The sequence below is a fragment of the Nuphar pumila genome, chromosome 7 (genome assembly GCF_984573655.1).
Source record: "Nuphar pumila chromosome 7, dmNupPumi1.hap1.1, whole genome shotgun sequence".
Lineage (NCBI taxonomy): Eukaryota > Viridiplantae > Streptophyta > Magnoliopsida > Nymphaeales > Nymphaeaceae > Nuphar > Nuphar pumila.
Genome location: NC_143255.1, coordinates 29,768,643 through 29,912,821, shown reverse-complemented (window position 1 = coordinate 29,912,821; position 144,179 = coordinate 29,768,643). Strand labels below are relative to the sequence as shown.

At 37.1% G+C, this 144,179-nt stretch overlaps 4 protein-coding genes across 5 annotated transcripts; 2 read left to right on the top strand and 2 right to left on the bottom strand.

The window, feature by feature from the left end:
* Positions 1 to 1,812: 1,812 nt before the first annotated feature.
* On the bottom strand, positions 1,813 to 7,919 carry LOC149831711 (YTH domain-containing protein ECT4-like). 2 transcript variants are annotated; one of them, XM_090014085.1, is made up of 9 exons: positions 7,562 to 7,919; positions 5,884 to 5,960; positions 5,542 to 5,686; positions 5,319 to 5,395; positions 4,649 to 5,212; positions 3,594 to 4,178; positions 3,272 to 3,484; positions 3,007 to 3,162; positions 1,813 to 2,669 (listed from the first exon to the last, which is right to left on the bottom strand). In XM_090014085.1, exons 1-9 carry the CDS (start codon positions 7,587 to 7,589, stop codon positions 2,436 to 2,438), a joined length of 2,079 nt encoding a protein of 692 aa, XP_089870211.1. In that variant the 5' UTR covers positions 7,590 to 7,919; the 3' UTR covers positions 1,813 to 2,435. The 2 variants fall into 2 exon arrangements, with proteins under 2 accessions (XP_089870211.1, XP_089870212.1); XM_090014086.1 differs by having other exon boundaries at positions 5,542 to 5,671; positions 7,562 to 7,698.
* Positions 7,920 to 33,017: 25,098 nt separating this feature from the next.
* Positions 33,018 to 62,721, top strand: LOC149831710 (transcription factor MYB3R-2-like). Its single transcript, XM_090012181.1, has 6 exons — positions 33,018 to 33,118; positions 33,886 to 34,015; positions 35,961 to 36,015; positions 39,084 to 39,141; positions 61,960 to 62,054; positions 62,201 to 62,721. Exons 2-6 carry the CDS (start codon positions 33,900 to 33,902, stop codon positions 62,324 to 62,326), a joined length of 450 nt encoding a protein of 149 aa, XP_089868307.1. The 5' UTR covers positions 33,018 to 33,118; positions 33,886 to 33,899; the 3' UTR covers positions 62,327 to 62,721.
* An 80-nt stretch (positions 62,722 to 62,801) lies between these two features.
* Positions 62,802 to 112,274, top strand: LOC149831709 (transcription factor MYB3R-1-like). The gene is made up of 8 exons (XM_090012180.1): positions 62,802 to 62,884; positions 90,311 to 90,439; positions 97,446 to 99,282; positions 99,781 to 100,124; positions 108,400 to 108,472; positions 109,519 to 109,764; positions 111,805 to 111,886; positions 112,004 to 112,274. Exons 1-8 carry the CDS (start codon positions 62,871 to 62,873, stop codon positions 112,081 to 112,083), a joined length of 2,805 nt encoding a protein of 934 aa, XP_089868306.1. The 5' UTR covers positions 62,802 to 62,870; the 3' UTR covers positions 112,084 to 112,274.
* A 2,344-nt stretch (positions 112,275 to 114,618) lies between these two features.
* UNE17 (Subtilisin-like serine endopeptidase family protein) lies at positions 114,619 to 133,210 on the bottom strand. The gene is made up of 10 exons (XM_090013071.1): positions 133,154 to 133,210; positions 131,833 to 131,933; positions 129,616 to 129,713; positions 129,176 to 129,334; positions 118,084 to 118,742; positions 117,478 to 117,545; positions 116,826 to 117,065; positions 116,072 to 116,186; positions 115,676 to 115,889; positions 114,619 to 115,217 (listed from the first exon to the last, which is right to left on the bottom strand). Exons 1-10 carry the CDS (start codon positions 133,208 to 133,210, stop codon positions 114,619 to 114,621), a joined length of 2,310 nt encoding a protein of 769 aa, XP_089869197.1.
* Between the last annotated feature and the right edge of the window lie 10,969 nt (positions 133,211 to 144,179).

Genomic DNA, 144,179 nt, shown 5'->3' with positions numbered 1-144,179 from the left:
CAAGTAAATTTCACGTGTTAGTCATGAACGCTTGCACAATAACCTAAAGATGACTCAAAGATAAATCATAAACAACCTTAATCGCGATGTAGGTGTAGAGGTTTCTTACAAACAAACATATTGTGAACGTGAATTGACTAGGTTGATGCTATATGGTTCATTCGATGAATCTTTCAAAATATTTTTTACTCATTGTCATCATTTGATAATGGCTAACCCTAAATCAATAGTGTTTATTGAGACTGATATAGACAATAGATTTAAGTATATGTTTGTATCATTTTGCCCATGCATCGATAGATTTGTCAAAGGATATTCTCCGCTTCTTACGGTAGATGAAACCTTCCTAAAAAAAATACATGGGTAATTTATTGTCTGCCCACAGTAACTATCATTATAAATATTGCATAAAACACACGACTAATAACTTTTAAAAGAAATTTGTTGCATCACTTAGTGTAAAATGTTGAAGCGCCACCAAAACAACGTAGAGACACAACAATGTTATTTTTTTATTTCAAAAAATCATGAGCAAAGTAAAAAAATATACGAATATTTGTTAATAATGTAAAACTGATTCATTATGCAAACAATCGTTTTTTTTTTTTTGCTAGAAAGTATGAGTGCTTAATGCTTTAATTCATAAATTCTCTCCAAGTGTAACAAGCCCTTAATCCCACTTATTAAGAAGCATTATCTAATGTTGATGAAACTATAAGAGAAAAAGACTAACGAAAAATAATGATTAACATTTTAATACGTAAGTAATTACAAAAATTGAAGAACCACATATAGAAGCACAAGAGCTATGCGGGTAAATAACACATATTTTCAACCATCGTTACTAAGCCCGTGACCAACAGCACAATTGCAGTGTTGATGGTTTAGAACTCGGTACATCCTGCACACTTGATAACGTTCACAAGCGGCCCCTACCAGATGTACGAAGCAGTTCTGGGCAAATCTCGAGTTTTTTTGCCTATCAGATAAATATAATCTAATGATAAGTTTTGTGAGACACTTGGATCACCAGATTCCAACATGCATCCCTGTTAACCCTGTCTAAAAATCAATGGCTATAAACGGCTCAAAACCTCTCAACTCATAAAAACATAATTTATTCAACCAAAAAATAACAAATTGACCATGATGAACACATCTACAATGTTAGAACGAAGTAAAATGCCAAACACATCTACGCTGTCATGGTGAACTAAACAGACTGGGAGCATGGGAACCCAACAGTATTGAACATACAAACCATCATAGCTAATATATTCCCCTCTTAATAACCCATCTCTCCTCAGATACTCGTAGCAATTGTTCTCATAAACCCTATTAGTGCCATTTCTTGGGCGTATCAACAATCTTTTTAAAACCGTAGGGACAAATGTTTCAAATAAAGCCATAAAGAGAACTCTTTTAGGCACCATTGTAGCAGAACCAATAAACCCTTACCCCATCTCCCTGACAACTATTTGCCGAGACAGAAAACTTCAATCGAAAGGCATGAGACAATTGTTTGGTACCCACAAGACAGCGATGCAGTTTGAAGCGAGTGGATGGCATGAAAGGACCAACCTATAAACTTATTACCCTCTTGGTGAGGTCACTTGCCCAGTCCCAATCCAAGTTTTTGGGCGTATTATGCACCCCCAACCCAGAATTGTATTGATATCTCCCACATTGATTCAATTAGATATGTCCACACATAATGAGAATGTCATCACCTAACAAATGCAATAATATGGATCTAATAAGTCAATTTATCTGGTCCGTTCTGGGCAATACCAAAAGTTCATAAGCATGAGATAATGCGCCAACTTAAGCTTACCAACTCATAAACCAGGGCAAAGGAATTACATGACAGAAAAAGGGACAAAAAGAAGAGGGTATACCAAAATAGAAAACAGATGTATAAATTTTCCCACAGAAAAAACTGGTGCTCTTCTCTCCACCCGTTTCTTCCCAAGATACAAAGGCTCAAAAGCAAAGTAGATACACGAGAAAAAGCATAAAAGGAGAAAAAGGCAAAAGTAAAATCAGAAGCGACTCCAAACCACTGAATATGACCTTAGTTAGATTCAATCTTTCAGATTGACCTACACCACACCACAAGTTCATGTTGGCTATTCCAATAAAATGAAAGGCTAAACAGAAATGATAAAGGAAAACTATCACAAAGAAGGTGAGAAACACTGTTAACAGAACTGAACAGAAAAGGCAGAGAGCTTGCATTAGCTTACCCACAAATTTTACCAAGTGGGTTCAATCCGCTTTTATTGCCGGCAGAGCTCTGCATTCATGGAACCTCAGCCAGTATCACCAGTGTTAAGCTACATTATCTAAACCAGCAAAACTTGTAAATGTAATTTTCTGAGGCCATAGAACTCAAAGGGACTTGAGATGCATAGGAGAAAGTTTATCAGATAAGACTAGCAACCATTTGTGACACCGTTAGGTATCCTCTTCTCCGTTGCCGGTTTAGCACCCTTTGGAACATCTTCAGCTCCTGCAACCAAGCCATTCTCCTCCAGCAACTTCTGCTCTCCAAGAGCCTGGGCTGATTCTTTCTGAAGAATGGATGTTGGTTCAGCAGATTTCTGGGAATTTGGTTTGGTTCCTTCTTTGTCCCCAGGATTAACGCCATTTACTTTTCCATCCCATACCTGAAAAACAATCACTTTGTCAGTATATACCAGCAGAACCAGAACTTAATAGTGTAAAACTTGTTTGAACTAATCAGAATATTATAAACTTGGTATTCAAATGACAAGCCATATGCCAAACTAATACTGTTGAAAATGATCTTAAATCAGTTATTTCAGCCCTAATGAATACTTTTACATGTTCAAAGTCGGCTGTTTAAACAGGTAATTGCTGGAATACTCTCTCTCTCTCTCTCTCTCTCTCTCTCTCTCCAGAAGAACAATGCTTGTTCAATTACCATGACATAAAGAAAAACATGGCAAAGCCAACTCAAAATTTAAAAAACAACAGAATTACCTGTTTCTGGATCTGCTTCAGCTGTTGTGACTTTGCTCGGCTCTCCTGCATTTGCTTTTGTCGGACCTCATAAAATCCAAAATCATCCAATATCGAAGTCTTACAGACATACTCCTTAAATATCTTTAGTATCTCAAACCCCTTTTCAAATTTCACCTGCAGATAATATATGTCTAATGAAGTCCACAGGAAACATGAAAGCTGAAACTGTGAATATTTCTACCCATAAACTGCTAAATGATGATAGTATTGAAAATAAAGGCACCTCCTGAGTGTCTCTGCTGTTTGTTACAGGCTTGTTGTCGTTGTTTTCTAGCGTGATGTGTTTCAGCAAACTGTTGGGGATGTCCTTTATGATATGCCACTTGACAGGGAAACAACCGTTCCATTTATCTTGCTGCCAATAGTCCAAATTTTTGTTAAAATCAACTGGTCCGACCATCTCCGCCAGGCCACAAAATTGCCCGCTTGTGTTCACCTGCAACAGAACTATAAGAGTAATGCAGGCAGCTAAATGGAAGGGGAGGGATAAATCCAATGGAGGATGACACTCACATAGAGAAGATTATAGGGAACTCCATACTTACAGAGAACAACAAGAAGACAGGACAGCCATTGGCTTTCTCATGTGCTTCTTGATATGCAGCATCAAGCTTCTTGTTGCCATTTGGAGTACTGGCCCAGACATTGTACTTGATACTTTTGTGGACATCATCCTCGCTATATGACTTTATAACAAAAAATTTTGCGTCTGAAAATTTGATATCAAATTCCGGTCTGTTGTATTGATCTCTGTCTGGAGTTGTGGAATCATCTGACTTCCCGTTCATAGTGATGTTCTGGCCCTTCACTGCCAATGTGACACCGGAAGGAAAACCTCTTTGGTTCTTAAACCGAGCAGCTCTTGGTCCCTTGTTTTGTTCATTCAGTACATCCATATTTTCATTGCCATAACAGAAATATCCATTCCCCCGTCCTCTAGGCTTGTATTTACCATCAACAGGCATCCAACCACGGCCATTTGCTCTAAAGTCATAGCCATTTGAGCCATAAGTGGGAGGAATTCTCAATGTACCAGCACCATGATTGTAAAGTCTGTTGTTTGGATACATCCCGTTCATAAAGCCAGGAGCTGGAGCCATGCCAGAAGTTGGTCTTGATGGATGCAAACCCTGAACACAAACAACAAAGTTCAGTCAAAAGGTGAAATTGGGCTTGCATATTCTGCAACCGTAGAAAGGACAAGCAATGAGTCAATGTAGACTTGAACTCAACTGGCAATATGGCACAATGTCAACAAAGAAGCTAATATAGGTACTAGAAAATACAGCATCCTTTAATTACAGTTCAAAGGACTTCTAGTTTTCACTGAAACAACTAAAGTATATGGCAACTAGACGAAACACATGAATACATCCAGCACTTGGATCACAGCTACAAAATCCTCAACCAATCCAAAGAAAATGAGCAGGTTTTGAGAAATCATAGATATAATAATGTTGAAGAAGCGGAAAGGAAATGAAAGTGTGCAGCAGCACCTTCCAATCATGATGCCTCAAGCAAATGTTTATTAAGCAGCAAAAACATTGAAATGAATCTACACGCAGCTAGAGTCAAAAGGCACAAAAAGGATTCTGCATACCATGACATGAGGCAGAGGGTAGAGATTCTGGTTTCTAGCTCCTGCAACAGAATGAGACCCTGAAGAAGATAAGGGACCACTTGTTGCAGGTCTATGCTGTCCGTTGGATAAAACAGGACCATCCGTCCAGCATGGTGAATGCATCCCCTCAAAATTGAAACGAGGATCATGATAACCAGAAGACAGAACACCAGCTGGCAAAATACCCTTCGCGTATGAACCATTTGAATTGATTGACAATGATGGATGACTGCTAGTATTGGATAACGGTGCTTTATGAGTCCCATTTGCATTGCCATTTGTTACACCATTAGTATTACCATCAGCAGTTTCTGCTGGCACGCTTCCCTGGTCAGTTGAAACAGTGGTAGAAACCTCTCCATGTGATGATGGAGTTTGATTATTAGAATTATATTGGCCATTAGATGGATTAGGTTGCTGGTAATATGGTGCATATTGGTAAGGCTGATGACCATAAAGCTGCCCATCAGGAGGATATGCACCATAAGGAGGGTAGCCATATCCAGGGTGATACATCATAGATCCATTATCCCCATAAACTCCCTGCAGTTAAACAATGAAAGAGATCCACAGTCCCCATAAGCATAACCAGTATAAGGATTTTCCAAACAATAAAAATAAAAAGAAAATGAAGAAATAGCAAACTTACAGGAGGCGGCATCTCAACTCCATCAGAGTTGACATATCTAGGATAATCCTCCCACTCACTTATTGGACCGTCGTAACCTAAACAATTAATATATAAAACAGTCAAATTAACAACAATATTTACATCTATAAAAAAACAACAGTATCTAAAGTCAAACTTACGTCAAAGGTAAACTAGAAATGGCTATGATGCAAAAGAAACAAAATAAGAGGAAAAAACATACCTCCATAATAATATGAAGCATATCCATGAGGAACATAACACATATTTGGATCCATAAATTCCGGAAGGACAGGCGTAGTAGACCGATCACCAGTGTATTTTGGTGCATTTCCATCTTCACCAGCATTATACTGAGCAGAAGATGGCTGTTAAAAAAAGAAAAGAAGCAAAAAGAAACAAAACCCTAGAGAATAAATGAATAATTGAATTTTATATAACTAATAAAGTGAAGACAACTTCCTCACATGATCCATATTATACAAATATAAACATGTAACTCTACTGATATAGAATTTCTAAACTTGATCTGATAGAAAATCCAGCTCGAGATAAAAGAGTATACCTTCTTTGTTGGCTCCGGAAACTCTGAAGGCTTCTGTTGTGAATCCAACGATAATTTCTTGAGTAAATCTGAAGCTTCTATAGTGAACAAAGGTTAAGGGAAGCAATGCATCTCGCAAAGAGCCCATGATCATGTAGAAGAAAATAATCACTAAACTAGTTGTGGAGACTAGAAGAAAAAGGGAACACAAACTTCTTTCATGACAAAGTTTAGAACCTGAATTTATAGAACAGAGTAGAGTAGATACCAATCCCTCGTAGGAAACCTAAATGAAGAGATTATTAGAAGACTTCTCACTATCTCAGTCTCAAATAAACAAGAAACATGAAAAAAAACTACATCAAACACCGCTCGACTAATTTCAGATCTTACAAAACCATAGTACAACCTATCAAACGAATACTAGAAATCCCCACAAACATAAACAATGAAATTCATCAAATTCCAATATCAAACTACCGAAATCCAAGTTCTACTAAAATCTCAGTCTAGACATACATCCTGAGAAAAGAAGCTTACCTAAAACTAAACGTACACGCCATAGCGTTCAAATTTCTGATCTAGAGATATAGGAAAGCAGAGAGCCGTCATACCAAAGCACCTAAATCAAAGAATTCCAACATAAGAAAAGAGAACCAATCAATTCCTACAAAACTGCAGCAGAACAGCGGCTAAGGCCCATGAAACTTTATTCCACAACAAACTCAAAATAAAGGACTTAGTATTCCTAGTTCCAGAGTTAAACACTAGCAAAAACCCATCGAATCTAAGCATCCACAATGAACAGACCTATGAAAGAACATAGACGAACACTAACAATTGACTAAGAACTGAAACCTCATAAAACGTAAAAGGATCACCTAGGCCAGCGAATATTTATGTTAAATGATTTATACGTAAACCCTATCACAATCCAGCAAACCCAAAAAAAAAAGAGAAAACCCAAAAGAAGAAGAAGAAGCTCTAGATACTAAGAAAACCCAATTGACTCAGCAAAGAAATCGATCAAAACCTGAAAAGCCAGAAACCAGACACCAACATATTTATCTTTTCCTGATCTAAACATAAACTCCAGTAAAACCCATCAAACCCCCGAAACTATTAACCCTAAAAGAAGGTTAACTTAAGCAAAAATAATGAGTATCAAATAAGCGCTAGAAACCCATCAAGACCAACCACCCAGCAAAAGCAAACTTCATATCCCCAACACATACATTATTTCTCGATCTAAAGATAAACCCTACCAAAGCCCATCAAAACCCAAAGATATAAACCATAAAAAAATACAACTAAATAGAGACTAAACGATAGACTAAGCACCACAAACCCATCAAAATCAGACACCCATCAAAGCCCAGATAAAGTATAATAACCATTTCTCCCGATCTAGCATAAAACCCATCAAAACCTTTATACCCCAGAAACAAAAACCCCCGCACCCAGTAAACCCCTGACACAGCAATCCCAGAAACAAAAACCATCAAAATCCAAACACCCAACAAGACCATCAATCCCAACCAACCAACAAAACCCAAGATAAGTTCTCAGATCTACACATAAAACCCAACAAAACCCACAAAGATTAACAAGCAAAAATCGGGGGGAAAACCAGGAACATCATCAAAATCCCAAAAAAGAAGAAAAATAGTGCACCAAGATGAAGAATAAAAAAGGATACGGTCAGGAGAAGGAGCCACGGCCGCCATGGTGGTGAGATCTCCCTGTTTCAGCCAAATATGGCCCTCTCTCTAGTTTCTCTCTCTACTGGGTATATAATTATAGGGGGTCAGAGAGAGAAATATGGAGCTATGGGGAGGGAGGGAGGGATGATGAGGTTCTGAAACAAGGGTTGAGGTGGAGGGGGAGCCGCCAGGGGCTTTGGGAGAGAAAGGGTTTCCTTAGTGCTGAGGAGGTGATTCAAATAGCACCACGGATCCACCTCCAAACCCGATTTTTTTTTTCCCACTTTATTCTTTTGGGCTCACTTCTTTATTGCCCTACTCTTGGTCCTCTTCCTTCTCTCTCTTCCCTCCACCAAGAGAGATGAAAACCCTAACACTCTCCCCCCGTGTACCGTGGGTTTTTTTCTCTCTACTCATCTAGGTCAGACCTTTTTTTTATCGCATGGGACAAGAAATACCCTTCACTTCCTCATTAGTCAGGACTTCGAGAAATTTTTTTTTTTTTTTTTTTGGGGGGGGGGGGGTGGCGTTTCTCTTTACTTTCTCTCTCTAAAATTGTGGGGTTTCTCTCTCTACTTTCTCTGTCTTCTAGTCTAGAGCAAACCATCATGGTGGTCCTGGGACAACAGCTTCCTTCACAAGTCTGACTTCAGGGGCTTTCTCTCTCTACTCCTCTACTATAGGGCAAACCTTAATCGGTGATCCGGGATAAGAAATAGAAATACCTCTCACAGGGGTGGCAATTTCTGACACAACCCGCCAACCCGACCAACCAACCCGCTTCTTAGGCAGGTTTGGGTTTGGCTTAAACGGGTTCGTGTCATAAACGGGTCGACCCGTCTAACCCGTTTATTAAACGGGTCGGGTTCGTGTTAGGGGTATGCCAACCTGCCAACCCAGCTGACCCGTATATATTTAATTATATAACCCTATAACCCTAAAGTGTAAAGACTTCCCTTCCTTCCTACCCAGCCGCAGTCGACGGAGACCTCTCGTCTGAGTCCTCTACACCTCGTTGCCATCACGATTCACTGCACAGGTGCATGCCGCACACCACCACCCTTTTCTCTCCACCTCTACACGTCGTCGAACGTTGGTCGCCACCCTCCAATTGGTCACCCCCGACCCCGAGTATCCTCCTCTCTCTCCTTCTCCCCCTCGTTCTCTCTTTCACAAAACCATGAACCAACCTCTGTTGGCCACCCTCTTTTGTCGATATAGGCCCTGACCTCCGTCGCCAGACGCCATCCACCGACATCCCTCCATGTCGATTCTCCCCCTATCTTATCTCTTTTCTCTCCCTATGGTCGGCACCGACCTTTTCTCCTTTTACTTCCTTGTTAAGGGTATACTAGGGAACTAACAAGACCCACCAACCGGTTGGCGTTCGCCGGTCATCGGCGTAGGCAACCGCCGATGCCCTGTTCCCCTTCCCTCCGCCTTAATCATGATCCCTCTTCTCTGTTTTGATTCAGCTTTCATTAAACCCTAAACCCGACCCACCAAACCGTTTATTAAACGGGTTAGGCGGGTCGTGTCGGATTAACCGTTTAATAAATGGGTTGGGTTCGGGTTTGTCACAGCCGACCCGTTTAATAAACGGGTCGGGTTCGTGTTGAGGTATGTTGACCCACCGACACGACCCGCCAACCCGACCCGATTGCCACCCCTACTCACAGCCCATGACTATTGGGATTTCTCTTACTTTTCTCTCTCTACTCGCCTAGGGCAAACTTTTTGGTGGACTGGGATAAGAAGTACCCCTCCAGTCCCTCGCAAGTCGGCAGTAGAGCATGAATAGTGAGATTAAGTTTTGACCGGGTATAACTTAATCTACTTCACAAATAGCAGCAATATTTTTGAAAATATCACAAATTTATCTTGAATCTTCAGAAGAGCTCTCATACAATTCAAAAAATATTATTTTGTCCAAAAAATAAAAATCATTGCGATTTTTCTTGTGATTTTTCAAGATATAAGTATTTACAAAATGGCATGATATTTAGTGATAAAGGAGTAAAGCATTGTTTAGTTTTTTTACAATTGTTTTTTTACTTTTATGTTTTATTTTTGGGAAAATCAAAATGTTTTAATTTTTCATGAATCTCCCTCGCTGAGAAAATTATATTACCAAAATTTTACACCAGGTCAAACGAAGAGGCTAAATGGATTAGGTACAAGCACGAGCATGGTTGATATGAATCTGAATTCCTCCTATTTACATCCGGGTAGAATCTCCTGAAGTAGGATCCGATTTTGGAACAGAATATATATATATATATATATATATATATATATATATATATATATATATATATATATATATATATATATATGTGTGACACGCCTAATAGTGGAAGACAATTGCTTTCACTGTTGTGTGGGACGTCCCCCCGCCGCTGATCACGCGAGCGGTTGGTGCTTGTTTAAGGGAAAAACACCGGTGGTTTGTGACCACCGTTAAAGGGTGTTTTTTCTCCCAGATCACTAGCGATCAAAGACTGATGCTAATTCATGCATATCCAAGTTGGATATATATATATATATATATATATATAGAGAGAGAGAGAGAGAGAGAGAGAGTGAGTGAAACTCATTTGATGCTAAACCTGAGCTAAAGCATGTTGACGGACAGTCATGCAAAAAAAAGTTTGTATCAAAAACTCTTTACTGTGCCACTAAAGACCTTTTTCAAAAATGCGTTCGGCATTTAGTGTGCCACTAAAGGCCTTTCATGTTTTCTATGTGATCTTTGCATTTTCTACTTGCTGACCATCAACGAGTGCGATGAACGGTCAGCACGCTTTACCTCCAATTTAACACCATTGTGTTTTAGCAAGGACCCATTACTATGTATATATATATATATATATATGTATGTGTGTGTTTATCGTGTTAATACAGTGATGAAAAACATGATATTAAGTGTTATATTGAAAATAGTGTCTACATTTTATGCAGCATTCAGCACTGCTAACAGCCACCCATCTTGGCATTTCTCAAGATGGTGTGGTCTCCATCTTGAGAAATGTTGAGCTAGGTAACTGAGGGGAATATATGTTTTGGAAATGTGGATATGCTATTTGTTGCATAGATGTAGTCCTACCCGCCCAACTGTATGGATGGCATTGGGTATACACCTGAATAGTTGGCAAACTATTTAATAGCCGATACAATTTTGACATCAATGATTTGTAGCAAAAAGCTGATTTGGTAACTATCAACCTCCTACAAATGGTATCTACCAAATCCAGGAATTCGCAGATGCCACTTTTCCAAATGTAAAGACTCTGTTCAACTCCCAGTTCTCAAACAGAGACAAAATACAAGTTTCCTATCAAAGTCCCCACAATTTTCCATTATGGAAGTGAAAACTAGAAAGTAATCTCATTAAATACTGTTAAATACCATAATCAATGTATATATAAAGGCACTAGAGAGATCTAGAAGATAGGCTCGTCCTTGCAATCATCAAAATTCTTATACATATCCTGTAGTATCCATTTTTAATTAGATTGCCTCCATTACATACATGATAGGTTTCCTTTAGAGAACATACAGAAACTCCTGTGCTATCAACCATCGTCAGCAGTAGTTTAAATATACCGCGGTTTTCAAAAGCCAATAAAAACCACACATAATGGTATAATTTTAAAAATAATGCCTATTTTAATAAAAGTATAATTTTATGCCAATAAGAAACTGCACCGGTCACGAAGACCTGGTTGCGCCGACGGTCATCGTGCCGGCAGCGTAAAACTCTGAGGCTTGGAGCTGCCAATATTAACATGATATTTGCACTTTTAATTTTCTTTTTAGTTATATGGTTACTATTGTATTACATTTTTAAACTTTATATGCTTATACTTTCTGAGATCTTCATTAAAATCAAGCCTTTTTATTTTATCATAAGAGATTTCATCGTTGTGAAGACTTTGTGTGTCTGTGTGAGTGCGCGTGACTGTGTGTTTAATGCTCCACATAATATTAATCGTCCATGAAATGATATAATATTGCTTTTCAACTTTCTTTTTTAATCACATATTAATTGATCCTTGCGTTTCATGATGCAATGTAAACAGGGACACGTACACAATGTTGAATTATGAGAAATACATGATACTTGAGAGGCCACGTGACACTATGCACCATTTATATTTTTCTTTTTCTTTTTTTTGCATTTAATTGTCAATAATTGTATTATATACAATTTTATTACAAACATGTTTTTATATATTAAATATTTAAAGAAAAAGTCATGTCCTGTCCTTCCCATAAAAATCATGCATTTATGTCTGAGAGTATCGTATCTCAGTCCATACCCTTCTTTATGCGAAAATTACTGGTAAAGTTTTGTCGGTGGGTCCTAACCCAAGTCCTGTGTTGACAGTGAACTGTCTGACAATCGCTAGTGTTTGGACCGTATCTCTCTTGATACTAGGTCAAATCATATGATCTTTGGCTTTCTGGAAAGCTAAGAATCTATTCTTCAACTTTGATGTTTACGCTTTCCTATGAATTGTCCTTATTTTTCCGCTAAAATTGCTGGCAAGTCTCTGCCAGTCGGACAAGACTCAAGTCTTGTCACGAGCAACATAGCTTTGTTAATGTTCCGTATTTGCTGCATAACTTTTCATCTACCGGTTGAAAGTTTGCAAATAGTATCTTGTTAGAAAGATAACACCTTCATATACATCTTTTATGTTTGTTTTTTTCCCTGAATCGTATCCGTTGATAGCCTAAAGTCGATGTCAATAACTGCTTGCCAATAGCTAATTTCTGAACTAGACTGCCTGTTATTAGCTTGGAAGTCTGTAGTTTTGTCGCATATCTACATCATCCATGCTTAGTTTCTCGAATTGAAACTTGATCTGAAAAGATAATTATTTGCTTGAGAATATTTGTGTTATGAGTTTTTGTTGATTCAATCCTCTGATATGTCAAAAAGTTGCTTGTTTTGCAGCATGCTAGAAATCTCGTTCTGCATGTTGGTTAATCTAAAATAGAAAATACAGCAACTTGATTTAGGCATAGATCACAAAATATTATTCCAAATTTTACAAACTTTGATTCGTTGGAAAGTTAGGAAAATTTCGCAGAACTTTTCAGTTCTGAGTTTTCCCGAATCGGGTCATAAACCCACTTAAAGTCGACCGACTGGTCACCTGCCTGTTCTGGGTGTCCTATCCATCCATCTCGTTCAATCCATCATAACTTAGACTGGACTGATCCAAATCCAGTATTTTTGGATCGGTTGGAAAGCTGCACGTGTCATGCAACTTTCTGTGTTGGATTCCCTTGTCGAAAAAGGGTGTCCAGACCTCAAATAGCCACTTGTTTGAGTCCTATTTGGACTCACTAGCATAGTTAGCTTCTGCGCGTAGAAATCCATTTGGATCATGGATCGGCTCCAGTGACGACTCCGCCATCATTGACTCATCTATACTGCTTCTTGCATAATACCATGAAGAAACATATTATTTTCATCCAATTAATGGATCAGTCAACCTAAACTGACTTCAATCGAGAGAACCAATCTGACTGATGTAGGTTTAATGACTGAGTTGAACAATTCAAAATAATCAATTTCCTGATGTTGATTATACCCTTAGCAACAGGATGAGCTTTATACATGGCTATGATTTCAGTGGCATGCCTTTTAATCTTATAAACTTATTTGCATCTAATTAGATTGGTAGCTTTTGCTGGAAAGACAAGAGTCTATGCTTGATTTTAATGTAAGACCATCTTCTTTCATGCCCTGATGCCACTTAGGTTCAGTGAGAGCTTGGGTGAATGAGTATGATTCTTGCTCTTCTTGGCTCACCTCACTTAACAGAGCAATATGATATTTTATTCTAAAGAATAAACTAAGTTTAATAGTTTTATCTTGGGTTTTGGTAACCATGTGATGCATTTTGGATGGATCTTGATGGGAGAGGTCAACTATAAGGTTTAGACCTGAAGATGAGGTCCTGGACCATAGCCCTTATTCATTGGATCCACTTGGTTGACCATGCTAGACGAACAAGGGGATTTTAAGTTTAGGTTCAAGAACATGAGTCTCAAGAGGAATCAACTTAGGCATGGGACTCTGAGGTGACCCTGGCGTTTGATTAGGTAGGACGATCAACACTTCAGTATTCTTGCTATAAAGAACAATTTCATGGTAATTTATGAGATTAGGCAAAAGAATTGGGACTTAAGGCTCAATTTGTGTAGGACTTTTAGGAGAACTGTTATTCTGATTTTGAATCTAGGTTGACACTTCTTAATATGTGAGAGACAATTTCTTTCCAGTATAGAAAAATTTATCTTCATCAAAGACAACATGTCTTGAGGTAAATGTTTTTTTAGTTACGGGATCATAACACAGATGACTTTTACAGCTATAACCATATGCTAAGAAAATGCAAGGCTTAGACCTTGGAGTAAGTTTAGATTTAGCATATGGGACCAAATATGGATAGCACGTGCACCCAAAACTTTTCAAATGCACATACCCATGAAGTCATTTGAGAAGTTCATATGAAGACTTTTAGTCAAAATTAGGTGTACACAACTTGTTGATGAAATAAGTTTCAATTATAAAGGCATCTAGCCAAAATTTGTTATCCAAGGATGCATAAAACTTCAATGTTAAGCATGTTTCAACAACATGATGTTTTCTTTCTACTACATTATTTTGTTCATGAGTATGGAGATAAGACAACCATCTTTTGATGCCACAACCAGATAAAAAATTTGTAAAACTCTCACTAATAAATTCTCCACCACCATCACTATAAAATATCTTTACTTGGCTCCCAATTTGTTTCTCAACATTATTTTTAAAATTTATAAAACATATGAAAGCATATGATTTCTTGACAAGTGGGAACAACCATGAAATTTTAAAAAAATCATCAACAAGCAATGGATAAAACTTGTACCCTTCATGGGACATTATTGGTGCAGGACCTCAGAGGTCTACATGGATTAATTCTAAAGGAGCTCAATAGAAAATTCAGCTTTACTGAATGACAGTTTATGAATTTTGTTGATAGCACAAGACAAACATAATTCAATCTTATTATTCATTACCAAAATAGACTTACATTTATCAAGTTTTTCCAGAACTTTAAGACCAGTGAGACCCAATGTACAATGCTAAACATCATACAAAAATTTAAGCATCTTATTACTTTGGCAAAAATAACTGGAGACTGATTCTCTTTTTCATATTGACCAGTCGGCCATGGATACAGTGGATAAAGTCCTCCCTTAATCGGTATTTTTAGGAGCAAACAAAATCTATTAACATCAAATTGAAATAGATAACAATTATATCTTATAAACCTAGCTACTAACAAGAGATTTCTCTTAATAGAAGACATATAAAGAACAATCTTTAACATGAACTTTTTATTTTCAAATTACAGTGAAAGGCTAAGTAAACTAGAAATAGGTAGGTGCATCCAACTCGCAACCATGACATCACTTGAGCCCTAATATTCGCTCTTACCATTCATGCTTTGGTCTTCAGAGGTGACATGATGTGTGGCCCCTATGTCTGGGTGTCATGCTGAATCCTTCGCATTATTATGGTTCATGGATGCAAATGCTTATAAAATATCATAGCATATGCAAGCAATATGATTACGACAACCATAAAACTGATAGAATACACATCCTTCTCTCTGATAAGATTGACCAGATTGAGACTGACCTTCTTGATTCTTTCAAACATTTTTAAAAGATCGCTAGCTTCTTTAGAGTGACCTTTGCCTCTACCAAAGGAATCACCTCTTCCACAACCTCCTTGAGAAAAGAAGACCATGGTGGATGACTCTCCTTATGAAGACTGATTGTTTAACATTTGTAATCTTTCCTCTTGATTTAATAAGAGTTCACAAATTTTCACAAAAGAGGGCAATGAACTATGAGTAAAAAATGAGATAACAAAACTTTCATAGTCTCTCGAGAATCCATTGAACATATAGTGAACCAAATTTTCCTTAGATATAGGTTCACAAACAACACATAATGAGTCAGCAAGAAATTTGATATGGTTCAGATACTCTACCATACTCTTTTCTTCTTTTTCAGCATTATGAGGATCCTTCTTTGGTTGAAGGATGCAGATACTAGACTGAGAGGTATAGGATTGTTCCAACGTGATCTAGACCTTATTTATAGACAAATTATGTATAATGTGCCTTAAGATTGGCTTTATAACAGTAGCATGAATCCAATTAAAGGCCAGCTGATCTGCCTATCTCCACTTCATAAACTCTAAATTAAGTTTTACTTCTTTTATAATAAACTGACTGGGTGCGGGGTAAGATCCATCAACATACTTTATCAGATATTGAGAAAACATAATTAACTCAATTTTGTGAACTTCATGAGAGATAGTGGTGTCAATCAAGCTTGATTGACACTAATAAAAAAAACATTTCACTCGATGGTCTAATTTTGCATGAGGGAGGAGAGACCAGAGGAGGATGAAGCAGAACTAGATGTCATAAGGTCATGACCAGCTAGATAGGAACATCGCACACAATTAAACACTGAGGCTTTGATACCATGTAAAGAGGACTCACATATTTAGAATAGGAAACATGCACACACATAAACACATATTTAACATGGTTCGATAAGTGTGACCTACATTCAGAAATAAACTCTCTTTCTCAATTCACTTAGAGAGAAGTGTAACTTTCTTCATTTATAAACCCTTTTATATATGAGTTACATTAAGATAAGAATACTACTATTTTTAATCTCCTTATAATGCTGACACATATGAGAGTCATAATTGAAGTGTGTTATTCCTTTTGTATGAGTCCTACTTAGCTCAGGCTACTTCTTCTCACAAGCCATTTCAACAAGAAGCTTCTTCGATGGACTCTTGTGTAGAGATATATAGAAACTCTTAGACGTCCCATCTTGAAGAGAACTCTTGGGCATCCCCTTGAGATCTATATTGGATCTTAAATCTGGATCTGAATCTAAATCTAAATCTAATCTTAAATCCATTATCTTAAAAGTTATTTTCATGATAGTCAATGTCAACTTTGCAACTTTTCATGGCCAATTTGACTTGGTGCTTTGTTTGATTCCTTATGGCCCCACCAAACCCCCAACCATATGTGAATTGTGGAACGCCTCACCAAACTAGTGTATCAACAACTTTAGTGACATGGGGCCTACTTGAGGGTTTTTTATGTGTTTCTCATCATTATATATATACCAACAAACTCTGACGTGAGGCCCTGCCCAAGGTTTTTCCTTGCTTCAATGGGTGGTTTATCATCATAGTATATGTATATATATATATATATATATATATATATATATATATACCAGCAGACTTCAGTGATGTGGGGCCCCACTCAAAGTTTTCACTCCCTTCGGTGGGGGTTCCACATGTACGAAGTCTTTTGGTATATAATATATATACCAGCATTAGGGGTGGCAAAATCTGACACGACCCGCCAACCCGCTTCTTAGCTGGGTTAAGGTTTGGCTTAAACGGGTTCGTGTCGCAAACGGGTCGATCCGCCTAACGCATTTATTAAACAGGTTGGGTTCATGTTAGGGGTATGCCAACCAGCCTGACCCATTTAATAAATGGGTTAGGCAGACGGGTCAACCCGTTTACCTGAAGCCGACCCGCCAACCCGCCTGCCAACCCGTTTACCTGACCCCGACCTCTTGTTCTCCCTTTCATGAGAGCCCTCTAAGTCCTCTCTTCTACCAGTGATGCCTAGCCACTACCGGACACCACAGGCCACCCTGCCTCCCTTCACGCCACCCATCGCCACTACACGTCACCGAACGTTGGTCGCCACCCTCCAATCGGTCACCCCTGAGTATCCTCCACTCTCTCCCTCATTCTCTCCTTCACAAAACCTTGAACCAACCATTGTTGGCCACCCTCTTTTGTCGACATAGGCACCTAACCTCCGTCGGGTCAACCTTGTTAGCTAGGAGCACCAGCCGCCGCCAGCCGCCATCCACCGACATCCCTTCATGTTGGTTCTCTCCCTTCCTTCTCTCTGTTCTCTCCCTATGGTCGGCACCGACCTTTCCCCCTTTTGCTTCCTTGTTTCGGGTATACTAGGGAACTAACATGACCAACCAACTGGTTGGCCTTCGCCGGTCATCAAATTAGGCAACTGCCGATGCCCTATTTCCCTTTTTATCTAACCTCACGGTTGTTAGCCGTGAGGAAGAGAAGGGAGGAAAGTGATGTGCCCCTTCCATCCGCCTGAATCCTTATCCCTCTTCTCTGTTTTGATTCAGGTTTCACTAAACCCGACCCGCCAACCCGTTTACCTGACCTGCCCCGTTTATTAAACGGGTTAACCGTGTCATGTCGGGTTACCCGTTTAATAAATGGTTCGGGTTCGTGTTTGCCACAGCCAACCCGTTTAATAAACGGGTCGGGTTCGTGTTGAGGTATGCTGACCCACCGACACGACCCACCAACCCGACCCGATTGCCACCCCTAACCAGCAGACTTCATTGACCTGAAACCCAAGTGCATATTTTACGCCAGTCAAGTATTTATATATGTATGTATATATATATATATTTATATATATATATATAGTAAGCGGTAAAAGTGCAACTTGAGTGGGATCATGCCAGTTGTTGGATCTGAATAAGATTCATGGCTGATACGACTCCTTAAAAAGCCTTTTTCTCCTTTCTTGAGCGTTGATGCTCCCCTTCTCTCAATCTTCTCTCCTACGCTTTTACCATCTATTATATATCTCACCTACCTATTTCTCTATAGAGTAATTTGCAGGTGCTAAATGATACATGCTAAATGAGTTTTTCAAGTTTTTTTTTTTAGTTTTGTTTTTTAATTCTGACCGTATAGATGTAATATATGTACTTGATTTTATAGAAATCACCTCTTGAAGTGTTGGATTCCCATACATGGGTAGGTTTTTCTAAGATTAAAAAATAATCGGTCTAAAATCTTTATAAATTTTTGAGTCTCCAAATATATTTTTTTTCATCAAAAACACATGATCCACATGCAGATTCTTCATAAATCGACTACGCTCAACATATTTACGGGGGTCAAAACTGCAAAAAAACACCTAACAACAAAAAACCATTTAACAGGTATCATTTAGCACATATCAATTTAAAAGCAGATCAGGTCATATTGAACATGAGCCTTCTGCTCATGCAAAAATCGTGGTCGACGAGGTTCGGATGAATGCCCCATCGCAGTTAATGTTGCCAAGTGTTATGCTTTTGAATGGTAAAAAAAAGTAAAAAGCACTTTTGTACAGACCCTGAAAAAGTTGCCTGCCTTTAAGGGACCCTCTCTCTCTCCATTAACGAGAGGATTCTCTCTCGCCCTCGCCTGCCATTGATGCTAGAAGGAACCGGACCAGGGTTTCCTCTCTCGTCTTTCCCTCTTACTGGTCCAACTCTCGCCCAAGCCCTCACACTCTAAAAAAAAGGAGGAGAAGAAGCAGCAACAGCCCTATGCCCTTAGCTACAACTGCTTATCTTTCTCTATCTCTCCCTGTAAGAGTTAACTTTGTAGACCACCTAGTAAGATCTCTCTCTCTCTCTTAGTTTCGAAAAAGCAAGCTGAGATTTTGAATTGAAATAGTGTTCTCTCTTTCTCTCAAGAGGCAACAAACCCCACCCCTTCGGCCTCCTTCCTCCTAATACCCTAAACTTCTCTCTCTCTCTCTCTCTCTCTCTCTCTCTCTCTGTCTCTCTCTCTCTCTTGAGCTTCTGCCATCACTAATTCTGTGTGACTACCGAGGACTTCAGCCCTAGGTCGACCACCGGCTGCAACCATCCACTGTGCCTCCGGCAGCCAGTTCTTTGGAGATTTGAGGGTTTCATGATTGCTGAAGAGGGCCATCGATAGCAGATCCTCAGTTGTTTGGAGATTTGGGGATTACATCGCCCTCGCTCACACGTCGTGCTCCAGCTCTAGGTCGACCACCGGCTACAACCGTCCATTGTGCCTCCGGCAGCCAGTTCTTTGGAGATTTGGGGGTTTCATAACTGCTGAAGAGGGCCATTGACATTAGATCCTCTGTTCTTTGGAGATTTGGGGGTTGCATCGCCCTCGCTCACACGCTGTGCTCTAGCCCCAGATCGACCACCAGTTGCAACCGTCCACCGCGCCTTAGACAGCCATGTGCTCTCTCTCTCTCTCTCTCTCTCTCTCTCTCTCTCTCTCGATACGATGAAAACCTACCCATAACCTAAAACCCACCAGCTTGGTCTCCAATTATTCAAAAAGTGAAAAATAAGATTTTTCATGACAGGCATCTTATATCTCCATCGTTGACCATCTGACTTTAATTAGACTTGTTCTTTCCTCTATCCCTGAATTTTTCATGTCAATGTTCATGATGCTTGTGGGTGTGGAGAAGCAGATTTATCGCTTAATGGCGGATTTTCTTTGGTCTGAGTGTCAACTCCAGGGTAAGCGACATTTGGTTGGTTGGTGAACGGTGGTTTTACCTAGGCGTATGGTCAGCTTAGGTATTTTTGCGCCCAGACAGAGGAGTATTGCTCTTGTGGCCAAGCAATGTTGGATGACCCATCAACCGGGTTCTCTATGTGCTCGTTTGCTTCATGCTAAATATGGTGCTTCTGATTTATTTCTTCTTCATCATGGAACCTGGGGGTTGGCGATCTCGCACTTGCAAAGCATGTGGCTAAGAGCCTTATTGTTCTTGAGAGATCAAATTGGGGATGCGAGAAATTACGATCAGTGGTTGCAATGGGCGAATGCGCCAAATGGTGTGTTCCACACCCACAAAGTGTATAGATTGTTGCTCCTCCCAGGGGCAGATTGGTTCCCTGAGTGCGTGTTATGGGCTAAGGCCCCTTCCTCAAGATCTCGGGTCTTGGCTTGATTAATTTTGCATGATAGGGTTCAGACTCATAGTTATTTAAAGAAATTGGGTTTTCAATTTCCTAGCTGGTGTATGCTTTGTCAAGCTGATGAAGAAGTTACCTTTCATTTATTTTGGTCATGCCGAATCTTTGTGGTCTTTTTTAATAGGACGTGGAGATCTTCAGACATAATTGTCAAAGAAGAGTCTTTCGCGCTTGATCTGCTCTTGGGCCTTATTCGGATTAGACGATACAAGCAGTGGAGGCTGATTTGGAAGACGTGGTTGCTTACTACTTGGTGGTTTGTTTGAATGACGCGCAATGATGCTATTTTTCGTTAAATTCTGGTCGTCCTTAATAATCTTGTCCATAAAATCCTGGTTGATGTATATGTGATTCTACGTATGCATCTTAGAGACCTCCCTTTTCCTCTAATCAACGTTCACTCATCGGTGGTGCCTTCTAGTCTAGCAGGTCCTGGTTGAGCTTGGTTTTGTTGTCTGTTGCTATTTGTCTTTAGTTTATTTTTCTTTAGCTTCTTATTTTTTTATATTTCCTATTTCTGTTTTCTATCTTGTTCGGTTCATGGGTTCAACATTTTGATCTTCATGAGTGGTAATCTTGATCTTCTTTGGGCTCTCTCTCTCCCTGTGCTTCCTGCCCACTCTCTCTCCTCTCGCTCTCACTATGAACCAATCGACACTGAAATCCCTCTCGTTCCACCCATCTTTTGAGGAACCAGAAGCCCTCTCGCTGTCCTCAATGCCCGTTGCGAGCTGCCATCGTCCTCACTCTCTTTGTTCAATGTTGAGGATTAATCAAGTTACCTGCAATATAAAAATGAATATTTGATATAATAACAAGTAGCTTGAAGCGTGGGAAACGTACCCTTGTCTCATATAGATGTTTTTTAAGCATCTTTGATTTACTTGGGATATCTAAAAATGTTTGGTTTCTGGAAGTTCTTCATGTTTTGTAAATTACAGTTTGACATGGGCCATGCTGAAAAACCCTCTTGAGCTTTGCATTAGAAGTCTTATTGATGTCTATAATAGACTAAAGTCATTCAAAATGTGCAACTGATGTCTCTATCAATGGACATTTAGCTATCGTGTTAGTATCTCTTGCTACATCCGTGTGACAGTTGCCATTTTTTTTCTTCAAGACTGGAGAATTTAATTCGTTCTCCCAAAATAGAAAAGATTGAAGAATCTCATAGCATTTTATGATTGTTGAACTTGTGTTCTCCTTACTGAAGATGTATGTGGTGTTTTTCTTTTTGGTTATTGTTTATTGGTTGTTAATGGAGACACCATATTTAAGTTATTCCAGGGAGCCTTGCAAACTAGAATTTTACAAAAGCCGCTACTGAGACTATCTATCATCCTATCACCTACCGTTGTGCTATTCATAGTTGACTTGCACACTGCAAGTTGTCTGGGATGATGAACTTAATAATAATGGAAAGTTGGATCCCCAGAAAATTTGTAGATAATGCTGGATGACTACTTGTTGATGGTGCTTTATTGATCGGTCAATCATCTATCTTGGTGCCTTATGCTTTTCTTTTTTATTTTTGAAAATATGTTTTGAATCTCATTATGAACCACTGTATACTGTTCAGAACAAGAAAATTCAGAATCGCATGTTGATTCACTGGATCTTGCTAAATGGTAATTTCGTCACTGATTAGTCATTAATATATGTGTAGTCATGGTGTGCAGACAGTACCTTACTCTGTTAATGCTTCATTCTGTATCAGAACAAATCGAATGTCGGTAGCAGTTGCGCCCGGCAACTTTTTGCCTCAACTAAAAATAAAAAGGTAGAAGGGAGCAAGTCCCCCAACTGAGTTGTAACAAGACTTGTAGGGCTTACCAACGGGGGCTTCGCTTGTCTGGTAGGAGCAGCCAGTGCACGTCACCTTGTGTTGAGACGTTGCAGGTTCAAAACACAATGGTATAGTTGTATAACTGGTAGGGGTCTCCCTAACCCCAGCTTGCCTTTCAAAAAAGAAAAGACTTGTAGGGCTTGAAGAGACAAAGTGCAGGCTTCACAACTAAGCAGAGGTCAATTGTTGGCTTGTAATGTCAATATGCTGAAATTTGTGTTCTGCTCTTCATGCACCACCTGTATGAAGAAGCATTCACTTCTTCAAAGAAGCATTCACTTCTTCAAAGATTATGTTGATTGTAGTCGTGCTAATTCCCTGATTATTCTTAAGAAGATATCTCAATTGAATTTCCAAACTATGAAAATAGCTACAACAGGGTATAAGCAATGGTGTGGGAGACCCTTGACTACAACCTGCAAGAACCAATGTGGGAACATCACCTTGTGTTGGAACGTTTCTTTTTTCTTATGAGAAGTTTTTTTTGGTACTAAACTTGTCAAGACCTTAAGCTTAAACATCTTGGGTGTCGTTTGGATGACGCTAAACTTGGTTTTGAGTAGGGGTGTCAAAGAGTTGGGTTTACCCGGACCAAACCCTATAGGGTCTGGGTATGGTGACGAATAAGAAAACCTGGGTCCGGACCCAAAAGTCTGATTGATGCATGGACCTGAGTATAGTTTGTGAAATTCTATGCCAGACCCTGGCCCGACCCAAGTTTCGATTAAGACCCCAAATTTTCAATGTAAAAATGATAAAAAATATTATTTTATCAGGTCTGGGTCTGGTTCATGTAGTTTTTATCGGATCTGGGTATTGCTTCTTTTATAGTAGAGCCATTAGACCCAGGTTTGAACCCGATACCATACCCAAAAATCTGGTCTAAGTTTGGTTTCACCTAGGTCGGAACTTTTCTTTAATTTTACTTTACTCTATGATTGTCTGTTGCCTCTTGCATGTAAATATCGCACCTTATTCGACTAATGAGTGAAAAATACCTCGAAAATGCTACCGTTTGAATGTGGAAACCTTGGCCGCTGCATGCTAACGATTTTGAATACGAACATACCTCTGTTTTGAGGGCTTCGGTGAGGGACTGGCGTACTGTACTGGTTCTAGGGGGTGACAACGCAGCGTGTCACACGGACACGAGATATATAGTTCTTTTTTTTTTTTCAGTTTCCATTAGGAACGTTATGCAAGGGACGCAACAGCAGTGCGCGCAGTTTGAAACCCGTCCATCGATTCGATCGCCATGATACCCTGTGCAAGTTCTAGGGCACACCAAAAAGGTGCTGATGATTCATCATTACCAGCCGTTGATCTCTGAAATGGGCGGTGGAGATTTTACAGCACGCAAATCATCTCATTTGGTTTGATTTGATGGTAGCGGGAGAGAACGGGAGGATTGTTCAAATATATTTATGTGAAATCGTGAATTATATGCAAAAATTTCCTCCAACACGTAGTAGAAAGTCGTGAAAATTGTGAATCTTTGTTGTTGTGCTACAACAATAAAGGATGATATGGGTGTGGACTCCTTCATTGTCTTCTTATTAGTCATATTGTATTAATAGACAAATTTAAAATTTTCTACAATAACAAGATAGAGAATAATAAACAAGCATTACAAAAAAATAAACAAATTATTTGCATTTTAAAATGTATTTCATTTAAAAAAATAAAATAGAACATTGTTTGATACAACCACTAAACAAAAGGGAACATTGATTGATTCAGCCGTTAAACAAAAAGGAATATTGTGTTTACCAAAAAAAAACATTGTTGATGGTTCAATAGTGATGACATGCCTCCTATGAATAGTTGCTGAAAATAATTGATGGAAGGGAAGCTGGTTGGGGACAAAAGATAAAAAAAAAAACCCTCAGATTATGCGAAAATAATCAGGTTGGGACCACAACGGGTTTATATGATTCTAGAAAATATTTTATAAAAAATAAGAAATATCGCATATTTATTATAATTATATAAATAATTAAGTATAATATTTGCAATATAAGGTGATTCACAAATTACTTTATGTGAGATCGTGCAGTATATGGAATAAGTAATATATTTGCTAATTTAGTGGTAAGTGGAGTTTCACAGATAAATTTATGTGATTTCTGAAACTATATACGAAAAAGTAGGATATTTATGAATTTATTGGTAAGTGGAGTTTCACACATAAATTTATGTGACTTCGTGAAAGATATGCGAAAGTGTAAGATATTTGCGATTTTTGTGGTTTCAGTGTAACTGAAAATTTGCAAATAAATTTATGCGATTTCGTGAGGACCGCATAAAAAAAATGTGGGGTTTTGGATTTAAGTGGGAGTTAGACCTAGCCCGATGGATAGTACAATTTTATCACAATAAGATCTCAATTTATAGTTGCAAAGGGTAAAAAAGTCCTAACGATGTCGAATATTTACAATTTTGGACATCGAGAGAATATCAGAAGTTATAAGTTTCTTAGGAAATAGGGTCAAATTGTACGTACAATGACAGTCATTTTTCATTTATCTAACACATATGCCTCAGGACATCCACATGAGATATGGTCTCATGGCACTGTCCGTAGCGACGACCGCAATTATCCTAATAACTTTATTTGTTTCCTGAAAAAATAATAATTAAGATGGGGTCAAACTACACCCCGTCTGAGTAAGAAGCATAATATCAATATGAATGTGCTCAATGTCATGTGTACAATTATATGTGTAACACATTTATATAAGAATTGCCAAACATGTAAACAAGTTCTGAATGTACAGTTCATCCAATACAAACATTTCATGGTTTAACACATAAAAGAAAAATATTAATAAGTGACACATCATATGAATGAATCACATTTATGTTATAACAATTTTGAATGTAAAGGAAAGCATTACTAAGCTATGCATCATATGAATGAATCGCAGTCATACTATAACAAATGCAACATCAAGCATTATGTGTATACTTGAAGACTCTCAAATGTATTCTGACTTTATGTTTCTTTTGTTAATTATCCTGTGGGTACACACAAGCATTCAACATCGTAGCAGACCGAGACCATACGAGGGTCTATTATACTTTTCAAATTAATACCCCATATGACTAGCCGTACGGATATCCAAAGGAGACAGTTCACGACCCAGAGAGTACTCCCCAATGGCTAGAACTATAATTAGGATGCACCCTGGTAACTTCTGCAGAAGACTTGAATTTACCACCTAGGACATGTTGGTAGTCCTGGCCCCTAACTCCGACGACTGGAGACCGGGTGAGACGCTTCGCTCTCATAAAAATATAATTGTCCTACGAAGCTTGTACCATCTACCCTCTCTAAGGTAGACCATGGGTCTGGTAACATACACCGTCTTTCAGGTGTACCTAGAACCCTGAGAAACCGGTAACATATATTGTTTTCAGGTATACCCTGAACTCTGAAAAACCTACAACATATACCATTTTCAGGTATACCCAGAATCCCGATAAACCGATAACATATACCATATTTCAGGTATACCCAAAATCCCGTAGTTATATGTGCATATATTACATTTTGTTTATTTCTTAGTGCGAGTCATGGCACCATAAGGGATTTTCAAAATCCCAACCTACACTCGAGGTGATCCTAGTGTATGTACATACCAAATTAATGCCCAATAGGCACCAACAATAATTCTTTTAAGTCGAGTACTTATACTTGCAGTATTTTAAAACTTCATTTCTGAGCTAGGGTGTACGTTTCATACCCCACTGATCATTCAACCATGTGCTCCGTTCTCAATGAAATACACCCAGGTATATGCATTACAAAGTGGCATCAACCGTAGCATGTCACATATACAAGATTTTTCATAATTGTTCATATGGCACCATACTGGTTCTATAGAACCGTGTGGTCAAATTTGCTTTTTGCACAATCATGCCTTATAATTTTTTTCTTAATAGTGCAATCATCAAACATATGTATTTAATAATACACTGGTCATGCATTAGACAATGGTCGCAACATTTGCATGTCAACTATATACAAAATCACCTGTGAAACAAAATACATCATTGGTATTTCAATCACTTGCCACATTCATTATCACATATCACTCTTTTTCATAAGTGAATAATCAATTTTTCATGACATGAAATAGACATGTGCACTCTCGTGAGCCCTGCCATAATTTTTTTGTGTCTTAGTGAAATTCAGACATTATTCTAAACAAATGTAACAGAGTGAATTTTCAATGCAACAAGTACGTGCACCACCATATATATATATATATATATATTCAATTATGACTATATGTGCACCATGCATATACATAGCACACATATTCAAGTGTGTCTGTGCATATGCACAACATAACCACATGACCGTGTTTAGGCATATGCATAACACACCAGAATAGTGTGCCTGTGAAAGAGTGTGATGCATTCAATATGCTCAGTCTTCGAAGACTAAGACCAGGCAATTCAATGCGCGCGCACACACACACACACACATATATATATATATATATATATATATATGTTTTTAAAGACATGCTGGCTGTTTTGATTTAAACCCTAGTGATGTACGTTGAAACAGGTGCAGCAGTCGTAGCTACCCACCTTATTCGGCACAACCAGTCGCCACTGCTGTGCTCAGCAGGGTGCTGGACCTACTGCACTGCAAGAGAGGCAGCCGACTAATAGTCTGCAAACTCCAGCCGGTCTACACCCTAAATAAGGGCTTACCTTTTTTTTGTTTTTGAAGGCAACCTAGGGTTGCAACTGAACCCATTGGAACAACCTATGGTGTTGTCCGGGTCTGCAGTATCGAGCAAGTCACCTAATGTTGGCTGCGCATCAAATACATGGCAGCGCACAACCCGTGCAATGCCGTCAGACTTTTCTCTCTCTTTTTAAAAAAAAAACAGGACTGCAACATAAATTTGAATGTATGCATTACTCTACTAAAAACATTTATAACCGATCTATACCATGAATCGAATATGATGGGGAAATCTATATATACACATTATTTTCCTTGAGAGATTTACAACAACCATTGAAGGTGAAGGATACAACTCTCTCTCTCTCTCTCTCTCTCTCTATATATATATATATATATATATATATATATATATATATATATATTAGACCGACTTAATAAATTACACTATGATAGAGGTATGCATAAAAATCTTTTTTTCTTGAACGAAACAAAAAACTACAAGTTTACATTATGTTTGTACAGATCTGAAGCAAACCACCAAATAACATTAAAATGCACATGTTTAAACAAGATAAGGTCTATTCATGCATACTTAATTTCCATTTGCATGGATAAAAAATAAATTACGTAATAAAAAGAGAGTGCACAAATTAAATCACGCTGACTCACGCTAAGGTCTAATCGGGCATACTCATGTTTGATTGGCATGGATCAAAATTAATTCACGTGATAAGGAAGATAATGCACATAGTAAATCATGCTCAAATCACGCTAGGGTCTGATCAGACATACTTGTTTTTTATTGACATAGATCAAAATTACTTCACGTGGTAAGGATGATAATACACAAATTAAATCATGCTAAGGTCTGGTCACTTATTTTTTATTAACATAGATCAAAATTACTTTATGTGATAAGGATGATAATGCACAAATTAAATCATGCTAAGGTCTGATGACACATACTTATTTTCTATTGACATAAATCAAAATTACAATGATAAGCAGATCCACGATTATCCCTGGATATGCACATCCTAATATGAATAGGTAGACCCACGATTATTCTCAGATCTGCACATCCATATAGGTAAATTCTCTACTACAGAGTATGCAACCTCACATTCAAGTTTGTATGAATATGTAGATTCATGGTTATACATGGATCTGCATATTCACATCAATCACTAAAAACATGTGTATGATGAGCTAGTAGATCCACATACACCCATATAAAATTTTATATGCAATACACTTCAGTCATGACTATGACACATGGCTAGGATATATGTATCTTTGTACATATATCTAAATAGTGAGATGCATATAAGTGCTCCCATGGTACTATGCTCATACATATAGCCATTATGCCCCTTGCATACAATCAAAAGGTGTTGCAGCATACTCGTGCTGCAGGGCACCAAACACAAGCATATAGATATGATCCCCTTACCTCGATTTGAAGAACAACGCCCCGAAGATGACATTGTTGTCTCCCTTCTAGATTGAAGTCCCATGTAAGGTGAGGAAATAAAACTCACACAACAACAATGGTAGTTCTTTGGAGGGCTTAGAGAGAGAGAGAGAGAGAGAGAGAGAGAGAGAGAGAGAGAGAGAGAGAGAGAGTTTGAGAGCTTCACACCAAACAAAAATCGGTAGGTGGCTTTAGGTCAAAACCTTCTTCATGTTTCCTTTTTTTTCTTTTTCTTTTTTTTACTGCTGGAAATTAATTCCTATAGCCTCCCCATATGGCAGCCCCTATAACTCTCCATAAAAAAAATCATGAATTGGGAAGGTAGCATCCTTAGTTTCCTAAAAAGAATGTGAGCATTCAAAGCCCCATTTCCCTTCTTAAATTATCCTTAGCTTTTACGAGAAGATGTATATCTAAAGAACATTTTAAAAAATATTTCAGATTTGCATATCTATGCTTTAGCTAGGTTTCCCATTTGGGATTTTCGGCCAGCCCATTGCCTTAAAACATGTGATCCTATTATTAAATAGGGAATAAAAAGAAGTTGCAAAAATGTTATTTTTGTATTGCATTTCCACAAAACCCTTGTGCATGGGGGGATTTAAACTCAAATCCTTTCTTCAAAGAGTCAATGAACCTCTCCAGGCAAATCATGTTTTACTTAATTTACTTAAATTCGTTTAGACGTTAAGCATTTTTGTCAAAAAGGAAAATCGTACCTTTTTATGTAATTGTGATTCATGGGATTTGAACTAAAGTTGCCTCACAACTAGGCAATACACCTCACCACACCACCATCTCATCTCTTGTTGAATTATTGGTCTTCATTAATTTATTTATATACGAATAAGTTTTTGAACGGATCTCAAATTCGAGTTGGATCTAAAATATACTTTAGATCTTTTGAAATTTCTAACTAGATTTTCGGATCTTGATTGAGATTTGACCATATTTGGATCCATTAAGATCTAATTGGATTTTGGATTCACTCAGGATCTGAATCCACTTGCCATATCCGCATCCAAATTCTGTTGTTCGGATTCAAGATTCGTTTGGATCAAATCCATATCATACTATTTTATCTATTTTGAAGAATTTTAACATTTATTTATTTTGATAATTACCAAAATTTTACAGGTTTTACAACAATAGAGACAAAGGAGTCACTTGTGGATCGTCGACGAGTGTACTTAGCAGGACCATCTTGTTGGATATTTGGGTTTGGGTCCAAACCTATAGTATGACTTGGTTTGACACTGTGTAAATTAGTGGGGCTGTTAGTGAGTACTAAATGAGTGTTTAGTGAGGTGAAGGTTACGTGAACGGTTATGTGTAAATTGCCTATAATTGTCATTGGGTTCAAGAAATGCCAAGCAATCGCCCACGTCCACTGGTACATGCTTATTTTGTATTTGTGAATACACCAACACATCCGTGAAGTGCCCGACCACAACATCAACACTATCACCACTTTTCGAGCCTGGTGGTGGTGAGAAAAGGGAAAGTATCTTAGACTTTTCCCTTCGAGGTGGGAGGAGGACAATGCAGGAGAAGAGAAAAGAAGGTTTTATTTTACAAGGAACACCGATCCCAAATAGGATGGGTTCCATCATATCCAAAGTATGATGGAACCCATTCTATTTCAAATGATGGGATTAGTGTTATTTTATAACGGGCATTGTCGTTTGGTTTGGTGGTTGGTAGGCTACAAAGCGTTTGAAATAGGATGGGTTCAAATTCAGTATTTCAAAAATAGGATTAGTGTTATTTTAATTCTGCCCTTCATTCAACTCAATTTTTCCTCGCCTTACAGCCCAATACTTGTTGAACAAAAAAAGTTTTTTTTTTTAGTGTATGGTCTTTGTGTAAAACACAAAAAATGGTTGCATGCAATCATTGCATGAAAAATCATTGCATGCTCAAGCAATTTTCTGTGTTTTGTGTGGCCCGAGTAATGGGATCTGCTCTGCTTATATGGACAGACTGTTTTTGGACTCACATTCAAACAAATAATGCTCCTGGGCTCTGGATCAATCCAATCAATTTGTACATTTTATATGTAGGATACGTTCTCAATTTACAAGTCATGGTTGCGGATTCAGATATACTTCATGTCATGTGGATGATTTTACTTATTTGATTGAAATTAGTTTTGGTTCTCATCAAACATAATAGGTTCTCTATGCGCATCGTTACAATATATCCAAGTTATCCAACCCTAGTTAAACAACATAGGAAACTAGGACTCGACAAATCAAACCAATAGCGATTCATACAGGCTAAATCTTCTAATCGATGAGTGGGCCAAAGAAACACTTTCCATTTTAGAGAGTTATTTGTATCTGTATCAAAATGCTTATCCCTATCTACAAATTTCTCAAACCCGTGCGCATTAGTCTTAGCCTTATTGAAAAATACTGGATTCTTATTCACAACGTTCCTATTTCGGTAACTGAAACGACTTATAATTCTAAATTCTCTACGATGGTTAGGAGATAAAATATTTTCAGGAACAAGCAAATAATAATTATTATTGTCCCCATTCACACGTACTCCTCCGTGGCATGCAATCGAGCCATTAAAGTAATTCTCATTAATATGTTTTTTTGCTTGGTACCCTCGATTAGTTTGGTGCTAAACCTTATGTGTCAATGAAATAGTTATGGTTTGATACATAATCGAAATTCCATCCCATTTGGTAGACAAACAAACCGGTTCAATAATAAATATTCCCCTTTTTATCAATTCTGGGCCAGCCCAGCCTGTTTAGTGGACGGGCTTGATGGGGGAGGGGGGGTTGATGGGCTGAGCCTGGTGAAGCCTGACCTGTTGACCAACTGGGTCAGGCCTAAGCTCAATTTGGGTTGGGCCCAGGTCTAATACAAGCTCCAAGGCCTGACCATTAGGCCCATGGGCCTAATTTGGACCAGGTTGCAAGCCATCGTATGTTCACAAGATTTCTCATTTGTTTCTGCATTCATAGGCTTTTTAGCAAAATTTTTAAAAATAAAAAAGAATAGATGGGATTCAAGATGGATCCATTTTTTGAATCACATACCTGACTCAATTGAATATATATATATATATATATATATATATATATATATATATATATATATATATATATATATATATATATATATATATATATATATATATATAGCCCATTGGTGACCCATTAGCCTGTGCGCTGGCCCCGCCTGACCCAACCCGTGATTTTGTCGGGTTGGGCCTTCTTTCAAAAACTAAGCCCAAGGCCTGACCCATTCCAGCTGAACTATGGGCCATCAGTGGGCTGCCCGGCCCGTTGTCCAGCCCTATTGAAAACCATGCCTGGGTACAGTTTGCAAGTGGATTGGAGCTCTGACTTGTGTGCAACCGAGATTAGGACCAACGGGGGGCTCTGATTGTCTGGTAGGAGTAGCTAGTGCACGTCACCGTGTGTTGGGACGTTGTAAGTTCGAATCCCAATGATATCATTGTATAACTGGTAAGGGTCTGCCTAACCCCAGCTTGCCTTTCAAAAAAAAAAAAAAACAGTAATCAAGACTAGGCCTTCTCAACGACATCTGATCTGATTTCCTAGTCAACAACAAACACTTAGGGAGGTAAACGGGTCGGATGTGACCATACCATATCCTAGTGATTGGATGTTGGCTAGGTGGATTCAAATTTGGATTCGGATTGAACGGTGAAAACATCATACCAGATCTGTTATTTTAAATGTAATCGGATTTGGATACCCATCAATTCGGTAACAAAAAATCAAAAACATCTCTGCATCAGGTTATAATTGGATATGGTTTTGGCTTACTAAATGTAACTAAACATACTTGCATTCAGCTGGATAGCGGATATCCTATCCATTAATATCCCTACAACATTAGACCCAATGATGGGATCAACGACTAGGAACTGAATCTTTTTCTGGTCAGTGATGGACCAATTTCGGGCCGTATGATGGCTTACTCAAGAACCAAATCCGCTGTGTGCCTAGGGCTTTCTACGGTTGGACCTAGATCCAACTTATAGGGGCCAGTACTGGGTCTGTGTTAGGTCCGAACAGACCTGGTTCAGGCAGGAACGAATCTGGGTTCAGGTTTGACTAGAAAATACCCAACCAGGTAAAATGTAAATACATTTGAATGCTTTTTATGCAAAAGTTTTGGATCTTAGTCAAATACCATACCGAACTCGGTTCTCATTTTTACCGAACACCAGATCCAGGTCGATATATGACAGATCATGAGGGTGATCCCGATTATGTAATCAGTGTTGCCTTAGTAGGTCCAGACCCTAAAATACTTTAGGGTCGGGAAAGACCCGACCCGTTGACATCATATCTCACTGACTAAGATAGCTTAAACAAATCGTAAAACGAAATAAAAAAGAGCCAAACGATGCGGTGACCGGCTCAACCAGTCACAAAGTACGGCTGCCGGTTCAGATTAAAAAATGCGAAGGGAGGGACGAACGTTCTCTCTCTCTCTCTCTCTCTCTCTCTCTCTCTCTCTCGAATTCACGCCGTCTGATTAACAGAGGAGATCGCGAGGAAGGAGAAAGTAAGGGTTTTCCTCTAAAGTTTGCAATTTCGGACATCGAAGGTATTAATTTTCATCTTAAATTGTTCGATTTTGAAGAAATTAAGGTTTTTCCTCCTTCGATCGATTTTCGTTTTCTTTCTTCTTCTTCTTTTTTTTGTTTTTGATTTGATGTAGGACATGTAATAACTAACGCCACAGGGCTTGTAGCGCAATTAGGGCCGGGTCTTAGTTATTCGGATTTTCTTCTTCGCTTTTTGGTTGATTTGATCAGGGCTTTCTCAGATATTCGGAGAATTTGCTGTTGTTCTGGTGTATACATGGTTCTGTTTTCAGAATGCAACCAAACCTAAGTTGGGATATTGCATTCTGATTCAGAATGCAACCAAACCTAAGTTGGGATATTGCATTCTGATTCAGAATCCAATGGCCCAACATGCTTCAGTTTTCTGGGTAAGTTAGGTGCATCTGAACGCCGCCTCAGGGTTGCATTGCTTGCCAAACTTGCTAAAGTACCATAATTTATACATATAGAATGCATGTTTAATTTTACATTTGTCTTTATATTTGATGCAAATGCATGCATTTTTGTTGTCAACGTTAGGTGCCTTAATTTTTTTCCTATCTGGTGATTTCAATTGTAATGTATGTTCCTGTTTGATTCATGTATCTGATTCTCTTGTTGCTATTTTAATGCTTTTGTTGGTTTTCTTTATAATCCTTTTTACTACTTTCTGCAACCTTAGTTGTTCAAGAAGCGTTCTGTACTTTATATCGAGGCATGACATTGGGGCTACAATATTTTCTTTCCTAATAAGTAGTTCTTGCAGCTGCATCATAAAGAATGGGTGGTAAGAAGCAGAAAGGACACATCGATGCTCAGATCAGTAGCACCTCAATAAGTGGTTCTGCCTTTTCAGATGGGAGTGTTGATACTGCCCAGAATCTTCAATCTCTTGGGTAATTTATCAAGCCTATTTTCCTGTTTGTTGCATAAAATCCTAGAAATCTCTCTCTCCTAAATCTCTCTCTCTCTCTCACTCTCTCCTGCTCACACATGCACACATACTGTTTTGTGTAACCAGTGATATTTTTTGGTAGACCACATACTTTTTCTAGTATATACAAATTTTGTGCTTAGGTTAATCATTGAATATGGTTGGAGTGGATGTCCAAGGGCCTTACTCTTTAATTTTTTTTCTATGAGATATGCAGCATTTTCCTGTTGGTGCTGTGGCAAGACAATGTTCCCTGTGTAAACATCACCCTAACCATTCAAATGATTGCTATTTGGTACTATCTACTCGCCAATTGAATTGAGTTGTTTGCAATTGCTATTTGACTGAGTGAGGTCTTTTTGGGAGTGATAGGAGTAACAGAGAAAATACTATAGGATACTTGAAGTTCATTCCCGTTTTGGCAACCAACACTGATTATTCAGGTGATGCAATCTTTTAGGTACTGTTAGTGATTGCTATACACAAAGAAAGTAAATGTGACAGTTTGTATCAACTTTGTAAGTGTCACAATCTTTTCAGAAGCATGGGTAACCACTATATGTTGCTCATGCAAAGCTGAATTTTCCTGTTCTACTGGCTTCCATAAGGTAAGATGTATCTTTGGGTCATTCCAAAGTCCTCCCTTAGTTCAATATCTGCACCGATGTGCTCATGGATCAATAATAAGTAGGATATTCTTCATTGAATCTCCCCATGGGCTTCCAGTCTATGTCACATGGATATGGATGCTGGAATGGGACACAATGCGGATACACTAATTTTAAAAAATTAGGACACGGTGACATGTTCGTACACAGATAGATGTATGTGTGTGTGTGTGTGTGTATAATAAAGCAACAATTCTAAATCACTATAATTAGGAACATCAAATAATGAAACCAAGTTGAAATTGACATGTAATGTATGTAATTGATGACAAATTTTAAAAGAAAAAGAACTCAAGTGAATACAAATTAAGTGAATAAAATCATAAAGAAAATAGATAAAGTTAAAGATACAATATTGACTGTGTGAGAAACTTGTTTGACTATATCCATGAAGTGTCGTGTCATGTCCATGAAGTGTTCGAGTGTCATATCGTGTTCGTACGGGGTACACATGCTAAGTGAAGTGTCTGTGAGACATAGCTTCCCGCTGCGGCATCTTAGCATGTTGTACAACTTCATGCTGTCCAACCCAAGTCCCCCCTGGGAGTGTTTGGCTTAAGCTCTTAGTGCAGTCCAACGCAAGTCCCCCCCTGGGAGCGCAGATAGGGTTTGGTTAGGGCTGAGGAGAACTTGCCAAGATCTCAGGGCCAAGCCTGGCTGTATCCACTCAATCATTGGTCAGGCATATCAAAGTTTATTTGTTCTAAATTCTTAATCTTTACTTGGCTGATTATCTATTTGGCTAGGCCTGTAAACTCTATGGCCAAGTGACCAGATCGATCATGCTGGTCTAGCATGATATCCATTCCTGATATCATGATCATTTTATTAATTACTGCATTTGAATTGCTGAAATTTTGAAATCTGTCTGACTTTATTCATGATAGATGATAAGAAAGAGAACTTTCTTTTTGTCTGTATGCCAGAGAATGAATAGATCCTAGGTCCTTGATTGTGAGATTTGGTTTCATAATTCTGAATATTCCTATCTATTGCCAGGCAGGCAAACTAAATTCTTTTTACACTTAAAAGTTAGCTGACTTAGGGGTCTTAATTTGCAAAAACTGTATTATGATTAATTGGATGATAATAATTGTGGCTTCCTTTCAAAATGTGAAACAGAAAAGCTATGTGCTGATAGGACCTATGTCTAACTAGTGTTTGTCCATAATAATGATAGAAGTAGTTCTCTTGATTATACAGGTAAACTCCCCTTACTGACACATGACATTTTTGTAGGAGGACCAGTGGTCCTACTAGGCGATCAACAAAGGGGGGCTGGACGCCTGAAGAGGTGAGTTCTTTCTGTATGAATACATTCATCCTGTACTTCCTTTATTGGAGGGAAATAGTTTTCTGTGTATAAAAGTTTTTTCTTGTTGAATTATGAATTGGGACATGATTCCATATATTTGATAATGTTTACTTTGTTATGTTCATAATTCTTTTACTATTTTTTCACAGTTCATTAAGTTTGTTTAATAAATTGAAGTAGGAGGTCAAGCCTTTACATCACGAGTAGTGACTGATTATCTGATATGGAAATTGATATCATCATCTCTTGCATCATGCAAATTAAATTTTATACTAGCTTAACCATGCAATACCAATTCATTCTGGTTATCATTTAACACCTTCATTCGTTGAAACATTAGCATTTATAATTGTTCTATCAGCGATTTTCGAACTTTAGCTTGCATTTTTTTGTGTGTAAATCCATAATGTACTGAATTTTCTATATGAATATTTGATTCTGCTATATATCAATAAACTCACCTAGCTTTTGTCCATAAAGGATCATTTCATATGTTGGTGGTGTTGTAAATCCATAACGTACTGGATTATCAATATGAATGTTCAATTCTGCCATATATCAACTCACCTAGATTTTGTCCCTAAAGTCCATTTCATACCATGGTGGTGCCTTGTATTTTTTGGGAACGATTTGAGTGCTTTGATGTTTTCCTAAGAAGTGTGGCTCAAGCAAATACGTTTGAAAGAGAAAATTGTAACAGCCCAAACCCTGAGGCTCCCATCATTTTTTGTCAAGAGTAAGAGTTTGGAAGAAAAAAATCTCAGTGAGAGTTTTGAAGAAAAAAAATCTCAGAACTTATTGTCGGACATTTTATACGGAGTCCGTCAAAATTCCATCTTATAATGCTTTTTCTCCCTAAGTGGTGGCAAATCCAGGATTTGTGCCATGGGGAACCAAACAACATTCACAATATAGGCTCGACTACATGGGTTTGAGACTTAGAAAGAATCTCAGGTTTAGGTCAAAGCTCAACTCAATCAGATCTGACTTGAATATTATAGTATTATAGGGCTTGAGGTGCGTGTGTGCGTGCATGTGTTGCTCATGATCATTATGGGTATTTGTGGGCATGACCTAGGCTTGGTTAATCAAGCTAGCAATCTAAGTTTTGGTATAATGTCCTGTGTACTTGGAGCCCTACACTTTGTTATTAGGTTGAGTGGGTTGTCATTCATTTAATCTATGTCTATTTTAAAGATATGGAACCAATTAAACGATCACATATAGATGTGTCATGAAACATGATCTGAATATCAATGTAGGTACTATTGATCCTATAAATTGTAGTAAATTGTGATCAAAATCTAGATCTGAACATGCCAATTTACATGTTTACATATAATAAACAACATCATAATATTACATAAATATATAGATTTGAAAATCGATAAGTCAGATATATGAATACCTAATCAAACTTGAATCCATATTAAATACAAATGAACCTGACTGGTCCATACCAAAATCCTAAAATCCACATTAATTGTCATTTTCTTTAACAGATGTAGATGAGGATTATCCTGATCCAATTGACGTCCTACACTTTGCAATTCTAATTGTTATTTCTCAAATTTAGTAGGCTCTTTTTTTGACTTGGTAATTGGCAAGTAAATGCCATATACAGTAATTGGCAAACATCCAGGTTGAGTTTTGATGGATACGTCAATTCCATCCTTTGTTTGAAAGCCTTCATATCACTCCTGTCAGAATTGGTTTATTCAGGAATTGGTACTGGCTCCCAAACAGAATGAGCTTTTTTTGGGAACCCAGACCAATCATCATTTGTGGTGTTGCTCCAGCCACAGATGGACGTGAAACAATTAAAGAGCTTTGTTAAAAGGGAGGACCTTGGTTAATGCTTGTGATCCTTAAGCAGACTGACCTATCTTGGTTTGCACATAATGGTGCAAAGCTATGGTTTTGCTGTTGGTCAAGGCTTTGCTGCATGTTTGGTAGCTGCTGCCCATACGCTGGTTGCACTGCAGGTGCCAGATGGTCACTGTAACCATCTTGAGTCCCTGAACATAAGTCTATGGTTACCAACAGGAGGTAGAGTCTAGCCAGATTCACCATAACATGGCCCCTGGATGCAATTTCCTAACAGTATTTGGACATGCACATGAACAGTGTTATCAGTCAGTTATAGATCTCTCAGGTGCTGGATGCAAAAATCATGTTGAAGGAATAGCAAAAATTATGCCACCATCATAAGAGGCCTGTGGAGAAGGCACACTAGGAGTTTGGCTCCAACTAGAGGTAAATCCTATTGATGATTGTTGCCAGTGAGAGTGTAGATAAGTTGGCTGTGACATATTATACCAAAGCAGGCTCCAGGATAAAGTCCAAGTTGCATGTATGCATGACCTTGTTATTCTACTGGGAGAGAACCAGGGGGGGCTTGCGGACTGTAACTAGTTGGTGGTCATGGTGGATAATAACCCCAACAAGCCAGTTGTTTGATAAACGCCAAAAACCAACAGCAGAGGAAATACAAGGATTTCAAAAAAACATCTTCCACTGGGCCAAATGCCACCCATTCTCTCTCAAACATGAGCTCCTTCCTCCCAAAAAAGTAGGCATTTGGGGATTCCAGATATATCCAAAACATCATAACTTAATTGCACTGATTTGTTTTCTTGTACTTTTTCTCAGGCTTTCTGATGGCTGTCTTAGTTCACACTAAATTCTACTTTGACATGATAAGACCGTCATTTTTTTCCCTACAAATTTTTAACATCTATTATGAACCTTTTATTATTTTAAGAGGGTTTTCTTAAATGTTATTTATTTTGTTAACTGAATAATTATATACTGCAATGATCTGAACTTTGTATCTCTGGCCTTATTATCGCCCCTGTTATCTTGCTGCTATTGTCCTTAGTTCCATTTCTTGTTGTGCTTTTACATGCTCTTGTTACATACTCACAAACACCAGATTGAATGCTTGATAGCTATCAACCATTCTATATTTACTGAATTTTGATAGGGTTCTCTCTCTCTCTGTGGTGTGTGTATGTGAAGCTTAAAATGGTACACCAAATTTGCAGGATGAAATATTGAGGAAAGCTGTGCAATGCTTTAAAGGGAAAAACTGGAAAAGAATAGGTACAGTTCAACTAAGTTTTATCTTAATCAGTATATTCTATGAAGTTCATTGTTCTTGCAAAATGTACGCATGACATTGATTTCTTCCTTAGATTCTCTCTAAACTTCTATTTCTCTTTCCTTATGCTGTACAGCTGAACATCTTCTCAACTATCACATTTATTGAGGATAATTAGACTTGGTTGTCTTGATAAAATGGGAAAGGACTATTTCTGTTAACCGTTTCCATTTTATCCCTTTTAGTGGGTTTATTTCAAAGGGAACTTTTATAGTGTAAGCATAAATATATTTCAAAATGACTCTGGTGCTAGAGTAATAAATTTTGCTTCCCAAAACTTTATAGTTTGCCATTCTATCACTTTTTCTGTGAGAATTTGACTCAAATCATGTAGGACATGAAAGACTACTTCTGAGGTAGTCCCTCCCACCCCTCGCCCTCCTTTTCCTTTTTCCTAATATTTTTTTTTTCAAATTGTGTTGTCTGCCCTTTTTGGACTGTAATATCTCATAAATTTTCTCAATATTTTCAAGTTCGAAAATATAAATTTTAATTTAATAATTATATTTTATGTCTCAAATCGAAAATAATAAATTATATATGGGCTGACGTCAATGTGATGACTCGGTTCTAGCCCTATCTAGACCGAGAAACTATGTTCGTACATACAAACCTCCACGCTATGGAAGGACAAATGATGAGAAACAAGAAAATGAATTTGAAAAAAGGAAAACCATTTGTTACTATTGCCGTGAACCAGGATATGTGAAAACTTATTATTCAAAATTAAAGAAACCCTATGAGAAGAAGGTTGCCTCTGTCGGATCTCCACAAGAATCAAGCGAACCATCCATTGGAAGCATGTCCTTAACACAATTAGTGGAAGCACTTTAACCTCTACTCAAAGGAGCATCTTCATTCAGTGGAGCCGCAGTCTCTTCCGTCGGCATCTCTGATCCCGATAAATCTCTTTGGCTTCTTGACTCATGTGTCTTTTTTCATATGACACCAAATATTGATATGTTATCCGAATGTCATAACTCAAGTGGGCCAAATATTTTTACCGCTGATGGAACATCTCTTGAAATCAAAGGAATAAAAGATTTTGAATTTTTTTCTCAAAATTGAAAAAGATTTTGTATTCCATAATTTTGATATATTCCTAAACTTAACCTAAATATTTTATTTGTCTCTCAATTATCTGACAATGGATGTAATGTTTTCTTCTTCTCTCATGGTTGTCGAGTGTAGGATCGGTAGTCAGAGAAACTGATTGGGGAAGGCCATAAAGGAAGATGCTTATACTACATGGATTTTTTGGAAATACCCAAGAATACATTATGTTGTAATGTTTAAAAAATGGATTTGGATCTATGGCAGAAGAAACTTGGCCATCCTAGTGTATCCAAGATCCAGTTTTTTTCAAAGATTAATTTTGAAAACTTTATATGTGAAAAATGTATTCTTGGTAAAATGAAGAGATTACCATTTCAAGAAAGAACCTTTGTCTCTTCTCGACCACTTGAGGTAATACATTCGGATGTGTGGGGACACACACCTGTTGTATCAAAAGGTGACTTTATGTATTATGTAATTTTAGTAGACAATTTTACAAGACATACTTGGATCTATTTTCTTAAACATAAATTTGAAGTTTTCTCACACTTTCAAATAGAACATAAACTAGTCAAAAATCAATTTAAGAATGATATTTCAATCTTTCGCATCGATTCAGGGGAATAGTTTTTATCAAAAGAATTTAAAGATTATTTGAATCTATACGGTATCACACATCAAAGATCATGTCCCTATACCTCTCAACAAAATGGTTTAATAGAAAGAAAGCATAGGCATATTATAGAGACAACAAGAATTTTACTTATTACACATCAAGTACCAATTTTTTTTGGGCTGAAGCCACTCTAACTGCAGTTTATCTTATTAACAGAATGCCATCCTCTTCGTTAAACAATATATCTTATGTTGAAAAACTTTTCAAACAAATTCCAGATTATTCTAGGTTAAAGGTTTTTGGGTGCAAGTGTTTTGTTTTTTCTGACAAAAATGACAACTCTCTCCTCGTGCTATTCCTTGTATTTTTTTAGGATATGCAAATCATCAAAAAAGCTATAGATGTTTTGATTTTAAAACTAAAGAGTTATATGTGTCAAGAAACATATCTTTTTTTGGAAAAATATAGTTTTTTTGAGAACGAGAACTCTAAGTATATAGATTAGTATTCTTTTTTATTAGACTTGTTCCAAAGATTGACGAAGGTGATATTGATGAAAGCCAAGAAGATCAAAATGACATGATAATTACATGATCATTTCGTGATAATCAAGATTTTATTCAATACTCTAGGCGGGGTACTTTAGAACAATCATGTGCTCTCGAAAAATATACTAAAGAACATAAACAAATACCAACAAGGTTATCTAGAGTGTCAAAAGTCCCCAAAAAATTTGTGTCCTATGAGTCTTTTTCACCGAAGTATCAAGCCTACATTGCCTTAATACATTCTTACATACAACCTTCTAACTATGCTGCAACAAAGGCACAGTCTGAATGGGTCGAAGCAATGGCAACAGAATTAAATGCCTTAGAAAAGGCAAATACTTGGATTATTCAAGATATTCCGCCAGACAAAAAGCCAATAGGCTGTCGATCAGTGTATAAAGTTAAAACCAAGAGTGACGACACTCTTGAAAGGTTTAAGGATCGATTAGTTGCTAAAGGCTATTCCCAAGAGTATGAAATAGAATATGAAGAGACCTTTGGTCCAATCGCTATAATGACTACACTTATAACCTTAGTAGCTCTTGCCTCGGTAAAGAAATGACATATATCAAATGAATGTCAAGAGTGCATTTCTCAATGAAAGCTTAGCCGAAGAAGTGTATATGAAACCACCACCTGACATTAATATTCCTAAAGGAAAAACTCTTCGTTTAAATAAGATTTTGTATGGTCTTAAACAAATCCCAAAAGCTTGGTATAACAAATTTACTCAAGTTATGCTTGATTTTGGTTATCAATCTTGTCTTACTGACAGAGCTTTGTTCGTTAAGAATTCTGATGCAGGTATTATTATCCTTATTCTCTATGTAGACGACATGATCATGGCTGGAAGTGATAAACAGAGAGTTAACAACATTAAAAAATTTCTCAAAACACACTTTCAAATGAGTGATTTGGGTTTTTTAAAATTCTTTCTTGGTATAGAAGGTGCTTATTCCTCTAGAGGCTATTTGCTAACTCAATTTAAATTTGCTCTATATATTGTTGACATGTTTGGTATCTCAGATGAAAAACAGATCGATACTCTCGAAGTTGTGAATATCAAAATGAAGATTGATGATGGAGAACCACTTGAAAATCCAACACCTTACAGACAACTTATCGGGGCATTGTCTTATCTCTATATTATAAGACCTAACATTGCGCATGCCGTTCACACAACAAGCCAATTTCAGCATGCTCCTACCACTGTTCATATGGGAGTTGTTTTACATATTATTAGATATATTAAAACGTATGTCACATGGGTGCGGGTGCGACACGGGTGCGGCACAATTTTAAAATTTTTGGACACGGGGACTCGACAAAAATATATATATATAATTTTATTTTATTTTTAAAATGCCACAGCACAGTCTGTGTGACTGTGCACAGTCACACAGTCACAGACTGTGCACTGTGCACACTGCACAGACTGTGCACAGTCTGTGACTGCAGCACTGCCACTCTTTATATATATATATTTTTAAATAAAAAATATAAAAAATTGGTTTTTTAGGGACATTTTTGGACTCGGTCAAAGTTGATTGAGTCCAAAATGTGGACGAACTCGGCCTTGACTCGTTGACCGAGTCCGACTCGGCGTTGACCGAGTCCGGGCCGAGTCCGAAGCCGCACCCGAGTCCGCACCCGTGTCGGGGCGTGTCGACTCGGGTGCGGCACCTCCTTAGCCGAGTCCGTGTGACATAGATTAAAACTTTCATTTTTCGAGGACTTTTCTTGTCAGCATCTTCCTTCTTAGATTTAATTGCTTATACTGATGCAGATTGAGGAGGCGATTATAATAATCGATACTCAGCTACTAGTTTCTGTGTATTTTTAGGTGAATCGTTGATCTCTTGGAGGTGCAAGAAGCAACAAAAAGTCTCCTTCTCATCAACTGAAGCTGAGTAGAGAGCTATGGCTACAACTACTATGAAAGTAGTCTAGCTAAGACACTTGCTTCATGACATAGGTGTTCAAAGTATAGGGGCATTACTATTAGAATGTGGAATATGGATCCGATATCAGATCCATATCCATTCACGAGTTTTGCCTTAGTTGTATTATAATGTAACATGTGTTACTTATAAGGGGCACTTTTGTCCTTGTAAAAGATAATTGTAACCCTATATTAATGAAGCACTAGTGCAGCAACCAAGACAGTTTTGGGGCTGTCGATTTCTCAAGAAGAGTTCTCTCTCTCTCTCTCTCTTTCACGTGTTTTCACATGGTATCAGAGCACGCTGTATTTCTGGGCGAAAAAGGACCTTCTCAGGGACGTGAAAAGCCAAATCCCCTTCCTCGACTTCAGTCCACGTGCACTAGCCAAGATCTGCTGCAGCAAAAGCCGAGTTCTCCTCGTTCCTTTCAGAACACGTGAATCTGGTCTTCCTCAACGACGTGAATTAGGTTGTCTTCCTATTCCCCTATTCCTTTCTGTCAGTGTCGGCTACATGATTTGTCCCCTTCACCTTTTCTTTTCCAGCAATGAATAACTATCTATATCGCAGATTTGCAAGACATTCAGATTTGCTGTCTGTGTTCCAACTGATCTGAAATAATTTTAGATCTTCACTCGTTTACTGTATTACACTCTGTTTTATGCACCATTTTTTTTGTTCACTCAAAAAGGGGGCCGAGTTCTTCTTATTCCTCGTGACTTCACCTTCTTTTCTTATAGTTCTTCTTATTCCTCGTAACTGTGAAAATCTCTATAAAAAAGGATTTTGTGTATAAACACAATACTAGAAACACAAAGTGTGCACAAAAGCATAAAAGGAGAACTCTCACAAGTGCACAAAGGCACGGATACAAATGCACAAAGGCATAAAATGAGAACTCTCACAAGTGCACAAAGGCACGGATACAAATGCACAAACGTAAAAAAATATCAACTTCAATATGTTGGGTCCCAAAAGAGGGCTTTACAAAAGTGTAAGTTACAAGGGGGTAACACCCCATATTTATAATACAAGGGAGAGAGGGAATGAGGGAGTGTTGGGCTCCCAACGACTCTAAATAGAGCTGTTGGGAGTCCAACAGCTCTCTCTACTTTATGCTTTTTGACTTTGGTCAAAAAAGCATAAAGCCAAATAAGTCCAAAAACTAAACTAAAAAAGAAAAAGAAACCTAACCTAGTTAAATAAACTAACTTAATCCTAACTAAACTTAAAAGTAAACTAAAACTATGAGATTACATATTGAATTATGTTACATTATTTAACACCCCCCCTCGAACTTAGGGTGACATAACCGAAAGTTTGCCAAGAAGGAAGTTAAATCTTGGAGAGCACAACGCTTTGGTGAAGAAGTCTGCTAGTTGGTATTCTGATGTAACATATGGAAGGTCTATAGTTCTTCTTAAGTATTCTTCACGAACATAGTGGCAGTCCATCTCAATGTGCTTCGTGCGCTCATGAAATGTGTGATTTTTGGCAATATAAATTGCACTTTTATTATCACAACATAGTTTTGTGGGCCCTTGAACTTGAATATTCATATCTTCCAGCAAGTTGCGAATCCAAACAATCTGCATGGTAGTAGATGCCATGGCTCTATATTCGGCTTCTGTGGATGAAAGTGAGACCTTATGTTGTTTCTTGCATCTCCAAGAAATTAAAGATTCTCCTAAAAAAATACAAAAACCAGTGGTGAATTGACGGTTATTTGGGTCACCTCCCCAATCAGAGTCAGTATAAGCAATTAAATTCAATTCAGAAGAAGAAGATAGAAATACCCCATTGTTTACTGTACCCTTTATGTATCTGATGATGCGGAGAATGACACTCATATGAACTGAAGTAGGTGCATGTTGAAACTGACTAGCAACATGTACAGCATGAGAAATATCAGGCCTCGTAATGCTGAGATACGTTAAAGATCCAACAAGTTGCCGGTAAGGTGTGGGATCTTTTAGGAGAATCCCATCATCAATCTTCATCTTTGAACCTACTATTTCAGGAGTTTCACAGACCTTGTCATCTGTGATTCCTGATCTGTCAAGAATGTCACAAGCAAGTTTAGTTTGAGACAAAAAATAGCCTCTGTGAGAATAGGCAACCTCAATTCCCAAAAAATATGTCAGAAATCCTAAGTCTGACATTTCAAATCTTGAAGTCAGGATAGATTTAATGCTCTTGATTCCTTTGACATCATCACCTGTTATTAACATATCATCAACATATAACAGTAATATAACAATCCCTGCATCAGATTTCTTAACAAACAATGCAGTGTCAGTATAGCATGAAGTAAAACCATTTTCAGTCATTACATTGTTAAACCTATCGTGCCAAGCCTTGGGAGCTTGTTTCAGGCCATAAAGAGCTTTACGAAGACGAAGAACTTTATTTTTAGGAATTTTCATACCAGGTGGAGCATCCATGTAGACTTCTTCATTAAGATCACCATTTAGAAAGGCATTTTTGACATCAATTTGGTAAATATTCCATTTTCTAATGGAAGCAATGGTGACGAGACATCTAACAGTAACCATACGAGCTACTGGAGCAAATGTCTCTTCATAGTCAATCCCGTATTCTTGACTATACCCTTTAGCTACAAGACGAGCTTTATACCTCTCAAGAGATCCATCACTCTTTGTTTTGACTTTGAACACCCATCGGCATCCTATAGTTTTCTTTCCACTGGGAAGCGTTTGAAATTCCCAAGTGTTGGCTTTCCTAAGCGCTTTGAGTTCATTCTCCATGGCTTCTCTCCATTCAATACATCGTTTGGCATCTTCAAAATTTTTTGGTTCAAAATATGAGTGAATGACACTTAAGCAAGCCCGATATTTAGGAGAGAAAGAATCAAAAGATACGAATCTAGAGGGAGTTCTTCTAGTTCTCTCGGTTCTTCTAGGGTTTGAATCATGTGAGGGGATAGATTCGCTAGGTTCACTATATTGCTCAATAGCACTTCTAAAGGGGAGTCTATCTCTATGAGTATAGGTGATAGGGTCTCTAGTTATATTTTCTTCTTGAGAGGTAGTAGGGTTAGAGTTATTGTTGATTTCAACCACTTCATTGTCACTGTTATATGTTGATTCATCATCATTAGAGATATCATCATCTTTAGATAAAAGATCAAAGAGAAAGGAATAGTCAACAATTTCTAAATGAGATTCATTCTTTTCAAAACCACTATCATTTTCTAAAAATGTTACATTCCTTGAGACATTTAACTTATCATTTTTAGTATCATAACATCGAAACCCTTTTTGGGTTTCGGAGTAGCCAAGAAAAGCACAAGGAATGGCTTTAGGTGAGAGTTTATCATTCTTATCTGTAAGGACAAAGCACTTACAACCAAAAACTCTCAATCTATTATAATCGGGTTCTTTTTCATATAGAGTTTCGAAAGGAGAGATTTTATCTAAATTTTTGGATGGAAGACGATTAATAAGATAAACTGAAGCAAGAGCCGCTTCGGCCCAAATTTTTTTTGGAATACTTTGGGAAATAAGAAGGGTTCTAGTGGTTTTAATGATATGCCTATGCTTCCTTTCGGCTAACCCATTTTGTTGTGGGGTCTTAGGACACGATCTTTGATGGACAATACCATAGTCTTCAAGATATTTCTTAAATTCATTGGAAAGATATTCGCCTCCGGAATCGGTCCTAAAAATCTTTAAATTACTATTAAATTGATTCTTAATTATCATATGATATGATTTAAAACATGAAAACACTTCGTGCTTATGTTTAAGGAAATATATCCAACAATATCGAGAAAAATCATCTACAAAAATCACATAATAGGCAAAACCTCCCTTGGATATGACGGGTGCCGGTCCCCAAACATCCGAATGAACAATTTCAAAAGGTTTTGTGGTAAACATAGATCTTTGTTCAAAAGGCATACTTCTCATTTTTCCAAGAATACAATCATTACAAGAGAAAGTATTTTTACAAAGATTTTTAATAAAATGCAAATAAGATAACTTGGTGATGTTGGGATGACCAAGTCTTTTGTGCCAAACATTTATGTCTTTATGTTGGGCCACATTACAAAAAGGGGTTTTAGGGATTTGGAGAGAATCCACATAGTACAAGTCTCCCTTCCTAGAGCCTTCCCCAATCAACTTCCCAGACCGGTGATCCTGTATTAAACACTTATTAGATGAAAATTGAATGTCACATCCAAGGTCCGAGAGTTGAGAGACGGAAAGTAAGTTCAAATTCAATTTAGGTATAAATCTAATTTTGGGAATAAAAAAATTTTGAGTTTCAAAGTTTCCAATCTCCTTAATTTCAAGAGAAGTGCCATCCGCAGTTGAAACAAAAGATGGTGATAAACTTTTAGAATATTCAGAAAGAAAAGAGATGTTTGGAGACATATGAAAAGATGCACCCGAATCTAAAAGCCAAGAAGTTTTACCTGGAGGACAAGGAGTGGATACGGCGGCACCAGAAATAGCTCCCTTAAGAAGAGGTTGAAGAGCTTCCATAATTTGATTTAGAGAGAGAGCTCCACTTGTAGATTCCTCTTTTTGTGATTGAGATGTGGTTGCCATTGCAAGTAGTTTCTTCCATTTAGGACAAACCGGTTTGATGTGACCGGGTTCCTTGCAAAAGTGGCACACAATTTTGCTATTGTCCCTTCTTCCGCCTTGACCACCATTGTATCCTTGATTTTGGTTTTTAAAGTGAGGAGGTTTATATGTCCTCAAGTTGTTGCCAGGCCTAGACATGGCATTAGCTCCATCACATTCATCTTGATTTGTGGGCATTGCAAGAACACTTGGATTTTGCTTGCTAATGCCCATACGAGTTTCCTCTCCACTTAACTTGGTAATAACATCTTCAATGGAAGGAGATGTGAAAGAAGATAGAAGAGAGGACCGAATTTGTTCAAATTCGGGTCGAAGACCATTTAGGAAGTTAAAGAAGTGATCTTCCTCTAATTGCTTGTATCTAAGTTCAATAGCTTCGCCACTCCACTTGGGCTCAAGCATGGCAAACTCATCCCAAATAGAGGATAATTCAGCAAAGTACTCACGAATAGACATCTCATTTTGTTGTAGGGTCAAGGCCCTCTTTTGAAGATAGTACTTGTGAGATAAGTCTCGTGAAGTATACATCTTTTCAAGATAATGCCAAGCTTCGGAGGCTTTCTTGAATTTGATGATATTGGCATTGATCTTGGTTTCAACGGATGAGAAGATCCAAGATAGGATCTTGAAGTTTCTCATTTCCCATTCCTCATGTTTCTTTGAATATTCTTCAAGAGCTTTTTGTCTTTCTTCTCCTTCAAGAATTTTGATTTCTCCTCTTTCAACCATCGTAATTTTTGGTTCGGGTTCCGTTATGGAACCTTGAACATATCCCCAAAGCCCCTTTCCTTTAATATGAGCTTCCATATTTCCGGCCCATACATGATAATTGAAACCATTGAGCTTAAAGCCAAGAGAGAAATGAGAGTCTTTTTCACCCATTAGAGAGATAAGATGAAGTAGAAAAATATGTATCACAAAGAGATTTTAACTCTTGTTGTAGTAATCTTCCAAAATATTTGATGAAGAGAAGTCTTCACGCCAATCTCGAAAAAATTGAAGGCACGCTTTTCGAGGCACTCAATATTGTGAAGAATCACAAGACTTTCCTTCTCAAGCAACCTTGCTCTGATACCATGTGAAAATCTCTATAAAAAAGGATTTTGTGTATAAACACAATACTAGAAACACAAAGTGTGCACAAAGGCATAAAAGGAGAACTCTCACAAGTGCACAAAGGCACGAATACAAATGCACAAACGTAAAAAAATATCAACTTCAATATGTTGGGTCCCAAAAGACGGCTTTACAAAAGTGTAAGTTACAAGGGGGTAACACCCCATATTTATAATACAAGGGAGAGAGGGAATGAGGGAGTGTTGGGCTCCCAACGGCTCTAAATAGAGCTGTTGGGAGTCCAACAGCTCTCTCTACTTTATGCTTTTTGACTTTGGTCAAAAAAGCATAAAGCCAAATAAGTCCAAAAACTAAACTAAAAAAGAAAAAGAAACCTAACCTAGTTAAATAAACTAACCTAATCCTAACTAAACTTAAAAGTAAACTAAAACTATGAGATTACATATTGAATTATGTTACATTATTTAACAGTAACTTCATCTTCTTTTCTTAATTCACACACAACAACTGCTGTAGTTTTTCTTATTCCTCGTGACTTCATCCTCTTTTCTTAATTCACACACAACAACTGCTGTAGTTTTTCTTATTCTTCGTGACTTCATTCACAGTTTACACAAAAAGGTTGACTTCATCTCCTCTTCTTAATTTTTTTTGTGACTTCATTCACAGTTTACACAAAAAGGCTGACTTCATCTCCTCTTCTTAATTCACACACAACAACTGCTGGTCACTTCTTCTTCTTCATTCATTCACAGTTTACACAAAAAGGCTGAGTTCGTTTCTTCTGGTACTAATTTCTGTCATAAGCTGCGTCACTTTATTCTTTGTTTTCAGCCACATTTCTGTCATAAGCCTACAGATGGATTCTTCAGGCAATTCTGGTCTTTCCTCCAATTTCCTGGGGCAGCTGGTTTCGGAAAAACTGAATACAAATAACTATTTGACTTTGAAAAGGCAGATTACCCCTTTTATTCGCAGTCAAGATCTTTCAGGTCACTTGGATGGCTCCAATCAAATACCTCCGGAATTTGTCACCACCGAAGCAAAAGGGGATGGAGAAATGTCAAGCACTATTCGCAATCCTGTATTTATTGCTTGGATGAAACGTGATCAGGCTCTCGTCGCGTATATCACTTCCACACTGTCGCAAGAAGTTTTGGTTTCTATCCCTGATGATTGCACATCTAAAGTATTGTGGGAAACTTTAGCTCAAACCTACTCTCAGATATCAGAGGCTAAGGTGCTGTTTCTCAAGCGTGAATTTCAGCTTTTAAAGAAGGGAGCAATGACCATTATTGAATTTTTAAATCAAGTCAAAAGCATCACAGATCAATTAGCCATTGTTGGATATCCAGTGTCCGATAAAGAAAAGGTGCAACAAACACTGAATGCCCTGGGATCAAAGTATTATGTACTTGTCACTTCTTTATTATGCTTGCCTTCGTTGCCCAGTTTTGAGGAATTACGTGCTAAACTCTTTTAATACGAGATGTCTTTGAAAAGCATATCTGATGCTTCAGCAGGGCAATCATCTACGCATGAGATTCTTGTCACAGGGACGTTTGCTGATCGTACACGGGGAGGGCATGGCAGAGGCAAGGGAAATCCAATCTAGGGTGGACGTGGGATACTACCTACACCAAATTCTAATGCCATTTTTTTAAAGAAGGTTCCCACATGCTATCAATGCAACAAGCGAGGTCATATCAAGGCCAACTGCTGGTTCAACCCAAAAAATCAGAATAGAATGCAAAACACCAGAAATGTTGGTATATCAGGAACTGCAGGTACGTTTCGAGTCAGTGAAGATGCTAAGGATCTCCTTCTATCTGCTATGGCCAACTTGAATATGAAGCAAAATGATGATGGAATATGGTATGTTGACTCTGGGGCAGCAACCCATGTCACTGGTAATGCAGGTAAGTTCTCTACTCTACTCCCTATTTTGGAAAATCTAATATTGTAACCGGAGATGGGACTCACCACCCTATTTCAAACATAGGCAATGTCGTCATTCCTTTGTCTAAGTCATCTATTCCTTTATTTGATGTTGTTTATGCACCAAATATAAAGAAAAATATTGTATCTGTTTCCAAGCTTGTTGATTCTACCAATTCTTCTGTGGAATTTACTCCTATTTCTGTCTTTGTCAAGGATCTTCAAACGAAGGAGATGTTCGCTAAAGGAGAGCGACATGGACACATATATGTCTTTAATGAAGATCCAACCTCCAGTGTCCTGAAGCCCCAGTCTGATCTCGTCTCCAAAAGTGTCCTAAGTACATCCAAATGTAATAAGTCAGATCTCTGGCATTCTCGTCTTGGTCATTGAAGTCAAGTCTTTATTGAAAAGTTAGTGTCCAATGGTCTTCTTACGGAGTCTGTTTCACCTTTATTGAGGAATAAAATATGTTTCAGTTGTCAGGTCTGCAAAAGTCATGTACTTCCTTTTCATCAAATAAATAAAAGAGCTTCTATACCCTTTGAGATAATATGTTCAGATGTTTGGGGCCCAACTCCTCATCCTTCCTCTTCTGGAAGTACATATTATGTATCCTTTATTGACAGTTTCTCTCATTTTACCTGGATATTCTTTATGAAACACAAATCAGAGGTCTTCTCTATTTTCCGTCACTTTTATGCCTATGTTAAAAATCAATTCTCTCAAAATATCCAAATTCTCCAATGTGATGGAGGTGGTAAGTATTCCTCCCAAGAATTTTTAGATTTTCTCCAAGATAATGGCATGCATCGTAGAGTTTCTTGCCCGTACACTCCACAACAAAATGAAATTGCTGAACGCAAACACAAACATATTGTAGAAAGTGCAATGAGTATGATGCATGAGAGTAACTTACCCATTAGTCTTTGGTCTGAAGCCTTTCACACTGCCACTCATGTGATAAACCGCCTTCCTATGCCTATTCTTGAAAATCAATCTCCCTATTATGTTCTCTTTGGTGCACATCCCGATTATAATGAGTTACGAGTTTTTGGATGCACATGTTATGTTCATATTGACCAATCCATGAGGACTAAATTCCAGGACAAAGCCTCTATATGCCAATTTGTAGGTTATGCAGATGAATACAAGGGTTACAGATGCTATGATCCTGCTAATAAGAAGATTAGAATTTCCGGAAATGTTGTTTTTGATGAAAATAATTTTCTGGGAAAAGAAACAGAGGCCAATCGTGAACCTACTGGTGCAGTTGCTAATTGGTATGATCCATGGCTTAGTGCTGAACTTATTTCACATGCTGCCGAGCATACTATTCTGTCTCCTGAAAGCATACATGGTGAGACAGTTTCAGATGATGCATCACAAGCAGAGTGTCTAAGATACAAAAGAAATGTGTATACCAGGAGATCTAGAGAGCAAACGAATGTACCTGCTGAAGAACACATTGCATTGTCTAATGACAGAGAAGCACCAAGAAGATCAGGCAAGATAAGGCATCCTATTGAAAAGTGGGTTAGTTATGACAACTTTTCTATGGACTTTCAGATTTTTCTATCCCAGATTGAAAAACACGATGAACCACTTGGTTTTCATTAAGCTATTCAATCCCACAAATGGATTGAAGCGATGAATGAGGAGATCGAGGCACTTCATGAATGTCGAACATGGGAGATAGTTGGCCGTCCTCCAAACAAAAATGTTGTTGGTTCCAAATGGGTTTATAAAACTAAATATAAACCGGATGGTAGCATTGAACGGTACAAGGCGCGTCTTGTGGCCAAGGGTTTCACTCAAGAATATGGTCAGGATTATGATGAGACATTTAGTCCAGTGGTGAGAATGAGAACTATTCACATTATACTTGGCCTGGCAATTGAACATGGGTGGATCCTCAGTCAGCTTGATGTTAAGAATGCATTCCTTCATGGGGACTTAAAGGAAGAGGTCTATATGGAACAACCTCAAGGTTATGCAGAGGGAAGCCCAAAAGAATATGTATGCAAGTTAACCAGAGCTTTGTATGGATTGAAGCAAGCTTCTAGGTCATGGTTTGAAAGCTTTTCCTTAGAAATCCCTAAATATGGTTTCTTTCGTTCCCAACTTGACCATTCTCTGTTCATATATAGGAACAGTACTACTATGATTTTCTTACTCATATATGTTGATGATATTGTTATCACTGGTAATGCTCCAGACCACATTCAGCGAATTAAAGTTCTATTGAGTATGCGGTTCAAAATGAAAGACCTTGGGGAGATGAGATATTTTCTTGGAGTAGAGGTAGACAGACAAGGTGATAAAATGTCATTAACTCAACATAAATACACTCTTGATCTTCTGGCTAAAGCAAAAATGACAAATTGTAAACCTCTACCCACACCCAGTGTTGTTAACCAAAGGCTCAGTATTTGTGATGGTGAGTTATATCCTGATGCAGTCAAGTATCGGAGTTTAGTAGGTATGCTACAATACCTTACCTTTACTAGACCAAACATTGTGTATTCTGTCAATCAAGGATCTCAATTCATGCATGAACTAAAGACTGGTCACATGGATGATGTCAAACGCATCCTTCGCTATCTAATAGGAACGGTGGGTGATGAACTCACATATACTCAATCTTTATAGAAATCACCAAAACATGACATATTGACCTATACAGATGCAGACTGGGCAGGGGATCCAGATGAGAGAAGGTCTGTTTCAGGATACTATGTTTTCATTGGGAGAAATCTTGTCTCATGGAGTAGCAAAAAACAGAAGGCTGTGGCAAGATCTAGCACAGAGGCAGAGTATAGATCTATGGCAGCTACCACAACAGAAGTGACCTGGATTAGGCATCTTCTTACAGAGATGGGAGAGGATATCTCAAATTCGACACTTATGTGTGATAATAGAAGTGCTATACAAATTGCATTCAATCCTGTTCATCACAGTCAGACTAAACATATTGAAATCGATCAATATTTCATCAGACAAAAGATAGTCGACAAAGAGATTGAACCGGTTTATGTGCCTTCAAAAGACCAAGTTGCCGATATGTTTACAAAAGGTCTTACAAGTCACCGTTTCTGGTATCTGAAGAACAAGTTGCACATGGTTCAACCCCATGCACAACTTGAGGGAGGGTATTAGAATGTGGAATATGGATTAGATATGGATCCGATATCGGATCCATATCCATTCACGAGTTTTGCCTTAGTTGTATTATAATGTAACATGTGTTACTTATAAGGGGCACTTTTATCCTTGTAAAAGATAATTGTAACCCTATATTAATGAAGCACTAGTGCAACAACCAAGACAGTTTTGGGGCTGCCGATTTCTCAAGAAGAGTTCTCTCTCTCTCTTTCTCTCTCTCTTTCACGTGTTTTTACAATTACGACTATGCTGCGACAACAAAAGTTTTATTTATGTTGCCAGCAACTGGACGTTTGACGAACGAACCAAGCATATCGAGATGGATTGTTACTATGTACGGATTTTTTTTACACGGCACCATTGATCTTCCCTATGTTTCTTCATAATATCAAATGGCAGACTTCTTTACCAAACCTCTCGATGCTCCTCAATTTCACTTTCTCTTGGACAAACTTTCGGTTATCCAACCGTAAGTTTGAGGGAGAGTGTTAGATAACATGTAATAACCTAGGCTAACTAGGAATCTTTGTTCTTTTTTTTTTTAGTTTAGTTAGCATATGATTTTTCTTTTATTTTTTACTTTATAGCCTTTTTGACTAGTCAATATTTGACTTAGTAAAAAAGCTAAAGAGTTGTTGGGCTCCCAACGACTCTATTTAGAGCCGTTGGGAGCCCAACGACTCCCTCCTCTAAGCCCTCTCATTGTATATAAATATGGGGCTTTGCCCCCTCACAATGTAAGCTTTTTCTAGTGTGATTCTCAATCAATAATATATGTTTTTTTCTTCTTGTTGTTGCGTACCCTTTTTTGGGTATTTTGTATGAACCTTTGTGGTTCTTGTGAGTGTTCTTTCTCGACACTTTTGTTGGAGCTATTTGAAGTTTTGATTGGTGGTGATCCAAGAACTCATCTTCTTACAATCCTAACAACAATAAATAAATTTTTTGAATGAATATAGTGCAATCACATGCACAATTAAGATGACAATTGATGCATTCAAATGCAATGCAATCATATGCAATATCTATATAAGCAAGCTATATAGAGAGAGCTCAATTTAGATTACAAGTCTACCACAGGACAATCAATGCCATACAACATTAAAGAGGGCTATATAGAAAATCTAGTACCTGCACAAGTTACAACTAACCATGGATACTCATAAAGATATAAAACAAACTCATGTATATGCAATAATCTAAATAACTTAAAGCCACATATCTGGAACATATTTAAGCATATATGCAAATTATAAATTAAAGCACTAAGAACACAATATAAATTTTTTTATGTTATAAATCCAATGATTCAAAAGTCTTTTAATCAAGAATACACATGTCTACCAAAGATTTAAGTGAACAAGGACGTCTATCAATAATGGACAAGTACTAAAGTGAATCATGAGAAAAACACTTATAACACCTATAAAGAGCAAACACAAAGAAGTTTCTCATGATTCTCAACTTAATATTTTTATTAAAAACTAAGTATGCAACATAATATTTAAATTCCATGCAAAACATGCAAAATAATGCCACGAGACTAAGAAAATAACATAATTATAAGTACTACAAAAATGATCAACAAGAGAAACACCTAATATCATAACTACTGTCCCACAAAAGGACTATAAAAGGCTTTTATTAAAGTGAATAACTTCTCATAAGAAATTATGCTCGATACCTTATGCACGAATAAACAATCTTATTCATCATGTAAGGCAATCATAGGTGCACAAGGATCAAATATCAATATAAAAAATATTTATTCATAAGCATATCATAATTTTTAATCCTTCATATGCTACTTTTAATACACCAAGAATAAAGATGAAAATTAAACACAAGTTTAAGCAAAATTTCATAAGATCATACTTGTGAAATACACACAACACCATTATTCTAAAATATCTCAAATTATTTTAAATTATATGACAATTTTTCAAAAAAACAAACAAAACAAAGTTCAATAATAAATACGAACATGATTTGACATTTATAATCATGACTTGTTCAAATAAAGCATCTAAATGCCAACAATATATGCTCAAGTATACAAGATTATATACATATATATCAAATAAAGCAAGTTTTGAAAGATTAAGATTCAAACATGATTTCAAATATATATATATATATATATATATATATATATATATATATACTCGATAAGGGTATTCCTGTAATTCTGCCCAATAAGGGCATTGTAGTCATTTTTATATATTTTCTTCTTTTTATTTTTGTTTTTCTTTTTATGAAATGCATTCACATTGGGGTCCCAACTAAGAGTCGTTGGGCCCCCATCGGTCACAATTGTGACCTTTGGGAGCCGAACGACACCTTGTTGGGCCTCCCAATGTGGTTTCTCTCTCCTACTTTTCTCCCTCTCTCTCACTCTCCTTTGCCTATAAATAAGTGGGGTCCCCCCCTTTGTAAAGCATGGCTTCTTGAAGCACTTTGTTGCATTTATAAAGATTTTATGTTTGCAAGCCATTGCTGGCTTTTGTGTATGTCCATTTTGGACTTGTTCTTTGCTTTCTATGTGTGAATGTCCATTGTAGGACATTGTTCTTATTTCCGCATATTTCATTACATGCTATCAGAGCAAGGTGTATGCTCTTGATTCTAGATATAGCTAGTTGACTAGTTATATTTTTCATATTGTTTTTCTCTCTTTGTTTGTCTTTTTGAGATTAAAATGAAAGGAGAGCAAAAGATTGACCTCTCTTTCAAACTTAATGGTACCAACTACATGATGTGGGCTGCCGTCATGGAGAACAATCTCAAGGGTAAAAAAGCTTTGGGGATATGTCATGGGCACTATTCCGGAACCACAACTCCAACTCACCAAGATGGATGGTGATAAAGAAAAAGCACTTGAAGGAAATGCCCGCTTAAAGGCTATTGAAGATCACCAATCTAAAGTTGAAGATTGGGAAAACAAGCATGCAAAAATTCTTGCTTGGTTCATGAACAATATGGAGCTCAAAATTTGCGCCAACATTGCTAAATTTTGAATGGCGAATGAAGCATGGTTCTTTATGAAAGGTATGTATACTCAAAAGGACCTTGCTCGTCAATTCTTTCTCCAAGAAAAAATTCGTACTATTAAGCAAGGGAAAATGGGTGTAAGAGATTACTTTAGCACCCTTGGACCCTTATGGGATGAGCTATCCCTACTAGAACCAAAGTGGGTCTCTAGTTACGATGTGGAACTAAGGAGAGAGCAAATGGAAAAAGAACACTTTTTCCAATTTCTTTATGGGCTTAGGCACGAATATGAACAAGTTAGATCCTCCCTGCTTCATAAATCTAAACCTCTTCCTTTGGAAGATGCCATAGCCGAAATATGCCAAGAAGAAACTCTCCTTGGCATGATTAAGGGAGGAGATGAAGTTTTGGTCGTGTCTAAACCCGACAATCATATGAAAGCTTATAAGCCTCCACACTTTGGGAGGCAAAATAACTATAATGACAACTATAGAAAAGCCATTTGCCATCATTGCCAAGAACTGGGTCATATAAGACCTAATTGCCCTAAGCTAAATGAAGCCCCAAAAGGTAAGGTTGCCTCCATTGAAGAAATTACACAAAAGGAGGAGCCCATCAAAGGGAAGGAGTCCTTCTCTCTTGCTCAACTATCGGAGGCACTTCAAATTCTACTCAAATCGCCATCAACTTCGGGTGCCGCCATAGCTTCTTCTTCTCCTCCAGGTATGTCCTTTTGGATTCTTGATTCTAGAGCTTCCTTTTATATGACCCCACTAGAAAATGGGCTATCCAATTTGTGTAATAACTCTAAAAGCTCTTATGTTTCAATCGCCGATGGTACATCTTTACAAGTAAAAAGTTTTTGAACTTTAAATTTTTCCAAAGATTTTTTTGTGCCAAACGTAAGAGTGGTATCTCAACTTAATTTAAATCTCCTTTTTGTTTCTCAAATATGTGACCATGGATGTGAAATCTCCTTCTCAACTAAGAATTGCTCTATACAGGATTTTCGGTCTGGGAAGAAGATTGGGCAAGGCCATAGGAGGGGAGATCTCTATTACATGAGCAACTTGAAACTTTCCACCAACTCTTTTTGTAATCATGTCCATGATAAAAATATTGAAACTTGGCACCAAAGACTTGGACATCCAAGTTTCTAAAAAATGTACTCATTTCCTTTTGAAAAGAAATTTTGTAATGAGAAACATTTTGTTTGCAAGAATTGTATTTTGGGAAAATGAAATCCACTCATTTTCCAAATAGAACTTTTGTGTCCAAAAGACCTTTTAAGTTAGTTCACTCGGACGTATGGGGTCCTTCTCCGGTCATATCGAAAGGAGGATACTCCTATTATGTTACTTTCATTGATGACTACACTAGATATGTATAGATCTATTTTCTCAATTTAAAATCCGAAGTCTTTACCTTTTTCAAGAAATTTCATATGATAGTCAAAAATCAATTTTCAAGTAATATTTCTAATCTTAGATCCGATTCGGGTGGAGAGTATCTATCAAATGAATTTCAAAATTATTTGGAAATAAATGGAATTTGTCATCAAAGATCATGTCCTAAGATTCCTCAACAAAACGGTCTAGCCGAAAGAAAGCATACACATTTTGGAAATCACTAGGACACTTCTTATTTCCAAGGAAATTTCAAAAAGTTATTGGGCCGAAACCGCTTTAACATCAACTTGATAAATAGAATGATATCTTCATCCTTACAAAATACATCTCTATATGAAAAATTATTTGAAAGAACACCCGATTTCAATAGATTAAGATTTTTTGGGTGTAAATGTTTTGTCCTTACACATAAAAGAGATAAATTATCTTCTAAAGCTATTGAATGCATTTTCTTAGGATATGGAGAAAATCAAAAGGGTTTTAGATGCTTCGATCTTAAAAATAACAAACTATATGTCTCTAAAGATGTAACCTTTTTAGAAAATGAAAATGGTTTTGAGAAAAATAAAGATATTGACGAAAGAGAATATGCTTTCTTATTTGATCTTCTTTCTCAAGAAGATGTGACTCCTCAAGGAGAGGAAATTTCTGATGATTTGTTAAATGACCTAGAGGATATTCCTCTTAACAATGTTGAAAATGAAGGTGATAAACCAATTCAAACTTATGTTAGGCGTGGTCAACAAGTTTCCATGAGTGCCTTAGAAAAATACTCTCAAGGTTCTAATATAGAAGAAACCTCTTTAAGGAGATCCGGTTGAATCTCCAATCCTCCTAATATGTTTGTTTCCTATGAGTCTCTAACACCAAAGTATAGAGCGTGTCTAATTGCGTTACACTTTTTTCATGAACCATCACATTATAATGAAGCCAAAAACATTCTTCAGTGGGTTGAAGCCATGAACTTAGAACTTAGTGCCCTTGAGAAGGCAAAAACCTGGGAAATAACCTCATTACCCACCGAAAAGAAAGCTATTGGATGTAGATGGGTCTTTAAAATTAAAACTAAAAGTGATGGGTCATTAGAACGATATAAAGCCCGGTTGGTAGCCAAGGGATATGCTTAAGAATACGGTATAGACTATGACGAAACCTTCGCTCCTGTAGCTAGGATGATTAGTGTTAGGACTCTTATTGCGGTTGCGTCAGTTAAAAAATGACCTATTTATCAATTAGATGTTAAGAATGCATTCCTAAATGGTGAATTAAATGAAAAGGTCTACATGGATCCTCCACCTAGAGTATATATTGGTGAAAATAAAATTCTCAAACTTAAAAAGGCATTATATGATTTAAAACAAGCTCCAAAGACTTGGCATGATAGATTTAGCAATGTAATGACAAGTTTAAATTTTCGTTCATGTTATACTGACACTGCTTTATTTGTGAAAAATGTAGGGTCTTCAGTAGTCATTTTACTGTTTTATGTTGATGACATGATCATCACTGAAAGTGATGAGCAAGGAATCAATGATATTAAGAAAGTTTTAAAAGGAAATTTTGACATGTCTGACCTTGGTTTCTTAAGATATTTTTTAGGTATTGAAGTAGCGTACTCTCTTCGAGGGTACATTCTCTCTCAGATGAAACTTGCTGCTGACATTTGTTCCAAGTCTGACATCTCGGATGATAAGAAGACAAAAACCCTTGAGGTTATCAATGCAAAGTTGAGATTGGAAGATGAAACACTTTTCGAGGATCCTACTCCCTACCGCCAACTTGTTGGGTCTCTGACATACTTATCCATCACTCGGCCAGACATAGCTCATGCTGTTCACTCAGTCAGTCAGTTTCAACATGCACCTGCAACTGTGCACATGAGTGCAGTCTTAAGAAGTCAGATACATTAAAAATACCATAATTAAGGGAGTTTTTCTTTCCTCTTCGCATCACTTAATTTAATTGCTTATACTGATGCTGATTGGGAAGGAAATCCCAATGATAGAGTCTCAACTACTGTTTTTTGTGTTTTATTAGGTGACTATAATTTTCTAGAGATGCAAGAAACAACACAAAGTATCATTGTCCTCAAATGAAGCGGAGTATCGTACAATGGCCACTACAACCATGGAGCTTGTGCGGCTTAGAAGGCTCCTCAGTGATATGGGCATAGTCATCTCTACTCCTTCGAAGATGTGTTGCGACAATAAAAGTGCAATTTATATCGCAAGCAATCACACCTTCCATGAGCATACTAAACACATTGAGATGGACTGCCACTATGTTCGTGATGAATACCTAAGAGAAACCATAGCACTGCCTTACGTTACATTAGAGTACCAGTTGACGGACTTCTTCACTAAATCTCTTGCTGCTCCTTGTTTTATGTTCCTTCTCAACAAACTTTCGGTTATATCCCCGTAAAGCTTGATGGAGGGTGTTAAAATACATGTAATCAATATATATATATATATATATATATATATATATATATATATATATATATATATATATATATATATATATATATCCATCATACCCGATAAAGTTATTCCTGTAATTCTGCCCAATAGGGGCATTGTAGTTATTTTTATATTTTTTCTTTTTTTCTTCTTTTTCCTTCTTTTTATGAAATGCATTCACATTGGGGGTCCCAACTAAGAGTCGTTGGGCCTCCCAATGTGGTCTCTCTCTCCTACTTTTCTCCCTCTCTCTCACTCTCCTTTGCCTATAAATAAGTGGGGTCTCCCCCTTTGTAAAGCATGGCTTCTTGAAGCCCTTTCTTGCATTTATAAAGATTTTATGTTTGCAAACTATTGTTGGCTTTTGTGTATGTCCATTTTGGACTTGTTCTTTGCTTTCTATGTGTGAATGTCCATTGTAGGACATTGTTTTTATTTCCGCATATTTCATTACATATATATACACATATATAATTTTAAAGATAAGGAAAATAAGTGTTCCTCTTGCATGATGCATGAAATAGATAATACAAGAAACACTTAAAGATATAAGATGCATACGAGTCAAGATTTCCCTTGAATCCATGCCACACCACGATCATGAATCCTTCACGAAACACAAACTCAATTATTGGTTTGGCTATCAGAATGAATAGCTGAGAGGCAGAAGGTTAGCAATGCAATGGGATGCTGACATGTTTCATTCTTGACATTCAATTAGTTGTCATGCACATTCATGAATTTCATATTGGTTCTATGGCTTATCTCTTCCTAAAGAGAAAAATATTCGTCTTCGTCTGTCTCTTTTGTGGAAGTTACTTTTGTATATTTTGCCTAATCTGTAATCACTATCTGAAATTTCTTAGAAGATAATTTTCTCTTCTTAAATTTGAGGAAATGCATAACTGTATGCATGTTTGTTTACTTGCTTTCAAACAGCTGAATTTTTCAAGAATCGGACTGATGTTCAGTGCCTGCATAGGTGGCAGAAAGTTTTAAATCCTGCACTGGTTAAAGGGCCATGGACAAAAGAGGTAGGATGACTACTTTGATCGGGGTCCCATTCATTGTTGTCATTAAATTTAATGGTTTGACTTGATCAAATACTTTAACCAAACTGTGGCCCATTAATATGAATCTTATTGCAGTTTTTACTAAATGTTTTTGTCACATTAAATAGGAGGATGACATGATAGTAGAGCTTGTTAATAAACATGGTGCAAAAAAGTGGTCAACCATTGCACAAGCATTACCTGGACGCATTGGTAAACAATGTCGTGAGAGGTTAGAAGACAACTTGCCTTGAATATTTTTATTCCTGGGACTATAGTTCATAGTACATATCCTTTATGTGTCTTCTTCTAAGTAAATGTACCATATACATCAAATCCTACACCTAGTGTTTGTCTTTTATATTTCTCTCATCTCATTTTCTCCCTTCATTTTGTAATTGTTTAAGCCTTTCTTTATTTCAATTGTCTTCCCTCATTGGTTAGATTGGAGGTAATACACTCTGGTTCTTTCCTTTTAAATATATCTGAACCATTTATTTGTTGGATTTTTATGTAATGTTTATGTGGAATGATGATAATATTCTTGCTTCTTCAAAATTTCCAACATGCATCTTTCAAGGGACAAGATTAAACACTAATGTAGTACTGAAAAGCTACGGTCCCTTGATTTCTTGCTTAGAGCTTCCATTGAATTTCTCATCTCTGGTCTCATTTTTCAATCAATGCCTTACCTAACTATGATAATTTATTCTCTGTTTATGTAATGACTTGAATGGATTGGAGGAGCTGAATAAAAAGGACAGACCAATCTTTGCTTTGGTGGAAAGCAATAGCAGCATGATCTTGTGCTTGTATGTCATGCTCCTACTCCCCTATCTTTTTCTTCGGCAATGAAATTCCATTGTGCCATTCATTCAGATGCTTCCAGCTACTATAGTCAATGAGTTGAAATAGATGAATATGCTTGCCAGGATTAGATCGATTGATCTGACTTGTTTAACATTATGGCTTGTGTGTATTCCAAGTAAAAGGATTTCAATCAAAAGTTTGTTTACGAGTCACTGGACTTGGTTAACAATCTGAAAATTTTCCTGGGTGGCAAATCAGTTATCAATCAACCATGGGTTCATACCAGTCTTGGTTGGTCCAAGTGCCTATACCACCTGCTACAATTGATCTCTTAAACAGGATTTTAAACTTCTTTTTTTTTCCACTTTTAACATAAATATGGTTTTGTAGCACATTGATACATTTTTTTCCCAGGGGTGGCGGGGGGGAGGGGGTTGGGGTTGAGGGAGGGGCAGTGGTTTATATTACATATGTAATCTAACACAAAAAAGTATACAAGAGGTGCCTCTTATGGGCAAGAACAATATATAAGAACAATGACCTCTTATGGGTCCATCACTAAGAACACTCACAAGTGCCCACTCTAGGTCCAAGAACATAAAAAATAATAATCTTTATTATGCAAAATGCTTATTGAAAGCATTAACTTTACAAGGGGAGAAGGTGCCTTTAAATAAGCACAATACAATGCACATGGGCTGGTCCAACTAGCCCTGATGGACCAGCCCCAACAGCTATAAATATTGCTGTTATAAATATAGCTGCTGGGACTAGCCCAACAGCTATAAATATGGCCGTTGGGACTAGCCCAACAGCAGCTATATTACCCAACATCTATATTTATAGCTGTTGGGACTAGCCCAACAGCTCTTTAGCTATGGCTAAAGGACATGTATTAATTAGATAAAAAAGACTGTTGTGCCCCTAATGGACACAACCTAGTGTACAACAACAAACAACAACTACGCCTTCATCCCAAAACAATTAGGGTCGGCGATATGAACCAACAAAGAAAATCATTCTGGGTCTTCCACATGAATCCTTCTCCTCCAATCATTTCTATCCAATGCCATGTCCTCGGTGAGGTTCCAATCATTCTGGGACACAACCTACTGTATTGAGGTAATTTACATTGTATTGAGGTAATTTACATAAATATCTTTAATGGATAATCCCTATCACAATAACACACACACACACACACATATATATATATATATATATATATATATATATTAACACCCCCCTTAAACTCACGGAGTGACAACCAAGAGTTTGCCAAGAAGAAAGTGAAATCTAGGAAATGGAAGTGCCTTAGTGAAGAAGTCCGTTGGTTGGTATTCAGAAGGCACATATGGTAAAGTGATGGTCTTCTTCAGGAACTTCTCTCGAACGTAGTGACAATCCATTTCAATGTACTTTGTACGCTCATGAAATGTATGATTGCTTGCAATATATACAACATTCTTGTTGTCACAACACAATCTTGAAGGTTCAGATATGTGAACTCCCAAGTCGTCAAGTAACTGTCTCAACCATACTAACTCAGAAGTCATTGCGGCAATGACACAATACTCAGCTTCTGTGGAAGATAGCGACACCTTTTGTTACTTCTTGCATTTGTAGGATATCAATGAGTCACCTACAAAAACACAAAGACCAGTGGTTGAGCGACGACCATTTACATCTCCTCCCCAATCAGAGTCAGAATATGCAATAACATCTAATGAGGAAGAAGATGACAAAATAGACCATGATTAATTGTATTTTTAATATATCTAACTATCTGTAATGAAATAGCAAAAAATACAAAATCAATGCCACTAAGGGCTTTACAAGATTGCTATCACAGGAGTGCATAAGCACAAACTAATGCCATTAAGGGCTTACAAGATCACAACACAACTTGCACAAGCACAAGTCCACTATAAGACAAAACAATAGCCATCATGGGGCAACAACACAAGCACTAAGTGCATATAAAACATTAAGAAACTAAATAGAAAAGCACAAAGTGTAAAAATATTCATCTTTATTGAGCATAAATGCTTAAGAGAAGTATTAGTTACAAGAGCGGGGTTCAACCCCTATATATACACAAAGGGAAAGCATGAGGCTCTATTGAGGGGCTCCCAATAGAGTCGTGGTCACAAATGTGACTGTTGGGAGCCCCCAACGACTCTATGATCTTTTGACCGTAGAGCCCATGCTCTTTACAAAAAACACACACAAAAAAAAGATAAAAATAAATAAATAAGAGAAAAACTGTACCTAATAAACAATACTATTACATGAGTAAAATGATAAAAATACCCCTAAAGGATATTTACCTATTACATCAATACATACATATATATAAATATGTATATCTATATATATACAAAATGAAACAAATATGCATGTATCACAATATATATATATATATATATATATATATACACACACACACATGTACAACTTAACACTCTCCCTCAAACTTACAGTGAGATATACCGAAAGTTTGAAAATACAACAAAGATTCAATGGAAAGGATTCAAGTCTCCAAGTGGCTTCAATGAAAATCTCCATCTTTATAACATATTAGAGAGTTTTGCAAATACAATTCTTCAAATGTCTTTTATTGGTGATCATCCCCAATCGCCTTCATCGGCTATCTCCATCTTCATAATGCATTGAAGATATTCCTTTCTCGATCCGTCACATCTTTAAGAACCTGTAGCGAAAACAAAACACAGGTCCCAACTACAAAAAGAATATATTTTAACCAAATAGTTATGAAGTTTCAAAACAAGTATATATATATATATATTTTGAACAAAAATAACATTTAAGGAAAAACTTTTTAAGCAAAGTGGTGATAATTTTTAGAAATATTAGATAACCGTTAAGAAAGACATGAAGAGCATACCTCAAAAGAGAAATCTTTATGAAATCAAATTTAGATAATCATAAACTCAAAATAAACGTATTTTTCAAGAAAACATAAATATTGATGATAAGAGAATTCAATCACTAAAAAACATATCAATTCTCAAGAAGAGATAAACAATTATGCATAAATAATACCGTAAGTATTTCAATCATGCATATAATAAAAAAGCGGAGCTAATTAAATTCATGCATCATGTAATTAAATCATATTTAATGCACATGAAGCGACAATAAAAAGATAACTATTTTTATCAATAAAATGCACATAACATGCATGAATTTAATATAAAGAGTCAAGTACCTTCAATTATGAACCAAAGTGCCCATCAATATCAAGTGAACAATCCACAAGCGTTTATTTAAGAATACACTCACAAAACCCACAAAGGGGCACACACAAGAAGACTCACAATATAAAGAATAAGATTATCATAAGAATGCAAAAATGCTTGGAGTTTTTATCTATAAACATATTCCATAAAAACAAGTAGTAAAAGTTTAGAAATTTTAAAGAGAGATTTTAAAAATCTCATATAACAAAGATAATGATATTTACAAATCAACACCAATTTGCGAAAAATATGAAGAAATTTAAATTCTCACAAATATCAAGAAGTGATATTTTTCTAACTTCAACAATAGTTTGACCACCACGAGCAATCACCTCACTAGGCCTTCAAACCTCAAAAATCAAGTGTATCAACGATTAGAACAAGAGCATAGATATAATGCTACTAAAGGGCCAAAGACACACACGAAGGTGTGAATAGACAACTCTTGTCTACATTTAATGACACTAAAAAATCAAGTGTATCAACGACTAGATCAAGAGTATAATGCCAACGATGGGCTAAAATCACACACGAAGGTGTGAATAAACATCTCTTGTCTACATATAATGACACTCACAAAACAAGTGTATCATCGACTAGATCAAGAGTATAATGCCAACAATGGTCTAAAAACACACACGAATGTGTGAATAAACATCTCTTATCTATATATAATGGTACTTAAAAATCAAGTGTATCAACGACTGGATCAAGAGTATAATCACAATGCCAACAATGAGCTAAAAACACACACGAAGGTGTGAACAAACATCTCTTGTCTACATATACTGACACTAAGATAAGATGCACAATAGGAGGAAACACAAAGGGTAAGAGAACTTGTAATGAAAACAAACTAATGCTCATCAATTTGTACAATCTTTCAAAACACCATAATTTCAAAAATAGATAGCCATCATAGATAAACATAATTATGACATCCAACATAATAATGGCCATATAACAAATGAGTGATACAACACACTCAGATCCAGAGATCAAACAATTGTTAGAGCCAAACCGTAAATTGACAAACTAAACTGACATAAAAGAGGTGCACACAACTCATCCCAACACCATCTCTAAATAAAAGAAATAACAATTCCAAGAGAAATGATGCATCATATAAAATTTTGTGATGGATACAACAAATGCCATAAGGAGGCAATAAATACTCACGAAAATCATTTTCTAAACAAGTTTGAAAAACTTGGACTGAATATAGTGCAATCATATGCACATGCAATCATAAGCATCGTTAATATAAACAAGCTATATAGAGAGACAACTCAATCTAGATTACAAGTCTACTATGAGACAATCAATGCCATTAAAAAGGACCAAAACATATATAGAGATTTTCAAATAACCATATAAAAAATGAAGTGCATATACAAGTACAATTAATCATGGATTCTCACAAAGCGATCAAAAGAACTCATGTATATACAATAATCTAAATAACTTTAAGCCACATATCTTATACAAAAGGCATGTATAGGAACAAATTTAAGCATATATGCAAGTGATAGATTTAAAGCACTAAGGGCACAATATAAAAAAATATATTTTATAAATAATAAGTATACAATGATTCAAAAGTCTTTAATCAAGAAGACACATGTCCACCAAAGATCTAAGTGGACAAACACGTCCATCAATAATAGACAAGTACTAAAGTGAACCATGAGAGAAACACATATAACTCCCATAAAAACACAAAAATTTTTCATGATTCTCAACTTAGTATTTTATTAAAAACCAAGTATGCAACACAATGTTTAAATCATATGCAAAGCATGTAAAATAATACCATGAGACTAATAACATAATCATAAGTTCTACAAAAAGGATCAACAATATAAACACCTAATATCATAACTATTGTCCCACAAAAGACCCATAAAGGACAATTATTAAAGTGAATGACTTCCCATAAGAAATTATGCTGAATAACTTATGCACAAACAAACAATCTTATTCATCATGTAAGGCAATTATAAGTGCATAAGGATCAAATATCAATAAAGATTATTTTATAAGCTAGATCATAATTTTTAACACTTCATATGCTACTTTTAATATACCAAGAGTAAAGCAAAATATTAAACACAAGTTCAAGCAAGATTTCATAAAATTATACTTGTGAAATACACACATAATTATTTTGGAATATCTCAAATTATTTTAAAACACAACAATTTATCAAAGAGAACAAAACCAAGTTCAACTATACGAACATGATTTGACATTTATAATCTTGACTTGGTCAAATAAAACATCTAAATGCCAACAATACATGCTCAAACATACACAATTGTATACATATATATATATATATGTATATATATATCAAAGCAAGTTTTGAAAAAATTTAAGATTCAAACATGATTTCAAAACATATATATGTCTAATTTGTTAAAAAATAAACAAATAAGTCTTATAAGATATTTAATAAAAAACAAGTCCAACGATGATTAAGAAACCATTTAAAGAGTTTTTTTTTAATAATAATAATCAAATATATATATATATATATATATATATATATATATATATATAACGGTAAAGAAAATAAGTGTTTTTTCATTCATAATGCATGGAATAGATAACATAAGAAATACTTAAGAATATAAGATGCATCGGTCTATATTTTCCTTGAATCTAAGCCACGCAACGATCATGAATCCTTCACGAAGCACGAACTCGAACCAAAGAATCCCAAGACCCAAAAGAGGAAAAATGCCAATAATTACCTGGCTCTGATACCATGTAATGAAATGACAAAAAATACAAAATCAATGCCACTAAGGGCTTTACAAGATTGTAATCACAAGAGTGCATAAGCACAAACCAATGCCATTAAGGGCTTATAAGATCGCAACACAATGTGCACAATCACAAGTCCACTACAGGACAAAATAATAGCCATCAAGGGGCAACAACACAAGCACTAAGTGCATATAAAACATTAAGGAACTAAATAGAAAAACTCAAATTGTAAAAATATTCATCTTTATTGAGCATAAATGCTTGAGAAGCATTAGTTACAAGAGAGGGGTGAAAAGAAGTGTATTCCCCTTGTTACGGGTCACGGATCTGGAGATCCAGACCCGTGATCATTACCTTCTCATTAATGGCACAATATAATTTATTCGTTTGTAATAAGGGTACTTTTGTACCCTAATCACTATAATAGTATGTTATTATCTATGTCACACGGACTCGGCTAAGGAGGTGCCGCACCCGAGTCGACATGCCCCGACACGGGTGCGGCTTCAGACTCGGCTCAGACTCGGTCAACGAGTCCGTCCACATTTTGGACTCGGTCAACTTTGACAGAGTCCAAAAATGTCCCTAAAAAACCAATTTTTTATATTTTTATTTAAAAAAATATATATAAAAAGAGTGACAGTGCTGCAGTCACAGACTGTGACAGTGCTGCAGTCACAGACTGTGCACAATCTGTGCAGTGTGCACAGTGCACAGTCTGTGACTGTGTGACTGTGCACAGTCATGTGACTGTGCACAGTCATGTGACTGTGCACAGTCACACAGACTGTGCTGTGGCATTTTAAAAATAAAATAAAATTATATATATATATATATTTGCCGAGTCCCCGTGTCCAAAAATTTTAAAATTGTGCCGCACCCGCACCCGCACCCATGTGACATAGGTTATTATAAAGAGGTTAATACAGCAACCGACCCTATGAAACATAGTGGGTATCGGTTTTCTCTGCAGTTTCTCTCTCCCTCTCTATCTCTCTCTTGTTTCTCAGCTTTCACGCAGGGAAGGACGAGAACATTGGAAATCTTTCATAGTATCAGAGCCACGCTACAACTGGAACTGAAATCGATCTCAAAGGTACGTCCAAAAGATCTGTCTCTTCTCAATTTTTTCTCTTCTAAGTCAAGAATTTTTTTTTCTCCCCCAATCTCGTATGTTCCCCCAATCTCGATTTCTCCGTCTCTTGATCTCGATCAGATCTGACGTTAATCAGATCTGATCAAACTCTCCTCTCTAACTAATCTGAGTTAACCCATTTTTCCCAATCTCGTTTTTTTTTATCTCTTGATCTCGATCAGATCTGACGTTAATCAGATCTGATCAAACTCTCTTCTCTAACTAATCTGAGTTAACTCAGAGAGGACTGGGTTAACTCAGCCCAGGTTTTCGATCTCAAACCCTTCGTTGAACCCCATCTGTTATTCTTCAATCTGTCAGCGTGATCTAATCACGCAATCGGGTCTTATTTGATCCAGCTATATCCCTGATCAGATCTGACCAAGCCGATCTGACGATACCCTCATTTCTACCATTTCATTTCCTATAGCTTGAAAGCATTGCGTCAATACCGAGTGTGAATTCATATTCACATATTTTTGTGGTTTTCGTATTCAGGATTCATTCCTTTCTGAAAATCAGAAATCTGACAAATATTCAGTTTCTGTTTTAAATTAGCCATTGATCTGAATTAGTTTCTGCAAAAAAAAGGGTTACAGAAACTGTAGACAGATTGTGTTGGACACACTCTTAATACTGTGAAACATGGATTCACTTCCTACTCAGTCGGTCCTTTCTTTAAGTTTCCTCACTCAACTCGTGTCTGAAAAGTTAAACAATGGTAACTTCTTGACTTGGAAGAGGCAAATCATACCTTTCATTAGGAGTCAGGATCTTTCTGGACATCTGGATGGATCTATTCCAGTTCCTCTCGAGTTTATATCACGAGAAGAAAGGGACAACAAAGGGGAATCTACTAGGGTATATGTTAGAAATCTTGAATTTGTAGCTTGGATGAAAAGAGACCAAGCGCTAGTTGCTTATATTACATCTACACTGTCACAAGAGGTACTTGTAGCAATTCCAGATGACTGCACTGCCATGCAACTTTGAAACAAACTTGTTCAGACATACTCACAGGTTTCTCAGGCCAGAATTCTGTTTCTTAAAAGAGAATTTCAAATGTTAAGAAAGGATTCTATGACCATCATGGAATACTTAAACAAAATTAAGCTTATCACAGATCAACTAGCAGTTGTTGGAAGTGCAGTAACTGATAAAGATTTGGTACAACAAACTCTCAGTGGATTGGGACACGACTATCATATGATTGTTACTTCCTTGTTGTGTTTACCTGAGTTGCCCAACTTTGAAGATCTGCGTGCAAAATTGTTACAATATGAGATGAACCTAAAGGGATTTTCTGAAGAATCATCTATGCATACTGGGGCACAAGAAGTTCTTACTACAGGGATTACTTATGCACGAGGACGAGGAAGCTATGATATCAAGGGAAAAGGAGGACAAGGGAGAAGTAGTCAAGGAGGTCGTGGACTATTACCTATACCCAACACATATTCCAATCCACAAAGACAGAGTCCAATTCCTACTTGCTTTCTATGTAATAAGAAGGGACATATCAAAGCTAATTGTTGGTTCAATCCTCAAAATAAAGGAAAATCGACACAAACTGAAGCAAAAAGAGGCACAGACAATACAAGGACTAGCGGAGAAGTAAAGGAGTTATTGTTGTCAGCCTTAGCATAATTGAATCTAAAACAGAATGAGCAAGGTACCTGGTACGTGGACTCTGGCACAACAACTCACATTACTGGTGATGCCAGTAAGCTCCTAAAACTTGTTCCTTACATTGGTAGAAGCAGTATAGTTACTGGAGATGGATCACACCACTCTATCTCTCATATTGGAAACTCTATTATACCCTTGTCTGAATCTTCTATCAACCTTTCAAAAGTTCTTTATGCTCCTAATATCAAGAAAAACATTGTTTCAGTCTCTAAACTTGTTGATGATACCAAAGCTTCAGTTGAATTTACTCCCTCTTCTGTTCTTGTCAAGGATCTCTGCACGAAGGAGACGTTCGCTAGAGGAAAACGATAAGGCAATATGTATGTCTTTCAAGAAGATCCTTCAGCACATATTCGCTCTGCAGAACCAAACTTGAAGCTCCACTCATCGTTGTCTTCTGAAAATTCTACCTGTGTCTTCAGTGTCTCTGAAATCAATAAGCCAAATCTTTGGCATAGTCGTCTAGGTCATTGCAGTAGTAGTTTCATTGAAAAGCTTGTTTCAAATAACCTCATTCCCAAGTCAAGTTTAGGAATAAATGTCAATGACAACAAATGTTCTAGTTGTCTCTTATGTAAGAGTCATGTCTTACCATTTCATTCTATCAATAAAAGAGCTTCAAGACCTTTTGAGACTATCTGTGCTGATGTTATGGGGCCTGCCCCAGTTGCTTCCATATATGGAACTAGATATTATCTTTTATTTGTTGACAGTTATTCTCGTTATTCTTGGATATTTTTCATGAAACACAAATCTGAGACTTTCAAGTTGTTTCGGAACTTCCATTCTTTTGTCAAAAACCAATTTTCTGAAAACATCCTTAGTTTCCAATGTGACAGAGGAGGTGAATTTTCTTCCATTGACTTTACTTTCTTCAAAGTAACAGGATAAGGAAAAAGGTGTCTTGCCCACACACACCTCAGCAGAATGAGATTGCTGAAAGGAAGCATCGCCATATTGTTGAGAGTGCGATGAGCATGATGCATGATAGTAGTCTTCCGATTACTTTATGGACAAAGGCCTTTCATTCTGCAGTTCATGTGATAAATCGATTGCCCATGATTATTTTGGAAAACAAGTCTCCTTGTCTCTTTTTGGAGTACATCCCAACTACCATGATTTGCAATGTGTTTGGTTGTTTATGTTATGTTCATGTTGATAGCTCAATGAGACATAAGTTTTAGGACAAGGCCCTGAAGTGCATGTTTGTGGGTTATGCTGATGACTATAAAGGGTACAAGTGCTATGATCCGGTGAGCAAGCACATCAAAATATCAAGAAATGTCATCTTCGATGAATTGAATTTTGATTGTCGATGTACTAGTTCTTCAGAATCAAAATCTAAAATCGAGGCTTATTATCCTTGGTTGAATTATGAACTTCTCTTCGGAGCTAGTGATGTTTGCTCAAATTGTACTCAAAAGGATAAGGAATCTGTCTACTGATGAAATGATTGCCCATGAAAATACATACCCAATTTTGAATCCAGAAAGGTATAAAGGCTTTGTCTACACTCGACGAGAAAGAGAGCCGCCCACCATAGTTAATTCAGACATGGACACATCCTCTACATCCAACATCGTTGATACCAGAAGATCCACCCATTCTCGCCATCCAATTGAAAGATGGGTCAGTTATGAAAATTTCTCATTAGATTTTCTACTCTTTCTAACAGCCTTGAATGAAGAAGATGAACCCGCAACGTTCTCCGAAGCATCAAATTCTAGAAGATGGATTGAAGCAATGAATGAGGAGATGGAAGCTCTACATGAATGTGGTACGTGAGATGTCGTATCAAGACCACCTGACAGAAATGTTGTTGGTTCGAAATGGGTGTACAAAATAAAATATAAACCAGATGGGACTATGGAGCGATACAAGGCGAGACTTGTAGCCAAAAGTTTTACACAAGAGCAAGGACAGGACTATGATGAAACCTTTAGTCCAGTGGTGAAGATGGGGACAATCAGAGTCATACTTTCTTTAGCTATTGAACATCAATGGACTATTAGCCAACTTGATGTGAAGAATGCTTTTCTTCATGGAAATTTGAGAGAAGAAGTATACATGGAACAACCCACTGGTTACGCAGAAGGCAATCCTACAAAATATGTATGCAGACTAAAAAGGGCGATATATGGATTGAAGCAGGCATCTCGATCTTGGTTCGATAGTTTTTCTCTTGAAATACAAAAATATGGTTTTAAGAAATCTCTTCTTGACCACTCCTTATTTATATTTAAGAACCAAGACACAGTTACTCTGTTGTTGATATATGTAGATGATATCATCATCACTGGTAATTCCAATGAGCACATTGAAGAAGTCAAACATCTCTTGAATCAGAGGTTCAAAATGAAGAACCTTGGCAAACTACGATACTTTCTTGGAGTTGAAGTCGACAGTACCTCTGAAGAGATGACTCTCACTCAACATAAGTATACCATTGATGTTCTCAATAAAGCGGGTATGAAATACTGCAAGCCCTTGGGAACTCCTAGCGTTCTTCATCAAAAGCTTAGCTCTCAAGACAGGGATCCATTTGATAACCCCACATAGTACCGTAGCATAGTGGGTATGTTACAATACCTCACTTTTACTCGTCCTGATATAGTATACTCCGTGAATCAAGTATCTTAGTTTATGCATGCACCATGTGAAGGGCATATGAAAGCAGTTAAACGAATACTTCGATACCTGAAGGGAACGGTTGGGGATGGCTTCTTATATAAGAGAAAGACCAATGGGCAAAATGCACATGAGATCACTGTTTATTCTGATGCAGACTGGGCGAGAGACCCAGATGAACGCATATCAGTATCCGACTATTGTGTGTTTGTTGGGATGAATTTGGTTTCTTGGAGTAGTAAGAAACAAAAGGATGTTGCCAGATCCAGTACAGAGGCTGAATACAGGTCAATGGCAGCCACCACTGCTGAAGCTACTTGGATTAGACACTTACTGACAGAAATAAGAGAATCGATCTCTCGATCACTTCTTTTGTGTGACAACCAGAGTGCCATTAGTATGTCTTTTAATCCAATCCATCACAGTCGTGCCAAACATATTGAAATAGATCAGCATTTTGTGAGACAAAAGGTAGAAGAGAAAGAGATTGAGCCTGAATTTGTACGAACTACAAATCAAGTGGCAGATATATTTACAAAAGGATTGACAAAAGACAAATTTTGGATGTTAAAAGGCAAGTTGTTCATGGTCCAAGATCATGCACAACTTGAGGGAGGGTGAAAAGAAATGTATTCCCCTTGTTACGGGTCACAGATCTGGAGATCCAGACCCGTGATCATTACCTTCTCATTAATGGTACGATGTAATTTATTCTTTTGTAATAAGGGTACTTTTGTACCCTAATCACTGTAATAGTATGTTATTATAAAGAGGTTAATACAACAGCCGACCCTATGAAACATAGTGGGTATCGGTTTTCTTTGCAGTTTCTCTCTCCCTCTCTATCTCTCTCTTATTTCTCAGCTTTCACGCAGGGAAGGACGAGAACATTGGAAATCTTTCAAGGGGTTCAACCCCTATATATACACAAAGGGAGAACATAAGGCTCTATTGGGGAGCTTCCAATAGAGTCATTGGGAGCTCCCAATGAATCTATGGTCTTTTGACCATTGAGCCCATGCTCTTTACAAAAAAAACAAAAAAATAAAGATAAAAATAAATAAATAAGAGAAAAACTGTTTCTAATGAACGTTACTATTACATGAGTAAAATGATGAAAATACCTCTAGATGATATTTACCTATTACATCAATAATATATATATATATATATATATATTAACTTAACACTATCCTCATTACAACACTCATATGTACTGTAGTGGGAGAATGTTGAAATTGACTAGTAGTATGAATAACATGAGTAATATCAGGACGAGTAATGAAAAGATAAGTCAAAGCGCCAATCATTTTGCAGTACAGAGTTGGATCTTCCAGGGATTCTCCATCATCTTTCTTCATTTTAGCATGGATGACCTCTGGTGTATCAACTCACTTTTCCTGAGTGAGGCTTGATCTTTCTTTCTATTATCTCTGTTGTGTACTTAGTTTGATACAAAAAATACCCATGTGGGGAGTAAGCAACTTCAATTCCCAGAAAATATCTAAGGAAACCAAGATCTGTCATATCAAATTTGTTTTTGAGAACATTCTTGATATGACTAACTCCTTGTTGCTCACTTCCAGTAATGATCATATCATCCACGTAGAGAAGTAGAATTACAATCCCTGCGTGAGAAGACTTAACAAACAACGCAGTATCAGTAAAACATGACTTAAAACCCAATTGAATCATCACACTACTAAATCGTGTGAGATTTCTTGGATATCTGTCCCTGCATAAAATAGACAATAAAGAAGAAAATCACAAAAGAAAAGCTGTGAAAGATAACAGGACATTTCACCCTAACTAGGTGACGTCTTTTGATATATGTAATGCTCTTCACAATAATTACAATAATGCCATATACATATCGGGTCTGGATATGGATCCAAAACCTGATCTCTCTAATACTATTCTATTCTAACATGTCCCCTCAAACTGAGCATGGTCGATGACCATGGACAGTTTGGATTTTAGCTTCCAATGACGGCGAATTGTAAGATCTTTGGTGAAAAGATCAACCACTTGGTCATCTCCATGAATAAAGCCAGGCTGAATTTCTTTGGCTTCAACCTTTTCCTAAACAAAATGTTGATCAATCTCGACATGTTTCATCTTACCATGCTGAACTGGATTAGTAGAGATAGCAATCCCACTTCTATTATTACAATAGAGTAGCGTGCTCAATATATGTTGGCGTAAACTGAATAATATGTGCTTAACCCAAGCAACTTCCACCGTAACAACTGCCATAGCTCGATATTCTACCTCTGTACTAGAGTGGGCAACAATTTTTTGCTTTCGACTAGCCCAAGAGACCAGGTACCTTCCCAAATAAACACCATAACCAGTCACCGAACACTTTGTGAGAGGATCACGGGCCCAATCCGCATCAGAATAAGCTATAACCTTGACAGAGACATGAGGGCTCATCGAAGAAGGGCGAAGATAAATGAGGCCATATGAAAGAGTGCCTTTAATATATCTAATAAATTTTTTTACCTCTTTCATGCGACACATTTGAGGTTTATGTATAAATTGAGATACCTGGTTCATTGAAAAAGATAAATATGGACGCGCGAAGGTAAGGTACTGTAAGGCACCAACAATGATTCAATATTTTTCAGGTTCGGAAAAATCAGCATCATCCGAAGAACCATGACCCAACTGAGTGGGAATAGCATGGGAGTGAAGACAGGTTTGCATGCCAGCATTCCACTGCGATATAGTATGCCTTTAGCATACTTTTGCTTCGAAAGAGTAAGACGATCTGATTGTTGATGCACCTGCACACCCAAGAAGAATCGAAGAGGGCCCAGATCTTTCATATGAAATCGACTATGAAGAATAGATTACAACTGACTAATCTTGGCATGACTGTTCCTGTGATGACTATATCATCCACATAAACCAAGATAATTGTGATTGCAAATTTGTCAAGATGCACAAATAGGAAATAATCACAATGACTGCTCTCAAAACCAAGAGAATGAACAATATTACTGAATGTATCAAACCATGTCCGTGAAGCTTGTGAAGCCTGTTTTAAGCCATATATAGCCTTTTTGAGTCTGAGAACAATGCTGTGAGCATCTCCCTCAGAATAGCCTAGAGGATGCTTCCTATATACTTTTTCACACAAATCGCCATGAAGGAATGCATTTTTAACGTCTAACTGGAATAAATCCCATCTATTGGATACAGCTAGAGACAAAACAATACGAATCGTTCTCATGCGAACAACTGGGCAAAAAGGTTTCATCAAAATCGAGTCCATGTTCCTGAGTATAATCTTTAGCTACCAACCTGGCTTTAAAGCATTCAATGCTACTATCAGATTTGCATTTAATTTTGTATCCCAAACGACAACCTACCACGTTTTTATTTATTGGTCGAGGAACTATTTCCCATGTATTGCACTCATGAAGGGCTACAATTTCTTCATTCATAGCATCAGTCCATCGGAAATGACGACGAGCTTGAACAAAAGACTAAGGTTCTTGAAAATCAAAAAGCGAGGCAGCATATACCTGAAAGTCCAGAGAGAAGGATTCATAACAGACCCATTTGTCAGGAGGATGGCGTACCCTGCTGGGCATGCGAGTCGGGCATGACTGCTGCTGAACGAAACTTTGTTGCTGAACGGAACTAACTTCTGCTGCATTATTGGACAGCTGAGATGAAAAACAACTAGAGGGCTGATTGGAGCTACTAATTTCTGCTGCACTATTGGAGGGCTCTATAATTTGATCTGTAACGCCCCAAAATTTTAACCCAAAATTTGAAGATTTTTTTTTTATATATAACAGCGGAAACAAGAAATAATATAGGGTTAAGTATTTCGAGACATTACGGTGGAGAGAAAACGCAACACATTTATCTCATTCCATTTATCAATGAAAATTAACAGAGTTATAATTTATATGAACAGTTAAAAATTACAATAAACCCAAGCGATTCCTGGAACAATAAATCCAAAAACCTCGATCCGATGCCTCATCCTGCAGCCGCTCATAAACCATATTCTTTACCTGAAAAAAATAGTAAATTGATTGGAATTAGACTACCACGTCTAAGTAGGAAAACTGTAACTCTTAATGCAAGTACATCATGAGTCTAGTATATGATGTGGGTGTCAAGTGTAAATCTTTAGTATATACAATAGCACGTAAAGCAACAACAGTAATCAACAGTCATATACGTGAGCAGGTAGTACATGGTATGCAACATTAATAAGCAAGTGAGTTAAGTTATGCAACAACAATAACAATAACATACATAACTTTCATGTAATAGTTCAATCATCTCATATTTACCCATTTCAGGATTTCAGTTCATTTAAATTTCAAAATATAGAGCATGCTGAAAGAATATGCACATGTCCCTTGAGTAACTTCACTCACTGTGATACCTAACTGTTCTAAATAGTGTTTATATTATCTTATCCCGCGGGTACACACGGGCCAAGGCAACCATCACAGAAGAGAACGTTCGGAGGTATATTATTCAAAGTTGTTTTATTAACCCGAACATTATAACTGTGACTGAAATCCTAAGGGAGCGGCCAGTGACCGAGAGAACCTCCCAAAGGCCAAAACCAAAAACATGATGCATCCCTAACTTCTGCAGAAGAACAAAGAGCTACCACCTAGGACATATTGGTAGTCCGGGTCCCCCCCCCCCCAACTCCGAGGACTGAGGACCATCGAGTCACTTTAGCTCGAAACAGATAAACACATGTCCCCGGAGTTTTGTACCACCTACCCTCTCCAAGGTAAGCCCGAATCTGAGTGGGTTAATCTTTTCATTTAATTATGTTCCCGAAGTATGGGGCATTTCCCCAACTTCCTTCTACTATCATAGCAGTAAAATTCCCAACCTTAGTCATTTTACCAAGCTGTATAAACCACTCCCAAACCTTTGTCATATTGATTCCATAACCCACCCAAAGTGCTTCGGTGCCTTTAAACCAGTCAAGCACGAATGCCCCGATGCCTTTAAACCAGTCGGGCAACCATATTATATTTTCTTTTTCCATGTGGATTCACATCATAACTTCGATGGTCTATGCCTGACCCTCAATACATTCGCTTGACATTCATATGTCCATAACAAACCGACCCATAGGTTCGGTTATCAAATCATCATTCATCATCATTATTATTATTTATTTATTCTTTAATAGAAAAATTGCCACAACGCCTCCATGTATAAAAAGGGTGGCATGCATTAAAAGCTCTGCCAACAAGCAAAGACACTCTTGGTGTCCCCTATTGAGCATGCAAGGTAATCTTAGAGATTTGGTAATACACTATATACATTTTTCCAAACACCTTCTCATTTGAACATTCCACAAGATATATAGCTTAGTTGGCATTTAATACTTTCAGCAAATATGTAGTGTTAGGCAATAGTATTTCAGAAAAATATATACAGTTTAACATGCATATGAACATTGGAGAATAAACATCTTCATGGCCATTTGCACCTTCTAGATGATATATACTTAATGGCATTTTGCCTATTTTAAGGAATATGCAATTGAACATGCTAAATTATGCAGCTTAGTATATAAAATTGAATATCATTTTACCATTCAGCTAAATAAGCATTTGAGCATTAGCTTAATATACAGCTTCATGTAACAGTGAATAACAACCTAATATGCAAGTAAGTTTGCATTGAATATGAACTTGATATGCAGCTTTGTACGAAATTGAACATACACTTACTATGCAGTTACATAGGCATTGAGCATCTAACTAATATGCAACTTCATATGGACCCGAGCATCCACCTATAAGCATCTAAATAGGAATTTGCATATCAACTGAATATGCCTGTAAATATTAACTTAAATTTCAACTTAACATGAATCCAACTAGATTCTCATGTATACTTGCTTCCAAGGTTTCTCCCACAACAGATTACCAGGTATGTATATTTAGAAATAGCAAATGTTTCAATCCGTTTCCAAACAATTTTAACAATCCCATAAAATAAGCATGTTGATTCCTAATCCTATCACATGATGTTGTGAACCTATAGATTTCATTTAACAGAGATCACTGATATCACATATAGGGCTAGTTAAACTAAATTTTTCAGAATCCTATGATGAAACAACAAAATAGATTAACATGATCCTCCTTTGAGATCCAACAATAGTATGGCTAGTATGACCATTTTACATGAATCAACAATTGAGAGAAGTCTACATTTTCAGAGGCTCACTTAGCACACCATAATTACAAATAGGTTTTTATCATTCTTATCATCATAGCACGCAAACCAATAACTCAAGTACCCACGTCGGGTAACTCATTCATATATTGCCCTCTTAGGCAAATCACATATCCATATATCACTATATACTCCATCGTATGTGTGAAACCAATTTAAAAACCCCATTCCTCAACACAACTATCATACCACATTCCAGCAGTTCAAATAATACATTTTCTGACAGAAAAAAAAAACAGTTTAAGCAGATGTAGATCTGTCCCGACACCAGAGAAGCCTGGCGAATGCAATTCACTGTTTAAACATATTACAAAGTCTGATCTGTTGTTTCAACCTTGAAATCAGGCGAACCAGATTCTAGTTTTCTTGAAAGCCATGTGGTATAATCACAGAACCACTATCTGAATGTATAGTCATTTAAATGCATAAGAGCCTAAGTCAATTCCAAAATCCGATACAGAGTTTTAACATCATATGTATTTATAAAGACCTAGAAGTGTTTAGTTTATAATCCTCAAATCAATTTAACCAACCAATGAGGCATTTCAAACTCAAGTCATAATATATACTTTTGTCAAGGATATGCAGATCAGAAACTATCAATAAAGTCAGTTCGCGAGGCTGGTCGAATTGTACACCATTCTATTGACCTGAATTGAGCATAAGGATGCCATATTTTACAAGTGAAACAATCGTGATCGGTTAGCAGAAATTAATTTAACATGTTTATATTCTCAAAATGAACAGACGCAAGAATCAGTTAACAAAATTTACTATAAGTAAGCTATACGTTGAAAATGAAACCGGCACATTCGGCTAACCAAGAATTAACCTAATGATGAAATGTGTTACCGAATAAAACTAACATGATATCGACCAACCGAACTCATATCGACAGGGTATGTGTTATGTGATAAGACTAACATGATCAATCAACAGGGATTTCATCAGCATGATAAAGCATACAAAAATTTCAATGTTTCCTCCACCCAAATACTGGAATGAACACCCCTAAATTATGTCATCTAACCCCCAAGAATCAAACCCCCAAATCTGAGGTTATCAAATACAAGAAATCGGAAACCCCACGGTTGGGGCGATCCAGCCGAAACTCCAAATCGATCGGATTTGGGATTTTCCAGGTTAGGGTTATGCAAGAACCCACAAATCGATGGGATCGGATATTGCCGAGTTAGGGTTTGGCAAGAACCCACCCAAATACGAGACTTAGGCTTTTCCGGCAGCCAAGAATCTCATCAGACACTCGGTGCATGCCAACCACAGGGTTTCTCCCTGACCAACCCAATCACACCCAGACTAATTCAATACCCAGCAAGAAGAGATACAAGAATCCTACCTGTTTGGGCGCTCATAAGTTGCTGTTGCGGAAGGAGGGCCGCCGACTCCGGTGAGGGTGGTTATATATATATATATATATATATATATATATATATATATATATATATATATATATATATATATATATATATATGGACCCGAATTGATATGGGTCCCGGATCCGAATCGTGGATTCCAACAATCTATTATAGATCCAACATTAAAATTTTAATTAGATCCATACAACATTAGAATCTCCGAGGTCCAGGATCCAAAAGAAATATTGTGGGTCTAAACTTCGCATAAGCTACTACGGATCCCATGAAAGTGTTATAGATCCGATATTGAAATTTTCCTCACTAAAATCCGGTTTTAACATCGTGGATCAACTCCATTTGTCCTGGATCCAATATCCAATATGACCCTGATAGGGAGGATCCAATATCAAAGATCCAATCCATTTGCTTAAAATTCCTTATTGGTTATCCACTTAAAATGTTTGAGATCTGTTAACTAAGATTCAAATGGAACAATCGAAGTTCTGAACAGGGTATAAAGGTTCCAACATTGAAGATCCAAATAGAATATCCGATATCTAAATACAATTAACACATACAATAATAAAAATTATCTGATATTCAGTTCAAGAACATAAAATTCAAGTTTATTTATCGGATAAAATTCACGGGTATTACATGATCAGCAGTGGAAATACTGGGCTGAAGTAGTTCGTCAGGTGATTTGTTGCATATTCCAGACTACTGTCCACCTTGTCTGCTATAGACCTTTTTAAAGAATTGAAAATGAGGCTGTTGTTCATGTGCTGGTGGGGTATTATGGGCAGCAACTTTGTAGATGATGACAAAAAAGAATGCAACGAACTTTTAAGGATTTCAGAGGAGGCAGCCCCACAAACAACTTCATTAAAAACATGTCGAGAGATAAGAACCTTATTGGCAGCATGATCAAAGCATCTATATCCCATGTACTCTTCGTTATACCTAATGAATTGACACATGGTGGCTTTGGGAGATAATTTGTTCCGCATCATACCATCAATATGGACAAAGCATCGACATCCATACACACGTAACCAAGAATAATTGGGATAGAATCCGTACTGTGTGGAAGGCCTCCGACCAATGGTAAGGCTTGAGATTAGCAATATACATCATGGTCAAGGCGGTCTCCACAACATGACTATGTTTCCGTTTAGCCACACCATTTTGTTGGGAGGTCCTTGAACAACTCAACTCACGTTGAATGCCATTATCAAGTAAAAATTGTGTGAACTGAGTGAACATGAACTCACCACCACCATCACTCTGTAAGGTTAAGATTTTTTGAGAAAATTGAGTTTCAACATATAATTTGATTCTACGAAAGACATTTAGAACTTGGTCCTTAAATTTTTGGAAATATATCCAAGTGAAACAAGTAAAATCATCTACGAAGATCACATAATATTTGGATTTGGATGAAGACATGACCGGGGATGGATTCCAAACATCAGAATGAATCAATTCAAAAAGAAAAGAAGCTCCTTTATTAGATCTTGAGAATGAAAGTTCATGACTTTTACAAATACGATAACTAACACAAGAAGAATAATTTCTTTCTCGAACATCAATCAAACCTTTATTACATAAAATATCAAGAAAACTTGAATTGCAATGACATAATCTACGATGCCAAACATTAACTTGCAGATGAACTCCTGGACTTGACGATGCATAGAACGAATAACTGGCTAACGACGAAGAAGACTGTGGAGCTTCGTTTAGGACATAAGTTTCTGCACCTTTGTCCCTCAACGAGTGTCTGATTCGTGTGAATGCCCTTCACAAAAACAAAAGACGGAGAAAAGGAAACATGAAAATTAGTATTACGATAAAGTTGAGATACATATGCAAGATTTTTTTGAATGTTAGGCACTAGAAAAGTATTGGACAATGGAAGAAACCCTTTACTAGTAGGGAAGACAACAATACCTATGTGAGTAATATGGTGGTGTTTTCCATCTCCTGTAATCATACTCCCATTACCACGAATAAGGTTCATGATGAGAGAGTTTACCTGAATCTCCTGTTACGTGGTGTGCATCCCTTGAGTCCATAATCCAACCTTGTGAGTGAGTGCTTGAAGAAGGTCCAACTGGAGATTGAAAGTGCATGTTGGCAGCTTATGAATTCCTAACAGGATTATGGTTATGTTGAAAGTTCAACCGACCAAAACCAGCACTAAGTGTATCTGAGCCATGAGAACTTGTGACTGAGGAAGGATAAGTACTGAGAGGAGCTTGAACAAAATTCGTCGGAGCACGTGAACCTGATCTAGATGATGTGAATGTTGGGGCAGCAACTGCAAGAGCCCTAAAGCAAGCGAGAATCAGTACCGTGGGTGGCTGATAAGTAGGAATATATCGCCAATAGCAGTTGGAACACGTATGACAGACCCTTTCTTCCACACATCTGACATACCAAATTCACTTGATTAGTAGATGAAGAGGGAATAAGAAGTATACCACGACCACCAGAATTGCGGCCACGACCGCATCCTCTTCCTCGAGAGGTGTTGAAGGAATGTGTTGCAATCATTACATCATGACTCACTTCGTCCTTTGGAAATTTAGATGACATATTAAACGTCGCTTTGTGTTCTAGCAACATAGTGCGCAGTCGATCAAAACGAGGACGATGAACTGTACTAGTATAAACTATGATAAATATATTATATTCTTGCCTAATGCCTCTAATAGTTTTAGAACATATATCCTCATCTGATAACAGAGAGCCTATGGCTGCAAGCTGATCCACTAAAACCTTGATCTTGTTGAGATATTCAGCAATATGTGAATCTCCCCTTTTTAGATCTACGAATTGTGCCTTCAACCGGCAAATCCTGGGAATAGAAATCTCTTTATACCATTTATGCAAAATATCCCATAACTCCTTTGCTAGAACTCCAGATGGGATGTGAAGAACTTCACGAGAGAGAGTGATTGTGATGAAAGCTACAGTTGACTGGTCATTTCTGTGCCACATGGTAAAATCTAGATTTTTTATTATGTCTTTGAAAACTTTTCCTGCACTTTTATCCTGTTTTGAAATTGTTTTAGGAACAAACTCTAAGGGTACCGAGATTGACCCATCAAGGTGCCCCATCAGATCATGACTGTTGAGAAAATGAATGATTTGTTTCTTCCAGGTAATGAAATTGGAAGAATCAAGTTTTTCAGTGACTAGGTGACTGAGAAAAGAAGTATTGATTGCGGCCATCAAAAAATAGATGAAAGAAAAGAAATAAGATTGACTGACAAAACAGATAGTCTGCGCTTTGTGTGACAAAATTTTGGTTTCCTTTTTTTTTTGGAGACGATAAATCAGAAAGCAATTAAAGAATGATCTCTGGTGATAGTGATGCACAGAAAAAATCCAATAATTGATGACATATACATATAAGAATAAGGATTATATGTATATTAAGATCAATCCATTTTTTTATAGGGAGGATACACGGCATATCTGATCTGGCGTGATGGTGAAAACCAAAATCATGTCAGATCTGATCTAACATGAGATATGAAGGTTGACAACCAGATTTGTCGTGAAATGACGAGGACGACAACCAGATCTAGCATGTTGATAAAAATTCAGAATCACATCACATCTGATCTGGTCAGAGAAGAAAAAGAGGATTTTGGAATTAGGAAACTGAAAAGTGAATGAAGAAAATAGGTCTAATTAGGAGGAAAACAAGCAGAACTCTATAAGAAGCTGAAATCAGATTTGCCGTGATCTGACAGAGAATCAGACCTAACGTGATCTGACAGAAAATCAGATCTGACGTGACCTGACAAGACTTTCTTTCCCCCTTTTTTTTGGAATTTGATAAAGAAAAATATAAAAGGAGATGTTTTTTGAGATCGACTTGATCAATATCAGATCTAGCAAAAAATTTGAATTTGAAATATAGAATCTGATTGACAGATTTGATAAAAGAAAAAGAGAAAAATCTGCAGATCTGAGAAAGAAAAGAAGAAATCGAAAGGAGATGAGAGATCTGCAGCCCGAATCGATGAGGGTTACCTCTTATGATTGCTTTGATACCATGTGAGATTTCATGGAGATCTGTCCCTGCACAACATAGACAAGAAAGAAGAAAAGCACAAAAGAAAAGTTGTGAAAGATAACAGGACGTTTCACCTTATCTGGGTGACGTCTTTTAATATATATAATGCTCTTTACAATAATTACAATAATGCCATATACATATCGGGTCTGGATATGGATCCAAAATCCGATCTCTCTAATACTATCTAACAAACCGATCATAGCAAACCTTAGGTGCTTGCTTCAGACCATACAGGGCTTTTCGCAAATGAAGGACTTCTCTGTGTGCCAGACTTAGACCAGGGAGATGATCCATATAGACTTTTTCATTAAGGTTTTCATTCAAAAAAGCATTTTTGACATCCATTTGAAAAATATGCCATTTTCTAATAAAGGCTATGGTGATTAAGGTTCTAACTATGGTCATACGAGCTACTAGGGCAAAAGTTTCATCATAATCTATTCAGTATTCTTGACTATACCCTTTTGCTACCAGTCTAGCTTTATACCTTTGTAATATCTCATCAATCTTGGTCTTAACCTTATAAACCCATCTACACCCTATGGTTTTCTTTTCTTTGGGTAAAGTTTGAATTTCTCAAGTGCAAGCATTTTCTAAAGCTTCTAATTCATCATTTATAGCTCTAATTCATTCTTGATGTTTTTTAGCTTCTTTGTAAGATGAGGGTTCTACGTAAGAATGTATGGTCATAAGACAAGTCCTATAATTAGGTTCAAAAGAATCATAGAAAACAAAACTGCTAGGTGCTTTGGAAATCCTCTTGAATTTTCTACACTAGAGGAATCTATGTCTTGGTCTTGGGTATATCTTTCTAAGGCACATGGTTGATGATCTTTGGTGCAATGAGTATAAGTTTGAATGTCACTATGAGATTAATCTATATCATTAGATCTCTCACTCATATTCTCATGTACATCACGAGTGTCCTCATTGTCACTCTCATGCATATCAACATCATTGTTCTCATGAATACTATCATTTATCATACTTTTATCATGTTCATTAACAAGAAGATAAAAAAGAAAAGAATAATCACAATGTTCTTTATCTTTATCTTTATCAAAACCACACTCGTTTTCAAGGAAAACAACATTTCTTGAAACATATAACTTGTTATTTTCTATATTTAAACATCTATATCCTTTTTTATTTTCTCCATAGTCCAAAAAAATGCAAGGAAGTCCTTTAGCAGAAAGTTTATCAACTTTGTTAGTAAGAATGAAACATTTGCAACTAAAAACTCTTAGTCTCATATAATCGGGAAGAGTTTTAAATAGTTTTTCAATAGGAAAGACATTTTTTATAGTATTCTATTAATTAGGTAAACCGCCGTAAGAGCGGCTTCAGCCCAAAAAACTTTTGGAATATTTTTAGACAAAATAGGAGTTCCAGTGCTCTCAATAATGTCTATATTTTCTTTCGGTGAAACTATTTTGTTAAGGTGTATAGGGACAAGATTTTTGATGAATAATCTCATGAAGATCAAGATAGTTTTTGAATTCCTTTGATAAAAACTCTCATTCGGAATCGGGTCTAAAATTTTTGATATTAGCCTTAAATTGAGTTTTAGCATAGTGATGAAATTTTTGAAAACAATCAAATACTTTGGATTTGTGTTTAAGAAAATATATCCATGTATGTCTACTATAATCATCATAATATGATACTCCTCCTTTGGACACTCCCGGAGCCGATCCCCATACATCCAAATGTATTAACTCAAATGATTCTTTGGATACAAAATTGCAAGGGCCAAAAGGCAAGGATTTTATTTTACCATGAATACAATCTTCACAGAATAAATCCTTTTCATTATAGTTTGCCAAGAATGGAATAAACACATTTTTGATATGCTAGGATGTCCTAGTCTTCTATGCCAATTTTCTACATCCCTTTTCTCCACAAAATTACAAAAGTTAGGTTTAGATAGCTAAAGATTGTCCATAACGTAAAGATCTCCATTTCTATGGCCTCCCCCAATCGGTTTCCCGGTATGGAGATCCTACAGACGACAATCACTAGATGAAAAGGATATTTTGCAATCATGGTCTGCAATTTGAGAGACGGATAAAATATTTAAATTTAGTTTTGGTACTATTTTAATTTTTGGTACATAAAATGTTTGATGTTTTTGCAAAGTTCCAAAACTTTTAATTTTTAAAGATGTTCTATCAGCGGTAGACACATAAGAATCATTTGGATAAATATGAAATTAAGATAAAATCGACTAATTTGGAGTCATATGAAAAGAAGCACCGGAATCAAGAATCTAGGAAGCTTTACCAGGATCAATGCATGATTATATCGCTGTACCGGAGAAGGAAGAGCTTTGGTTCTTGAACATAGGTTGTAGAGCGTCCATTAGTTGAGCTAGTGACATCGTTCCAATGCTTTTTTGGAGCTTTCATTTACACTATTTCTTTCATAAGTTGTCCTACAGAAGCCACCTTCTTTTTATTTCTTTGCTCTTTTCTTCTCTTCTTTGGACAAAATGACTTGATGTGACCCGTTCATTGCAATAATAACAAATGATCTTCTTCTTGGGCTCATACTTCTACTCATTTTTACTTCTTCCAAAATGAGAAGGTTTGTATGTCCTTGCGTGATTTTCGGGTCTTGACATAGCAAAACCATATTCTTCGTCTTTGGTAGAGGAATGTTTTTTCAACCAATTTTCCTTCCTAACTCTTCAAGAGTTTCTAATATGGAGGGAACTCCTCCTCTATCAAGAAGGGCAGATTTGATCCCTTCAAATTCGGGCCTAAGCTCATTTACAAAATGATAAAAGTGCTACACTTTAATTTGTTTTTCTCAGAGATCAATATCAATTGGACAATGCCACTTAGGTTCTAAAAGAGCCAACTCATCCAAAATGAGAGAGAACATTGTAGTATTCTCTAATGCTCATCTCTCCTTGGGTCATAGTTGGTGCTTTCTTTTGAAGATTACATATATGCACTTTCCTTTAAAGAATACATATCTTGGAGATATTTCCAAGCATCACTAGCTTTTTTGAACTTTGTTAAGCTAAAACATTTTTTGATGTTCACTGTTAATGAGCCATCCTATAATTTTGGAATGGTCAATTTTCCACTCCCATTTTTTCTCATAATCGGCAACAACCTTGTTCATCTCATCTCCTTCTACCACAACTTCTTTGACATTTTCATTATTAGAAAGAACTAGCTTTGGTTCTTTCACGGATCCATCCACCAAGCCCCATATACCTTTTTCCCAAATTTTGTGCTTGACTATGGATGCCCATATCACATAATTGGTGTAGTTTAGTCTCACGGGCATGGTGACGATCACTTCCCGTTCATTCTCCATGAATACACAAAGAGAGGAGAGAAAAATAAAAAGATAGATAGAAGGAAGACAGTTGATGTGGCATGCTTCCCAAGATAACAAACCGATGCTCCTTCGATCCTCACTGTCCACCAAGAAGCCTTCCAATGTAGCTTACAATAATAGAGCACCAAAGCTCTGATACTATGTAATGAAACACAAAAAAGTATACAAGAGGTGCCTCTTATGGGCAAAAACAATTTATAAGAGCAATGACTTCTTATGGGTCAATCACTAAGAACACTCACAAGTGGCCACTCAAGGGCCAAGAACATAAAAAATAATATTTTTTATTATGCAAAATGCTTAGTGAAAGCATTAACTTTACAAGGGGAGAAGGTGCCTTTAAATAGGCACAACACACTGCACATGGGCTGGTCCAACTAGCTGTTGGACCAGCCCCCAACAGCTATAAATATAGTTTTTATAAATATAGTTGTTGCCCTTTAGCTATGATTAAAGCACATGTATTAAATAAATAAAAAACAAACAAATAAAAAAACTGTTGTGCCCCTAATTGACACAGCTTATTACATTGAGGTAATTTACATAAATACCCCTAATGGGTAATCCCTATTACAATAACAGATATATATATATCTTAACAACAGATTAAATTATGTAGGCATTTTGGGTTTAAGATCTGCCTCTGCAATTACAGATGGAGTTTCCGGTGTTCCAGAAAAGCAAATTTTCAATATTCTGCTTCTACTGAGATCTCTGTGTTTCTTATTTGGTTTGTAATTCATTTTCTTACACACACATGCATAAATTGACAAATTTTGAGAATTCTGTTCCTTCTCATTTAGTCTTGTTGGTATATTTGGGCCATGAATCTTCAATGCATGTGTCTGATAACAGAAACTTATTTGCAGATGGCACAATCACCTGAATCCAACCATAAACAGGGAAGCATGGACTGAAGAAGAAGAACTGGCACTTATCCATGCTCATCAAATTTATGGGAACAAATGGGCAGAGTTAGCCAAATTTTTACCTGGAAGGTCATCCACGTGGCTCTGAGAATGCCATTTAAAAAGATCAAAATTTATTGATATCCTCATCTGCATTCATTACAAAATCCTTAAGAAAATATTGATCCACATACATTCTGCTTTTCATGTTTCATTTTAGCGAATCACCATGTAGCAAGTTTTTGAGGTTCATGGCAGCATTTGCAAATCAGTTGCGAAACTGACAAGCTTCTCATTTACATCACTAGGGAATCAGAGTATGATTGACTTTATGTTGCAAAGGACCACACTCGAGATCATTAGTAGATGATGGAGACCAACAGTGTATTATGTTCAATGGTTGTTTTTCATGTTTATGTTCATAGGCAGTTATGTTGATATTTCTGGTATACAATAATATATTAGATACATATTTGGTTCTTGAGTTCATCGGTGCTTTTATACACAGGATGCACCAAAGATATGTTTCTTTTTTTAAGGACAAAACAAGCTTTTTGAGTGGACCAAGTTTTGTTGATTCATTTCTTTCTCGAGAATGTGCTGAGGCTTTAGCAGTTTTAATAGAAGTTCTAAGGAACTAGAGATGCAAGCTAAATAAAGTGCAATTCCCAAGCTGTTTTCAAAACTAAAAGTTGGTCAAAGCAACTAGTGATGAAAAATGATGCTTGGTACAAAATGAATATCTGTGTTGCTCAAAATGTCTTGACAATAGTAGAGCATGTTATGTTTGATAAAATTACAATGCTTTAGGGCATTTTGGTTGGCTCAGATGAGAATCCTTCTCTAACTGTTGTGAGAAAAGGATTCTCATTTGCCCCTTCCTAACATGCAAACAAGTGTGAAAAAAATGAAAATGTGATTTGAAATCACAATTGGGGTGAATTTACTCACATCTGATGTGATTCCAAGTTACATACTCCACCTTGTGTTTTGGAATCATATCTCCAAATTACATGTGGTTCCAAATCACATGAGATGCAACCAAACATGCCCTTAGTAAATAAATTATATTGTGTTAATGCCATATAATGACAGATTCAGTAAATAGACCGTAACATGGTAATTAAGGAAGGTTTCCATACTTGTGTCAGCAAAGTATGATGTGTATGGTATTGGTACTCATGTCAGGACTCAGGCTACTATCAGAGCTGACCTAATCCAAATGAAACCCTTTACCTGTTGTTTGGGTTAATAGTTATCCATTTTTATGACATAAAGTTGATAACGTTTGTCAAAGCTTTGATTTTGTCAACAGTCTCATAATTTACTATGCCCATGACAAGGGCATGCTTTGTATAAGCTGGCATTTGGTTGGCATGATATTGTAAGAAAGTGAAAAATACGCTACAACAAATGTCTCTCAACACGTTCTCACAAATACACCATAAGAACCACAAAGGTTCACAAAGAGAACTTAAGAATACACACAACCCGAAATGGGTATAAAAATGAAAAATAAAAATTTTATTGATTTGAGATAAAAACCCAAAACAAGAGTAAGTCTTTACAAGGGGAATAGCCCCATATTTATAGAGAGGTAGAGATAAGCCTTAAGAGAGCTGTTGGACTCTCCAACGGCTCTAATAGAGCTGTTGGGGAGTCCAATAACTCTTTTTGGATTTACCTTTTTGACTTGGTCAAAAAGGTACCTTTTTGACTAGTCAAAAAGGTAAAGGCCAAATCAGTCCAATGATGGACTGGTTTGGCTAATTCTAGTTGTATTTTAACTAGAATTAATTAAACGAAAAATCCTAACTAGAAAGGAGATAAAACATTACATGTCTATGAGATTACATATTTTAACACTCCTCCTCAAACTTACGGTTGGATAACCGAAAGTTTGCCTAAGAGAAAGTGAAACCTAGGAGCAGCGAGAGGCTTGGTGAAGAAATCGGCCAGCTGATATTCTGAAGCAACATAGGGAAGATTGATGGTGCCACGCAAAAATTCCTCTCGAACATAATGGCAATCCATTTATATATGCTTGGTGCGTTCATGAAATGTCCGATTGCTTGCAATATAGATAGAGCTCTTGTTGTCACAACACAGATTTGATGCTTTTGGACTTTCAACTCCCATATCGGAAAGTAGACGTCGAAGCCAGACTAATTCCATAGTAGTTGTAGCCATTGCCCTATATTCAGCTTCAGTTGATGAGAGAGAGACCTTTTGTTGCTTCTTACATCGCCAAGACACCAAGGATTTTCCTAAAAAGACACAAAAACCTGTAGTTGAGTGGCGGTTATTTGGATCACCACCCCAATCTGCATCAGTATAAGCAAGCAATTCTAAGTTAGAGGAAGTGGATAAAAATAATCCTCGAGAAATAGAATTTTTGATATATCTAACAATACGCAAAACTGCTCTCATATGAACAGAAGTTGGAGCATGTTGAAATTGACTGGCTGTATGGACCGCATGTGTAATGTCAGGTCTTGTGATAGATATATACGATAGAGCCCCAACAAGTTGCCTATACGGAGTCGGATTCTCGAGTGGCTCTCCATCATCAATCTTCATTTTGACATTCACAATCTCAGGAGTATCAACATGTCTTTCATCTAAAATACCTGACCTGGCAACAATATCTAATGCAAACTTAGATTGAGTTAGCAAGTAACCTTTAGGTGAGTAGGCAACTTCTATACCAAAAAAATATTTCAAAAAACCCAAATCACTCATTTCAAAATGTGTTTTGAGAAATTTTTTAATATCATAAACTCCCTGTTTATCACTTCCAGTGATGATCATGTCGTCAACATAGAGTAGAAGGATGATAATACCTGCATCAGAATTCTTAACAAACAAAACTGTGTCAGTAAGACAAAATCGAAAACCAAAATCAAGCATAACCTTACTAAACTTATCATACCAAGCTTTTAGAGCTTGCTTGAGACCATATAAAGCCTTGTTTAGGCGAAGTGTTTTCCTTTTAGGTATATTCATTCCTGGTGGTGGGTCCATGTATACTTCTTCAGCTAAAGTTCCATTTAGAAAAACATTTTTAACATCCATTTGAAAGATATGCCATCCCTTTATTGATGCAAGAGCTATTAGGATTCTAACAGTGATCATTCTAGCTACTGGGGCAAAGGTCTCTTCATAGTCTATTCCATATTATTGAGAATAGCCTTTTGCCACCAACCGGGCCTTGAATCTTTCAAGAGTGCCATCACTCTTAGTTTTCACCTTGTACACCCAGCGACAACCAATAGGTTTCTTGTTGTTTGGAGGATGGTTTTGAATGGTCCAAGTATTTGCTTTTTCTAAGGCTTCTAATTCGACTTTCATAGCCTTGACCCATTCTGGTTGATCCTTGGCTATATCATAACTGGGAGGTTCTTCATAGGAATGAATTAGAGCAATAAAGGCTTGATGTTTTGGTGAAAAAGACTGATATGACACAAACTTTGCAGGAACCCTCGAGATCCTAGTGGATTTTCTAGATGAAGAGGTAGATTCATGTTCCCTTGTGTATTTATCCAGGGCACACTGTCTTTCTAAATTTCCTCGTCTAGAGTATTGAATACAATCTTGACTATTTCTATGAGGATCAGAATCAATCACATCCATCTGATCATCTAGATCAATTTCTCTTTCACTATCCTTTGGAACTAGATCCAACAAGAAGGAATACTCATCTATTTCAGTAGAATTTTTGTTTTCAAAAAAACTTTTATTTTCTAGAAAGGATACATTCCTTGAAACGTATAACTTGTTGTTTTTAGGGTCAAAACATCTGTATCCTTTTTGATTATTTGCATATCCTAAAAAAGTACAGGGTATAGCACGGGGAGAGAATTTATCATTCTTATCTGTAAAAACAAAGCACTTGCACCCAAACACCCTCAGTCTAGAATAATCAGGTTTTTGTTTATAAAGCTTTTCAGTAGGAGAAATATTCTTTATTGAGGATGAGGGCATCCTATTAATAAGATACACAACAGTTAAAATAGCTTCGGCCCAAAAAACTTTAGGAACTTGATGTGTGATAAGTAGTGTTCTAGTTGTTTCTATAATGTGTCTGTGTTTTCTCTCAGCTAACCCATTTTGTTGAGGGGTATAGGGACAAGATTTTTGGTGTGAAATTCCATGTGAGTTCAAATATTCTTTAAATTCAGTTGATAAAAATTCTCCCCCTGAATCAGTGCAAAATATTGAAATGTCATTCTTAAATTGATTTTTGACCATATTATGAAATATTTGGAAAAAAGAGAACACTTCAAATTTGTGTTTGAGAAAGTAAATCCAGGTATATCATGTAAAGTCATCCACGAAAATTACATAGTATAAAACCCCACATTTTGACGTAACTGGTGCAGGACCCCAAACATCAGAGTGAATTAATTCAAGTGGTCGAGTGGAGACAAAAGTTCTTTCTTGAAATGCTAGTCGTTTCATTTTTCCAAGAATACATTTTTCACAAGTGAAAGTTTCAAAATTACAATTTTTTTCCATGTTTGAAAAGTACTGAAGCTTGGATATACAAGGGTGACCAAATCTTTGGTGTAAAAGATCCAAGCCTACTTTTTGAACATTGCAGCATAATGTTTTCTTGGGTAATTCCAAAAAATCCATGTAATATAAGCCTCCTTCTCTATGGCCTTCCCCAATCAGCTTCCCTGACTGGTGATCCTGTACTTGACAATCATGAGAAGAGAAGGAAACATTACACCCATGATCAGTTAATTGAGAAACAGATAAGAGATTTAGATTAAGTTTGGGGATATATCTAATCTTTGGAACACAAAATCCTTTTGAGTTTTGAGAGTTATTTTCGAAATTTCCTATTCCTTTTATCTCAAGGGATGTTCCATCCGCAGTAAAAACACTCGATCCACTTGAGTCATAACAATGCGACAGTAATTTTAAATTTGGTGTCATGTGAAAAGAAGCACCAGAGTCAATAAGCCATAGGGGTTTACTTGGATCGGAGGTGCCAACAGAAGAGATCGCAACTCCAGTTGAGGGAGAAGTTCCTTTAAGAAGAGGTTGTAGAGCCTCCACCAACTGAGACAGGGACATGTTTCCAATGGATGTCTCATTTGATTCTTTTGATTCAACAACAGCTACCTTCTTCTCATAAGATTTTTTCAACTTTGGACAGTAAGTTTTAACATGTCCGGGTTCATGACAATAATAACAAATAACTTTTCTCCTTTCAAAATCGCCTCCTTGCCTTTCATTGTTTATTCTCCCAATATGTGGAGGTTTGTATGTGCGAATGTGATTACCTGGTCTAGATACAGCTAAAACTGTATCATCATCACTTTTGTCGACTCGTTTCTTGAGTCTATTTTCTTCCATACTTAGCTCTTCAATGGTATCTTCAATAGAGGGAACATTTCCCCGATGTAGAAGAGCGGACTTGGTTGATTCAAATTCGGGTCTCAACCCATTTATAAATTAAAAAAAATGCTCCGCATTTACTTGATTTTGGCGAAGCTCAATGTCTTGTGGACAATGCCACTTTGGTTCAAGAAGAGCCAACTCTTCCCATAGTTCGGATAAGCTATTGTAGTATTCTCTAATATTTCTCTCTCCTTGAACCATATTCCGAACCTTTTCTTGTAAGTTACATATATGAGCAATATCTTTAAGAGAATACATTCTCTTAAGATATTCCCATGCATCATTAGCATGTTCAAATTTTGCGAGACTTGAACACTTCTTTATGTCTACACTAGAAATTAGCCAAGACATGATCTTGGCGTGACCCATTCTCCATTCTTTCCATTCCTTTTCATATGTGGAGATGGCCTTAGTTTTTTCCACCTCCAAAAGAGGTACTTCTCTTCCACCCTCTTCTTTAGTGAGCGTTAGTTTAGGTTCCTTATCGGTTCCATCAACTAAGCCCCACAGACCCTTTCCCCAAATAAGATGCTTCATGATTGAATCCCATGTTACATAGTTTGAATCGTTGAGTTTTATGGACTTAATGGTGACATTATCATTGTCATCCATTTTACAAGCTTGGGAATGAGAGGGGAAGAAGAAAAGCAAGTGGGAAGAGGAATATTTTGACCACAAAGATCGAAAATAAGTAGCCTTCCACGCCCTTCAAGGCTACACACGAGCACTCCTTCAAAGAGACTTCACTTTCTTGAAGAGTAGTTGCATGACACGCTTCCCAATACACGTCCACCGACCTTGCTCTGATACCATGTAAGAAAGTGAAAAATACGCTACAACAAATGTCTCTCAACAAGTTCTCACAGATACACCATAAGAACCACAAAGGTTCACAAAGAGAACTTAAGAATACACACAACCCGAAACGGGTATAAAAATGAAAAATAAACAATTTTATTGATTTGAGATAAAAACCCAAAACAAGAGTAAGTCTTTACAAGGGGAATAGCCCCATATTTATAGAGAGGTAAGAGAGAAGCCTTAAGAGAGCTGTTGGACTCTCCAACGGCTCTAATAGAGCTGTTGGGGAGTCCAACAACTCTTTTTGGATTTACCTTTTTGACTTGGTCAAAAAGGTACCTTTTTGACTAGTCAAAAAGGTAAAGGCCAAATCAGTCCAATGATGGACTGGTTTGGCTAATTCTAGTTGTATTTTAACTAGAATTAATTAAACGAAAAATCCTAACTAAAAAGGAGATAAAACATTACATGTCTATGAGATTACATATGAGATATTATATGAGATTACATATTTTAACAGATATACTGATGGTGTTTGTCTCAGCTTTGTTTTTCTCAAAAGTCTCTATTAGGGATTATGTCCACAGGGTACTGAGGGAAATAACAAGTGCTAATAATTGTGCATATATTTAATGTTCTGGCATTAAAGAAACCTACAGTACCTGTATTATGTAATTACGTACAAGTATCTGGCATCTATAACATGTCTACCGTACGTCATTTATTAACTTTGATCTTTTGGTTTTAATCCTAAACAGATGCCACCCTTTCTGCCTGTCGTCCGATCACCTGCGTGTTTTTGTTTTCCATTCCAGAAATTTCCTTTATTAGTGTAATTGATGAATCAACCACTGATTTACTATTTTGATTTTATCATTTTCAGGACAGACAATGCAATAAAGAATCATTGGAACAGCTCTGTTAAAAAGAAACTTGATTCATACTTGGCATCAGACAGGCTTAATCAGTTCCATAGCTTGCCTATGACAGAATCTGCAGCAAAGTGCATTTCATCAACTTCTCTTGTCAACCAGCACAGTTTGGGATTCGACAGTTCCAATTATGAGGTAGCTGTTAATGAGTTGTCAGACTGTAGTCGGGGATCAGCATCCATTGGAGGCTACTCCTCTGGTCCACAGGAGTTTAAGACTGCAGCTTCAGTCCAAGTTGCAAAAGAAACAATAGACCATGTTAAAGTAGGCAGTGAAAAAAACTCAAGGGAAGTGCATGATGCTGTCTATCAACATTCTAAGGTGATTCATGGATTTTCTCATGGAGCACCTGTGTGCACTGTGTCTGATATATCCTCCAGTGAAGTGGCTGTTAATGCTACTACTAGCAAAAGAAATTTGCCGCAGAATTCTGGAGATTTTGTGAATGAAGTTCACAAGTTGAACTCTGAAGACTTCCCTAAATCTGTTCCCTTGGATGTTGTTCAGATGTCGCATGATCCTTTTAAGTTCTCAGATGGTTGGATGCCATGCACTAATGATGCCCATGCAAATGAATTGCCATGTTCTGAGGGACGTAACACAGGTGCATCATCTTGTAACATGCTTGTGGGTTCTGATCAAGATGAGAAGGTCTCCAATTTATCAGATGGTCATATTAGAAGTACCTTCTCTGAGGTCGAGACCTTTTCTTCAAGCAGTCACACAGAAGGACATGCAAGTGTCAGCTTTCTTGGCTGCAGTGAACCATTTGCAAGCCAATACGTCTTCAGAACATCTGATGCTGGGAACATTTTAGCTTCATGTTTACGCAATTATCATTCAACTAGCTGCGATGAGCTGGGGAGCTCTTCCAATCATGGTGTTTCAGCTGATTCAGGCATCACTGATATTATGTATAATAATTATTTGACTGCTGGAGTTGGAAACAACAACAAGTTGGAAAATGTTATGTCTGATTATGATGTTCTTGTATGTGCTAATGGCATTGGAACTTCACCTAAAGGTGGTAATCAGCTGAAGGATTCTCCAAATGTTGAGAAAAACAAAAGGTTGCCAATTTCAAAGCATATCCAACTGGACAATCCTGGTTCCAATGACTTGAAGGCCACCTCTTCTTCACAGGTGGTAACTGAAGATACAGGATCTCTCTTCTATGAACCTCCTCATTTTCCTAGCTTGGAAATTCCACTAGTGAACTGTGATCTCATCCCATCTGGTGGTGACCTGGAACAGGCTTACAGCCCATTTGGTATTCGTCAGATGATGTTCTCTGTTAATTGTTCACCATTCAGATTGTGGGATTCACCTCCTCAAACCAGAAGTCCTGATGTACTTTTAAGGAGTTCTGCTAAAAACTTTATATGCCCACCTTCTATCTTGAAGAAACGACAGCGTGAACTATTAACAACCCCTATGAAAGAACATAAGAGTGAAGCACAACTGGGAAAAGAAACAATTAATGGCTGTACTTCACCAATACATAGACATGAAAGCTACCTTGCAGATCCACTTTCAGATGAAAATGAGAATGCTCAGAATGGTATATCTTCTCTTTGTTCAATTGAAGAATCCTTTATGTCTCCTCATTACTATAAAAGGAAAGCAGTGATCTCCAAACTAAAGGTCTCTGCTGAGAAAGAAGATGACCCGGGTGTTGTTAGAGGCAGTTCACTTGATGAACTATGTAGTTTGCAAGATGAGATAAAGCCGGTGAACAGCTCTGCAGGTGCACTTAACGAGTTTGATGCGAGTGAAAAAGTTCAATTAGTAAGTATTATTCTTTTTCATTCTTTCTCATTTCCTTTTTTTTTCAGTTCTTGGAAGTTGCTTTGCCTTGGATCCACTTTCTGAGATTTTTCCTTTCTAAAATTGTGGTTTATTTTACACTGATAGACATCAGCAGTACTTTCAGATTATGTCGATATTTTGTTATCGATGTCAACTCCAATAAAGCGCTGTATCAAAAATTGCTTATTACCCTCAAAATCATATTATTGTGATATTAACCAATGATGTGAAAAGATTTCATATCATCTGGGATAATCTTGGTTTTCCTTTGCAGTTCATGAGAAATTCCTAATGGAGCATTTTTATAAACTCCCAGATGATGAAACGTTTGCTTTATCATTGGTGTACTCTTTTATTTTTTCTTGGGCTAAAATCCCTGTAACTTATGTATCTCCAATGGATTTATCATTTTTCTCATAGGCTTAGATTTCAGAGGCTTTTTGTTGTAAATTTTGATGGGGTTTGCTTTAAATACAGTTATCTGGAGTTCTTGTGGAACACAACCTGAATGACTTACAGTTATCATCCCCTATTGGTGGTGGAGATCAGCTGACAAAGGCTTTCAATTCTGCATCTAAAACACCAAAATCACAGTCTACTAGAATATCAGAGAAGTTAGTAGTTAGTTCTGATGTTCCATTAGAGTGTACATCTGCAAGATCAAGATTAAATTGTTTTGTCTCACCAAGCATTAGTGAAAGAAAGAAAGACCAGCATTCGGCCCCACGTTCATCTTTACGGTGTTGCGTAACCTCGTCAAGTTTGCAACGGTATGAAGAGGGTGGGCCACACAACAATTATGACATTGCGAACCTCAGCATGTGAGTGATGTGGCTACTGCTAATGTGGTCTAACTTTTGTTTTGATGTGTACATCCTTTTTATGCTTACTCATATTGTTGATTTTGTTTGAGAATTGTGAAGATGCGTGTAAATTTTTCTGTTTGTATGTGGAAATCAATTATGGCAGAAAACTTCACATGACCGTAAGCATCTAATAGGTGAATGAAACTGGCATTCATTTGATTATGGAGATGAGTATAATTTTTTTTCTCTGTATGTGGAAATCTAGTGTAGCAGAAAAATTTGTACAGGCCATTCAGCATTTTAGCTGATCGAAATGGCCATAGATTCAATATCATTTCGCTAATATATAAATATGTTACAAGGGAAAATGGGGGGCGATCAAAGTGATTAAGGGTGATACTTATTGTAGATGAGGAAAGCTTCATAACTGCAATATGTTCATGGTGATAATATTTATAGAATAGAATGATCCCAGTTTTGGTGTTGCTATCTTCTTCTGTTATTGCCCTGATGAAGATTAAGTTATGCCTTGATTTTGCAAAGCATTTATTGAAATGAAGCATAATTTATGGCATTATGGGTGTCAATTGCAGTTTTCTGTATCTGAACAAGGTTACATCATGTAGGTTAATATAAAAGAAAAGGGAAAATACAAAAACAAATTTTTGGAAAAGTTCTTCCAGTTCTTGTGGAATAGCCTTTGACAGACTTAACAATGGAGGGTTGAAAGTTATGCTGGAATCCATAATCAAGCATAAACATAGATTCTTCTTGAGCAACACTATATGATCGTCACAATGATGACCTGTACTGGTTTCTGAATGAGTTGGAACAGAAAATGATGCCATGATAAATATTGTTTGAGAATAAAAAAATGCTTGTACGTTATTCTGTCTGCACAATTTTTATCTTTTGAGGAACATGAAACCATCTATGAGATCATGCTGCCTACTATGCCCTTGTTTTTAGGTTGCCCACTAGACACTTTAAGAAAACGAGTTCCTCCGAAGATGTTCACCGAATCATCAAAGTGGACACTCAAAAGAGTTCCACCAAAGCACCAAAAGAATACACAAAAGCCACGAAATGGGCTCACACACCAAATCCACCAAAAGTGGTTAACACGAGATTTAAAAAATAATAATTTTATTGATAATGAACCAATGTAAGAAGCATTACAAATGGTGGGGTTTTGCCCCATATTTATACACAAGAATGAGTACCAAAAAGGAGTTGTTGGGGGTCCAACCTCCAACGACTCTTAATTTTGCCTAGTCAACAAGTGTTGACTAGTCATCTCAACCAACAACAACAACTACGCCTTCATCCCAAAACAATTGGGGTCGGTGATATGAACCAAAAAAGAAAATCATTCTAGGTCTTCCACATGAATCCTTCTCCTCCAATCATTTCTATCCAATGCCATGTCCTCGGTGAGGTTCAAAGCATTCATATCCTTTCCTATCATCTCCATCCAAGTCTTCTTAGGACTACCCCGACCTCTTTTAACTAATATATTTTTCCATTTCTCCATTCTTCTAACTGGAGTATTATTAGGCCTTCGTCGAATATGTCCAAACCACCGTAAACGATTCTCTCTCATCTTATTTTTAATGGATGCAACACCTACCTTCTTACGTATCTCCTCGTTTCAAATCTTATCTTTTATTGTATTTCCACACATCCATCTAAGCATCCGCATCTCAGCTACACTCATTTTTTAAATATGATGTCTCTTGGCAGCCCAACATTCCGTACCATATAGTAAAGCGGGCCTAATTGTTGTCCTATAAAACTTTCCCCTTCAACCGCAATGGCATTCTACGATCGCACAACACTCCAGTTGCACTTTTCCATTTCATCCACCCAACCTTTATCCTATGATTTACATCTTCATCAATTTCTTCATACTTTTGAATGATAGATCCCAAATATTTGAAACAGTCATCCACCGATATTTCTTGCTCACCAAGCTTCACTACACTCCCATCACTACTTCGTTGCTTACTAAACCGACATTCCATATATTCTGTCTTACTCTTGCTCAACTTAAAATCTCTTGCTTCCAATGTCTGTCTCCATAATTCTAGCTTAGCATTAACCCCAGCTCTAGACTCATCAATCAAAACAATATCATCAGCAAACAACATACAACACGACACATTTTCTTGAATTGATCTTGTAAGCTCATCCATCACTATAGCAAATAGGAAAGGGCTTAATGCAGATCCTTGATGTAACCCAACCATTATAGGAAAATTGGTTGTCACCCCTCCACAAGTGCGGACATTGGTTACTACTCCTTCGTACATATCTTTAATTATACTAATGTACTTGAGAGAAACACCTGTCTTCATCATTGTCCACCAGAGAACATCCCTAGGTACTCTATCGTATGCCTTTTCCAAATCAATAAAAACCATATGCAAATCTTTGTTCCTCTCTATATATCTCTCAATAAGTTGTCTAAGAAGATGTATAGCTTCCATAGTTGATCTTCCAGGCATAAAACCAAATTGATTCTCCGATATCATGACAATCTTCCTCAACCTATACTCAATCACCCTCTCCCAAAGTTTCATAGTATGACTCATGAGTTTTATACCATGATAGTTTGTGCAATCTTGTATATAACCCTTATTCTTATATAGAGGCACTAAAGTACTCTTCCTCCACTCATTAGGCATCTTATTTGTCCGTTAAATCTTGTTAAAAAGATTTGTCAGCCATTCTAAACCTTTCTCACCCAAGCATTTCCAAGCCTCGATAGGTATACCATCTGGGCCAACTGCCCTTCTTGATTTCATTTTCTTCAAAGCTTCTGTAATTTCTTTCTTTTGAATCTTGCGCATGAAGTCACGATTCATCTCATAAAAAGGAATGAAGAAGTCTCCAAGATCCTGAGCATGACTTCCATTAAATAGCTTATCAAAATAATCTTTCCATCTCTCCTTAATCTCCTTATCTTTGACTAAAACCCTTTGCGTTTCATCTTTGATACATCTAACCATACCCAAATCCCTCAATTTCCTATCTCTCATCTTTGCAAGCCTATAAATATCCTTCTCTCCCTCTTTGGTATCCAACTTGTCATAAACCTCCTTATATACCTTATCCCTCGCGTTTCGAACTACTTTTTTAGCTTCCTTCTTTGCTATCATGTACTTCTCCAAATTCTCATTATCACGACTTTTACTTAGATTTCTATAACACTCTTTTTTAACCTTAATAGCTAATTTGACATCCTCGTTCCACCATGATGTATCCTTACCTAGCGGTGCACCGCCTTTAGACTCACCCAATACCTAATCAGCCATCTTTCTCATGCCACCCGCTATCTTATTCCACATTGATTCTGAATCCTCCTCGAGACACCAATCAACTTCCTTAACTACCTACTCTACAAACATTCCTTGTTTAGCTCCTTTCAGTGCCCACCACTTAATTCTAGGATCTATCCTATGTCTATCCCTTTTGCGGCATTTTCTAATTCTAAGATCTAAAATTAAGACTCTATGTTGTATAGCTACACTTTCTCCCAGTATAACCTTACAATCGATGCAACAACCCTTATCTCTCTTTCTAAGTAGGAAAAAATGTATCTGACTCGTATTAACCCCACTTTTAAATGTTACTAGGTGAGACTCCCTCTTCCTAAACCAAGTGTTTGCTAATATCATATCATAGGACAAACCAAAATCTAAAATCCTTTCTCCACTTTTGTTTCTTTCTCCTATACCATAGCCTCCATGGATACTCTCAAATCCATCCCTACTAATGCCTACATGTCCATTAAGGTCACCGCCGATGAAAATCTTTTCTTTATAAGATATCCTTTGTACTACTCTATCTAAATCTTCTCAAAATTGATGCTTAATGGAATCATCAAAACCTACTTGAGGTATATAAACACTAATAATATTAATAATATCCGTACCTAATACTAATTTAATAAGTAAAATCCTATCACCCTTCCTACGGACCTCAACTATGTTATCTATAAACTCACGACTAATAACAATCCCTACTCCATTCCTATTCCTATTTATTCCTGTATACCAAATCTTATATCTCCAAAGTTCTATCACTTTTGCTTTCTCACCTATCCATTTGGTCTCTTGTATACATAAAATATTCATCTTTCTCTTACACATAACATCTACTAACTCTACCAACTTACCAGTTAAAGACCCTATGTTCCAAGTGGCTAACCATAATTTTATGGTCTTGAACTATCTTCTTTACCCTACCCGTCCAACAAAGTGAGGGAACCCTTGCCTATTTGACACCACACTCGTGCGCCGGTGTGACACGTCGCTTCTGGGCAACGACCTAGCAACTCTTGCCCATTTATCACTGCATCCGGGCCTATAGAGTACAACGCGTCGCTCAGTAAAGAACGCCCCAAAACAAATAAAATCTAACCTAATTAGACTAACCCTATATATATACATGTGTATATTTAGATTTTTAACACATTCCCTCAAACTTATGGTTGGATAACCGAAAGTTTGTTTAAGAGAAAGTGAAATCTAGTAGTAATGAGAGGTTTGGTGAAGAAATCTACCAATAGATATTCTGAAGTAACATAGAGAAGATCAATAGTACCATGTATTGATAGTCCATCTCAATGTGTTTTGTTCGTTCATGGAAGGTTCGATTGCTGACAATGTAGATGAAACTTTTTTTGTCACAACACATTCGTAATGCTCTTTTAATCTGAACTCCAATGCCAACCAACAATCTTCTTAGCCAGATCATCTCCATAGTGATTGTAGCCATGACTCAATATTCTGCTTCAGTTGAGGAGAGAAACCTTTTGTTGTGTCTTACACCGCCACGAGATCAATGAATCGCCTAAGAAAACACAAAAACTCGTGGTTGAGTGTCGGTTATTGGGATCACCTCCCCCAATCAGCATCAATATAAGTAGTTAAATCTAAAGATGAAGAAATAGGTAAGAAAAGACCTCGATAAATGAAAGTCTTGATATATCTAATAATGCGTAAAACCATCCTCATATGAACAAAGGTGGAAGCATGCTGAAACTGGCTAGTTACGTGAACTGCATGCGCTATGTCAGGTCTCGTAATTGAAAGGTAAGATAGCGCCCAAATAAGGTGTCTGTATGGTGTCGGGTTCTTAAGTGGTTCTCCATCATTAATTTTCATTTTGACATTAATAACTTAGGGAATGTCAACCTTCTTGTCATCTGAAATTTCTGACCTAATAACAATATCTAGAGTAAATTTAGATTGAGTTAATAAATACCTTCTAGAAGAATAAGCAACTTAAATACCAAGAAAATATTTTAAGAAACCCAAATCAGTCATTTCAAAATGTATTTTGAGAAGCTTCTTAATATGTTCAACTCCCTGCGTGTTCCCTTTAGTGATGATCATATGATATGCCTATGTTTCTTTTCGGCTAAACCATTTTGTTATAGAGTGTAAGGACACGTTTTTTGATGTGTGATACCGTTTAATTCTAGATAATCTTTAAATTCTTTTTATAAAAATTCTCTCTCTGAATCAGTGTAAAAGATAGAGATATCATTTTGAAACTTATTTTTAACCAAATTGTGAAATATTTGAAAATATAAAAAACTTCATATTTGTGTTTAAAGAAATAAATACAAATATGTGCTGGCCCTAAACATCTGAATGTATTAACTCAAGTGGTCATGTGGAAACAAAACTTCTTTCTTGAAATGACAATCTTTTCATTTTACCAAGAATACAATCTTCACATGTAAAATTTTCAAGATTACAATTTTTTTTCATATTTGAAAAATGTTGAATTTTGGATACATTAGGATAACCAAGATTTCTATGCCATAAATCCAAATATAGTTTCTGAACATTATAACAAAAAGTATTCTTTGGTATTTCCAAAATATCCATGTAGTATAAACCTCCTTCTCTATGACCTTTTCTAATCAGTTTCCATGACTGGCGATCTTATACTCCACAACCAATAGAGGAAAAAACATTATACCTATGGTCAAATAATTAAGAGACAGATAAAAGATTTAAATTTAATTTAGGAATATATCTAATTTTTGAAATAGATTTTTTTTTGAGTTTTAAGAGATATTTTTAAAATTTTCTATTCTCTTTATCTCAGGAGATGTCCCATCAACAGTAAATACATTTACCTGCTTGAGTTATGACATTCGAATAAAATATCACCATTTGGTGTCATATGAAATGGGGCACCTGAGTCAAGAAGCCAAAAAAATTTACCGGGATCAGAGATGTCAACAGAAGAGACCGTGACTCCAATTGAAAAAGCTCATTTGAATAAGATTTGAAGAGCTTGTAGAAGTTGAGTTAAGGACATGTTCCCAATGGTGGATTCTTGCGTAGTTTTGAATTCACTTGATTCTTGTGCAATCGAAACAACATTTTCTTCATAAGGTCTCTTCAACTTAGGGCAATAAGTTTTGACATGTCCCGGTTTGCGACAATAATAACAAATAATTAATTTTTTTTCAAACTCATTGCCTTGCTTTTCATAGTAATTATTGTTTGGTCTTTCATAATGTGGTGGTTTGTAAGTATAGACATGGTTTCCCGACATAGATACAACTATAACCGAGTCATCATCACTCTTATAAGTCTTCTTTTTAAGAATATTTTCCTCCATACTTAGCTCTTCAATTGTATTTTCAATAGAAGAAACTTTTCCTCTATGAAGAGAAGCCGATTTTGTAGACTCAAACTCCGGTCTTAGGCCATTGATGAATTGATAGAAATGCTCCACATCAATTTATCTTTGACAGGGTTCTATATTTTAGGGACAATGCCATCTAGGCTCAAGAAAAGCCAACTCATTCTAAAGATCGGAAAACTCACTAAAGTATTATCTAATACTTCTTTTTCCATTAGTCATAGTACGAATTTGGTCTTGCAAGTTGCACACATGTGAAATGTCTTTAAGAGAGTACATTCTCTTAAAATAGTCCCATGCTTTATTTGCATGCTAAAATTTGGTAAGACTAGAACACTTCTTGACAGTACAAATTTTGTATTGCAAGTTGCACACATGTGCAATATCTTTAAGAGAGTACATTATCTTAAGATAGTCCCATGCCTTATTTGCATGTTCAAATCTGGCAAGACTACAACACTACTAACGAGCTAAAACATTATTTTGGTATGCCCTATTCTCCATTCTTTCCATTTTTTCTCGTAGGTGACCATAGCATTGGTCTTTTCAACCTCTGTAAGTGGTACTTTTTTACCTTCTACCTTAGTAAGAATTAGTTTGAGTTCCGGATCGGACCCATCCACTAAGCGAGCACCACCAATTAAGAGCACGAACACTCCTCCACAAAGTGAGCGCCACCAATCATTTTCTTGAAACACAATCATGTTCTTACAAGCACTTGAATAGGTTTTGCAAAAGAGGCTTCAACTCTTTCAAAATTTGAGTATTACACTTCCCAATGCACTAAAAATAAAATCAGCTTGATCACTAAGCTCTTATACTATGTAAGAAAACGAGTTCGTCCGAAGATGTTCAAATCATCAAAATGAAATCTCAAAAGAGTTTTACCAAAGCACCAAAAGAATACACAAAAGCCATGGTCTCACACACCAAATCCACCAAAGGTGGTTAACACAAGAGTTAAAAAATAATAATTTTATTGATAATGAACCAATGCAAGAAGCATTACAAGTGGTGAGGTTTTGCCCCATATTTATACACATAGATGGAGTCCCAAAAAGGAGTAGTTGGGGGTCCAACGCCGTTGGACCTCCTCATCTCAACCCAAAAAAATAAAATCTAACCTAACTAGACTAACCCTAGTTACTAACCTAGTTACATATATATATATATTTACATTTACATTTTTAACAGACACATGCCTTATCATTTTCTTATACTGTTGTTTAATTTATGATGATGTTTGGTTCTATTTTATGCCATGCTAACCATGTCTTAGGCACATTTTGCAGTTTTGACTGATCTGAGTAGCTGGATATTCCAATGAACTAGAACTCTTTCCTCAAAGCATATCATGTTTGTTGTTTTGTCATGTAGAATATTGGATTGTTGGTTGATACATGCATCTATTCTTGATTCTCTCATGGTTTTGTTATACTGCTTTTAAATTGAATATTTTAAGTGGTGAGAAATTCATTTTTCAGTTGTACGGATGAGATACTGTTGACTTTATGTTAGTTTTTACACAATAGCCTAGAAAATCATCCACATATCTGACTAGAGGACCCATGCATTGTATGCTGTATAGGTATTGAATGGTATCCTTTTCTTTTGACAGCTTCGATGATACTCCTGGTTATAGGAGAGGTCTTGATTCTCCTTCTGCTTGGAAGTCTCCTTGGTTGTTGGAGGTACTTATTTATATATCACATTCTTTTACCAATCTTTGATATATTTTCTGAAAGTGTGCTGGAGATTATGAGAAAATCAATCACTGTATTGTTGTTAGCAGCATATTTGTTGTTTGCTTCATTATTATAGGGCGTCTCATGATTGATTTTTTCTATGGGTGTTTTCATCACTTTTCTGAAAGTGTGCTGGAGATTATGAGAAAATCAATTTCACTCTATTGTTGTTTGCTTCATTATTATAGGGCATTTCATGATTGATTTTTTCTATGGGTGTTTTCATCATTTTTTGTGATATGAGCCTATGGAGAAGTAAATTGTGTGGTGAAATAGAATGAAAAGAGGAAATTCCTCTCTTTGTATATTGTAGCCAACTATCCAACATCAAAACCAGAACCAGAGGCTGTGGGTAAGACATCCATTTTCAGTATGTTGAGAAGCATCATTCAGAAATTAGGACAATTTTATTGCAGATATCACTGACTCTGTTACCTTTAGGAAATTGATTATAAAAGTACATGATTCTTGGATGATGCTTGGACTGCAGTTTTTGCTTTAGTTCCAATAGGGATGAGGCTCATGTCTGTATGGTTGTTTCACCTTTCAAAATTAAGAGAATAAAAGATCCGTTTGTTATATATTTTTCTGGTTGAATGTCCATTGCAAAAACAGTATTGGCTTCTTTGATATGTATTTCTATGAATTTCTTTTCACCGGAAGCCTTCTTGAATTGCTTATAGTCAAAATCTTGGCATTTTTGCTGTTTCTTTTTAACCTTCCATGTACTTTGCAAATTAGGAGCACTTGGTTTTGATTTCTAATCTTGCATGTGTATGCTTAGGTACATAGTTTTGCTTCCTTTCTCCATTTATCTTAATAAACAATTTTTCTTGCTGTTAAAGCAACATATAGCGTTCGTGAGGTGATCTCATCTCATGTAGATTCATTAGTAGAAAGCAAAAGCAGTGATGTGTGCTGAGTCTGACTAGTGGCCATTTTCTTTCATATTACTGCACAGATCTCAGTTTTCTGGTTCTACATGTATCCAGGATATAGGGTACTTCCTAAGTCCAGGACATAAAACCTATGATGCACTTGGACTGATGCAACAGATGAGTGAGCAGGCCGCAGCAGCATTAGTTGAAGCGGAAGAGGTTCTGGCAAGTGGCAAACCTGAGTTGGCATCTTCTCTGGCAAAAGCAAGACACACCACTGGTCAGAGTTGCTCTAAGGAGAACATTCCATTCTCTGATAATGAGCTGGAAAACCTTATTCCTTTACCGTCTGGCACTATGGTAAGTCACTTAAATGCCAGGTAGCTATCCTTGTGGAATATACATGGTTTGAGTCTTTGACAACACGTTGACTCATTCTCTTTTTGGTCTCAACTTGCGACCTTGGTTTGCCTCTTTTAACTTCTATTATATATATATAAAAATATCCGATATATAACAGTTTGTAATGCTAGAAATGTGCCATCAAAATATAGCATTTAAATAACAAATAGGTGACTAGGCCTATTTGCTATAAAAGCATAGGAGGTTTGCCATATTTGTGAGTCACTAGGTCAGTATATCAGGTATCACAATTAGTATTGGGCATAAATTATTCGATTCCACAATCAACTATCACTAAATGATAACTAGTGAGCTTGTCCAATGTAAAAAATAATATCACGAGCCTAAATGGTAAACAATTGTGAAATTAACACGAGAATAAGTTAATCTATAAATAAAATGTTAGGGAATGTGTCGTATTGATGTATTTGCCAGCAAGTATACTCAAGTATACTTGTAGGACTTGTTCATTGTATTTATTCTTTTCTTATTAATCTTGTATTCCAAGTATGTATTTTAGGTTTGGTATAGGATTAGTCTTATTAGGTTTTTTTCTTTTATTTATTTTACTTTTATTATTCTATTTTTTTGTCGTCATTAAGATGGACAATCATATCCTCTTGGTCATTTTCTTTTTGACCAGCTAGCTGTTGGGATATAGTCTAATGGCTAGTTGGAGGAGGTCCAACTAGCTGTTAGGCTCGTACCTTTAAATAGGTGTGTCTCTGTGCTATGTAAATAGTGAGAGTGATTGGTGTGTGAGCATAGTGTGTATGTATGATGTGTATATGATGTATTCATGAATGTGTGATGTGTGTATGATGTATGTGTGAGTGTGTAGTGAAACTGGGTTTTGTATACATTTGAGCTCTGGATAATTAATAAAATAAAATTATTGTTTTTTACTTGTATATGTAATTGTTATTTTGTCATTGGTAAAATGCATTGTTATCTGTCTTTTCTCGTGCCTTGGATTCTGTGTCATTTTCATGGCATAAAACAAATAAAACTCCATGTTAAACATCATAATTCTTTTGCACAATGTGAATATATGTAATTAAAGGTCAAAGAACTAATAATTCAAGGCAGTTATATGAGGACCAGGTCAACCATCTGAGTTTACCTAAAAAATTACTAGTTTATTATGTTTTTAAACTATGATAGATACTATTGTAATTATTCTGGATGAGATTGTTTTGGCATATAGTTATCCTTTAACATCATGTTTATGTACTTTTTGATACCCAAGCTGGTTTGGTCAGCCCTCTTTTGCTCTTTTTTTTTTCTGATAGTCAAATCTAGCAGTTCCCTTCAATTAGATTTGAATGCAGGATCCCTTGGTTGGAAACTTAAAATATTGCAAGTCTAATTCAGACTAACTTATTTGACCCCTGGATTGGCCCAAAAGGGGTTTGGCATAGTGGGATGGGACCTAGGCCACTAGGCAGGTGGTCTAGGTTCAAATCTCATGGGCATCACCCCTTGCACAAGCCGAAGCGTGATGACTCCCTGGGTGTGAGGGGTAAGCCCACAGAGTTTTATGCTGCGAGAACAGCGACCCTAAGTACGGAAGACAAAGCCAGCGTGGCTAGGTCTCCGATCCTGGGGGTGGTTTCTCCGTGTAAATATAAAAAAAAATTGCCTGTGCTTCGTTACATTTCTCTTAAAATACTTAGAAGGAAGTGGCAACCTCACTAATATAATGGTGTTATGATAATTTTTACTTCCAATCGTCTTACTCAAGCTAACTTATTTGACCCCTGGCTTGGTTACTTTATCTATAATTGCCTGGGATTGGTTACCTTTCGCTTAAAATACTTGGATGGAGCAGCTTCACTAATATAATGGTGTTATGATAATTATCATTTCCAATATGTATAGAATTTCAGTTGCAGTATCTTAACTAAGGGTTTTTGGTTTGAATTCCTGCACATGCCAATGCAAAGGGCCTTCAGAATCCTAAACAAAGTTCTTTGCTTTTATTTCTGTTACTTGCAGACTTTCCGATCAGAGCGGCGGGTGCTGGACTTCAGTAGTTGTGGGTCACCAGTACGTGGAACAAATGGTGTTGGAGAAATAGGTCAACCATGCGGTGGTTCTTTAGTAAAGTTTTCCAGTCCAACTTCCAACCTGATGAAGGGTTGTAGATAAAACATAAAATTTATCCTCTGCTCCCTATTTTTTTCAATTATTGCAGGTGAATCTGTGATAATCATCGGGAGGGATATGATCCTTTCTATGATAGAAGTTTCTCTGTTTCATGTGTGTCCTCTTTAGAGATATAGGATTCTGCAAGTTCATCCCATAAAATTCTCAAGACCGGCATCATCACCTATTGAGTTAAGAACTCCTTGGCTTTATGTATCCACATATTTGTTGTATTAGTTCTTCTCATATTAAGAGTTTTGAGTTATTCTTTCATTATCCTGTGCAGTTGACTGTCCAGAGTTAGTAGTGAGAGTTCATCTTGTGTGTGAGAAATTATAGAAAGATTATTTTGTTGAGGTCTATTGATCTTCAGCAGAGCTGCAGAGCATTGTCCATACAGCTAGGGATGTCAACGGGTTGGGTATGACCGATCCCGGCCTGTTTTGGATCCGATATCATCTGGTTTTTGTGATAAAGGAGGCGGTTCAATTAAGAATTTGGTGCAGACCCACAAGGCCCAACAAGTTTAGGAGCTGGGTATGGTTTATGAAATTTCTTACCAGACCTGGGTGAGACCTGAGTTTCGATTGAGGATCTGCAACTTTTCAATGTAAAAAGCATTAAAAAAATGTTATTTTTTTTCAGATATGAACCCAGTCTGGTTTATGTAATCCTTATGGGACATAGGTATGTTTTTTCCTATGACATTTCTGATCTGGCCCATGTCTGGACCAGTAACATCACATCAAAGTCAGTTCTATGTCCAATCCCACCCAGATCTGTTGAATGTCTGATCCATTGACGCTCCTACATACAACTAGGGTGCAAACAGGTGGGACCTGGTTTGCACCCAGGTGGGTATGAACCCAGATCTGACTCTTAGGTGCTTGTACCGGGTCTGGACTCAGGTCCACCACCATAAGAACAGCCATACCTGGGTCCTATAAGGATTACACGAGCCGTATGCATTCCATACCCGGTAAAATAATATTTTTGAACTATTTTACATTGAAAAAACTCAGATCTTAATCAGATAAACGGGTTTGGACCCAAGTCTGGTATGAGTCTCACAAACCATACCCGAGATTTTGTCAGGTTAGGGTTAAGCCTGGTTCAGCTCGGGCCTTTCGAAAACTAGGCCCAGCCCAGGGGCCACCTGCCTGCTGCCTGGCATGGGATCGATCACTCCCTCTTGTCACAGTTGCTAAAAGGGTTGGGACCCTCTATTTGCCTTCTGAAGAGTGGGTCTGTTTATGGCCGGAACTAATTTGGATATTGCAGTAAATTCTCAGATCCTACTACAATCTGAGTCCCATTGATATTGGACATCTCAAAAATGGGTAGAATTTGATGATTTTCATGCAAAACAAGGTAAACACGACCCGGGTCTGATTCTGACCTAGATCCAACTAGATTCAGATATATAATATTTGGATCTTACAATATGGGTTAATTCTTCATACCCAGGTTGAAACACCAACATATTTTGATCCATGGTTAGACCCAGGCCTGAACTTGCATGCATGTGGCTTGAAGACTTGATGCAGCTTCTCTGAACCTAATGAAGTTCTTACATCAATTTTATGGCAGTTCAAAATCAACTCCTTGAGCAACTTGGCTTAAAACAACAGTGGCATTTTACTCCTATCAAAGCCTTCTGCCTGGGAATGGTCTGACCAACATGGGCTGCACCAGCCCAGCCTCATTGCTTTGTGATTGCCCCAACAACACAAAAGTGACAAAGCCTATCTGAAAACACCCAGATGCACAATGAGTGCGTGGATTCAGCTATATGATAAAGATTGAGTGGAGACCACAAGGGCCCTGCACATCTGGTAGGGGACTTGTGAATGTCACCAAGTTGATGGGACATCACAAGTTCGAAACCCACAGTGGTGTCCCTTGCCGCAAGGTCAAAGTTGGGTTTTCTTCCCAGTGGGCAGGGGGGACATCAAGGGTTTTACCAACTGAAGGCCAGCCAATGTGCGGTCGGTGATGGAAGCTTTTTCCCTTAGATTATCCAAGAAGATTGAGCATAGAGGGTTTACTTAGACTACCAAAAATACAAACTTATGGTATTTGTAAGTTGAGATGATGGATGTATGGATTGCATGGTGAAACCAATCATTAGATTATTCCATTTTACATTCATGTAGCTTTCCTCTCTGAGGATGAAGTGTAACATGCAGGATATAGTGGGGGAACTCAATGTAGGTCTTCATATAGGCTTTCAATAGAGTTCTTCCTTATTCACATATAAATCAGATTTTGAACTGGATAAACCAATTCAAACACAGACTCAGGTACATTTTCTGGCTCACATACACTGCCTATTTTTCCTGACCTGGCCTGCAACCTTGGAATATGGTAATATGGGGCATGATGCATTTGGAGAATATCCAAAGATAGTTCGGATTTTGCAATTATAAGTATGAGGGTCATCGCCCCATAAAATCTCTGTGGAAGTAATATATCCATTTGAAAGCACTGAGGATCAATTCCAAAATGAACACTCTTTGGCACTCATGTAGAATACTTTTGATCTTATAAAAAAAATAAAATAAAAGAAGAAACACTTTTTATGCATCATGTCATGACAACGTGAACAGCTACTCTCCACTTTCTTGTAATTTTTTGTAGGGATACGTGACTGATATACTGATGTCAAATGCTTTGATGCCTTGGAGCACCAATGTCATCTGCATTCATGGTGTTCACGCAGACAGCCAGTGGGGTCCTAACATGATGGTATCCATCAAACCATACAATTTCCCCAAAATCGTACCTCCCCCTAGAGTTCTTCAATGGTGTTAATGTAACATAATATGAAACTTTTTCTATGTGCCTGGTGAAAGCCATTATCCTTGGCCACACCATAACTTCCACTCCTTCAGGGCTCACAACACTTGCAAAGTAGATTGCTTTTGTCCAACCTACATTTTTCAGAGTCCGTCGAATCGTCATTGTAGATTGGAGGTTTGAAACCACGATTGCAGGATAATTGAGATCAGCTGTGTCTGTAGGGTTCTCAGGGCAGCTGACATTGGTTCCAGTGGGAACTAGAATGATCCTTCTTATTTGTTGCTCATTGTAGCCTATGCTACAAAGTAAGGAAATGTAGTCTGAGGTTTGTACATCATAAACAAGCCCTGGATCAAATGCACTCAAAGGGTTTACGTGCCCAGCGCCAACGTCAAAGGGATCAACCGATTTGGTTAGTCCTCCAGCAAGTATCTTCTCTAGGCTGGTGTCAATGGTGTAAGCTATACATGAAGAAAATGTCAACAATATGTTGATCGAGAATGAAAAAAGGAACAGGAAATTCTAAAGACTGAAGTTCAAATGATACTGAATTTTGAAAAATAGAACAGGAAATTCTAAAGATTGAAGTTCAAATGATACCGAACGATAATGAGTTCCCATTTTGAATGTTTAACTAGCAAGAAAGATTGAAGTTCAAATGATACTGAATTTTGAAATTTATTGATGTTTAATGGATTTAGATTTTTCTAGTAATGAACTGCCTTTAGAAATAAAGGGAGGCAAGAATTGTAATTAAATTATTAGATCAATCACGAAAGTCGGGATGCAATAGCTTAGCTAGGAGGACAAGAAGACTTTGGCTGATATGAATAAGGTTAATGGTTAGGAATAGATGCAACATATGGGATTTTTATATAAAGCTTCATCCTTCATTAATTACTCTTGAAAACAGTAATACCTGTTGTCATTAGAGCTGACTTAATGGCAGCAGTACTCCAAGTAGGGTGAGCAGCTTTGAGGAGTGCTACTATTCCTGCTACATGAGGGCAAGCCATGGATGTTCCTGATTGGAGGTTCCATTTAACTCTGATCTTATCAACAGATATTGAAGATGGAGGAAGATTTGAAGGCCAAGCTGCCAAGATGTCTACTCCAGGGGCGCTCATGTCAGGCTGAGATTCATCAAATCCATTCGACTATATGTTCAGTACTACAAAAGACTATTCAGGCACAAAATTATGAACAAACAAACAAATGCATGCTTGCAAACAAACACACACACACACACAGAGAGAGAGAGAGAGAGAGAGAGAGAGAGAGAGAGAGAGAGAGAGAGAGAGAGAGAGAGAGAGACCTTTAGAATGTTGGGGGCTATGGAGCTTGGGCCTCTGGAAGAGAAGTATGCAACTGTAGGAGCTGGCACACTACTTACTGAGGTCCTGGATTGGTCAACCTGCACCACTGGAGCCCTTGAACTCCATGAAATTAACATTAGTGGACAAAGGTAGAACCCTTCATGGTGCAGCCATTCGAAGGAAAAGAAAAAAAGAAACAGAGAAAAAATCAATTGAGGTGATTCGAGTTATGATCTGATAGACTTGTTTCGATTCCTTTTAACCAAGTCATTAACTCTAATGATTCAATTTATCATGAACTCAGTTTGGCATAGTTTGTTGTATTAAACTAGGCTCTCACCAATGCAAGTCATTGCTCATTAACTATAACAATGAACAATAAGCCTGACTTGATCAGGGCAATCAAGTTGACTCTTAACATCCTGTGCTTTTGGCAGGATGGGTAAAAAAAATGTATAAATGCGAATTGTTCAGATGCTTTCAACGGGTTAATCACACGTTCTATAACATATTATTAATGCCAAAATATATAAAATGACACAAGAATAAGCAATTTTATAGATGTGTAATAGCCAAGTTCAAATTCAAGAACTCGGCTAATTAACTTAGCCGCCTAAGTTCATCTCCAAACATGCAATTAGGCGCCAGCAACATAGACAGCTAGGTAACATCCAAAAAAAGAACACCTAAAAAAAGGGAATTTGGTTTTAATTGACTTAATGAAAATTTTAAGGTGAGCCGTGTTTGACTTACAAGGATGCTTGGATGTAGGCAAGAATTTGTGTCCCTTGTGAGATATCAACATAGATGTTAGGAACCAGTGATACTTGTGGGTCTTGTTTGGTGGGTGAGTCTGCATAGATCAAGGCAGAGCCACCAGCCAGATACACAGCTTCGTCTGCCCTTGTGCGGGACACGGATCCAATAGTTGAGAAGCACAAGACCGCCTTCCCAGCAACTAGCTTGGGCCTCAGCTTGCCAAACTCACATGTCCTTCACACACATAATAAAGAGCTTAGCTAGCAAGTGTTTGTTAGTGAAAAAGTTCTAATCAGAAATGGTCCACTAAGTGCCTTATGTGGCCAACCATCAACAGATCACCCATTTGCCAGTGGGGTTTGATCTGACGCCTTCTCATCTCAATACCTTCACAAGCACCCCGCTGGCCACGCAGTGGTAGAATCTTATTTAGATTACCTTTATATCTGAACATTTGGTGAGTTTCATCTAGATTGTGAGGCCTCTATATCTAAATCTTTGGTGGGAGGAGGTTCTATTTCTGCATTTGCAACCATACCAACTGCACTACTTGGGCAACTTGATGGCTTGTTATCTTACAGATAGGAGGAGGTTCTATAACCACACACACAGACAGTTAACATTTGAATATATACTAGTTTCTTACCCAGATGTAGAAGAAGCTCCTCCATCCACCAAAGACAACTTCATTTGCTTTAAAACCAAGCCTTCCCCCTGCCAAAATCATGCAACTTCTACAAGTTACAATTGCATTTTTTCTTCAAATACGAAGGAATCATATGTTACGGTCACCAGGGACTACTCTTCTATTATAAAAAAAGTACATCTTAAAGTTTCTTTTTCCTTTTTTTTTTATCATATTGACGTTACATTCAGTAACAACAATAGTGCTGGGAGCGGTGAATTTTCTAACTATATATGGGCTTATCTTTCGTGGCGTGGTTCTGTACACTAGATCTGATTCCTTATCTTTAGCTTGAAGTTTATCTGATCATCTCCTTAGGCATACAGCTAAGGTCCACATCAATATAAAGCATGATCAAGTGCATGATCTCCAACATATACCACAGTTTAATGTAACACGAACTTTCTTGGGCTTCACGAACTTGTGACTCCAAACATGCCTTAAGGTCTTGTCTCTTTTTCTCTTCATTTAAAAAGTAGCCACAATTTTTTCATTGACATGGTGAATATTAATTATATTTGGAATTCATGATCATTCATGATTAGTAGAATAAGAGCAATTAATTACCACAATGGTTTTATTGTTCCCCAAGATAAGCTTGGTAGGAAAGCTCCGGTCCATGGTGGTTGCACCCACACATATGCTCCATGGTGGTACATTTTCCACCAATGTTGGCTCAGGCCCCTCGTTCCCAGCAGAGAAGACAACAACAATGCCCTTCTGCGCTGCATGGAAAGAGCCAATAGCCGAACTCGATGCGAAGAAGCCCGGTAACGGCGCTGCGGTCCCGAGCGAAGCCGATATTACATCGACACCATCTCTTAGAGCCTCATCAAAAGCAGCCAAAATATCAGCCTCAGCGCAGAAGCCAGGGTTCCAACATACTTTGTAGACAGCAAGCCTGGCCATGGGTGCACCTCCTCTAGCCAAGCCCTGGGCCAAGCCAAGGAAGCTAGCATTGGCCACTGGGACCCCAACTGCAGTTGAAGCAGTGTGTGTGCCATGTCCAACATGGTCCCTAGGGGACCTGTACTCTGGATTCTTAGTAGTATTTAGAGGTCCCAATTGAGATTCATAGCCATCTATGTAGAACCTGGCTCCAATTAGCTTCTTGTTGCAAGCTGTATGATTAAACTGCTCTCCATTGACACACTTACCCTTCCAATGTGATGGAACCGGTTTCATCCGTGGAACTTCTTGGAAACTCTCTGATTCGGGCCATATACCTACACAAAATAATCGGTCTTAGCCGAGATTCATATTATGCACAGTAAAAATCTAATATGTCTATATATATATATATATATATATATATATATATATAGGGTTAATATTTTCGGTTATTGAAGGCATGAGATTATTGAGCTGAAAATCATAGGTTCAAGCTTTACTGACTCAATCTGACCCCATAGATGTAGTAAGCATGGTTTGTTTGCTAAGAATCATACCTTGTATCGGCTGTAAAATATGATTTTTGGGAGTCACGGAAATTTAGCACATTATGGGCTACTGATTTTTGAAGCCATTCAAAAGCCTGCTTTCATGTCATGGTTTAAAACTCACATTCTACTAAACAAACAAACAAAGTTTGTAGGTCACATCCTTAAGCTCTGAACTACAAAAAAAAGGTCTAGAAATATGAAAAGAATATATATATATATATATATATATATATATATATAGTGCGTAGGTGCTTGATTACTTTGGAACATGACCAAAACAAACTTGGGCTGAGCATCCATCCCGCGTGTGATGGACACTCAGCAGTGCTGTTTTCATGCTTGAACTTTAAGCCGCGACAAAAGTCACCTCTAAAAGTCTCAACAGCAGCGCGAGTCATTCTGGTCATGTTCATGAACCTACACGTTTTCATGTATATATATATATATATATATATATATATATATATATATATATATATATATATATATATATATATATATATATATATATATATATGAGTAATGCATTCCTTAGGGGCCTTTTTTTCGTTAGGTCTCGTTAGGCCCCTTCAAAAATCATAGTTTTAAGTATTTCTTCTCACGCCTAACACCCTAAATGTGATCTATAGGTTTTGTTTAGTGAGAAGAGGCCTTTGGATTGCAGAAATCTGACATGTATACAGGTTTTTCTGGTGATCCAAAATTAATGGCTATGAAGGTACTGAAGAAACAACAATACCACACAAGAAACTATTTACGTGGTTCGGTTCTGGAATAGAACCTACGTCCACGGTAGAACACGTTTATCCTCCTTCTATTGAACACACAGGAAACTTGATACATGGGAATATGCATTAGATAGCATATTTATATACAAAGAGGCATGATATCTTTCTATGTATATCCTTTCCCAAATCTCTTATCGTTATCCTCATTGACAGAGGTGAATGATTCGTTGGGATTAGGATGTATATCCTGTTTATGATGATCTTGAGCCGTAAGAGGCAACTGTGCTGGCGTAAAACCTTTAACAGAATCTGGATCTTCAATAGGCCCCCTCAAACATGGCCGCCGAAGGAGACCAAGTTTGTTGCGAAGACTGGCAAAGTGATCCTTAGAAAGGGGTTTTGTAAAAATATCAGCGAGCTGGATCCTGGAAGGGACATAACATGTTTCCAAGTTGTTGTTGGCGACTTGTTCCCTCACATAATGATAGTCAATCTGAATGTGTTTGGTTTTGTTGTGGAAGACTGGTTTGATGGTAAGATGTAATGCACTAATGTTGTCGCAGTACAAAATGGGTCGCTTGGGTGAACTAAAACCAAGATCACGAAGAACATAAGTCAACCAAGTGAGCTCTGCAGCAGTAGTTGCCATAGCCCTGTATTCTACTTCGGTGCTAGAGCGGGCGACCGTGCGCTGCTTCTTAGCACTCCATGAGACACAATTATTGCCAAAGAAGGTACAATAACCAGTGGTAGATCGACGAGTGATGGGGCAGCCTGCCCAGTCTGCATCAGAGAAGGCATACAGTTGAGGTTGGCCGAAATTATAAAGCGTAAGCCCAAGGTCAATTGTTCCTTTAACGTAGCGGAGTATGCGTTTGACAAGTTGAAAATGTCCCAGAGTGGGGGCATGCATGAATTGGCTGACAAAATTCACACTGTAGGATAATTCAGGCCGAGTGATGGTCAAGTACTGGAGACCCCCAACGATGCTTCTATAAAGAGTAACGTCTTGGAATGGCGCAGAGTTAGCTTCGGCAGCAGATAACTTTCGTGGTATAGGTGTGTTCATTGGCTTGGAGTCGGCCATGTGCGAGCGGCTCAAAAGATCAAAAGCATACTTATGTTGGCTTAAGAACATGCTCTTGGAATCACGAACAACTTGAACCCCAAGGAAGTAGTGAAGAGGTCCCATATCTTTAATGGCAAATTGTGTCCCAAGAGAAGAAATAAACGATTGAAGTAATGAAGAATCACTTCCTGTCAAGATTAGATCATTAACATAGATGAGAAGGACCATAGTCTGCTTATTATGATGCCAAATGAACATGGATGGATCAGAGGTGCTGCAAAAAAAACTAGTGGACAGCAAAAAAGAACTCAGTCGATCAAACCATGTCCAAGAGGCTTGACGAAGACCATATAGAGCTTTCTTAAGACGACAGACCTTATGTGGATAGTCCAAATGCTTGTAGCCAGGAGGTTGAGTCATAAAAACTTCTTCATGAAGAATCCCATGGAGAAAAGCATTCTTAACGTCAAGCTGGCGTATATCCCATTTAGCCATAAGAGCAACACTCAGGACTAGACGGATAGTAGAAGGCCTAATTACTGGAGAAAAAGTTTCATGAAAATCTTCTCCTTCGATTTGAGTAAATCCCCGAGCAACGAGTCGTGCCTTGAGACGTTCGAGAGAGCCATCTGCATGCAGCTTGGTTTTAAAAACCCATTTCGAACTAACAATATTGACTCCTGGAGGTTTATCAACAAGATCCCAAGTATCATTTTTGGATAGGGCCGCAATTTCTTCATCCATAGCAGCTTTCCAACCAGAATGCAAGAGAGCTGCTTTCACGTTATGTGGCTCTGTAGGAATGGTGGGATCAACCGTATGTAAGAGAGCATATTTAGGGTTAGGTTTATGAATACCATGCATGCTCCTGGTGACCATGGATCTTGTAGAATCAGAGTAAGCTGTAGATGATGGTGAGTGATTATTTTCATGAGTTCCATCATCATGTGGAGAAGGAGATTCATGAGTGGCTTCATGAGAGACATCATGTTGTTGAAGTGACAGCTCAGGAAGTGTTGACGGTCCTGGAAGACTGTTGGCTAAAGTGGGAGAACTGAATGAAGATAACTCAATAGATGTTTCATTGAGAGAACTAGTGAGCTGCGAGGAAGGAGAAGATGAAACAACTTTGAGGAAACTTGGTTTATTCTCCAGTGAGAAAGTAGCAGCATCGCCTTCTATCATAGTGTGTTGAAATAAGGATCCTGGTTTAGCAAAAGAGAAAAAATCTTCATCAAACACAACATGACGTGAGACATAAACTTTGCCAGTTGGAGGGTAGAAACATTTATAGCCTTTATGTTCCATGTCATACCCTATAAAGACACGGTAAGGATTTGGCATCAAACTTGTTCTTAGTGTGGTGCCGAAGAAAAGGATAACATCGGCACCCTATGATTCTCAGACTTGAATAATCAGGGTTCTTTTGATACAGCTGAAAATACGGCGTAGCCATTCCCAAACTTGATGAGGGTAATCTGTTAATAAGAAATACAGCAGCCGAAAAAATGTCAACCCATAATTTTTTTGGAATATGAGCATGATGTATCATGGTAAGTCCTAATTCAGTGATGTTGCGATGTTTTCGTTCAGAAACCCCATTCTGTTCAGGAGTATGCGGGCATGAAACTTGACGCTTGATTCCATGTTCATTTAAGTATCGCAAAAACATAGTACTAGAATATTCACCCCCGCCATCACTTTGAAAAATTTTAATGGATTTTTCAAACTGACATTGGACCATTTTGTGAAAATGTTGAAAAACTTCCAAAAAATCACTCTTTCTCTTTAGAGGATAGAACCAAGTGAATCGACTATAATCATCAGTGAATATCACATAAAATCTATAATGGTCTTTTGAAATAACAGGGGCTGGTCCCCAGAGATCAGAGTGGATTTTCATAAATGCTTCCTTGCTTCGTTCATTATTGGTCTCAAAAGGTAAGCGACATGCCTTCCCGTACTGACAGCTTGAACAAATATGAGACTTATTTTTATTTCCAATAACCGAAATAAGACTTTTATTATGCAGAAAAGAAACCGTCTTGAGTTGAGGATGTCCAAGGCGCGCATGCCACTGTTCCAAGGTGGTCCGACGAAATCGGTTGGCGAAGAAGGCCGCTGGTCCATCCTGTATGGAGTATAAACTCCCTTTCTTATTTCCCATCGCTACTATTTGCCCGGTTCTCTGATCCTTAACATGACAACCAGAAGATGAGAAAACGAATTCATAGGGAAAGTCAGATGTAAGTTTACTAATAGAGAGCAAATCAGCCTTCATATCTGGAACATATAAAACATCCTTGAGCTGTAGGGAAAGAGGGTGAGTTAAAAGTTCAGCGTCTCCTGTATGAGAATACGTAATCTTTCTCCATTCCCAATTATAACAGAATCATGGCCATGATATGGAGTTAATTTAGACAACTTACCAGCGTCGCCTGTCATATGTGATGAAGCTCCCGAATCCGCAAACCATTCATTATCTTGGGAATCGGCTATAGATAGAGCTGCAAGGGCTTTAGGCGCATCATCCATTTGATAAGAATGATTAAATCTATGATAGCAATTAAGGGCAGAATGATTCCTTTTTCCACATATCTGACATTGCATCCCAAAAAATTTGTTCTTATTCTGACTGGTATTTTGAGGGGTGTTGGCTGAAGTTTTGGACTCATTTGCAGCACTTTTATTGAAACTGTTTTGTCCTTGATGAAAACCTCTTCCTTTACTATTGAACTTGAAATTGTTTTTTCGTTTATTGGACTGACCTTGATTTGCATAATACGCAGCTTGTGGTGTGACATCATACAAGGTAGTTCTTGTTTCATGACTTTGCAGCAGAGGCATGATTTCTCGATATGAAGGAACCGGTGGCTTGAGCATGCTGGTGACGAAATTTTCGTATCCTGGCCCTAAGCCTTGCAGGAGCCAAAAAACTTTGACCTTATCTTCTACAGGTTTGCCTATAGTGGCCAGATCATCACATATCGTTTTAAAACGACTGATGTAGTCTGTGAGAGAATCTATCCCTTTCTTAACAGTGGATAGTTGTTGTATTAAACAGAACTCCCTCTCTTGCGAATCTTGAGCAAAGGAGGTGATCAGCATTTCCCACAATTCTTTTGAAGTTTCAAGACCTACGACGAGGCCAAGAACTGACTCAGATAAAGTGGCAGTGATCCAACCTTTAAGTAAGCGGTCAGATTTCTTCCAAAGCACATAAGAAGGATTAACGATAGCCTGCTTTTCAGGCCCTTCTATGACAGGATTTGGTGACGGCAACTCTCCATTGACGAATCCTTGCATGTCTTGGCTTTCGATCAACGCAAGGATCTGGGTACGCCACAGCAGAAAATTTGAATGGTTAAGCCTCAATGAGACAAAGTTGGAGATGTTCAGAGCAGCATGATATGGATATGATGAAGTTGGAGGAAGCTGAGCCATTGCGTAAGCCTGAGATGACACACAAACCAGAGGTGTCTCAAGAAGGACGACTCTAGGATCTGGAATGAACAGTGAAAAAAAAATCACTGTTGTGGCTTTGATACCATGAAGAAACAACAATACCACACAAGAAACTATTTACGTGGTTCGGTTCTGGAATAGAACCTACGTCCACGGTAGAACACGTTTATCCTCCTTCTATTGAACACACAGAAAACTTGATACATGGGAATATGCATTAGATAGCATATTTATATACAAAGAGGCATGATATCTTTCTATGTATATCCTTTCCCAAATCTCTTATCGTTATCCTCATTGACAGAGGTGAATGATTCGTTGGGATTAGGATGTATATCCTGTTTATGATGATCTTGAGCCGTAAGAGGCAACTGTGCTGGCGTAAAACCTTTAACAGAATCTGGATCTTCAATAGGTACCAGTTTTTCCCAACTCAGAAAAATATGTTTTTGGTCAAAAAAACACGATCCAAGAGCCAATTCCCACTAAATAAAATATGATAAACACATCTAACAGTTCAGTTCTTTCATAAATCACTTAAAACCTATGGGGGCAGAACGGTGCAAAACGAGAAATGAGGCCTAATATGTTCCGTTTTCTTGGTCTCCCTCTCTCTTTATATATATATATATATATATATATATATATATATATATATATATATATATATATATATATATATATATATATATATATATATATATATATATATATATATATATATATATATATATATATATATATAGGGGATTGTGCAACTAAAAGAGGGTCAACATCAATAACCAATGATGATCGGGTGACATTAATTCTTTGTCTAATGATCAAGTGTATCTCATTTATTTTAGTAACATATTTTAAATTCTGAATTTTGATATCTAGATATTTTTTTAAAGTGCTAAAAATGGCTGACAATACTTTCTATTGTAATATTGTGAGCCAACCATTTTAGTGTTTCAAAAAGCATGTCTTGATGTAAAATCTTCATGTAAATCATATTTCTTATTAAATATATTATAAAAAAACAAATATATAAGGTTCAATTGATGAAACACTAGAACACCAGAGATGTTCTCATTGGTTATAGACGTTGCACCTTCCTTTGGTTGTAGAGTCCCCCTTCCCCTTCTCTCTCTATTGTCTCTCTCTATATATAGGCCAATAGAATACGAGAACTAGGGTGTAATCAAGGCATTTTTCATGTGTTTTTTTGCAAATCCAACCTTGCAGATGTATTTAGCTAGCATAGTCCATTTGCTAAGAATTGACTGTTGGATCATGCCTTTTCTTTTGAAAAAACATGATTTTTGAATGCTTGAGTATTTACAAAGATTCTAAGCAATCAATTTTGAACCCTTAAAAAACCCTGCTTTTACATTGCAATTGGATGATTTAAGAGCGGTTCCCTTTGAAACCAAGCATGTAGATCACATCTACATGGTCAGATTTAACAAGAAGAAAAAAACATGAAAATCTTAGTTCATACTCTAATACTCCCTCTCTCTCTAATATATATATATATATATATATATATATATATATATATAGAGAGAGAGAGAGAGAGAGAGAGAGAGAGACTTTGGGGGCATATGTGCATACAATATTAATGAGTTGAAATTCAAGTTTCAATTAGTGCAAGTTGCTTTCACTTAATCTAATCCCATAGATGTGTTCAACCATGGTCAATTTATTAGGGATCAACCCTTGGATCATTCTTTTAAACAAAAGGTTACATTTTTTCAAATTCTGAAATTTTGATGCATTTTACAACAATTGACTTTTGAATTACTAAAAAGACTGTCATACACATTAGAATTCCATAATTCAAAAGCCAATCGCCACTAAACAGACCATGTAGATCACATCTATGGGACTAGATTCACTAGAAAACATATGAGTAATGAGATATTCTCATTTACAACTCATTTGTACCCTATGCATCTCTGCACCAAATACTTCACCAACCCTCACTCGTCTCTCTCCCCCTTAGACCAACACACACATATACACAATTATCAGAAAAACATGATACACGTGTTGTTTCTTAGCAAAACAACCATGTTGAATGCATATGTGGTTTTAGATTCGCAAAAAACACTTTGAAACTCCATCCCCTTACCGTAGGCACCTGAGTTTTGTTAGAACCTACACACACACACACACACACACACACACACACACACACACACACACACACAAGGCCACCAGAATATGAGAACTAGGGTGTGAACTAAGCATTTTCTGACCTTTGAGATGCATTCAACATAGTCCATTTGCTTGGGTTTGACTCTTGGATCATTTTATTAATGAAAAAATATGATTTTTGGATGATTGAATATTTACAAAAATTTTAGCTGTCGATTTTTAAACCTTAAAAAATCCTACTTATGCATCACAATTGAAAAATTCAAGAGCTGATCCCTTTGAAACCAAGCATGTTGATCACATCCACATGGTCAGATTTAACAAAAAACAAAACCCATGAAAATCTTGATTCATACTCTAGTGGTTATATATAAGGTCACTAGTATATGAGAACTAAGGTGTGAACTAGGCATTTTTGATGTTTTTTTTTGCAAAATCAGACATTGCGGATGCATTCAAATAGCACACTTGATAGGAATTGACTGCTGGATCATGCTTTTTTTGATGAAAAACATGATTTTTGGATGCTTGAATATTTACAAGGATTCTAAGTTGTAAATTTTGAAGCCTTAAAAAATCCTGCTTATGCATCAAAATTGGATGATTCAATAGCTAATCCCTTTGAAACCAAGCATGTAGACCACATCCACATAGTAGGATTTAATAAAAAAACAAAAAATCCATGAAAATCTTGGTTCATACTCTAATTCTCATATTCTAGTGGTCTCTCTCTTTGTGTATATATATATATATATATTTTGGTGCTATTGAAGTCATGGAACTAGGTGTGAGAATTGGGCTAGCCTGCTAATGGGTCGGGCCGACTAGTCAATGACCCATTTCTTAATGGGCTCAGGTTTGAAGAAAAGCCCACGACTCTGACCATTGTTCCAACGGGCCAATGTGAAGCGGGCCGGGTCCGGCCGAACCCGGCATACCCAATCTTAAAATGAATAAATGCCTGACTGAAATTATGGGTTAATGAGAGAATAGCAAGTTCCCATGCAACTAATTAGGTAAATAATAATAATTATCCAAGTTACTATGTAATAGTTAATTTTTAAAATTTTTATATTATTAAAAAAATTAATAAATAACTTAGGCCCATCGGGCTGGCCCACGTATATAACGGGGCTGGTTTTGGGTCAGTATCTAGCAGTCTCGGACCTAAAATCATGGCCCAAACATGGACCTTGGAGGGCTGGGTCGGCTTGGCCCATCGGGCTGCCGTCTGGATGCCCTCCCCTACACGGAAATATTGATCTAAAAATCATATGTTCCGGCTTAATCAACTCAATCTAACCACATAGATGTATTCAGCATGGCTTGTTTGTTAAGGATCAAACCTTTGATCATGTTATTTCGATCTAAAAACATGATTTTTTGAATCGTGAAATTGTAGTGCAATATAAACCATTGATTTCTAAAGCCCTTAAAAAACCTATTTACATGTCACAATCACATGATTGAAAACTCATTTTCTACTGAATAAATCTTGTATATTATATCCATAAAGTCTGATCTACCAAAAAAATATAGAAAATATGAAAAGAAGGTAAATTATACTCAATAGTTTCATGCCTTTAATAGCATCAAATATTAACCACACACACGTATATATTTGGTGTTACTGAAGGCAGAACTATTGAGCAAAAAATCATAGGTTCAAGATTTATCAATTCAATCTGACCATATAGATGTGTTTAGCATAGTTTGTTTGCTAAGTATCAAACCTTGGATTTTTGATCTAAAAATATGGTTTTTTAAGTCATGAAATTTTAATACATTGTGGGCCATTGATTTTTGAAGACCTTAAAAACCCAGCATACGTGTCAGAATCATATGATTTCAAATTCATTTTCTACTAAACAAATCTAATAGATCACATCCATGAGTCTGATCTACAAAAGAAAAATTAATTATAAAAAAAAGTGATTTATACTCAATAGTTTTGTACCTTCAATATATTACCAAATATGTGTGCGTGTGTGTGCAATGGTGAAATGCTTAAGCTATCAGCATATTAATGTAAGATTGAGTCCTTAGCCACTTGCAGAAAAAAAGGAAAACAAAAAAGTCAAAACGTTAGGAGCATTCGCTCCTCTATAGTATCCCGGAAAACGACAATTTCAAAACAAAGTCCGGAGGATGTAATGCATTTCTAGCAGGTTGATGATGTGATATTTTTGAAAACCAGAATCTTAATTTGGTAGTTAAGTTGCTAATTAGCTTTTTGAAGATAATGCATTTTTTGAGGGTTTTGATAGCAAAGAGGACACCTATGCTTGTACCCTTGACTATTAATTAGAGAATGCAAGATTTATCTTTGATTTACTGTACGCTGCAAGTCTTTGAAGATAATGGTGATATTATCAAAATGATACGAACTATCATTAGGGATTTAGCAAATGGCCTTTAGATGAAGAATCAGTTTTAATTGTGCGATGACTATCAGGGAAACTTACGATAAATATGGTTTAACAAACTTTGTAAGCCTATCAAAGAACCATCTAAATAAAGCCTCGATTTTCTAATGATAGAGAGTAAAATAAGCTAGCTATTGCAATGACAAACTAACTTCTGATTTTGGGTTGTTTTGTCAATGCTGAAGAAAAGAACAATCCATGACTTTGTGTCAGTAGACACCAAAAAAAAAAAAAGATTAACACGGTATATTGGATACCAACAAGGACAATATAATTGGACATCAGTAAAGACAATATAAAACCTGCATCTGAAACTTCAAACATCTGGAGTAAAAGATGTTAGTATCAATTCAAACAACAGCAGCAACAACAATAACAAGGGCTAACCTGTATCAAGGACGCCCACCACCACATCATCACCATAATCAGCTTGCATGGGTGCAATTGCTTCATGTTGATCTACGGTTAACCCCATGAAATCCCAACTACGAGTTGTGTGTAACTTCAATAATCTACTTCTGAACACGGTTATCACACCTTCCAATCCTACAAATTCACAGTTTTCTTCTTAACTTTTACAATATAAATATATAACCAAGATTTAAACTTTTATCCATATATAAGATAACCGATAATGACGTGGCTAGCACTAACTTTTGGCAGTTCTGTGTTTTGGAACATAAAATGAAAACATGCAAGTGATGGTGAAAGTAGAGAGTGGGAGAAAATGACTCTAGGGAGGATCAGAAATTAGATAGAAAGCCACTTCAAAAATAGATGGCAGGTCTTAGAGAAGAAAGATTCAATGCTAGAAGTTTGATGCTTACTAGACAAAGTGGTAGCCTGTGTTGAGTTGAGCTTAGCTGCAAACCCTGAGAAACTATGCTTGTAGCTATATATCAAGGCATCCCTTGCTTCATCCTCACTAAGAACAAGGATAAGATCACTATATATTAACTTCGAATCAAACATAGAGAGAAATTTAAGAGGAAGCTTTTATCTGTAGAATACCTATCAAACAGAGTTGATAAAAGCTGCACATGATATTGTGTTGTTACAAGAGGGTCCTCAAGGTAGTTGTGGCCCAAATAGGCAATATGCACCTATACAAAATAATGGGATAAAATTGAAAGATATTTATTTACATGGTTTAAGAAAGAAAAAATCAGCGTGTTTAACATCATGACCAACGTGACAGACTGCATGAACTACTGCACTTTTACTAGTAGGGGAGCTTGACAAACTTGGCCACTTTTTTTAGATTCCAATAGAAAAAGTGGATCTCATGAACGTGGTGATATTTCATATGAACCCCAAAAGCACCAAGAAGAGAGACATCTGGTGCATGTCACTGCTAGCTAGTTAGTGTCAGGTCCAGCTCACTTGGCAGGACTTAATTTGTCAAGCTGAGATGAAGTCCTTTGATTTGGAACTGCATTGAATCAACTTGAAATGGGGTTGAGTCAATGCATTTTCTTTGACTGGGTTCCAAGCAAAGCAGATCCAGTACTCGGGGCCGAGTATTTTGTTAAGTACTTGACCCATGCAAAAACACAAAAAATTGCTCTGTGCCAAAGTATGTCTGATGCACGCAGCAGCGATTTTCTGTGTTTTGTGTAGGCCGAGTGCGAGTACTGGATCTGCTCTCGCTCCAGTACTCAAAGTTAGCTTAGAATGCCAAGGCATTTAATATAATAAGATAGAATTACATGGTAAGTGCAGGTTGAACAAAGGAAATAAAGGTGGAGAAAGAGGGAGACTCCCCAAAATGGTAGAAAAGCAGTAGCCATGTTTTTCACCTATGAAATTAATCAAAATGGGGGAGGTATGGGGATTAAATAGAGGAAACGAAGTAGATTTTATGATTTCATGGAGGTGGATACCACGAAAGCATAGTGTGGCAGCGTGCATTTGAAGGCTAGCAAAGTTGAAGCAGTCCTGACATCCCCTATATAGCCATCATGATCCTTGTAAATAGTAAATTCTCTCTCTCTCTCTCTCTCTCTCTCTCTCTCTCTCTCTCGGTGTGCATTGCAGAGGGATCTAAGAGGGTTAGATGAAAACTAACCTAACCCAAAATACCATTTTTTTGGATAATCAGGGAAAAACTATCTCGAGTTTATTAGCCTAAAACCCAATATCCCTTTTGTCCATTACACTCAGCTTCGACCTCGTAGCAAAGAATATGCACTCATTGGATTCAAAATGGTGAAGTTCTATCGTGAAACATAAGCAACGTTTCTACTAGCTCTTTCGGGTTGGATTCGGCCATTTTAATGATTTAACACATCCCCACTCACACATATATACATACATTCAACATGTTTGTTTGGGGATCAAGGCTACTAATTAAAAGAGATTAATCCAGCCAACAATATTCCCAGCTGATAGGCTAGCTGGTGATTTAGCATATATATTACATAATAGCCTACCAATGCTAGAAACTTCTAAAAGGTGAGCTGAGACGGCTATCTGCAACTGCCAAAAAGCAGCATTGCACGTGAGATCTACTATAGTAATTTGTAAATCGCGTAAAATAAACCTTGGTATGGTCTACAACTACGAGAAGTGTGTTTTCATTCTTCAATCCGACTAGGTTGACTGACCTAGATCTCTACTTGAACCTTCAAGTATGATTAAAAATGTTTAAATAATGCAAGTGTAGACGCTTAATGAATAAAATATTGAGAGAGAGAGAGAGAGAGAGAGAGAGAGAGGCGTTGGGAGACAACAACCTGATCACCATAGTATGCTAATGAAAGATTTATCATTCTCTTTTCCGTAATGGATGTGTGGTCCACAAAATAAGGTTTTTGTCCAGATTCTAGATTTTGGACATGGAACTGAAAAACATGTGTTTAAGACCCTTATTTCAATCTATTTTTATTTTATGAAAAGCACTTTGAGAAAAGACTGATAACTGAGCCCCAAAAAATGTTCAGAAAAGCAGGAATGATGATTCTGCCACGTGTAATGTCGAGGTGCATTAAGGGGGGAATACATCAAGTCCACAGAAACTTTAGACAGAAAATTATCAAAGTAACCTTGGATACTGCTCATCATCAATATGAGTAACAACCAAAACCCATAAAAAGTTATTCCACACGGAACTGCCATTCACTTTGTAAATGAGCTGCATCAATGGCTGAAACAACATTTATGAAAAACATAAAGCTTTAAATAGGTTTTGGCTGTCGTTTTTCTTCATAGTAAATGTCATCTAAGGTGCCTTGTACAGCTTTCAGTACAAAGTCCCCCGGACTTAGAGGTGGACAACGGGCTGGGCCAGGCCAATCCAAATAGGCCTTAATAAGGACTCGACAGGCTTCACCCAAACCTAGGCCTCATATGAGCCTTACCTGATTATAATCGAGTTTGGGTCAGGCCCTTTAAGCCAAACCACAGAATGGGTTGGGCCTTGTTGAGCAACATGCATTTTTATAATGGGTCGGCCTGCCCATTCAGTAAATTGGCCTTGGACCGGTTCAGGGCAGGCCTGGTGCCCAATGTCCACCCTTGTGCCTGATCTGCATTGAGCCAGCTTTCTAAAAGATAAATCATAAACTTATACAGGTGGAATTATAAAATCATTACTCTATTCAACCTGTTCATGGTAAGGTAATTATTTTCTTCAGAAAGAATTGCAAGAAAATTTTAAAGGGGTAATAACAAATTACTTATTTTGGCTTTTTTGACCCCATTGTTGTAGGATGGATCTTGAAAGATTTAAAGATCTCCTTCCACTTTTATCAAATACTTTCTACTTAATTCTGTATATATCAGCTGTGAGATCGAGTATGAAATTATGTTTACTCAAATTGAACATTTGTTATCGTTTATTTGAATTTGAATCCTTTCATATTGCATGATCATGATGCATCTCAAAGGTCAAAATTCTGATCAATGGAGGAACAAATATGATCATTTTTGTTTAATAAGATATAAAAATGGATGACTCTCACAACTATCGGCAGCCTAAAACTTGTAAGCTTGGGCCGACAGTCCCCAACTTGTCAATCTATTTTTTTCCAACGACCATGTTGAGATAGCACCATAGGATGCTGGTGATATATTCTAGATGCGTTAGGGAGTAATTTAGGCCCTGTTTGGATAACAGAGAGCAAAGCTAGGTTTGCCAAAAAACCTATCAAGTAAAACCTTTGGATGACCAAAAACTAAAAAATAAAAAAAAAGCAGCAGCTGCCCATTTCCCAGCCACCTACCGGCTGAAAATGGCTGGGATGGTGCTATCAGATGGACCATTTTCCGGCTGGTGTGTTGCCGGAAAATGGCTGGAATGTTGTAAGAAACCAAAAAACCGTAAAAAAACAAAGAAAAGGTGGTCCGCCATTTCCAGCCACCGACCGGCCAGAAAATGGCCGAAATGGTGTCGCCCTTCTTGGCCGGCACCATATTGGCCATTTTCCAACCAGCGGGTGGCCGAAAAATGGCCCGGATGTAACAAAACATAATTAAAAAAGGAAAAAGGAAAAATGGTGGTCAGCCATTTTCTGGCCACCGACTTGCCGAAAAATGGCCACTCGTCACTGTTATTTTTTTTTTAAAAGAGGGAAAAACCAACCGGCTGGAATCATTCTGACCATTTTGCGCCGGCTAGAAATGGCCGGACATGGGAGGTGGTTGAGAGGTGAGTGATGGGGGGTGGGGGGAAGGATGGGCGAACAAACATTTGCGGGATTAACCTGGTTTTATGAGGGAAAATCCAGATTTGGTAAGCCCAGTTTGTATCACCCAAACAGTGCACAAACTAGGTTTGACAGACAAAATCAGGTTTAGAACCTGGTTTTGGATGTCATCCAAACGGTACCTTACTGTCCAAAGCATACACAGCTGGACCCGATCTTTGCACTACAAAAATTTAAAGTCCTTTCTTAAGTAAATTGTCTTCGTTTGCAAAAGTGTCAAACCCATTGGGTAGCTTACTGTTGCAGAAAAAATGAAATGAAAATTTTCATTAAAAAATTTCATTTTCTCATGAAACAATAAGTACGCAATGTGGTTTGACACTTTTTGCATGTGATTTCATCCTTACCTTGCAAGAACATCTGACATTGATGATTCTTGTTGCACTAGGCAATAGGCACCCTACCCTGAGGCATTAGAACTGTAGATTTCATTGAGTAAAACCGGGAAAGGGAAGCCAGGGCGTGATTCCAAGTATAAAAGAACAAAGTTAGACCTCAGGGGTTTGGGGTAGTGGGATGGGACCTAGACCGTTTGACGGGTCTAGGTTCAAATCCCATGGGCGTCACCCCCTCCCCCCCCCCCCTGCGTAAGCCGAAGCTTGGCGACTTCATGGAGTCGAGGGGGGTGAGCCCTTGGAGTTTTACGCCAACATGAACAGAGACCGTAATTACAGCAGGCTGAGCCAGCGCGGCTAAGTCTATGCACCCGGGGTGGTTTCTCCGAGAAAAAAATAAAATAAAAAAGTATAAAAGAATAAATTAAGTTGCTGCAATTGTGGTGCTTGTTTGCCAAAAAAACTCTAAAGTGTATAGCTAGCTATCGCGGTTTTTTTTTATGGTTCTGATATGGTGCAGATCTCTCTCTCTCTCTCTCATCCATTGTGGAGAGATTAGTCCAAACTACATTTTGCTTTAGGGTGTGTCTCTAGGTTGCTGAGTAGGTAGATTGATCCTTGTATGCATGCCTGTCTAAGCCTTCAAAAATTAAGGCCACTACGAGGAACATTGTACGTGCATAAGTACATATTTTTTTAGTAAGGATCATCTTACATAGAATGAGTTTCATCCTACATTCAATCCTAACCATCCAACCAACAGCCAGGATAGGTCCACATTCTAACATGGATGACGACAGATCTAAACCGTCCAGATAAATCATCTAGATGGCTGTGATCAATGTCAAAGGATGGGGTCCCTTCTGTAAAGTTTTGGATTATCCAGCAAGAAAACCTGACAACATTTATTTTCCTTATAAATACAAGTAGGTTGACTTAAAAACGGCCGAGTGTGTCAACTTGAACCTTAGAAATGATTAAAAATAAAATCTGGATCGTGTAGATGGTGTGTGTCCCTAGTGACGCAAGTGTGTCCCTAGTTACACAAGCAGACAAAGTTAAACATGTTGTCACGGACACTGACATGTCTGGACATTATTTTATACACCCATTGCAGGGGACGAGTATGGAATGGAGTTACAGGGAAGCGAGAACCTTTTGGTAAGCATCTGATGTGGATTTAAAAAGGTTCAATATAAAAACAAAAACTCTGAGTTTATTTGTTTATATGGATAACCATCTAGAAAGAGTTCTTCCAAAACTTTCCAAAACCTAAGGGCTCTTAATAGATTTTCATTTGCATATGTGTTGCGAACCCATGTGACACATTATTTCTATTGAATTAGGTATAGGTTCATTTAGGACTTTTGAAATGTAGATTGGATTGAGTGGGATAACAAATGATCCAGGTCTTGGTCCCATGCATGGAATAACTGAACTTTGGTTCATTGTTTGGGTGTCTTTCTTAACTAGGAAAAAAAAAACTTACAGACAATGACATAAACGACACTATATTTTGAGCACAATACCACAACTGGCCGCAGACTAAAAAATATAACAAACATGGCTAATTTACTGTTTTCTTAACAATTTTGTTCTTTTGTTTGGTTGAAATCATGAAAACTGATTTTTTTTACGCGACAACCTACATGTTTCCTGAATTTTTTAAGCAACAACTTATATGGTGTTTATGTTTTAGTATGAAGCCGGTTTTCTACCTGGATATAAGTCCTAAATTTTTGTAGAACCTATACTCCTTATATTCAACAACACTATTATACTCCTTGTGAAATTCAAACTAATACTATTTAAAGAGATATCCTCCTCTGTATTGTATATCCCAATCAATAATAATAAGACTCAGTGCTGTCATGGACATGCAGTTTTCGATGAACCACGAAAAATTCTTATTTTCCGTGTGTGATTATTTTCTCTTTTTGTTTTTTGTACTTATTTCTTTGATCGATTCTCATGGCTGTCACCCCTCTGCACAAGCCGGTGCGCAACATAGGCCCCAAGGGTGAAGGCCCTAGCCTCGGGGTTTTATGGCACAACGAACACAGATATGACAGGCTAAGCCAGCGTGATCAAGTCTTCATGCCGGGTGTGGTTTTTTCGGGTTATAAACCCAAAAAGAGAAACAACAACTTATATGATGCCTGATTTTTTCAGGCAACAACTTAGACAAGTGGTTTGTTTCAAGTGCCTAATTTTTCAAGAGACAAAAATATAAAACTATCGAGAAAAAAATCAATTGGCCAGGTTTGTCATATTTCGAGTTATGAATTGGCCATATTTATCATATTTTTTGGATCTCAACAAAACATGAAATGGTGCCAAAAGTGAGTATCATCTATATTCCAGACTAAGGCACACTTATTATCACTCTAGTTTTCAACATAAAACAAAACAAAACAAGACATGAATTTCCATTTTTTTTTCGTTTTCTCAAGGTGATACGTGCGTGTGCCTGTTGATTAGGTAGTCCATGTGGAGAGGATCCCATCATGTAAGATGATGCTGTTTGGGTGCATGCCAGGCCCTTTCCCATCATTGTATTTTTCTTATCTATTAATACCACATGCATGCGTTACTTAAAGAAATGCATCCCATGATTACATCTACAAGCACCACAAAGTCCACCAACAGAAAAACAGTAGCATCTACATATGCCACACACATAGCCACACCATTGACAGTTGTTCACCAAAATGTTTTTTTAGGAAAATAAGAAAAAAGAACGAATATAACTATTTTTAATGGACAGTTCGAGATTAAACAATCTTGTGGAATATTAATCAAGAATAATACCAAACGCCTTTTCTTGTCAGAATTCATTGTCTTTTTCTTTTTTCCGGTTCGAAATGCTTTCTGATACTTTTTTTTCTGAATTATCTGCTGCTGTCTTTTTCTTTATGCTGTTTTTAAGGGTTTTATGCAATCAACCCTACATCAATTTATATGACCCAACTTAGCCCCTCATAGATTTGATCTAAGCCTGTTTAAGCCCACTTGTTCTCAGCTTACATCTTTATGGTCTAAACACATACTACATTCATGGTGCAATTTTGGACAGCAAGGGTACCCTTGAGCCTCGATTTTCAGCTCTGTTTGGGAGCTGGAGACAGGTGGGGAGAAGGAATTTAGTGAGGGTTTAATTAATACCGCCTACCCGCACTAGTGATTGAGAATCTCGATTTGGGAGATGAGAATGGTGTCAAGAGTAGAGATGAGTAATTTTTAACTACGTCTTCCTAAAGATATAGATGGCAACTCATTACCTATTTTCCAGCAGGTCTGGTGATCTGTCAAATCACTTTAAAAAATGATCCAACATCTTCACCATCCATTGCTTCATCCCACAAGGACCTCATGGAGGATGCCAAATCATTTTTATAAAAGTGATTTGGCAGATCACTTGATCTGCTCTCTATCACCTCTCTCATCTCCCCTCTAACACCCGCTCTCAAAGAGAGGCCTAAAGTAGGGATCTCAAATCCCAGTGTTTGATAAGAGATTGGATCATGGGGTGGGGCCCAATGCCACGTAAGAGCCTCCATGCTACCTCAGATGGGTAGATTTTAGATCCAAACTCTCAAATGCCCCCTAAGCATGTTTGAATCAATGTTGTCAGTATCGGTGCGTATCGGCCGATACTTATCGTATCACCAAAAATTTGATATGATACTGACCCAAGAAGTTCTGATTGACACAAAAATTTTTAATTATTTTTTGGCCGATATGATACACTTGAGTATCGGTATTGGCTGTTATACCTGAATTGTTGGATAAATGATACAGGTCCGATTTCAATGCTGACAACATTGGTTTGAATACCATGGATACCCAAAGATCCGTGGACATGCTTATCAAGGTCGATCTGACATAGGGTCCATGCCACATCTGACCTACCCTCAAGTAGTGGCTCTATCATATGAGAATTTGAGATCCTCAAAGTACACTAAGATCAGGGGGGATAGGGGTGGTGGTGTGGTGTGTTGGGGTGAGGGTGAGGGGGTTGAGGGTGGGTGCGGGGAAAGTGTTTAGGGATTTGAGATCCTTGGATCTCAAGCTCCGTGGACTCTCAAATTCTTGGATCTCGTATACTAGCCAAATAGTAGTGAGAGGGCTCTTTCTCATCAATGAATACCTAATTTAGCCTCAAAACCTTTTGCGGGTACTGGGGGTGCACTTTCCCACAGAAGGGTGTGTTTCCCACGAAAGGCACGTCCCTTCACTCCTTGTCGTCCACATGAGGAAATACTTTCCCGGAGGAGGCTGTGTTTCTTATGAGAGGTGCGTCCCACCCACAGGGTGTGACAAACGGGATTGGTGATTGTATCTGTTGAGGCATATGTATAATTAATGGAGCGAGCTCAATCACTCCAAAGCTTCTAGCTAGTCCTCACAAAGTTGGGATAAAATCCTCAAAAAAAAGCAAATTGTAAAATACAATGAAGATCGAAATAACAAGAGAAATGACATATGGGACGTTTGAATCCCCATATGTGAAGAGGAGACCCAGACCTGAGAGAAAGAAAACTCGATAGATCTTATTTAGAGAACAGAGAACTGATAAATACATGAGGTTCCCTCTAATTTAAGAATTGCAGATAAGAGTTGTTACTATACAAAAACAACCTTTCTAAAATACAAATAGATTTCTAATTTAGACGAACTGTTTCCTAATGTACATATGAATGAGATCAAGCCTTATTGTTGTCTTCATAAAGGCAGGTCTCAACGACATCTCAACACTCCACTCAAATTGGAGAGTGAAGATCCAGTGCTCCCAGTTTGTTTACCAAATATGAGAATTGCTCTTTTCCCAAAGCTTTTGTAAAAAGATCAACAATTTGGTTTTTTGATCGAACAAATTTCGATTTGATGACCCCTTCAACCAGTTTTTTTTGGAACAAGATGGCAATCGATGTCAATGTGTTTGGTCCTTTTGTGAAACACCGGAATTGCCGCCTGAATATCACACATAAGATCAGCAGGAAATGCAAACTCAACTCGAACATCTTTAAAGAAATATGATATCCAGGTTATTTCACACATGGCATTTGCCATTGCTCGATGATTTGCCTCTACGAATGACCGTGAAACAATATTTTGCTTTTTTGTTTAACATGACACTTGACTATCTCCCAAGAAAAATACAATAGCCTGTGACTGATTTTCGAGACTCAAAATAACTAGCCCAATATCACTCACAAATAGCCTTCTGACATAGCTGACAACAAATTCCTTGAACAAGACTTTTCTTAAGTATCAAATCACTCACAACATTGCCTCTAGATGGGGTTTTCTTGATGTTTGCATGAACTTGCTTAACATGTGAATGACATATATGATGTCAGGATGAGTGATGGTCAGATATATCAGACATCCAACCAATCTTTTGTATACTGATGGATCATGCAATTCTTCATCATTAGTAGAGGTCAACGTCAACCTCTGTTCTATAGAAAGCTTAGCTTGCTTAGCTCCTAACAGTCTTGTTTAATCTAGAATATCAAGTGTATACTTCCTTTGAGTCAAATATATACCAATATGAGAGCTTGAAACTTTATTTTCTAGAAAATATTTCAATGGTCCTAGGTCTTTCATGCAAAATTTTTAACTCAAATATTTCTTCAATTCTGTGCTGGTTGTATCATCATTTTGGTTTATCACACAAACCAACACGTTGTCTTTGAAAAATGTGAATAAGGAGTAATCAACCTTGGATTGTGAAAACCCATATTGAACATGAGTGGTGGAGAATTTTGAAAACCAATTTCTAGGAGCTTGTTTAAGTTCGTATAATGCCTTATTTAGTTTGTAGACTCGATTCTCCCCCTGCTTGGCAATCCCTAGAGATAATTCCATGTATAATTTTTCATCAAGATCTCTCTAAAAAAATGCATTGTGAACGTCCGTTTGATAAATCATCTATTTTTTTTACTGCAGCAATGGCAAGAAGACACCTGACAGAGACTAACTTATCCACTGGAGCAAAAGTCTCATGGTAATCGAGCCCTTTTGTTGAGAGTAGCCCTTTGCCACTAGTCTCATCTTATATTGTTCAATGGACCCATCAGACTTGTATTTCACCTTGTATATACATTTACACCCTATCAGTTGTATGCCTTCCAGTAGAGTAGTAACATATCAGGTTTTGTTATCTTTTAGAACTTGTATTTCTACACTCATGGCATCATGCCAACAAGTCTCTTGAACAACTTGTTGAAAAGATATGGGCTCAATGATTGCAGATATGGCTAATAAAAACTTCTGAAGAGAAGATGATTTTTTTTAAAATGATACACAATTAATCAAGAGAAAACATGTACCTCTTGTTCCTTGATTCGAAGTGAAAACTGAATTGGATTTAGATTGAGTGATTGTACAGTAAAAGTCTCAACAAAACTGGTGGTCTTTTTTCCCTAAAAGAATGCCAAAGTGTACTCTCAGTAATGTGTGGTTCTGGAACATGTGTTTGGTTTTGAACTGTGAGTAGAGTTGTCAGGACTAGAATTAGGTGTGTGGAGATTTTCAGGTTCTTACTCAATGAAAGACATATACATAGGTGCAGAGATTGGCAACACAACTTTATTAGCACCCTCATTTATCATATTATAAGGAAAAATAGACTCATGAAAAATGGCATCATAACTAAAAAACACCGAGTTGGACTCTAAATAAAATACCTTATAAGCTTTTTGTCTAAAAGGGTAGCCAATGAAAATACATCTTTTAACTCTTGGATCAAATTTGGATTCAATTTTATCTATGTTAGTTGCAAAGCACAAACATCTAAAAACTTTGAAATGTTTATATGTCATCTTTTGATAAAACAAAATCTCATAAGGTTTTTTTTTCAAGCCATGGAGTGGGGGTTCAGTTTATGAGATAAACTGTCATTAAAACACATTTTCCCTGAAACTTGATTGGTAAGTTGCGTTCAACCACACCATTTTATTGGGGATTAGACACATAACTATGCTAATGATGAACTCCCTTTTTCTTCAAAAAAATATTGAATATCATGAGAATTTTTTTTGATCTATTATTAAATCAAACAAATTTAATTTGACATTGAAATTGATTTTGTACCATATGGAAAAAAATCAGAAAATATTTTGCTTCACTTTTGTGATATATCAGATAAATCCAAACACATCAAGAAAAATCATCTACTACAATGAGGAAATAATGAGCCCCACTTAAAGAACTACGAGAGAAGGGTCCCCAAATATCAACATGCACAGGTTCAAATACTTTATTATTTGTAATCTCACTAGATCCAAATGATATTGTTTGGCATGATGACATGCATCACAATAACATAAAGTTTCTGCAGAAATTTAAGTCATATTTTAAAAAGAGTTTTATACTAACAAATGAGTGATGACCTAAACGTTGATGTCAGATATTAGATTGAGGCATTGGTGAGGTTAACGATGCTGCAATGGGATTTGAGACTCTTAGCACATATAATTGTTGATAAATAAATTTGGAAGCTTACCTTTTAAATAAAAAAATCCTTTTTAAAATAATTTAGGCATCTCGTTCGAACTTTAACTATCTTTTGCCAAAAGAAAGGTAAAGTTGGAGCATGTCTTTTGATTTCGTAGTGCAATTCACACAACGGATAATGCTAATGAATAAATAAAAGTGTAAGAATATGTTTTAAACTAATAAGATTAACTAAATGAATAAAATAAACAAATAAAAGAAAGAAAAGAAGAAATAGATAAACAAACTTACCTTTTTTGGACCCGTGGTCTATTTTAGGATTTAGAGTTCTTTTCATCATTTTTGTCCCTTCAACACTTTCACAGGAAAGTGAGGGTTTTCTACCATTGTTTTGGCATAACCTCTACACAAGTAAGGAAGATCAAAGAGATGAGTTTCGGTAATCTTGCGTTCATTCTTCTTAGTGCCAACACTCAGACGTCTTTCCTTCCTTTCTAATCATAAGGACATGCCCCTAATTATAGGCGTTCAGAATAGATCTAGATCATGAGACTTTTCAGGTTCAGATATGATCTAAATAGATTTGTACTCATCCTAAAGAGGAGATGAGGTTAATTGGGAGAAGTCCGCTCTAGGAGAGTTTATTTGGAGGAGAATATTCTCTCAAAAATGTGCAAAAGTGGTTAGAGATTAGGCAAATTTGTTTCATTTGCTCAAACTGATTGGATGACTAAACTGGGTTGTCTATTCCAAGATGGACGGTTAAACTAGTTTGGTCATCTTCTGGAGGCAAGATAAACCAAATATTAGATAGACTGTATGGCTAGACCCAGAAAACCACCCAAGGATAGATAACTGAACTGAGATAGCCGTCTGGAAGGGACAAGGCAAATGTTGGATCGACTAGATGGTTGAATTGAGATAAACGTCCAGGGTCGAATGACTGAACTGAGATAATCATCCGTGCGGTGGATGACTGAACTGCTTCAACTGTCTAACAAATTTTTTGGGTTTTCTCGTGTTGTCCTCTTTGTGAACTTCAACTTGCTGCTTGATTCTTCCAAAGACATTAGTATTTTGAGCATCTTGGAAAACAATAGGTGTCTACAAATGCCCATCTTTGTCATTAATCTATGTAATTCAATTTATGACAAAGAAATAGATACTCAAAATTTGAAAACAACTGGGTTGCCAAAACCTTGCTTGGTCTCACCAAACGAGGTCGGGTCAATTTGAAAACCATTGGGTTGTCAAGAATATTTGGGTCTCGTCAAGTGAAGTCGAGCTAGTTTGAAAACCATTAGGCTATGGAGTCCATTTGGGTCTAGACGAAAGAGGTCAAGGCAATGTTTTGAGAAGAAAACTTGGTTGCTGAAATCATTCTTGGTCTCACTGAACGAGGTCAAGAAAATTTAAAAATCATTGGGTTGCCGAGACTATTTGGGTTCCATTGAACGAGGTCAAACCAGTGTTTTTAAGGAAAAAATTGGGTTGCTGAGACTGTGCTTGGTCTCACAGAATGAGGTTGGGCCAGTTTGAAAACCATTAGGTTTTGATCTAGAGTTGATAACTTTGAAGGCTGATAAGGTATGATATTGCTGACTTGGTGAAAACCTGCAATGATTCTCGACTTCTCTTAACAAACTATATTTAATGTAGGGAAAGATAAAATGTTGGGCATCAGAAGAGGATATCACAAGATATATATAGCTCCTTTTTATGCCTTTTAAGCCAATTTTGTTTTTAATGCCTTTTAAATGATTTTTCAAAAATTTTGCAGAAAGCTCATGAGGGCAAATAATAGGAGTCATACATTTCTCGTGGGTTCATGGACAGGGAAGAGTTGCCCCAGTAAGGTGTTAGGGTGGAGGTACCCTTCCTAAGATGATTAATTTAGACATGAGATTTTTTACCCTTAGTGAGGAGAGTCAGGCATATTTTGGTCATCGATTTTTTTTTTTTGGGTATTTTTCATACTCAAGATCCTTATGGCTAGACTCTTTGATGTATGCAATAAGCTTTTATAATATGTAGTGTGACTTATGCATTTATAGTACAATAGATAGCCTAAAGTAGTTATAAATGATTGATTATTTAGGGTCAAGGTTTTTGTTCTTTGCTCTCTTCTAAAAAATTAAGACATTGCTGACAAGTTTATTCGTACACTTGAAATTTCTACACTTTAGACATTTTTTCTCTTAGTTTGGTATAAGGTAGCGACACTCGGCTTCATCAAGATTTTTCTCCTCTAATTCCACCTTGGTTTTAATCGACTAGTTATAAGGATATGAAATTAAGTCTCATGGCACTCCTGTTAGGTCTAATGGTTTCCACTAAGGCCTGAACTCCGAAGGATGGTGATTTGATGAGAATATGTTCAATTGCACCATCTGCTTTAAGGTAAGTTTCTTTGAGTTTTTGTCTTTAGCTCAGAGGGGATTTATTCCTCACTCTTGCTATCCTTTAACCTAAGGCCTGATAATCATGGGTCTTATGGCTTCCCAATCTAAGAGAGATGCCCCTAGCTATCCAACCTCTGCCTCCAAAAGATCATATGATCAGGGCCTATCATCTTGTCATAGGTCTAGAGGTAAGTATTGGCTTTCTCGTAGCACACATTTTCTATTCCAACATCTTCTCCTAAGTTAACCTCATACCAGAGCCTGCCACCTCGCCATGGGCCCAGGGTAGGTGTCTGCCTAAATGGACTGCTCTTTTCGTGCTTTGCTTTTTTTTGATATTTTTTTGTATACTTTTCTCCCTTTTCTCTTTTTCAATGTTTTTCTCTATTGAGATAAAAGAAAAGGACTCCTCAAGTGGCTAACCTATGAAACATATTTGCATCGAAGGTATTCAACACCTAACTCTTTTTGTAGAGAGTTAGTT

Coding starts and splice junctions, on each gene's coding strand:
- LOC149831710 (XM_090012181.1), top strand. CDS start 33,900: ATGGGTGGTAAGAAGCAGAAAGGACACATCGATGCTCAGATCAGTAGC. Junction 34,016..35,960: donor CAGAATCTTCAATCTCTTGG/GTAATTTATCAA, acceptor ACATTTTTGTAG/GAGGACCAGTGGTCCTACTA. Junction 62,055..62,200: donor AAGGGCCATGGACAAAAGAG/GTAGGATGACTA, acceptor CACATTAAATAG/GAGGATGACATGATAGTAGA.
- UNE17 (XM_090013071.1), bottom strand. CDS start 133,210: ATGGCCAATATGGTGCCGGCCAAGAAGGGCGACACCATTTCGGCCATT. Junction 129,714..131,832: donor GATGATGAGCAGTATCCAAG/GTTACTTTGATA, acceptor CCTTGTTCTTAG/TGAGGATGAAGCAAGGGATG. Junction 115,218..115,675: donor GTCAGCTCTAATGACAACAG/GTATTACTGTTT, acceptor CTTCATGTATAG/CTTACACCATTGACACCAGC.
- LOC149831709 (XM_090012180.1), top strand. Junction 90,440..97,445: donor GCCAAATTTTTACCTGGAAG/GTCATCCACGTG, acceptor TATCATTTTCAG/GACAGACAATGCAATAAAGA. Junction 111,887..112,003: donor AAATGGTGTTGGAGAAATAG/GTCAACCATGCG, acceptor CAATTATTGCAG/GTGAATCTGTGATAATCATC.
- LOC149831711 (XM_090014085.1), bottom strand. CDS start 7,589: ATGGCGGCCGTGGCTCCTTCTCCTGACC. Junction 3,485..3,593: donor CTGTCTTCTTGTTGTTCTCT/GTAAGTATGGAG, acceptor GTTCTGTTGCAG/GTGAACACAAGCGGGCAATT. Junction 2,670..3,006: donor TGAAGCAGATCCAGAAACAG/GTAATTCTGTTG, acceptor ATTGTTTTTCAG/GTATGGGATGGAAAAGTAAA.